At 42.0% G+C, this 117,766-nt stretch overlaps 4 protein-coding genes across 5 annotated transcripts in view; 3 read left to right on the top strand and 1 right to left on the bottom strand.

The window, feature by feature from the left end:
• The first annotated feature begins 204 nt into the window (after positions 1-204).
• myo5c (myosin VC) lies at positions 205-32,937 on the top strand. Its single transcript, XM_007906139.2, has 41 exons — positions 205-394; positions 3,981-4,091; positions 7,110-7,281; positions 7,427-7,571; positions 8,249-8,405; positions 8,558-8,701; positions 9,435-9,516; positions 9,727-9,834; positions 10,956-11,062; positions 12,269-12,534; positions 13,105-13,186; positions 13,386-13,526; positions 14,040-14,165; positions 14,318-14,401; positions 15,210-15,344; positions 15,667-15,764; positions 15,922-16,008; positions 16,096-16,207; positions 16,954-17,165; positions 17,749-17,914; positions 18,572-18,718; positions 19,229-19,393; positions 19,544-19,637; positions 20,406-20,469; positions 20,940-21,120; positions 21,384-21,477; positions 21,889-21,952; positions 22,525-22,605; positions 23,336-23,516; positions 24,429-24,522; positions 24,889-24,952; positions 25,774-25,930; positions 26,905-26,992; positions 27,347-27,445; positions 28,003-28,157; positions 28,559-28,648; positions 29,195-29,345; positions 29,860-30,145; positions 30,766-30,940; positions 31,727-31,807; positions 32,032-32,937. Exons 1-41 carry the CDS (start codon positions 368-370, stop codon positions 32,182-32,184), a joined length of 5,226 nt encoding a protein of 1,741 aa, XP_007904330.1. The 5' UTR covers positions 205-367; the 3' UTR covers positions 32,185-32,937.
• A 4,541-nt stretch (positions 32,938-37,478) lies between these two features.
• Positions 37,479-50,808, top strand: LOC103186869 (guanine nucleotide-binding protein subunit beta-5). Its single transcript, XM_042344041.1, has 11 exons — positions 37,479-37,618; positions 39,259-39,395; positions 42,817-42,858; positions 43,960-44,036; positions 44,471-44,603; positions 45,663-45,806; positions 46,439-46,530; positions 46,873-46,921; positions 48,053-48,149; positions 48,735-48,901; positions 49,586-50,808. Exons 1-11 carry the CDS (start codon positions 37,507-37,509, stop codon positions 49,595-49,597), a joined length of 1,062 nt encoding a protein of 353 aa, XP_042199975.1. The 5' UTR covers positions 37,479-37,506; the 3' UTR covers positions 49,598-50,808.
• A 2,154-nt stretch (positions 50,809-52,962) lies between these two features.
• Positions 52,963-58,641, top strand: bcl2l10 (BCL2 like 10). Its single transcript, XM_007906116.2, has 2 exons — positions 52,963-53,629; positions 55,312-58,641. Exons 1-2 carry the CDS (start codon positions 53,084-53,086, stop codon positions 55,432-55,434), a joined length of 669 nt encoding a protein of 222 aa, XP_007904307.2. The 5' UTR covers positions 52,963-53,083; the 3' UTR covers positions 55,435-58,641.
• Positions 58,642-104,987: 46,346 nt separating this feature from the next.
• mapk6 (mitogen-activated protein kinase 6) overlaps positions 104,988-117,766 on the bottom strand; it is a 22,771-nt gene continuing 9,992 nt past the window's right edge. For both annotated transcript variants that reach the window (XM_007906105.2, XM_042344132.1), the window contains exons 2-6: positions 115,664-116,892; positions 109,636-109,780; positions 108,975-109,139; positions 108,100-108,301; positions 104,988-107,367 (exon numbers count right to left, since the gene is read on the bottom strand). In XM_007906105.2, the coding sequence (XP_007904296.1) occupies positions 106,230-107,367; positions 108,100-108,301; positions 108,975-109,139; positions 109,636-109,780; positions 115,664-116,218 (2,205 nt within the window). In that variant the 5' untranslated portion in view covers positions 116,219-116,892 and the 3' untranslated portion in view covers positions 104,988-106,229. The remainder of the gene's footprint in view (positions 107,368-108,099; positions 108,302-108,974; positions 109,140-109,635; positions 109,781-115,663; positions 116,893-117,766) is intronic.

Below are 117,766 nucleotides of genomic sequence, written 5' to 3'. Positions count from 1 at the left end.
GGGAGTGACGGACAGAGGGAAGGAGTGACAGACAGGGAGTGAGTAAGTGAGTGACAGAGAGGGAGGGAGTGACAGAGAGGGAGTGAGCGACAGAGTGAGTGGAGTGAGTGACAGAGAGGGAGTGAGTGACAGAGGGAGTGAGTGACAGAGAGGGAGTGAGCGACAGAGAGGGAGTGAGCGACAGAGTGAGTGAGTGAGTGAGTGAGTGACAGAGAGGGAGGGAGTGAGTGACAGAGAGGGAAGGAGTGAGTGACAGGCATTAAGAGTTAGGGACAGAGAGGACAGGACACTCTGGAGCATCTCAAGCCCTCTGGCCGTGCAACTATGATGAGCTGGAGGCTGAGTAGCCGCTGAGAAGCGCATCTCCATGGCGGTGGCCGAACTCTACACCAAGGTATCTCTCACTCTCTCCCACTCACTCACTCACTCCCCCCCCCCCCCCCCCACTCACTCACTCACTCCCACTCACTCACTCACTCACTCACTCACTCACTCACTCACTCACTCACTCACTCACTCACTCACTCACTCTCTTCTCTTCTCCTCTTAGACCAGTTCCTTCTTCCTTTTTCCCAACCTGTTAGAAAATAAGTTGGGCAAGATTGCGAGACCTGTCAGCCGGAAATATTTGAAGCAAACTAGTTTTTTTTTTCCACCCCCCCCCCCCCACCCCCCCCCCCCAAAAAAAAAATTAATAAATGTAATTTACTTTTCCTGTGTATTGTTTGAGAGATGCAGTATGTGTTGTTGTTGGTGGTGGCGGTGGCGGTGGTGGGGGAAGAGATTCCCAAATGTCAGGATGCATGTGTGTGTTGTTAAAATAAAGTTAAGGAACCAGATCTGCCTTTCTTTCTTTCTTTCTTTCTTTTCTTTTTGGGTGGGGGTGGGGGGGAAAAAAAGTGCAATTAATTTGACACGTTGCCACTGAATAAAACCTTCAGTAGGTCAATTAAAAGCTGTCCATATGGACTAGATCTTAGAACCTGCCAGCAAAGGCACCTGGTTCTATCACCAGCAACACATACTTGTACATCTCTCTCTCTCTGTCTCTCTATATATATATAATAATAATAATAATCCTTGCATTTGATATAGCGCTTTTCATGTCGGGAGGACGTCCCAAAGCGCTTCACATATATATATATATATTGCAAGGCTGTGTGTGTGTGTGTGTGTGTGTGTGTGTGTGTTTTGTTGTTTGACCTCTTACAAGCAGAGAAGTAGGAATTCACATTAACATTCGAGTTTGCATTGGCATCTGTGTGTGTCTCTCTCTCTCTCTCTCTCTCGTTCTGTCTCTGGGACAGAGAGCTAAAAGTTTCTCTCTCGAGTTTCCAAAAGTTTCTGATCCTCCTCTCTTGAAATCCTTCCTGTCCCTTCTCTTGACTCCTGTATCCCTGTTACTGCCTTCTTTCGCACAACTGCGACTCTCCACCAACTATGCACCGACTTTTGTGCTGTTTCAGAACATGACCTCAATGAGAACTGGATCCAGTAACATGATTTACCTCTGTTCTCTTGCCCAGAATAGATGAAAGTAGATTCTTTCCTCCTCCTCTCGCTCTCTCTCTCTCGCTCTCTCCCCCCCCAACTTCTTTCTCTTTATTGGGTTTTTTTTTTTAAAAATTAAATTAAAAAAAAAAGCGGTTCACGTTGATGAAAATGTTCTTTTTTTGGGGGGTGACTTTGGAGATGTGTGGGTGGGATTTGTACTGTTAAAAGGTGTGACATTAGATTGCTGTTGATTTTTTCTGTCTTTCTTGCCAAATTCTTGTAACCTGGACACCTAATTGTTATTTACAAACAAAGCAGTCAGTTTTTTTTCTGATTCTTTGGACTTTCACAGGGTTTTTCTTTGAAGTATTGGGCAAATTTTTTTTTACTGGAAGTGTTACAATATATAAATTGCACGCTTTAGTGCATGGGGTGGGGATTAAGAGTGAGATTCCACCTGCCTGTAGATTTGTACTTTATTCCGCGCACAATTGGCTGCCTCGTTACACAGTCACTCCACTTTAAAATATATTCTGTGAAGCGCTTTGAGACGTCTCAATGGCATGATAAGGCGCTGTATCAAATGCAAGCATTATTATTATTATTCTCAGCAATTCAAGAGCATGCAAATTATGGACAATTCTTCAATTCTGAGATGTTTTGCAATTTTTTTTAGAAAAAAAACTACAGAAAACAGAGTATCTTATACACAAGCGAACTCTCAACTCTGGGTCATGATCTTTGTATGAAGGGCTTTACCCAGAAAGAGAGATCTTGTGGTGGGGTTCCAGAAACAAATGGTTTGTTGTCGGGACAGATGAACAGAGTTGATTATGATTTAACAGGAAAGTTTCCAAATACCGCCACTCACTTGCTTCTGCTTCTGAACTCTCCAAATCGCTTTGCTGTTTTGGAAAATATCCTAAAACACTTTTTATCTCTTCGACCGATAGGTCTTCAATCACCTTCTCTCCTTTCTCCGCCATTCCCATTCGTAAGTGCTATGTGTCTTTTTTTTTTCTTAAACTAAATGCGTGTTGCGATTGCACGTGGTTTAACCCGCTTTTTATCCCCAATCATCCATGGGATTATTCAGAGGAGACAACTGTAACAATGTTAGAGACACACTGCCTGAAGAGGAGATTAAATGAATATAATTTGGGCACTCCATCCACGACTGTTTGTGGGACGCTGCTGTGCGCAATTGGCTGCCGTGTTTCGCCCACAAAATATACAGTCAATTCACTTTACAGTATACAGCAACTTTGGAGAACGAAAAGGAGGATGCAAAGAGAACTATTGACTCTAGACAAGAAATCTAGCTTTGTAAAGAGTAAAGTGTAACTTGTGACGATAGGGTAAGCAGCAATAAACAGTAACTATTCAAGAAAAGGAACTCAAAGCTAAGTGACCATAAGGTGTCTCATCCAACATTAGAGACTTGAGAAGCAGTAACATAAACTGTGTTATAGAGACGCACACACCTAGAATAGAACAGCCTTGTATTAAAAGAGGGAGTTAACCAAAATAATGAGTAAGACAAATTTATGTCTGTGTTTATAAAAGGTGTATACATACAACATTGCACTGAATAAGTGGGCAATTGGGAGTTTCTGCACATCCCACAAGGTAAATTGTTTGAAGAGTCTTCTTGCGAGAAACAAGAGGGTAAGAGTAGGTTTCTGATGGGTTAACATAGTGATTGGGCTTAGTCGTTAGAGTACGGTATCTATATTTGGGATTAGTTAGCAATGCTGTACTGTCCAGCCTCACAATTCTCCAGGAAGTAAGGTGTCTGGGGATGTGAGGCAGCTGCACAGGTGCAAACATTTGTCATAGAAACGTGGAAGTTTTCACAATGTCATCCTTTTGTATTGATCCTGGTGTCCAGGTCCTTCACGCTTGTCCATTCAACCATTCAGGTGCTTGTCCAAGTCTCTTTGATTATCGGCGGATCGCTTTCTGGGGGTAATAATCCCTCCCCCCAAAAAAACATTTGGTCACTCAATCCACGACTGTTTGTCGGCAATTGGTTGCCACGTTTTCGCCCACAAAACGCACAGTCAATCCACTTTTACAATATATTGTGTGAAGCGCTTTGAGGCGTCTCAACGACGTGCTAAGGCACTATATCAAATGCAAGGTTTATTATATTAGTATCTTGTGATAAAGGTGTGCTATTCTGCCCTACTTTAGCTTCAACCTTCAGGTGTTGCTCAGCTTGTTGTGAGTTTCCTATTGTTATATCCAATTTCCAGCATTTGTGTTTCTCTTCACTTCTCTTTCGAGGGCACTTTTATGGTCAGACTTCTAGGAATCTAATCTCCCCTGCGGCTTGTTTTGAACAGACAAAAGAGAAGAGGGGGAGGCAGTGGGGGAGGAGATATTCCATCAGTATATACAGAAGGGGATTTTCAAGGTATTTTGTAATGGAATTTCACCGTTTATGGAAAAAAAANCATGGACGTGTTTTCTCTGCTTTACAGTACAACAGGGTTTGGATTCCTGACTCCGACAATGTGTGGAAGTCAGCGGAGATCACCAGCAACTATAAGAAAGAATCCGAAGTACTTAATTTGGAGTTGGAAGACGGAACTGTAAGTTGCAAAGACAAAAGTCATCAGTGTTCTGTGCTCTGACCCTGTGTAGATACAAAGCAGTTGTATTAAAACGGTCTTCAAATCATTTACCTGTAAGGTTTTACGCTCTGTAAGTTCCACGATACATTTTGTCCTGGGTCTGGTTGTTTGAATATGCGTTAACGGTGTATTTTTAAAAGAAAAAAACGCACAAAGCATTTTTTCCTCCTTCTTTTAGCCTTAAATTTTAATCTCTGCAACGCCGCAAAAGTTCTGCAGAGAAACGTTCAGTCCAAATGTTCACGCGTAGCCAACTTAACGGGTTTTCATTGAAAACTTTTCGTAATTGGCCTGCAGATGAGCGCTTTTCAGATAAGTTTGAGTAGATGAAAGTCTGCATGGATACCTGTTCGGGGAAATGAACGCCTTAATTCTTCCAAATTATCAAGTGAATGCCATCTGTTAAAACTGTTTGATCAGAAGAGAAAAAAAATTCAAATGACAGTCTGAAAATCGATGGACCCATCTCATCTGTCTGCACTCGATTTGCACTCAGGGATGAACTGACAGCATTCACTGTATAACTGACTGCCCAAAGCATTCCCCTACGGTCAATGTAACTGAAATCAATTGAAAGAGAGAGAGAGCGAGAGAGAGAGGAGGGGAAAACATTAAGATTGATGAAAATTTAAATAATAATACAAATACAATGCAACTTACGTTCATATCGCGCCTTATGCAAGTCGGGAGGACATCCTAAAGGACTGAACAGTTCCGGATGGGTATTTGAGTTGGAGGTGGGAGCCGAGGGCTATTTTTGCTCTTAATAAAGCTCTGAACAGCACCAGTTGGAGGTGGAATTATGCGCCTGGGAAATGATGAGGCTGGTGAATCTGCTAAATGTCGGTTTCCATGGTGATATTGCTTCGACCCACAAGGATTTCTCTTGTGCACCAGGCAATTCTTTACGCTCCAGTGTTCGGAGCAAACACTTTTTTTTTGTACCTCACAGCAAGTGCACTGATGGATGCAGTTCTTCGTATTTCATTGCTGAATAATGCGCTCGCAGGAAGCTGCTATTGTTTTACAATTAGAAGCAGAAACTGGGGGATTATGACTTCAAGGCCCCATGTCGGGACATTGCTCGTAGTCTGGGCGGCCACAGCAATGTGGTGCTGACGGGAGCCCTGCGTTGTCGGAGGTGCCGTCCTTCGGATGAGCCACATGCGAAAGATCACACATGACAAGATCGAACGGAGAAGGGAGTTACTCAATCAAATCGGTCATTCCCTTCACTTGCTGTTTGTGGGCCACTATTCTGCGCGAGTTGGCTACCGTGTGCCATTTACGCAGTCGCTGCTCTTCACGGAAACTTTGTGAAGCTCTTTGAGATGTTATCAACCTTATAGGCCCTATTGACAAATGCAAGGATTATTATTATTGTGTATTATTGTTTATTATGAGTAAAATGTTACAGCTTTAGGTTTCGCCCACAAAATATACAGCAAATTCACTTAACAGTACATTCTGTGAAGCGCTTTGAGACGTCTCGAAAACGTCTCGAAAAAGGCGCTATATCAAATGGAAGGATTATTATTATATTGTACTTATTATTATTCGGTGCAAAAACATGATTGAATGCAGAATTGCGATGACAAATAATAGGCGCACCAAGTTTGAAAGTCTCTATTTGCAAAGAAGAAGTTTCAGGGCCTTGTGCACTTTATGGTTGGAGTCCCAGATATACTCGACCGGTTTCTTTCCAGCTTCTTTAAGTACACTGTGTACCCTTTGTCCTGTCAATACAGTAAATACTGGTCTGACTTCCGTAGTTCCGACCTGCTTTACAGTATATTCTGTGAAGCTGCCAGGCTTTACGAGTTCAGAGAGAAAGGAGTGCGTTCTTACTGCACTGTTGTCTCCTGTTGTAAATGTTAGTATAAAATACTTATTAGGCACAGGAACCCCTTCCAATGTTCAATAGTTGCCAGTATCCAGCTTTAAACAGGCACGGTACGCACTCAACTTCTGATAACTCATCTCTCCAAGCCAAAGAGGACTCAGTGACGAGTTATCAGGAGCGGCGAGTTAGGTATGCGTATAAATTCATAAATAATTGGGTCTGGGATATTGACAGCACGATAACTTAAGTGACAGTTAAACCAGGGTCGAGTTATCAGGAACTTACTGTATTATGGTACAGGTTTGGCAGAGCTGAAGTAGGTTTCTATCTGGGCTCACTTTTTGTTTAATCAATGCAAGTTTATAATTGTACAAATGCTAGCAGCTTCCTGGAATTAGATAAATTATCCCACTGGCTCATTGGGCCCCACCATTGGGTCACTTCCTGAACGTGAAAATAAAATGTTCAGCAGATCACTCCCTGTTACAGCAATGGTTGGGATTTTATGGACACTTCCTCCACCCCCACCCTATCTACTGTGTACATAGTTTGGCCCACAAAATACACAGTCAATTCACTTTACAGTATATTCTGTGAAGCGCTTTGATATGTCTCAAGGACGTGATAAGGCGCTATATCAAATGCAAGTATAATTGTTATTATTTATTGTAACGATAGCAGGGCTCCACTGTAGCGTTTATTGCTAAATAGTAAAGCCATGTGAAATCATTTAATAGCGAATTGAATTCATAATTTCATGTCAGGCCCAGTGTTGCATCCAACAACTAAATATGCAATCAAATCGTTCCTTCCTCAATCTCTAACACTGCAGGAATTTTTTCAACTGAATGGAGATGATCGGAGGAAACATTTTTTGAATTCTTGTGCTTCTGATTTGCATCTCCAAAAGAACACGCCTTTTATTTTATTGATATATAGGCGTTTTGGGTTTCGTGCCCAGCTGCTATCAAAGCTATTTCCTTAACCTGACCATTTCGGATCCGATTCATACGTTATTATTATATTTCATAACTACTTTTCTGGTTGAAGCATTTTTTTGTTTGTTTTTGGAAGTGAAGTGTTTGTCGCCTTTCAATTTCTAGTTCACACCGTCTCGATTTTTCATCATTTAGGAATTACAGTATCCGGTTGATCTGATAAACACATTACTGCCGCCTCTCCGGAACCCTGACATCCTGGTGGGAGAAAATGACCTCACGGCCCTCAGCTACCTGCACGAGCCCGCAGTCCTGCATAATCTCCGAGTTCGCTTCGTGGACTCCAAGCTCATCTACACGTACTGCGGTGAGCGAAGCCATTTTACTCCCCCCCCCCCCCCCACCCCCCTCCACACCCCACTTCCCGATTTCACTTTGCATCCTGTGCAAATTCAGACTTGCCTGTGTTTGCTGTGAGTTACGGCCCTCACCAGTCTCTTTTGCGCTTCTAGGTATCATTCTTGTGGCCATTAACCCGTACAAACAAGTGCCCATCTACGGAGATGCCATCATTCACGCCTACAGCGGGCAGAATATGGGCGACATGGATCCCCATATCTTTGCTGTGTCCGAAGAAGCTTACAAACAAATGGCCAGGTCTGTTCTTTCCACCTGTTGGTTTGGTGTAAGTGCAGGATGCACACCTCGTGAGCAGAGGTTTGGTATTAAAGCCTTTTGCATATGCCATCGCAACTTGGCATCCCAACCATTAATGCCAAATACGGTTTTCCATCGAGAAGAATATTTACAGTAGATGCAATGTAAAGGAAATGCTGCTAATGCGCTGATGAGGAGAATGTTTTTTTTAAGCAGCGAGTGGTTACGATCTGAAATGCACCGCCTGAAAAGGTGGTGGAAGCAGAGTCGATAACAGCTTTCAAAAGGGATTTGGATATATACTTGAAAAGCAAAAAATGTGCAAGGCTATGGAGAAAGAACGGGGCTAATTGGACAGCTCTTTCAAAGAGTCTGCCCAGGCACGATGGGCTGAATGGCCTCCTTTGGTATAGTAAGATTCTATGATTCTGTGAAATTGTATTGAGTATTGAATGAAACCAGTGATTTTTTTTAAACACTGAGGGAAATGCCTTTAAATTAGATTTTTTTTTCCTGGTGGTCTTGTAGTTTGAATTGCTTCTAGGAGTACTTTACCTTTAATGTAACTGTTGTCAAACATAACGATTTGTTTTTTCCTTTATTTACTTAAGATGGATATTGATACCTGTACCGAACCCTAAACGTTTACAGTGTGGTTTTCTGTTTTCCAACATTAGGAACAATAAGAACCAGTCTATTATTGTAAGCGGGGAGTCGGGAGCAGGAAAGACAGTATCTGCCAGATATGCTATGAGGTACTTTGCTACAGTGAGTAAATCCAGCAGCAAAGCGTGTGTTGAAGATAAAGTCCTGGCATCAAACCCGATAACCGAGGTAAGAGGGGCTGAAATCGTGTTGGGAGCAATCTGTAGTCGAGGGAATCGCTCGCCAACCTCACTTATGAGTGTAAAGATTGAGTGAAAGTATTTGTGCGACGCTAAAAAAACGTCCATTTTGCCATCACGTATGTTTTTCTCAACTTCCAGGCGATCGGAAATGCTAAAACTACACGGAACGACAACAGCAGTCGGTTTGGTAAATACACTGAGATCAGCTTTGATAACAGGTATCGAATCATTGGTGCAAACATGAGAACATACCTGCTGGAGAAGTCCAGGGTGGTCTTTCAGGTAAAGCCCGCAATAGGCAAGAGAAAGCACATTGTGGCTGCAAAACCCAACAATGTACTAACTGAACGGAGCACATGCTGATGTGATGACCTAATGTCTGCACATTTTTTTCCAGAAGTTATTGCTTAAAACCTGGAATCAGAAGCATTAATTATTTTCCCTCTCCTCCCCTCCCCTCTGCACTGGGAGACCGAGCCAATTGCTGACCTCTGCTGGTACCAACGAGTTGTATCAGTTTACAATTTTAATTCATTTTCCCAAATGTGGTGAATAAACGTGGCGCAAACCTGCAGACAATGGATGTTTAGCGACCAGCGTTTTTTTTACGTGTTTAAAAAAAAGTTAGAGCGAAGGTTTGCATTCAGTCGAATTCTTTTTCCTAAAGGGAATCGTTCAGAAGTGCAGCTTTAGTTCTTGATCTGCGCTAAGGCCTAACCTGCAGTGTGAGACAAGATATCACTGCGGAGCTCTTGTCCTCTCCCAGCATATTGGCCTACTCTCCCGCCTCTCATTCACTCGCTCACCCACCATGTACCACTTCCATATTTCAAAAAAAAACCAAAGAATCCCTTTTGCCACCTCGTTCGGCTTCTCCACGGAATCTGAAATGGTGTTTCGACAGTATTTCAATCTGAAACCCGATAGTTCGGTGTAGTTAAGGGCACCTCAAGTCACGTTTCACTTGTACCAATTTGATTTTAATTACATTGCAATGTCTGTTTGTTCAACCCAGGCTGAAAATGAGAGAAATTATCACATCTTCTACCAGCTTTGCGCCTCCGCAGATCAGCCCAAGTTCAAGCACTTGAAATTGGGTATGTTTAATGAACGGCTTCTTAACCTTAAAACTCTGTACTACTCTGTTCTACTCTACCAGTCTACACACTCGTCAAAGGAGACATCTGTGCTATAAATACAATGATGACTGTTAGGTTCAATGTAAATTTGCTGTGCGTGGTGGTGGAGGGTAAAACTTTTATTTATTGAACCTATTGTTGATTTTTAGTTTGTTGAATTATTCACAGGTCCTGCAGAACATTTTAGTTATATGAGAATGGGTGGAAATACCTCGATTGACGGCGTTGATGACAGAGCAGACATGATCGAAACCCAAAAAACATTCTTGCTGCTTGGTAAGCAATAATAATAATCCTTGCATTTGATATAGCGCCTCATCCCGTCGTCAAGACGTCTCAAAGCGCTTCACGGGTTATACTGTGAAGTGAATCGACTATATATTTTTGGGCGAAACACGTCAGCCAATTGCGTACAGGATTGTCACGGAAACAATCGTGAATTTTTTTTCAAAAAAATATATTAATTTTAGGTGGTGACGAATGCAAATCACTGTGTTCCAAGTTAAAGCAATTTTTCTTTAAAAAAAAAGGAAAAATACAGGTTATGAATAGCCTGTTTAGGTATGAGAAAATCATTTGTTTCCCACTTTGCGTGTGTCACTTTTCTAATGCTGACAAATAACGACTTGCATTTCTACAACAACAAAATATGTTGACAATATATGTCCATAGCTGACTGTATCCTGTTGTCGCACTGGATGTCTCTATCTAATCTATTTTCATTTGGACAGGCTATATTTAAAATGACGTGTTTGTATTAAATCTGCATCGCTGGGTTACACGCACAGCATTGCGTAATGGCTTGTAGTCTGTAAGTCTGATACAGTGTGTGTATATATACATTTATTTACCGTTTCACTTTCCATTGCGATCACTACAATTTAAAATGGAACCATAATCCAAGGGTTTATTTACAATGCACTGAGCTCAACAGCAACATTTATATGCAGCAAGTTGACCCAGCTTCTTAATCAATTTGGGTTGCATTTGCTTTTCGAGCCAACCGCTGACGATGTTTGCAGTTCCTTCAAGAATGCTTTTTTTTTGAGGTGTCAGCCTGACTCAACAACAACAACAACACTTTACGCTTGTATAGCAGCACCCTTTCACGTCGGAAAGACGCCCTCGGGGGCTGGAGAGCGCTCTCGTCTCTTGAGTCAGAAGGCTGTGGGGTACAAACCCCACGTCAGGACTCTACTCAATCTAGCCAGTACAGTGCTGGGAGAGTCCTTCGGATGAAATGTTAAACTAGCGTCCTGTCTGTGCCTATCTATCTCCAATATATCTCTTTATCTGTTGACATCACAGGTTAATTCAGTGCCATTTTGGACTTCTAATTGGTGAGATCTCCTCATGCTGACACAGAAAGTTTCGATTAAAACTAACCTCTCTTGCAGGCTTGAATGAAGACCTCCAGATTGATATCTTCAAGGTATTGGCAGCAATTCTGCATTTCGGCAATGTAGAAATCAGAGCTGTGAGTGAAGAGAAATCTTCAGTCAAAGTAAGATGTTTCCTAAATCTGCAACTAAAAGATCTGAAAGAGTGTTCGATAGCGGAATCAAGGTGATGTGTGAAGCTGCCGGCTGTTGCAGTACAAAGTTGCTTTGTATACCAATGAGCTCCCAAAATCAATAATAATCATTCGAGGGCTTGGGAAAATCAATAAGCATCTGTGCTTTATTCAGTGCTTCATTTGCCACTCTCTGAAAGGTTTCCCTCACAGGGAGTTAACAGGGATAAGACATCTGTTTGACATGTTGGAAATTGTCCTTCGAAACAAAACGCTCGACTTTTCAACTTGTGCCGTTCATTTGAAATATAGGTTTTTTTTTTAAAAGTGTGAAACTCACAGATCTCGCCAGTTCAAGCACCACTCCTTTTGTGAAACGGTAGCAATACAGTCAGTCTGTTCCTGTCTCCCCTGTTGTCCGTCTGACTGTTTCATGCAAGAGTGAGCTGCTTGGAGTGCTTTGCTACCTTTTTCCATTCTGTGAATTTACAATGAGTAATCACAAGATTCCCGAGATTGGTTTGGATGAAGACGATCCTTTGGCCTATCTGATCTCATCCTCCCAGAACACCCACCCTAACTGTGCCCTGGCCTCAACCACCTCAAACAACTTGTCCTCATTGAATTCCCTCTGAATAAAGAAAAACTTCCCTGGTATCTGTCCTGAAATTGCCCGTTACAAGTCTAAACCTATGTGCTCTTGTTCTTCTGTCTTGGACTCAGACACGGCTACTAGCAATGATATGTAATTTCAAACTTTTTCTCTCTCCTCGCACTCCCACGTTCCTCCCAATCTATTCTCTCCATTCACTCTGACTGTTCCCTCCCTCTTATGGCTGCTTCGAACATATAATTGCCTTATAAATCCTCCCTCAGAACTGGGTAGCCCTACATAGACAAGTGCCCGTCTTCTGACTGTTTCGGGAATTAAGGTTGTGGACAAAACCTTCAGAATGAGGCACATTTGTCAAAAGTTGTCCTAAACCTTTTCTTCGGGAGTTGGTTGTTTTGATGAGTGCGAAACTCGAAATGCAAGGGAACGCAGCTTTAAATGCCGTGTTTATCAAAAAATTTACTTTGCACAGCAACACTGTTCAGGCAGCCACTGCGCTTATTTTAATGGTAAGCATTGAATCCCGAACCGGTTACATTTTGTGCCATTTTCATAATCCTGTGTTTGTTTGTTTCCTCAAACAGGCTGGTGATGCACATCTGAAGGTATTTTGTGAACTTCTCAGCATAAAAACGGAAGAGATAGCTCACGGGCTGTGCCACCGAAAAATCTCCACTACCTCAGATACCGTGATCAAACCTATGACGAAGGCTCAAGCTATCAATGCCAGGGATGCTGTGTCAAAGCACATCTACGCCCATCTGTTCAACTGCATTGTGGAGCGGATTAACAGGGCTTTGCAGTTTGATGGCAAACAATATACATTTATTGGTGTTCTGGACATCTACGGGTAACAACATCAAGCAATGTTCACATTACTTTTCGAATCGAATCGAAAACCCTAAGCTATTTGCACTGATCAGATTTCACCGTGTTTTCCAGAATTAACATATCTATATGTCTGTCCTTTAAGTTGTGTGCAATTTCGTAGAATCACAGAATACTATAACACAGAGGAGGCCATTCGGCCTGTCGTGCCTGTGCTGGCTCTTTGAATAAGCTATCCAATTAATCCCACTCGCTCTTTCCCCGTAGCCTTGCAGATGTTCTCTTTTCAAGTAAATAACCAATTTCCTTTTGAAAGTTATTATTCAATCTGTTGTCTTTGCTGGATACAATGGTAAATAATACAATAATAAATTGGTCATTTTCAATCTACGACTGTTTGTGGGACATTGCTGTGCGCAATTGGCTGCCGCGTTCGCCACAAATATACAGTCAATTCACTTTACAGTATATTCTGTGAAGCGCTTTGGGACGTCCTCCCGACGTGAAAAGCGCTATATCAAATGCAAGGATTATTATTAATGGTTCAAATACCAATAAGATCCTTTTTTTGTTGTTGTTGGTATCCATTTAGGTTTGAAACCTTTGACATGAACAGTTTTGAGCAGTTCTGTATAAACTACGCCAATGAAAAACTGCAACAGCAATTTAACTTGGTGAGTATTTCCCAAGATGTTCCGCGGCAAAGCCAAATCATCTTTATTCATTTATTTATTTATTTATTTTTACATGCACCATTTGGAGTTATCCTCGAGCTGTTTCTGGAGTTGCAATGTTAGTGTTCTAGCAACTTTTTTTCTTCCGAAGGTACGGTCATTGTAATGCCAATAAAACGCTCTGTACATTGTTCTTCAGCATGTGTTTAAACTTGAACAAGACGAATACATGAAGGAGGATATCCCGTGGACGTTGATAGAATTCAACGACAATCAGCCCTGCATTGACTTGATAGAAGCGAAGATGGGCATCCTGGAACTTCTTGATGAGGAGTGCTTGGTAAGAGTTAAATACGACCAACAGCGGGCTTACTGTTAGTGTGCATTCAGGTCTAAGCCGGTGTCTCAACAATCGTGGGAAGTCTGCCAAGGTAGTCATGGTGAGGAGACCATTTATCATTCCATGCTTTCTCTGTTCTTACAGTAGCTGCGAGAAGACCTTCTACCTGGGTCTAGATTTTCCGTCCTTTCGATGAGACATTAAACCAAGGTCTCATCTGCCTGTTTGGGTGGACATTAAAGAAAAGCAACAGGAGTTTCTCCCGGTTTCCTGGCCAACAAATCACCAAATAAAATTGGTCATTCACTCCATTGCTGTGCGCAACTGGTTGCCACGTTTTGCCCACAAAATACAGTCAATCCACTTTACAGTGAAGTTCTTTGAGATAAGCAAATCGCTGCATCAAATGTAAAAACGATTAGTGTTATACAAATGTAAGTGGTCGTGGTTGGTTATCTGTAGTTGATTTTCACAGAAAATGACGGAAGATAATTTTCCTTTTATCTTGTGCAGCTGCCGCAAGGAACTGAGGAAAACTGGCTTCAGAAATTGCACAATAATTTCCTCAATAAAAACCCTCTGTTTGAGAAGCCCAGAATGTTTAGGAAAGCTTTCATCATCCAGCACTTTGCTGACAAGGTAACACATCATCCTACCCATCATGTTTCCAGCTTCCTTGGACTGCGTGTTACATGCCGTCTGTTTGCTAACTCTGTAGGAAAGTCATTAAATCGCACTGTTTCGCTGTGAAATACAAAACCCCAAAACTATTTCTCGGGTTCCTTGTGCAGGTGCAGTATGAAAGTGATGGATTCCTCGAGAAGAACAGAGATACATTGTACGATGAACTGATTAATGTACTGAAGAAAAGTAAGGTTTGTAATCATCCCTGAAATGCAATCAATCACAGCGGAGCCTTAACATTCGATTCAACAAAGTGCGTTCCAGAGCTGTGTCCGTCTTGAGTGTGATTAGTAACCGTGGATAAATCCAGACAGTCAAAAAGTGTTGATTTATCCTTTAAAACGCTAGCAGTTTTATTTATTTAAACTTTTGACCAGCTGCCAATGAACAGTCAAGGTTATGTCACATTTTGGATCAATGCAACCTGGAACGTAGTTACTCTTTAGTGAAATACCAGGTGAAAAAGCTGTACAACTTGTGCAGAACTCTGTATCATTGATGCTGCACAGATGTCATAAGCCGGACACATTGCAAGCCACACATGGTTTAGGATTGAAAATGTTGGTGTAGAGTGTGGTGGAGGAACCGGCGTTTAATATGTGATTGTTGCAGCAGCTATATAAGTAAGCACTCCGAGACCCTGCCCTGTGTGAAGGGCGCTATACAAATACAAGTTTTTGTTTGTTGTCGTAGCTTCTGTACATAGCAACGTACACACCTGCCATGTAATTCACTTGCATGAATCACTGGTCTTCCTCAGCTAAAACTGGGGGGGAGTTTAAGTAGATGATTGACCCAGTGAAAGAAATGCAGCGTGTACGCTGTTTCACAACCTGATTCTGAAGATACCTTTTGAGTCTGGTACAAACTGATACTGTCACAAGTGTCTTGTGAATAAGTAAAACTGGAGGTACAGTATCGATGCGAGGTTCAAGGCCAAATTAAAATTTCATCTTAAAAAGTATGACAATAAAGTCTGTTTTGTTTGTAACCGCACAGCTGAGTCTCCTCGCTGATTTCTTTCAAGACGATGAATCATCGGTTGGTAACCTGAAGCCGCACATTAAGGTCAAGCCAGCCAGGCCCGGGTTCAAGTCTTTCAAAAAACAGCATCGAACTAGTGTTGGGAGTAAGGTATAACTGCGATCTCTCGTCGCTTATCTTTGTGGCTACCGAGGCAGCTCTGCCCCGCGACAAAGTATTATTTACATGTCATATTTTCGCCCACAAAATGCACAGTCAATCCACTTTACAGTATATTCCATGAAGCGGTTGGCGACGTCTCAACGGCATGATAAGGCGCTGCATCAAATGCAAGGATTATTAATATTACTATTATTATTTAAGCGCTCCGGGATTCTACCCTGCGTGAAGGGTAAGTGCAAGTGGTTATTGTTGTACAGCAAAAATGCCTCGCTAGGCACGTCAAACTCGTTACGCTTTGTTTCGCAAACAGTTTCGTAATTCCCTGCACCTGCTGATGGAGACTCTCAATGCCACAACACCTCACTACGTGCGTTGCATTAAGCCGAACGATTCCAAGCTTCCATTCGAGTAAGTTCTCTTACTTCGCCAATGCAACTCTCGGAATGCGTTTTATTAGGGTTCTGGACGAAAGGAGCGAATGGAGAGGGGTTGGGAGGGGAAGGACTCCAATCTTTATAACATTAAATCTTTTGCCAAGAGAAACTTTGCAAGCTTTTATTTTCAGGTACGACTCCAAGAGAGTTGTTCAACAGCTGAGAGCCTGCGGCGTCTTGGAAACTATTCGGATCAGCGCCCAGAGCTATCCGTCCAGGTAAACCCGAGCGATTTATCTTTAAGCAGCAGTTTACATTTTTAACGCAAGCGTCCAAGCCTTTGACTGTGTGTCGTCGTGTTTCAGGTGGACGTACTATGAGTTTTTCAGCCGTTACAGGATTCTGATGACGCAGCAAGATCTTGCGACAACTGAGAAAAAACAAATCTGTAAACAGGTTTTGAAACGGTTAATTCAGGTAAATCCAGATGATTTTAATAGGGAGTTGTGAATATGAGCAGTATTTTCCAGAACCACCGATCCGGCACAAATGCAGCACTGAAAATTGGTTTCTTGACTTATTTTGCAAGGGGGAGAGACATATTTTTTCAGAATGTGGGTGAACTGCAACATACAGAAAAATGGGCATTCGGACATTATTCCGAGCTCAAGGAGCCATATATGCATGTGCCTTCTGCTGCCCATATAGGTGGTCAGTTTAATTACAAAGAAGCTAGTAATTCACTGATTCTTTTTACAGGGATCTCTTAGAACCAAAAGTTAGTCAATTCTGATTTACCACTGAATTGCAGTGAAAAATATGCGCCAGCTGTAATTTTACAATATGTGCTCTTTAAAAGTGCCTTTCGCAGTCTGAAATCTACTTCGTGTAACTTTTATACAAATTATGAGCTCCCAAGTGTTTTATGTTGGACCTTTACTTTGTGTCAGTGAATCAGATAATCCCTCCAAAAATAATAATAATAATAATAATAATAATTTGGTTACTCAATCCACGACTGTTTGTGGGACACGGCTGTGTGCAATTGGCTAATGCCACAAAATACATACTCGATTAACTTTACAGTATATTCTGCGCTAAGGCGCTGTCTCAAATGCAAGGATTATTATTATAATCCAAGCGCAGTGTTCTACCTTTTGGTTGTGTCCTTTTGACACTGTAAACGAGTCAACACAATGTGCACCACTTCCCTCCCTCCGAAGGACCCAAACCAGTATCAGTTTGGCAAAACGAAGATCTTCTTCCGAGCTGGCCAGGTGGCTTATCTGGAGAAGCTGCGAGCAGACAAACTACGAGAGGCCTGCGTCACCATACAGAAAAACCTGCGTTGCTGGATCCACAGGAAGAGATACCTTCAGCTGAGAGGAGCTGTTATTCTTATGCAGCAGTATGTGCGTGGGAAAAGGGCTGTTCGGTAATTACGTTGCCTTGATTTACACCTCTGGAACGTCTTCAAATTACCAGTCGCGCACAGGTTGACGGTTGTTAGCAATGTTACCCATGCAGACACTGCGATATTTCCTTCCGTGGGTAAAATCAATCCAGATGCATCTATTTGCGGCCTATTAATGCCATCAAAAATCAAACCCCGACCCTCTCTATCAGATGGGGCTTAAATTGCTGTGGAGCACCTCTAAAGCAGTGACCCATCTCGTGAGTTAGATGGCATCGTTTCCCACCCGTTAGCGTTAAGAGGTCAATCCATTGTTAATTAGTTTTAAAGTCTTAATATTTGCAGCAACACAAAATGTTCAGCTGTTACACAAAATGGCATTTCAGCAGGCAGAGAGGAGCTGAGCTGTTGATAAATGCTGTGAGCAACCGAAATACGGGTCTCAAATAGACCCAATGTAACCCAATTAAAGATGAATTAATTTCACTGCCGATCGATTGATTTCCACGGGTAAAATTTCGTCGTTGCCGTCGGAAATCGCGCGACGTGGTGGTTATTTTTGTGGCGACGATCTTCAGTGTTACTCTTAATCTTAATTTTCAAGCCATGTGGTGAGTGCCACGGCCATCAAGCACGCCTGGGCTGCTGTTGTCATCCAGAAAAACTGCCGAAGGTTCTTGGTGCGTCGCCTGTACCACCTCATTCTCTTGGCTACCGTTATCATCCAGTCACACGTCCGGGGCTGGTTAGCAAGAAAGCAGTTTAAGAAGGTAAAGCTTTGAATGAACGTCAAACTCCAAGCCAGCTGCAGATCGCTAGGATAGTCCTGTAGCGTATTGCTTAGCCCGCTAGCCTCGCCAGCGAGAGGACCCGGGTTGGATTCCCGAACAGGGCAAAACCTTATAATCCTCGCGTTCGATATAGTGCTTTTCAAGCTTTTTTTTAGACGTCTCAAAGCGCCTAAGCAACCTTGGGTAAGTCTCCTTACTCCATACGCTTCTGTTTACCCAGCAGTGAGTTGGAACCTGGTTGTTTGGTGGATCGCTTTCCGCGGGCTGATAATCCCTCCCCCCAAAATTTGGTCACTCACTCAAACCACGACTGTTTGTGGGACCCGCCGTGTGCAATTGGCTGCTGCGTTTCGCCCACGAATACACAGTCAAATCACGCTACAGTATATTCTGTGAAGTGATAGGATACGTCTCAACGATGTGATAAGGCGCTGTATCAAATGCAAGGATTATTATTATTGTGTATAAGGCATAACCAAACCGAGAAATATCTTTCCGAAACAGAACCAATTTGTACTCACTATTAGTATGCGGTGGGTGCGAAAGAGGACTATTTGGGCTCTGGTCCCCAGAAGCCTCAATCCTGTTAGGAACTTTTGTGCAACTTTGTTGAACCTTTTGTCTTAATTGGCACAGATGCTGCAAGATCAGAAGGCATTAATAATTCAAACGCACGTGCGTGCCTGGTTGGCAAGACGCAGGTACCAGAGCATCCGCCGGTTTGTTTTGAACATCCAGCTGTCCTACAGGGTGAAAAATCTGCACAAGAAATTGGATGAGCAGGTGACGTACACAGCAAAGCAGCGCACCGATGGAAGGGGCAGAGAGGGTTGGGAGAAGAGTTATTGTTAAAGAGTATTTCGGTGGATTTGCCACCTGATTAACGCGTTCCCTGTCACTTGGCCAACTTTAGCGTTTAACGCTGAACTTCTGTGATACTCTAGGCCCCAAATTCCACCCAGTCTTCGCCTACGAAACCGTCTTGTCTTTAAAAGGTTGAGCTTGCATGGAATTGTGGAGAATCTTTAACTTCATCTTAATTTAGAAGCTAATTTTCCGCGGTTCCCACATTTCAGCTCGGATGCCCACCCGCTTCGAGACATCTATCCGAAATTTAAGGCGCTAAATAAATGTACATTGTATTGTGTTAATGAACAGGTTGCCATTAAGTCCCGAGGCAGAAATGATTTGTACGTATGTTAAGCATAAGAACATCGCTAGATGAAAGAAGGCCGAGGTCCATCCAGTTCACCTTCCACCATCCTGACTCTCTGTATATTTCTTCTGAACCAGACCAAAGAGAACACTGGTTTGCTGGAGCGTTTGACCCACCTGTCTACGATTCACTCTGCCGAGGCAGGTAGATTTACCAAACTCGAGGAAGAATTTGGGAAAACGATGGCGCAAAAGAAAGCAATTGAGGAACAAGCAAAGAAATCCAGGGAGAAAACCGAGCAGGTGATTTCAAGCGTCTTAACAATTGTTTGTGTGTCTTAACGTATCGAATCAGGATTATCGCTTCGAGTTTCAGTGCACTCTGAATGGGAATGGAATGCAATAATACCAATGTGTCTGATAAGAGTATTAATTCCTTTGTCGTTCACGCAGGAAGCTTTGCAGCTTAAAAAACAAACAGTGGTGTTGCAAGAGCAAAGCCGGAACCTGGAGCAGAAACTTGTGGAACAGACGAAAGACACGAAAGGTGTGTTAGTTACCTGTGCTGGGCAGTGATTTCATATCGAATCAATTGCATGAATGCGTTATTTCGCTTTGAAACAAATCGTCACTTCGTAGAGTTGAGGGTTTCACTTGTAGAAACACTTTTAAGTTATTTCTCCGTAAGAATCCAATCCATCCGATCTCATCCCCCAGAACATGCACCCTCCTCTCTTTCCCCCCCACCACACACACAGCATCAAGTTGCTTTTTAAATGAGTCCCAGCATCCTTGTCTCAACTACCTTATTCTGGCAATAACGTGTCTCTAGGGAGGTTTAATTGTGGTTCAGCACATATCGGACTGTACAATACAAATGTAATTTATTGTGGTCGTTATTGGGCATGTGCACTTCTATTCACAATGTGGCCTGCAACGAGGCTTCTGTGTCACTGTTGTCTGTGGTGATGATGTCCCATATTTACTTGGTTTTGTTAATCAGCTGAAATGGGAAGGAAAAGCCAAGCTTCTCGTTCTCGGCTGATCCAGTTGTGTGTAAGTTACAACGAGGCAATATCTCCTCATTATCCAACATGGTTGTCAGCATACAGTCATTTTATTCTCCTTTACTAAGCTGGCGTTTCAATGCATGCACAGAGCTGGAAGGAGTTTTCCTACTTTGTGCGTTCCCACTTACTGTGAGAATGGGTAAAACACTGAAGCCAGTGGCGAGATGTTAGGGTGACAGTTTCGTTGTTAATTATCGCTCCGTGCCCTCGTCCCACGCTTAGGCTTGATGTATTTGTGCTCACAGAGAAAATCAAAGAACTTGCAGAACAGCACCTCGGGGATATAGAAAGAGAAGAGCGGCAAAAAAGGTACGTCATAAATAGTGAGGCACGTACACTGATTCGCTGGTGAGATGTCTGCTGTTTTACTGGACAATATTTGGGTTTTAGTCACTGCAGAAAAGGTAATTGATGGAGTGGATTTAGGTCCTGGACAGTTAACCTAATGAAGTGCTTGTGCTGCAGGTAGGTAGCAAATTCACTGCTGAAATTGCAGCAATTTGCTGCAAAATACGGTATATGTGGTACAAATCGAGCATCTGTATCAGAATCCACTCTCCACCACATGTCGGTGGATTGGGGAACCTCTATGAGCCGTGGCCTCCTGAAATGGAGCTGATTGATGCAGACTTGAATAGCTCTGGAACGGCCTGTGCAGTAAACTCTTTATTCTAAAGTAACCTGGACAGGCTTTGTACCTATGGACGTGTTGGGGCGAGAGAACTGTTGGGATCCGCTTGAGAGTCTCCGCACTGACTTTCCTATCCGGTCGTTTTCAGAAAACTGGAGAATCAGATTCAGATTCAGCAGGAAGACTACGAGAAGCGGATCAAGGTGCTGGCTGACGAAATAGCACGTCTGCACGACGAGAGGGCGAAGCTACAGGAGCAGATCCAGGACGAGTACCTCGAAAATGACACCTTACGGAAGGAGATGGCACAGCTGGCCAACGAAATGCTGGTGAGAACAAAGGAGCGCCGCAGAGCAAAACGCACCGAAGGTTTTGCTAAATAATAGCAAAAGTAATAATAATGTGGTCACTCAACCCACAGGGCTGTTTGTGGGACCCAGGTGTGCGCAATTGGCTGCCGCGTTTCGCCCACAAAACACACATCGACATGTTCATTCGCACTGTTAATGTCCTATCTCCTCCGATTGACCCTGACAGCTCATCTATTTCACCGACTCGGTGTGGTTAACAAGCACTGAACCTCTTTCCTTAGATCATTCCAAAACTTAAAGGAGAAATTACAACTCTGGAAACAAAAAAACAAGATCTGGAAGTGAATCTGCAACAACAAAGACGGGAAATGAGAGGTAACATGCGTTTAAGTACTCGTGAAATTCTGTTCAACAGAGATGTGCGGTGACTGTGAGGCTCTGAGCTGTGACCTCTTCTGTACGTGTGAAAGTTTTCAATTTTTCCTCCTTAACGTATTTAACGATAATTATTATTCTTGCATTTGAGATGCCGCCTTATCATGTGGTCAAAACATCTCAAAGCACTTCACAGGAAAGGCCTTTAAAGGTCAGCAGTTCACTCAATAAAAATCTGGAGTTTGAGCTCGTCAAACACTTTAACCCTTATTCTGCGACCCACCTTTCACGCACAAAGGTTTAAGCGTTCGGACACGGAAGGTTCTGATCAAGCCTTCGATTTCTCAAGGCGCATTTTTTATGGTTCGTAAATCGTGTCTTTAACGGCAAAAATAACGTTCAATTCGACAGAGAAAGTGGAGGAGGTGACGAAACAGCTCCTTGGAGGCCTAGAAGGAGAAGAGTTGCGGAAGAGGTGAGACATCAGATTCAGCGTCTCTGTGTTTTTTTCGGTCACCCGGGTGTCTGACACGTGCGGAGACCCCATCACCGTGCTTAAGAGTCTTCAAGCCGAAGTGAGAATTCCATGCATTATCCGGACGTACACATGGAAACTCCAGAGACAGATTGTTGGAATGGAACGCGCACTCTTATCACGCATCCCGCTTACTTAATTCCGGAGAGTATTAGGCGCAGGTTGGCAAGAGCCAAGGCTTGGGGACCCCCGGAGTGTGCGTTGGGGCAACTGCTGGAGTAACACCAGCTAAAGCATCTCTGTACACGAGTGGTCTGCGCAGGAGTGCAAGTACATGAAAGGTCTCGCTTCAGTTTCATTGTACGAGCTTCACTTTGTCTCGCATTGGTGCAGCAGGCTCATAGTAAGTGTTAATAAAGTGTTAGTTAGAGAGACAGGAATGTGAAAATCTCTTATTGTGAATACAACTATGTCCAGTAAGTACACAAGAGTTTTTTTTTTAAAAGATGGAAATGTTTTATTGTTTGCCAGTCAAATCCCAAATGATGCGAATTGACTATTTTCATTAAAAGGCTGACTTCTGATGATATGGAGCAACTAAATGAAGACGGGGAGCTCTGGTTGGCATACGAAGGATTGAAAGGCGCTACCAGGTTATAAACTTTGAAATTAACTTTAAGTACTCATTGGATTACACCATGCAATGGTAAAGACACTGTTGTAAAATTCTTTGCATGGGCATAATTTACAAGATTGCAATACACCTCGCAAATACTCACATAATAGATATACCTGGTACTTTAATGTCATCTGCTCAAAGAATATATAAATTATACAGTCTAACTTCTGATACCCTTATTCCTTAATACCATTTGCTGAAATAATAATAATAAAAATGATAATCCTTGCATGCGCTATAGTGCCTTATCACGTGATTGAGGCATCTCAAAGGGCTTCGAAGAATATATCGTAAAATGACCTATTTTGTGGGCAAAATATATACTTTGTACGGTAATAAATATATTTATATTTTAAAAATCTGTTTACAGTTGAAAGCTCACATTATTAGTCAGTTTCCAATGCAGCACAGGAACACGCTAGAGCAATAGGGCTAAGGAGTATTTATATACATTTCTGCTATACATTAAAAAATACCATCTCCGGTTTACACAGTAGTTTGAATAGTTTAGGTAACCATTGTCAATTAATTTTTTGGTCGCTTTGTACTTTGTGCAACAGTTCCAGTTTCGCCCACAAAATATACAGTCAATTCACTTCACAGTATATTCTGTGAAGCGCTTTGAGATGTCTCGAAGACATGATAAGGCGCCATGTCAAATGCAAGGATTATTATTATTAAGTGTACGTTCCTGTGGCGTGCAGGGTCCTGGAAGGTCACATTCAGTCTCAGAAAGAGAGCTACGAGAAAGAGATTGAGGACCAGAGCTTTAGAATCGGACACCTCGGTGAGGAGATCACTCGTCTGCAGCAGTTGTTCCAAGAGGAGAATAACACCAACAAGAACGTACGGCAGGAGCTGAATCGCCTGGCAAACGAAAACATGGTACAGTATAGCAACCCAAAAATATTACATTACTGGCCTCTGTAGAGTAGCATATATTTCCTTCCCTCTTGTCTGGTCAGAACCTGGTATCTCTGGTGCAGATCAAAAAAATTAACTGAGGCAAAATAGTAAATAACATTTATCCGTAACAGAACAGGATTTGATCGTTCAGGTTGGTAGGACATGGAATGCTCTGCCTAGGACAGTGGTTGAGCCAAGACCCCATAGTAGCTTTTAAGAGGGAAACAGCTAAATATCTAAAAAACGGGAAATGGAAAAGGTTGTGCGGGAAAAGGGACTAAATGGATGGGTCTTTCAGCGAGCGAGCCAGCCAGCGCAATAGGCTGAATGGCTCCCATCTGTGCTGTAAAATTCCACATTTCTATGCTCTGTACTTTTTTTGTATCACATCACGCATCATTTATTGCTTAGAGCAAGACTGTTTGAGTGTGTTTCTTACCAGCTTGCAATTTCTTTGTGATCGACTGGGAGTCGGACTGTTTCTGGAGCTCTTTCCCCTTAATTGCGTCTCGTGGGGAGTTTGCCGTCCGCTCACAGTGGAAAGGGACGGGTGTGCTCTGGTAAGAAAAGTCTGTTCTGACGTTCTGAGCAAAGCATTTTTTTTGTTTTAGGTTTTGATCGGAGCACTGCACTGTGATTCACAGACAGCCTTCGGCTTATCGTTGAATAAACTCGGAAAGTTTGTGCTTTGAGGCATTGCAATCGTTGTCCCACAGCTATCCCTATCCCATAGCTGAGTTCAAATATCAGTCAAAGCCTGGAGTGAGACTCTGCCCTCCACTATTTTCTCCCCCCACACCCAGAGTGAGCGAGCGAGCGAGGCCCCATGTCCTATATGTCTTAATGAGTGTTTGCTTCGCTGCAGTAAACCACTTTTGTGTGTGCATTTAGGTTATTCCAGAGCTCAAACTGCAAATCTTAGAAGTGCAGAAACAAAAGCAAGAGGTTGAGAAGCATTTACTTGGACAGGTTGTGGATATAAAAGGTGACTATGTGTATGCTACTTAGCATCTGTCTAAAGCATTAGATATAATGAAGTGCGCGGCATTATATCAATCTACGCATTTCAATAAGACTCCATTGCATTTGCAGAGTGTCTTAATTCTCATCTTTCTATGAGTCCCTTCATTGTAAAGATTGGCAATATTGAGAAAATTGAGTCTTTTTTTTTATTAAAACTAAAATTCTTTGACGTCTCCTTTCAAAACCTAGCCTATACTCTCTGGACCTTTTCCTAACTAACCCTTGTCGTGCATTCAGTAACTTAACGGCATCTTTGCCCGCCAAAGATAGTTTGGCATCTTACCCGAAAGAAAGTCTGTACACTGACAAACTAAATTGCAATTCACAGAAAAAATGGAAGAAGTTACTGATCAATTGCAAGGCAACCTTGAAGAAGAAGGATCACAAAGAAGGTGTGGAAGCTCTGATATCAGTGCGCCTACCACAGCGGGCTGTCCTTGGTCCATTCTATGCCCGTGTTATAATGAGGCAGTCAGTGCAGGAGGTTTGTTGACAGCTGCGCAAAGCAGGGAACTACAGTTGCTTGAGATGAGCTGAAGATGTCAGGAAACTGAAACAAATGTAGAAACTTAGTGGAGATGTACAGCGAGGGTACTAGCGTCTGAAAGAGAAAGATAGTGCATTTAATGTCTTGCGTGCGTTTTTTTTGTTGTTTCCTGGCAAAGGGGCCAACCGTAAAAAAATTAACTTGTTTTTCGCTTTCGAGGGCTACCCGACCTCTGCTCTGCGTCCACACTTTTCCGTTCTGCCCACCTATGTTGCTGTTTGTCGTAACGATAACACTATCTTTACATCTTCCCCTCGTTTTCTCTGTGAACCGTGTGTTGTGGTGTGGTGTGGTCTGTTAAACCTCGCTCGTCTGGCAACTATCTTATCTAAAGAACTGACTCGACAGGGCTGAAAATCAGAAGCTTATTATGTACGCAGTGTCTTTTGGATAACTGTGCAGCAACGGTTAAAATCATTACAGCAGTTTTTTTGTAGCTTTTCTTTGCAAATGCAATTTTGCTTAAATGTCTTCGATGCGGGTAGTTTCAATGGGAAGTTTCCAACAGTTTCAAAAGAATTGATAATCAGTAAACCTCTCGAAAAGGATCCTTTTATCAGATTAGAAATTGTCGAGTGTTTTTTTTTCAAAAAAAACACTACATTGACTCATTACTAAAGTGTCGAAAGCCGTTCGAATTTTAATTTCTTTTTAAACAACGTGTAGATTGTTAGAGACCCAGAGAGATAACACTGAAAAAGAAAAGATGGAATTGCTTTCTAAAATCAGACAACTTCAAACTGAAAATTGCCAACTAGCAAACCGGACAAATAACATTGCCAGAATACAACAAGAAGCATCTCATTTAGCCATTGAAAACTCGGTGAGTTGTTTAGTATGCTGCTGTTCATAAAATATCCCCCCCAAAAAAACAATTTCCTTAAAATCTTTCTTTTCGAAGCTTGATCTTAGCAAAAAGAATTGAACCTGAAACGTACTGTTCGTTGGGTTTGCTTTTCGAATGCCGGTGTCTGAATCTGGACCCTAGTCTTCCTGACATTCAAGTTCAACTCTTAAAATTAGACGCATCCAAACCTTTATGAGCCCTAATAAATAGGGCATTGGACCTGCAACCAGGAAGAGGCAAATTCTGAGTATTAATCCCAAAATTGACTGATATCTGAATGTATAAGGTCCGTATTGGGGGCAGATATATATATAATGCTTCCCAACTGGTCTACTTGGTGAAACTCTTCTAAGTGGCAAAGTATCTTTAACTTGGAACAAAGAGAAGGTTGGAAAAGTTGGAGGCTGTTCCTCTCTGATTCCATGAACTACCCTTTCATTGATTGATTCTGTAGAATCTGTGCTCTGGACCCTCTCACTCATCGATTGACTGATGGGGGGGCCGGGGAAGAGTGACAGCAGAATTAACAACATTGAGCACCATACTTGCTTAAACTAAAAGAAGAAATGGGGAAGGCAGGCCAAGGTCTGCACCCAAAAGGAGGGGAGGGAGTGAGGGAATGGGTGGGTGAGAGGCGTGTGTGTTGCATTGTGTATAATGGAACACAAATAAAATTGTCGCTATGAACATCATTTCCTTTTAAAGTTGATATTTTGGTTCGCTTCGTATTAAACTGTCGCAACAAGTTTGTTCAAACAAACAAATTTGGCTAAATCGGATAGGCGAGGGCTTTGTTTGTGATGGTATTACAAATCGTGTTTTGGTTTGTTTCATCGAAACAACGTCGGAAGATTGTGACGTTAAATGAACGTCACAATCTTCCGACGCTGTTGATTCAGAGTCAGTTTATTGTCGTCAGAAAATTCATTCTTTCTTTGTTCTCCTTGGAGGATCTTGAGGAACTGCTGGACCAGAAGGACAGGCAAATCCGAAAGTTACAAGACCAGATCAGATCGTTGACCAAGACAATCGAGAAAGGTACGTAAGTTGGCACTTTTGCACGTGGTTCACTTTGGTGTGGCTGAGTGACCGTAACACAGCTGGCTGGACACGTGAACCTCGGAGGGCTGGGTGGGGGAGAGGGGGGAGAGGGGTGGGTGCGTGAAAAAATACCAAAAGCGCGGTCAAAGAGATAAGTCTTGAGGAGCTGATTTAAGCTGACGAGGAACGCTCTACTTCATAAATAAAGGCAATATTTATTTCTCCAATTGTAATAGAAATGGCGTAATTAACTTGCCCCCCAAAATTGTACAGTTTAAGAATATTAGGGTAGGCTTTTTATGATTGCGTTTAGTGCGCATTTAACTTCTGTCCTCATCATTTTTTTAACAGCAAATGGGAATTTGAATCAAGCCGTCCCTAAGGACTACCTCGGGATGCTGGAGTGTAAAGCTGAAGATGAGGAGAAGCTCGTCAAACATCTAATTTTGGGTAAAATTGTCTTTTTGTAATCTCCAGATCATCTGCTCAGTAGACATTTTATTTGTCTTGAGTATGTGTGAGTGAGAGAATTTGCGAGAGTGTGTGTGTGCGCGCGCGTGTGTGAGTGTGTGTGCGTGCATAAGAGTGTGTGTGTGTGTGTGAGAGTGTGCGCGATTAAAAAGAAAACATTGTTCATAAACATACAATTGAAAATGAATGGAACTTCATTGCAAATTCTATCAGAGCCTTTCATGTATATTCTCCATAGCAAACTTCAAATGCCTATATGATTTTGTCTGTACATTAAAAGCGCTCTCTTAACTACAGATTACTAGACTTCAAGATGCCCGTTAAAAAGATCACAGCTCAGTTACCCAATTTCTACAGCTTCAAACTATTCTAAGTTGTGCTTCGTAAACGGAAAAACTAATTTAGCTTGAAATATCTTCTCTTTCTTTAAATAGTGAATGTTTATGGTGCTGTGTGCGTGTGGGGGAATGTAATATCCATGTTGCACTGGAGTATTTATCTGTGATGCTGAATGTGACTACGTTCATTTCATTTAGACCTGAAACCACAAAGTGTGGTGGTCAATATGCTTCCAGGACTTCCAGCGCACATCCTGTTCATGTGTGTGCGACATGCCGACCGCATTAATGATGCAGACAGTCTGAAATCCCTGATGAACTCCGTGATGAATGGCATTAAAGAGGTTACAAAGGTATGAAATCGCTTTGAGCTGTTTTAGTAAAACAACAAAAAAAAAGTAAGTAATTTAAAAAAGTAAATTTGGCCACTTCAATCCACGACTGCTTGTCGGACGCTGCTGTGCGCAATTGGCTGCCGCGTTTTGCCCACAAAATATGGAGTCAATTCACTTTACAGTCTATTCTGTGAAGTGCTTTGAGACGTCGAGAAAACGTGAACAGTGCTATATCAAATGCAAGGATTATTGTTATATTATTATTATAAGATATCTTTTGTGAAGCGTTTTGAGACGTCTCAACGTGATAAGGCGCTATATCAAATGTAAGGATTATTATTATTACTATTTATATTCATACAACACTTACTTTTTTTTATCTGGTTTAAAAATAAATCTAATCCTTGCTTGTGTTACAGATACACAATGAGGATTTTGAATTCCTGTCATTCTGGCTTTCCAATAGTTGCCATTTCCTTAATTCCTTGAAGCAATACAGCGGGGAGGAGGTAAGAGCAGTTCTCCGTACACAGCGTGGGTGCTAGCCCAACTCTGTGAGGAAGTTCTTTGTTTCATAAATTGTCACCAAACCCCCCAAAAAATGGTGTTCAATGTATTGCTGTAGGTGTAAGACGCAGTGGTGCTTAATTTACAAACGTTGAGTTTTGAGAGTCGTGACTTTTCAACTGTAAATACCTAAATGGGCAATTTTCCAAACACAGTGGTAGGAATTAGGTAATTATTGTCCACAAGATTCACAAGTTTCAGGTTAACTGGATTTTAAGTTTTTTTAAAAACGAAATGAATTGCTGTTTCGCAATTGGCTGCCGCATTTCACCCACAAAATATACAGTCGATTCACTTTACAGCATATTCTGTCAAAGGTTAGGATTATTATTATTATGATGAAGAAGGCCCTTTGGCCTATATCATCTGATTTTTCCAGAATACCTGCCCTATCATAGCCTATCTACAGCATCTAGTGGCTTCTTAAACAAATCCTGTTTCTTCTATTAATTGGTAAATTTCTTATAATTGATTTGCTTTTAATGAAGGAGTTCATGAAGCACAACAATGACCAGCAGAATATGCAATGCCTAGAGAACTTTGATTTGTCAGAGTACAGGCAGATTATGAGTGATTTGTCCATTTGCATCTATCAACAATTGATCGAAGTCATGGAGAAGGAACTTCAGCCAATGATAGGTAAAAGTGATTTACGTTGACACCACACTTGTCCATTTCTGAACATCAGATGTGATGGTTGTACTCCCAGGAAGTCTGGAGCACGTCAAATTATTACACACTGATATTGAAGATACAAGGCATGTTGGGGGTGGGGGAGGAGGAATGGGAAGGGAGAAGGAGTAGATGGTTCCCAAACCTGAGGGGTCTAGATGTATTTGAAAGGGAGGTCTTTCTTTCATCAATCCAAGGTGCTGCCGAAATAAGGTCAGATTGTAAGCTTGGAGCAGTTGTATTTTGTACAGCCTGAATGTGTGCTGCGAGAGAGGGATAACAAGTGAAAAGAGAACTGATTTTTACAAGAAAACTGGTGCACACAAGAGTGTACCTGGTGCACATGTGCGTGCAAAGATGAACTGGCATGTGCACGTACAAGGGAACTACTGGATTTTTATACGGGTAGTTTCGCTGGTGAACACAGTGCTAGTTCAGTGCTGAAATTATTCAGTGCTGAACCATTTTTCTTCTGCTTTAGTGCCCGGGATGTTGGTACACGAAAGTCTCCAGGGCATGTCCTCCATGAAGCCGACTGGTCTTCGTAAACGATCCTCAAGCTTTTTAGAAGAAATGGATGTGTACACCATCTCCTCCATTTTGCAACAGCTGAGCTATTACTTTACCACCATGTGCCAGCACGGCATGGACATGGAGCTGGTCAAACAGGTGGTTAAACAATTATTCTTCCTGATCGGAGCTGTTACCATCAACAACCTCTTCCTGCGAAAGGACATGTGCTCCTGTAGAAAGGGGATGCAAATAAGGTAAGCTCACACAAACATTGGAGGTATTTGTGTTGGAAGATTAGATCTGTGAAGTTTTAAACGGCTGATGTTCCAGAGCAGTGCTGGGGTGAGCACTGTGTTGTGAGAGCTGCTGCTTCTCGGATGTTCGAGACGTTAAACCGAGGTCCCACCTGTCCGTTCAGGATAATGTTAAAGATCCCAGGACACTATTTGAGAAAAGAAGAGTTTGTCCTGGCCAACAATCCCCCGGATAATTCGGCTGCTCACTTCGTGAACGTTTCTGGGACATTGCTGCGCGCAAGTTGGCTGCCGAGTTCGCCTGCAATCACACAGTCGCTACACTTTGCGTTCACTCTTGTGAAGCACTTTGAGACGTTCAACATTGTGATAAGGTGCTTGTTATAATCGAACTCAGGATTTTACATTTTAAATGATACCTGTGACTAAAGTGATGGTGTTAATGTAGGCTTTACGTACGCTGCTAAAGCGTATGGGATTATCCACAACGAATTGTACAGTTTAACATAATTGGAGCCACAGTATGCGTGTTTTACTCTGCTCTGGATGTTTTAACACAAAAGTATTTTTTTTCCAACTCTGGAGAGTTTTCATTAATGGTGTCTTTGTGCTTGGTTCAGATGTAATATCAGTTACCTGGAAGAGTGGCTGAAGGATAAGAATATGCAGAGTAGCAATGCAAAGGAAACCTTGGAGCCGCTCTCTCAGGCTGCCTGGTTACTTCAGGTCAATAAGACAACGGACGATGATGTTAAAGAAATATGTGAAAAATGTTCATTCCTCTCGGCTGTACAGGTCAGATCTAATTTCCGTTATTCCTTATAGTCCTATTTTGCCACTGTGCAATTGGCTGCCGCATTTCACCCACAAAATACAGTCAATCCACTTTACGGTGCATTCTTTGAAGCTCTTTGAGACGTCTCAACGACATGATGAGGCCCTATATAAAAATGCAAGGATTATTCTTATTATCGCACTGTTGTTTCGGCACAACAGTAAAACATGTTTGTGAATATCAGTGTGGTACCTTCATTGCATTGACCTATTTTCAGAGGCAAAACTGCAAGGACTAAAATAACCAGATGGAAGCAATTATTTATCAAGAGAAAAGAGGGAAACCATTGTTTCTCATCTTAACCCTTAGACACGCGGGAAAGTCTCGTCAACTGGTTCTGTGACATGTTCAACGCGCACACAGTGACGTTGAACCTTCCTGGTGTATAGTAGTAAAATGACTGACACCTCAGAATCATTTTTTTTTAACTGTAATATTAATCCTACCACAATTCAGTACTTCCACAGTTATTTCCACAACTAACTTCAGATACATATTTACTTCCTTTGATTCTCCCTCAGAAAAGCCTCTCTGGCCTGTTCTCATCCATTAAGCAGTACATATATTTCTCACGATGGAGTTTTATTTCACTATATTTTAGCTGATTGAATTCACCAAATGAACCCGTTTAGCAGTTTCTTTCACATTTGAACAGTCAGTATCTCTTCAAGAAGGAATACGAAGGTCTTTCTTACCCGAGACGTGTTTTTTTTTCTCTCTCTGGGTGTTTCTTTCATTTCAACCAGATTATCAAGATCTTGAACTCTTACACACCGATCGATGATTTTGAGAAACGTTTGGCTCCATCGTTTGTACGCAAAGTTCAGGTGAGCAAAGGAGGTCAACGTTACGATAATCCGTACCAGCAGAGGGAGCTTTGTATTCATTCAGAATATATCTGTTCTGTGGATTCTCGGTTAGCCTGCTTGCCTCGCAAGCGAGAGGACCCGGGTTCGATTCCCGGGTGGGGGGGAGAAACTTTAGGAAACGAAGAAAGAAATATTGCAAAACTACTCACTCGGAAACGAATTGTCCTTGCTTTTGTTTTCAGTCACAGCTGCAGACTCGTGAAGGTAACCAAGCATTAATAGTGGACATCAAGTATCATTTTCAAGTGACTTTTCCATTCAGTCCGTCTCCGCAGGCACTGGAAACGATTCAAATTCCTAACAGCTTCAAGCTAAGTTTCCTCACCAGGATCTAAGGCATTCTTGAATGAAGACGAGAGTTATTTTGGAAATTGGCGGCTTAAGACTTAATTTGTTGTTGTTAAGACTGTGATGAGTGGTCTGGACTGTACAGAAACGGGCAAATTGCGCTGAACAGGATTTCTTATTACTCTTTTAACTGAGCGTCAAACAAATCTGAATTTGATTACATGACATGTTCTATTGTCTGTGACAGTAGAAATGTGTAAATAATGCAATGTGTTTGTTTGTTATATAAGGAATTGAAAAACAACCATTTGGGGTTGGCTGTCATTTACTACTTTTACAGTATTTAATTCTTTGAAATATTCCGTCAACATTTTGAAGCAGTTATAGAGTTTACTTGGAGAAGAAGACTTAAAACTTAGCTTAATGGCAGAATGGTGCTTTAACATAGAGATGGCAAAACATTGTGCTGCCGGCAAAACTGTAGGTTGAGGTTGAAAAAAATGTTTTGGGCTTTAAAAGTACTTAAATGGATCGTTTTTTTAAAAAAGTTTACAGAACTTAATGTTAGTTATCTGTATTAGTGCACACAATGAAAAAAAATCACATTTAGAACCAAACCCAATTAATGTCTATATTTATCGCTAATTTGTTTCCCTTTGTACAAAGCATATTTTACCTTTTCGTTGTTTACAAAAGCAAAATAAATATATATATATTACAACTAACTATGCCTTTCTTTTCTGCCTTGTTGTAAAATGACAGGGGTTTTAATAAATAATAAATAATAATAATAATCCTTACATTTGGTAGAGTATCTTTCAAGCCAGGAGGGTGTCCCAAAGCGCATCATGGGATATACTGTGAAGAGTAAGTGATTGTGTGTGTTTTGTGGGCGAACACTTAAAAGTTTAAGAAGGAAAACAGAACATAACAGGCTGGTGAGCTTCGCTGAGGACATGTTGCTTCCTGGAGGATGTCTCGAGCTCACGGAAACAGAAGCTCCTTGTGCTGCATTCCCAATGATTCAAAACATCATTCTGCAGTTACAGGAATAGTGTCTGTGGCGTTCTCTGCGCGACTTTAATCAAATTGCTGTATAATGTACTAATGGGAAAAAGCTGGTGCAAGCTGAGCAGCTGGACTCCTCCCCTGAGGTGAAATGTCTTTGCTTTACCATCTGTCGTTTGCCTAAGTTGATAATCAAACTGGCTCTGCAGCCGTAGTATTCTAGGGCACTGCTAATGACGGCACAGCCAGCCTGGCTTATCGGCAGGACTTAGAAGGGCAGACTAGTCACTGGGAAATCATCCCCCCCCCCTCGTTGCAAATCTTGCGTGTGACGATGGTGCGTGCTGCACAACCAATGTGACCAGAGAACAAGAACGTGGCTCACGCAAACATTTGTTTTATTCCGAAGAGGAAGTCATTATTCATTGACTGCTGTTCCAAGAATGGTGCTTAATGAGGCATTCATTCGATTCCCATGGTACCTCTTCAACCAGACATTGTTGGGCACTTTGGTATCATCTGTTCTAACCGTCTGACACGTGTATAATATTTAGCAACAAGCTTATTTTGAATTTTTTTCTTTGGACTATTAAAGGCTCTGGCCCTTCCGATGAGTGAGCCTCACAGTATTGAGCACACACACACACGTTTGAGTTTGCTTGTATGTTTGACTCAAAATCTATCTGGGTGAGTAACATCCAACTATGAGGAATGCATATGGTAGCCTCTGTTGTATTGGTAAGGCCTAATACCGAGAAATTACTGCAATGAAATACTTTTAATTTAGCTAATCCACGTACAACACTTGGTCTACTCAATCCACGACTGTTTGTGGGACACTGCTGTGCGCAATTGGCTGCTGCGTTTCACCCCCAAAATATACAGTTTGTTCACTTTACACTATATTCTGTGAAACTTTTTGAGAACGTCTCAACGATGTGATGATGATAATAATAATAATAATCCTTGCATTTGATTTAGTGCCTTATCACGTCTTCGATAAGGCGCTATATCAATGATTATTATTGCGCAATATGCATTTGACTTCGCTGTGTTAAATGTCTCAGCAACTGCAGAGTACTTTGTAGTATTGGATAAGCCTAAGCGCTGGGTTTTGCAGACGAAATGGTTTTTTTTTGTTGATCATTTGGAGAACAGCACTTCACTTTCCTCCTTAAAACGGGGTCATTGCAATGGGGTGAAATGTTTTAAGTTGTACTTTAATTGTATTCTTTTTAAAAGTAAAGAAAATTCAGATTTTCCCCAAAATGCAAAGCAAATCTTAAGGAATTACTGCGTCCAATGCAAGCAAAGGTATCACCAAAGATTTGTAGCTAAACTATAATCCTCATTATGAAGATTACCGAACAGTCCTTTCAGGCTGACCTGTTGGTTTATTGGAAAACCCAAACACATCAAAGTGTTCACAGTGCAGACTTCCAGCCTTATTTAAGAACCAGGTATGTCTAATTTGTTTTCAATTATTTGGTTTGGGATTTATTAATTATCAGACACCTATTTTCACACATTTATTTCAAAATACATTGTTAATTGTCTGCACTGGCATTCCCCCAAAAATTCTCTGATCTTTATTCAATATGTTCATGCACGACGGTATTAATTGTTAGTTGTGGTTGAGCTGTGAAAACTCACAGCGGAATATGGCGCGTTGATTTAATTGTGTTCAATGAAACAAAAATTGATTTGAAATCCAACTCGTCACGTTTGTTTGTTTGTCTGTCTGTGTGTCAGATCGACCTCGAAACTGACAAAAATTGACCACGAGAGAGAACGGCTTTGATCGCAAGTGTATTCTTGTCATATAGCGGTTATTTAGGTCTGTTGTTTTTGTTTGGGTTAAAGTGCAATGGAATGTATTAACAGAATTCTGCCGAGTGTGTGTTTACCCACGGGATCCGAAATAAGGCCACCTGCGTACATACATGTTGCGTACTGTACTTAATCCAGATTAGCAATGTGCAAACTGTGATTACTGCTTCTTTGCATAACCTCTCTGTTGTAGATCGGCTGTTTGTTTCCAGTCTAATTTTGCGCCGTTACATTTTGCTGGAGAGATGTGTGACCAAACGTTTGCTGCCAGCACCTTTGGCTCCTGTGAAAAATGCAAGGATATAGGACCCTTGCGGAATCTGTACATCAATTCAGACCAATTCAACTACTGCTCATTATGCGTGGAACTGGTGAGGAATTAATTGGTGGATCAATCAATTGGAAAGTGTTTGAGCGCGGCGATGAATGCATCCTTTAAAAACTGGATCGGGGGAATACTAGTGTGTTTAAAAAAAAATCTTCTTAATAATAATCCTTACATTTGATATATATCACCTTATCACGTGGTTGAGATGTCTCGAATTCCTTCACAGGATGCACTGTAAAATGGATTGACTGTTTATTTTGTGGGAGAAATCTCTGCAGAAAAGCAATAGAATTTCTTTGCAAAAAAAGCCCCAAAATTGACACTTATATCGCCCCACCACCCCAATCACTATGGTCATAAACATACACCACCTAACGGATCAAGTAAGACGAACGGAATTGTCTGTGTGTTAGTTCTGTCTCCCCCCCTCCCTCGCCCCATCACTTTAATTATTTTGAAATGGAAACTTATGGAAACTTCGGTACTGAGAGTGATAATAATTACTGGTCTTGGTTTAACACACTTTGCCCTGTTTCGCCTTGAATCTGTGATGTGATCAGTTCTGACACTATCTATCTAAATGCTTGAATAATTCAGAGACTCCTGGCGTTTTGGGTTCAGGTTTGGCCACACGGATCCATCCATCATGTAGTTCTAGTGCATGGAACATGCAGCAACATACATGATGGAGATGGCGCAAATCCATGGGTGGGTGGAGGTGGAAAGAGAGAACCAACACAGACAACTCCTTTTGTTTTACTTGACCCATTAGGTGGTGTATGTATATAACCACAGTGATGGGGAGGTGGGGGGGGGGGGGTATAAATCAGAGTAATTTTATTGTTAACTAAAAAAAAAATCCTATTTTTTTAAATCAGGGGATTTTAGTTTCTCTTCTTTGTTGCATTCTGTCTACTTGTGCCTTAATGAAATCTCATGCCACATCCCAATGGGAGTGTGCGATGTACGCGCGCGTGTGTCGGTGTAGAGGGATGGAGAGGGGGGAGAGAGAGAGAGAGAGAGAGAGGATTTCGAGGACTGTGAAATATGACTGCGAATCCTTGTGTGGCCTCCGCCACAGAATGGCTGTGAATCACAATAATAATAACAACAACAATAATAACAACAATAACGATCCTTGCATTTGAGGCAGCGCTTTTTCACGCCTTCTCGACGTCTCCAAGCGCTTCACGGAATAGACCGTAAAGCGAATTGACCGTACGTTTTGGGGGCGAAACGCGGCAGCCAAGTGCGCGCGGCCAGAGTCCCGCAAGCAGTGGTGGACTGAAGTGACCAAATTATTATTATTGATGTTATTCTTGTTGTTGAGAAGAGTGGAGCTCACACACACACACACACACACAGTACACACACACACACACACAGGTCCCATCACTACCTTTATTATTTCGGCAAATCGTCAGGGGGATTTGAGGGCAGTGTTTTGATCAGTTGATGGCTGGTGGTGGGTGACATGAACAGCATCTCTGGAGGGATGGAGGGAGGGAGGGATGGAGGGAGGGAGGATGGACCATTTCCAACATCCTCCCACTGACGTCAACCACCTCCATCTAAACCCATCTCTCTGGGCAGCATCTCCTGTTGGTCCTGATTCATTGCAAACGTTTGAGTGTCTCTCTCTCTCCCTCTCTCTCTCTGTGTCTCTGTGTGTGTGTCTCTCTCCCTCTCTCTGTGTCTCTGTGTGTGTGTGTCTCTCCCTCTGTTTGTGTGTGTGTGTGTCTCTCTCTCTCTCTCTCTGTGTGTCTCTGTGTGTGTGTCTCTCTCTCTCTGTTTCTCTGTGTGTGTGTCTCTCTCTCTCTGTGTGTGTGTGTGTCTCTCTCTCTGTGTCTCTGTGTGTGTCTCTCTCTCTCTGTGTCTCTGTGTGTGTGTCTCTCTCTCTCTGTGTGTCTGTGTGTGTGTCTCTCTCTCTGTGTGTCTCTGTGTGTGTGTCTCTGTGTGTGTGTGTGAGAGTGTCTCTCTCTCCCCCTCTCTCTGTGTCTCTCTGTGTCTGTGTGTGTGTGTGTTTTATTAACAATTTATTTTCCTGTTTGATTCAATTTAATTCAATACAATTTAATTTAATTTATTTACAACAAAAAAAACCCACACCCACCCCCACCCCCACCCCCACCCCCACTAACCCTCTCCCCCCCCCCCCCCACCCCCTCTCCCCACCAAAAAAAAACACAACCACCTCTGGAAGATGGCAACTGAGGCTCTGCAGGAGAACGAAACTGTGGCATCGTTGAAGGACGAGGCTGAAAGCCTGAAGTCTAAGCTCGAGGAGGAGAGGGCGAAGCTTCACGATGTGGAACGTGAGTGAGTGCAGAGATGGATAGACAGACAGATGTGTGAGTGAGTGAGTGTGTGAGTGAGTGATGGGTGGGAGAAGGGCTCAGTGGTGATGTTTCTGCTGTTTTCTCCTCCCCCCCCCACCACCCAATTTTTTTTTGCAGACAATACACAAGTCATTCCTATTTGCAGAGACACACACACACACAGAGAGAGAGAGAGAGAGCTTTATTATTGAGCTCTCAGTTGTCTCATGTATTTATTGCAGTTTCACCCCCCCCCCCCTTTTGCGAGGTGCAACATCTGTTTGCAATAAAGTGCAAATTCATCCTCTCCACCACACCACACCCCCCCATACTAATCGTGATATCACCCGTGTGTGTGTTAATATTATTATTATTATTATTATTATTATCATCTGTGTGTATTAATTACATATTTAATATGTGCAAATTATCACTTTAAGCAGCAAACACTAACCGTGAAATCTCATTTTATTTTTTTATTCATTTTATTATTATCTTATTGATACTAATTATGATTAATAACTAACACGTTAATGATAATGTTGAAAATGTTAAAATACGTGCAAATTAATTCCTCCCCCCACCGCCCCCCCCCCCCCCCCCCCCACCACCACCACCAAACAAACACTAACCGTTAAATCATACTTTGTGTGCGGTTTAATATCCAACTGCATGACACGAATAGAATGGATTACACACCGTTATTATTTATTATTGTTGAAACGACACAGCCCGGGTTCAACGGGCAGCGGTGGACTATCTCCTGGGGGCGCGTTTAAGTAGAGAAAGCGGTTGATTAACATCTGTTTAGGTTCACTGCTTTTACTGGAATGTATGACTGTTCAGTATCAGCGGGAGTTGAATGAAAAGGAGTTAGATTTTTGACAAGTGATAGGTTTCCAATTGGTTTCTGGAGGTATTTTTAATGTACATTTCATTCGCCTCGAAGAATGCAACGTGTGGAATGAGCTTCTCACAGCGAGGTTTAGGCAGAACAATTTAGATTAATTCACAACACTAAAAAGTGGACCCACTTATGTGAAGGATCCTCAGCAACCCACCATAGCAACAGTGCAGGTTCGTCAAACTGAGGACTGTTTCGAATATCAAAATAGTATACAGGAAGCAATACCTGACCTTACAGTTTAAAAAAAATCCTTGCATTTGATATAGCGCATTATCATATTGATGAGACTTCTCAAAGCGCTTCACAGAATATATTGTAAAGTGCAGTGACTGTGTATTTTGTGGGCGAAGCACGGCAGCCAATTGCGCCCAGCAGCGTCCCACAAACAGTCGTGGATTGCGTGACCAAATTATTATTTTCGGTGGGGTGGAGGGATTAGCCCTTCAATCACTTGATACCACAGCAATCTCTCAGAATTTTATGGCATAAATCATTAGAAACTGCACTTATAAATAGTCAACGGTTGTGAAGTTCCAGCGAGGTTTAAAGCGTGAAATTCTTAACAACCTTCGCATGAACAGCGTTGTCTTAAAGTTCAGGTCGGTGCAGAATTTCGGAAAATTCTTAGATTCACTCTTAATTTGGAAGCTGGGTTTCCTGAGGTTCTTTTTCTGCGATTATTTATTTTTAAAAAGACACAAACGCTCGCTTGTTTTCCTGTCCTATTTAGTACACCAGGTGGCTGAACGCGCGGAGGCTCTCGGCCAGTTTGTGATGAAGACGAGACGGACCTTGAAAGGTCACGGAAACAAAGTGCTGTGCATGGACTGGTGCCGAGACAAGAGGAGAATTGTCAGCTCATCACAGGTTAGAACCGTGTCCTTTGCCTCTACCGTTTGGGTGTCAGTGTCTTCAGTGGAAAAGCTTCACCAGTAGCACTAACAACAAGTGTGTATTTTAAACCGAGGCGAGGACATGCATGGACTTGACATTAATGGCTCTGTGGTCATAAGAAACATCTCGACTTTCTTTTCTGATTTATAATAATAATAATAATAATCCTGCATTTGATATAGCGCCTTATCACTTCATCTCGAAGCTCTTCACAGGATGCAAGGTGTAATGAGTGCAACTTGTAAGCGACTTATCTTCTCAGACACAACTGAAAAGTAGTTTAGAAGTGAAGAGAATGGTCTTGGCCTCAATGTAGAAGACAATTCAGTCAATACTTTGATCCGTAGGCATCCATCCTTTTGACTTTTAGGCTGAATCATTATTTTATTTCCCCTTTAATTCTATTCAAAGACAGCACCATAGATTGTTTTTATTCCTGCCCCCCCCCCCCCCCATCTTTTGATGGACACAAAACTGTAGCATCTATGGCAAAAAGCAAGACTATTGTAAACGATTTCAGTTCAGGAAGAAAGTCTAAAATGACATCACCGTTGTATATCTCCTTTGCAGTTTTGGAACGGAGACTGTTTGCATTTTGAGTAATGGATTGCCAAGTGACAGTATCTCTACAGATAGCAATAAAGCTGGCAGCAGTCTTTTGTTAGCATCAGGGGTGTGAGAGAAACTGACTGGTTTGGTGGCAGTGGAAGGGGAGATAAAGGCAAGAGCCACTGTCAACCTTACAGGATGAAACTAAGCAAACAACAGTGACGTAGGGAACAACAACTGATATGAAAGGAATGTGTAAGGAAGAGCTGCTTTTCCAGTTAACGCACTCACGGAGAACACAGCAGCTGTGATCAGCTAGTGATTTCAACAGAGAGGGTGGAATTATGCATGTACTCACTATCACTTGCCAGGGTTCTGGCAAATGGCCCCCTGTATTCTGACTTTTTGAAATTGACCAGGTGTTGAGCAGCAGCGAAAGCAGAAGTTCATACCAACCGTAATTATTTATTCAACCCTGAGAGATGATGAACAGGAAGCTGCCCTCTTGTGCATGGGTGACATGTTGAGATTGTTGTAGGAATGTGATTGGGTTACTCACTGTATCTAAAGAAGGTCTGTCCCGTTCAGTAGCGGTGAGAGAGGCGTGCTGTGCTGCTCATGGTGTGAGGGGTCTGATATTTGCAGTTTATGCGGTTTGGCTTTCACCTGCTTTAGGTGTATCATCCTATCTATTGATACCAATGGATTCTGTTCTCACGCTGTACCTTAAAAGTGTGCGGGGAGCAGATTGTGTGGGGGCAGTGCCTTCTTCGAGATGAGAGGAAAGAAGCCTTTACTATTTCACACTAATGCCTCCTAACTCATTGACCAAACAGACTGAGAACTGCAGTGTAGGCCTTCAAAAATCCCATATGTGCTGCTTTTCTGGCTAACATTCAACCAATCAGATGTCTGTGCAGCATTTTGCAACAATAATGGGTGCAAATCCATCAGAAAAGAAAATGCTTCCCAGACAGGAGAAATATTCATCGGTTGCTTCACACTGAGCAGAGCTCAGTGACATCTGGGGACCTTCTTTGTAACCAGAGCTTGTTGTCAGAGGGCATTCTCTCATCGCTGGTCTTTTGTGCAGAGTAGAAAAGCTTTCAGGTTGGCTCCACATTCTAACATTATGTTGGAAGTTTCATTTATTAGTTTCTTTTTAAAAGTTCAATGTGTTTATCAAACTGGAATTGTCTTATTTATAGACTGTTCAGTGGATCACCTAATATTTGAACGGATTGGGACTTGAACCCAGCCCCTACTTTGGAAACGTTCTGAGCTAGACTGGAATTGAATACTTGCATTTTTAATCCTGTTTTCTTAGGCAGGGACTTGTGCACAGCCTAACGTTTGAGAAACTGTCATCAAAGTTGGTAGGGAGTTTGGAGGAGAGGGTAGGGGCTTTTTACCTCAACTAATATATAGGAAAAAAATAGCTTTTTAGGAAGCTACAGATTAAAAATGCCTGGAATGTAGTTGAAATTCAACTATACAATTGCCTGCTGATAAGCTACCAGTTACAACCCTGTCAGGCAATGTATTGCTTCTGTGACATTTTTGAAGCTGATTCAGATGTCAATTCGGATGCAACAATTAACAACGCAAAATCGCTTTTGACCTTGCTTGTGGTATGGTATGCGCATTTAGAAGCACTCTCTTAAAATCATGCGTGAAAAAGCATCAATGTGAATATCCATTAGGCTGAATATAAATGCTTGAGTTCAGTCTTCGTTGCATGCTCCGGAACACTCTTATTAGTGAAGAAGAAGCTTCAAATAAAAGAGTGATCAATAGATTTCTGTATGGCTGGAGTGTAGTTTTGTGTTACATTAAGAAAAGAAGCTTATTTAGGAATAATTGGCACAAGTCAGGAGTTTATTGTATGGAAGGCTAGATACTGTATATGCACCTGATGCAATGTCAGTGATAAACCGCATGGTGAAAGAGGCAAATTCAGGCATTTCTGCCATTGACTGTGAGTGTCTGAAAGCAGCAGTTTGTTCTCAAGGCAGGGTACAAAACAGAAACTGGTTTGCTTATCTTCCCTGTTTATGTAGGAGGGTTCCATCCCACGGGCAGTAAATTGCGTGCTGGGCCGTAAGCTCACAACTGTTCTGCTAATTAAAAGTCGTTCACTTCCATCACACGGGGTCTCAGTAGAAGAATGAACTCCCACGTGCTCACGCTGTATAATTTATAATTTAGGTTTCAGGCCAGAGAGGTAATGAAACACCCAGAATATAACATTGTTGGAAAAGTGAAAAACGGATTGAGCAATCAAGGAGAGGAAATGAAATGGCTAGACAGGACTGCTAGCCAGATGGCGACTAATTTAACAATTCATAAATACGTCTGGGATAACTTAACTTTTCTGTGGCTAATTCCTGCCAACAGCAATTTTACAGCATCGGGTAACTATAAATATGAACTGGAATCTGCTTGAGAACATTATATTCGCAAGGAATTAACCCAACACATCTCGTTTATAAATGCGGTTTCGATCCCATTGATTTCTGCGCTTCTCTATTGAAGGGAGCACAAGGTTGAATAATGGAAGAATACAGTGGAGTCTTTTGCTTGATTGGCTTTGTGTTTTTTGCAGACCTTCAATCAGATGACTTTCCGTCAGCATCTAAAAGCGCTAATCTTTATGTATTTGGAGAGTTTGTAAAGAAGGTTGAGAAATGCAGTCGTACGTGTTTGGGGTGGGGATGCTGTGGGAGAGGGTTCATCAACTGAATGTTATATGTTTTTATTTGGTGGCCAGGGTTGAGTTCTGCAAATGTTGGTCTCATAAAAGTATGAATGTGCATTAGTTCAATTATTTTTCTTCTGCTTTTAGGATGGAAAGGTTATTGTGTGGGATGCTTTCACCACAAACAAGGTAAGTTCCAAACTCAAGTATACAATGAGTCCTTTACTGTAGCAATGCACTTTAACCATTTGAAGAAGCAAAGACTGCAGATGCCAACATAGTTAAGTCAGTGGAATCCCCTCTATGTACATCCCTTCCTTGGAGCCCTCTCATGACTTTGTCCATGTGACATTCAGTCATCCTCGCCTGGGAAAATCAGGAATTGGTATCAAGTGTTCTGAGGATTTGTTTTTAACATAATAATTGTGTTTATTCTGCTCCAGTTGCTCCTTGTTTTTTCAAAGATTCATTGAATGGAATGAACAGAGAAAAATAACGTCCTCGGTTTCTTTCTCTCCCGGGGCACCAAGCGGAGGAGCCAGCTGGCTGAGGATGTGTCCCATTTGTGTCTGATTTTGGAGAATGCATTTGCCGTCATAATCTCCACAGGGTTTAAAGGAAAAATGTTTTTTTTCCCACAGGCGTTCACTTCATCTAAATTTAGTATTCAAGCTTAAAGTTTGATGGCTTGGAACTGCCAATTTATAATAATAATAATGATCCTTGCATTTGATGTAGCGCTTTTCACGTCTTCTAGACGTCTCAAAGCGCTTCACAGAATACACTGTAAAGTGAATTGACTGTATATTTGTGGGCGAACGCGGCAGCCAATTGCGCACAGCAATGTCCCACAAACAGTCGTGGATTAAAATGACCAATTTATTATTTTGTTTTCCTGAGGGATTATTATCAGGCGTGTGGAGTAAGGAAATTTGCCCAAGGTGTCACCCTGCTGGGAATCAAACCCAGGTTTCTCGCTTGCAAAGCGAGTGCTCTAACCACTGAGCTACAGGACTCCACTTATCAATTTAACCCCTCCTGATTTAAGTCCTAATCATAAATAATTCACGGAAAAATTGTTCCCCATCACTTTTTTGGCTTGGCTATCATCTGTTCAACACGCTTATGATTTTAAACCATTTCTTACACCTCTCCAAACCATGTAATGCTTGAAAGAAGGAAATGTGACTGGCAACTGGTAGTGTTTAACTCATTGATCAGTTTGAGGCTTCCAGTAGCCCAACTCATACTGATTATTGTCCTGTCCTGAATGGTATCTGCAATTTACAGGAACATGCCGTGACCATGCCTTGTACCTGGGTGATGGCCTGTGCATATGCTCCATCAGGCTGTGCTGTAGCATGCGGGTAAGTACAAAGTTACCCTGTGTTTTTCCCCCAGTTTACGTTTCCGTAGGAGGTCAAGGAACGAAAATGATTGCAGGCATGTACCCTGGTCTCTGTGCTGTTGAATAGACTGCCAACACTCACCGTCAAGGTTTACATTTAATGAGGTACCAAAGGGTGATTGGGGTCAGATTCCGCCACTGTCAAGTGCCCTGGGACACCACCCTGGGTGAAGGCGCTGTATAAATGCAAGTTGTTGAACTGTTGCCCAGTGGAGGGGTGAAAGGAGAAAAGAAGTGACATTTCTTTAGGAAAGGAATGGAATAGAGAAGATTGGTGAGAGAAAATGCCACCGAATTAAGCTGAATGATCTTTTTCACTGCTGGGGCGCCGAGTAATTATTAGATTTTTCGGTTCTTCTGCCGATGACGTTGAGTGTCTCTTAACATTTCCAGGGGCTTGGACAACAAGTGCTCTGTGTACCCACTGACGTTTGATAAAAATGAGAGCATGGCTGCCAAGAAGAAGTCTGTCGCGATGCACACAAATTACCTGTCTGCCTGCAGCTTCACTAATTCTGACATGCAGGTGAGGCCATACAAATATTTTCCCATTTTTATGTTGAAAAAATTAACGATGGCAGGATTAATATAAACAGAATAGTCAGTTGGACAATTATGAGATGAAGAATTCTATTCCTAAGGAAGGCTTTTTTGTTTACATTATTTTTGTTGCTCATTTTCTTCCATTTCCTCTCCTCCTCTCGTAAAGTCGCTGGAGTGGTTATATAATTTATTTATATAGCTTCTCTGGTGCCTTATCCAATCAGCCATGCTTTATGTTACAGTTTCGACATGTCGACAGGCAACTTTTAAAGGAATTCCTTTGCTGTGTCTTAAAACTTGTCTTAAAAAATGTAGACTATGAAATTGAGCCCTTATTACTGGTGTTTATACTGCTGGGAGGAAAGCCACTTCACCACAATGGGCTCAAGTCCAGCCTATGATGATGGGATAAAGGTTCCCTCTCTTTTTTATTAAGGACCTAAATGAAATGAACATTGCAGACTCAACCATCGGAGGTGCTTTCAAAACTCTGGAACACTCTCCCTCGATCCCTCCACCTTGACCCCTTCCTCTCCTCTTTCAAGTCCCGCCTGAGGACCTTCCTCCCCCCCCCGTCTCGGAGTCAGGCTCCGCCACTGTTAAGCGCTCTGAGATGCTGCCCTGGGTGGAGGGCGCCATATAAGTGAAAGTTGTTGTTGTCTCAACCCACACAGTATAAAAATGCCCACGATTTAGCTTCAATTTCAGAGACAAGTGTAACATTAGGTGTAGATTATGTGCTGTTGTGAAACGTAGGGCTGATGTCTTTACTTAACAGGATGCAGGTACTTCAATCTTTGGGATTATTCCCCCGCGCTGCCCTTTATTCGCAACCTCACTAGGTGGCACATGTGCACTAGAAACAGCAGCTGCGAACACTGGCTATGGATGCATTATTGTCAAACACTACAGTCGAATACGTTTATGACTTCCTGTGTTTTTTTTATTGTCATTGCGAAAAGACTCCTTCCAGAAGCCTTTCGTAACATTTGTCCATTTGGAATGGTCTTTCTCTTTCACTTGCTTTATTGCGTCTCCTCAGATTCTGACAGCCAGTGGCGATGGGACCTGTGCTCTCTGGGATGTTGAGAGTGGGCAACTTCTTCAGAGCTTCCATGGACATGGTGCTGATGTCCTTTGCCTGGATCTGGCACCATCTGAGACAGGCCACACGTTTGTGTCTGGGGTAAGTGTCTTCTCTCTTTAAACTACCAGCCTTTAGGCTTGATTAGTGCAACCTGGATACAGTTGGAACAAAGCCATAAACCATTTTTCAAAGAAGGTTGTATGATATTTTGTCTGTTAAAATAATAATACAGTATTTGCATTTGATATAGTGCCTTGTCACGTGGAAACACGAGCTTAGTTACTTTTAAGTGAAATGTTGTGCAGTGGATGGAAAATCACTGTGTAGAGAATTGGATGGGAAAGCAAGGTCAAGTGCAGTCATGTCAAGCGAGCATTTTCTCCCACTCAATAGTTTATGGATCGGCAGCCAAAATAAATGCAAGCCAGCAGACAGCGTTTTTTCAGAGATGAATCCATTATTTAACTATAATAACAATCTTTGCATTTGATGTAGCGCTTTATCACATCTTCGAGACATCCCAAACTATAACAAAAAATGCAACCTACGGGATGCATGAAAGTCAGTGTTTGCACCTGTCTCTTTCTTTATAACATTTCTGTGGCAATTTAGCTGAATTCTGGTTTCCTTCCTGCCAAATGTTCTAAGTGCACCTGATACTGTTGTGTAGAATGTACCAAATTTCATTTTCAAGTACTTCAGTCATATTTGGTGCTTCTGTTTATTTCCAGGGCTGTGATAAGAAGGCAATGGTATGGGATATGCGCTCTGGCCAATGTATCCAGTCCTTTGAGACTCATGAGTCTGATATAAATAGTGTGAGGTTAGTAGTTGTATTATTTAATGACTTTTTGTACTGTGAGAAAGTCTTTTTCAGGCTTGAAGTTGTATTTTTCCAGTAACCTATCCAAATGTTAAACAAAGTCATTGTAAACTTTATCTTAATCTCATGTTACATGTCAAACACATTGAAGCTTAGGGTTAACCCTAACCCTAACCTCAGTGAGTATCATTTGAGAAATATTAAGGTTTTATTATGTGTACTCTTTATAATTATACACTTAAAATCAAGGCTCTAATTCAGAAACGTTCTACACATTTCAGATTCTACACAAAAACTGGATTACAGTATAAATTGATACTTAAGTTCGTTCTCTCACAACAGGTATTATCCCAGTGGTGATGCTTTTGTTTCTGGTTCAGACGATGCCACAGTAAGTTGAACTGTTTTGTATTTCCCATATCTTATTGTGTAAGAGTTAAAAGGTTCCAGAATACTAACATTGTTGTTAAAAATTAATAATGTCAATATATTTTATGCTTTGTTTGTGCCCGTTAACCCATGGTAAGCAGGGAAATCTCCCTTTACATATTGTTTTGTTATTGTGTTCACAAAAGTCGGTCTTCCATTTCAATGAACTTGAATAAATCTCCGAGCTTTTTTTTAAAAAAAACAAGAATATACTCTAGTAAGAACTCTGTGCTTCCATGAGAAACGTGTGTTGTTCCCACGCCTGTGGAGTTGGCTTGCAAGCTCACATGCCAATTGAGGTTAGTGAACAGGTTTTGGGCTATTTTAAGACAACTTTGTTTTGGTAAGGACCCACCTATTTAGTGTCCTGAATAACAACAATGGAGCTACACATACTTTTTCAAGGCCAGTTCTAAACTGAACAGTCTTAAGCAGTTGGATTAGGACAATATCCTATTTTGAGCCACAATAAAATGCTGATCTGTGAAATCCTGAGCATCAGTGCTCATTTGAGTAAGAAAACATTTCTGACCAATATGTCCTGTGTGAAAATTTTGAACTGCATCTGTTTGCAGTTGATTATCAGGTGGATTTACATACTTGCTATTGATGTTTGTTGTAAGAAACTGCTTTATCCCCTTAGGTTAATAGCTGTTAGGTACTTTCACTACCTATTCTCCAAATGCACGTGAGAATTTTTTTTGAAAAAGGCACAGAAGCCTTAGATGAGCTGCCCAGCTAAATCTGTTTATTTTCTCGACCATGTGGAGTACATTTCAGCTGATTAATGATATCAGGATCAGTGATAACCTGCTTCAATTGAAGCTCCTGAATGAGTGTCTGCAGCAGAAAAGATTGTGCAGAATCGTGACCTGTTCGGGATGTGGTCAGCCAGATTTCTGTATTTGTTAAAAGCTTGATTGCTTTCAAGTTCACGTTGGGGGGAAAAAAAACTTTGTAAAGGTATATGGAAATCCCTTCAAAGAAAACCCCAGTTTCTTGATCAGTTTTCAACCATACCAGATTGCCAATGTCTCAAAACAAACTTGAAATTCTTATGTAGACAGGGTGAAATAAGACTTGTTTTTTTCAGTGTCGCCTGTACGATCTCCGTGCGGACAGAGAAGTAGCTGTTTATTCAAAAGATAGTATCATCTTTGGAGCTTCCAGTGTGGACTTTTCCCTCAGTGGTAAGTCTATCAGTGCAACTTCTCTGCCAAGTTCTAGACACCCATTTACAGTTCCTGGGAATCTTCTTACATTCATATTAAGCCAGATTTGTCACGTTGTTTGGCAATCACATAGTTCTGTATCGTAAAAAAATTAACAGGTGTTGACGTGATAAGGCTCTATATCGATTGCAAGAGTATTATTTTTGCATGTTGTGCAAGAGTATTATTTTTGCATGTTGCTTGACTACCTTAAAAAAAATCTGTAAGTGAACATCTTTAGTCCTGTATCTCCAGATCTTGAATATTTAAAGTAAACACGAGTTTGAACAATTGTCCTAATTGTTTGAACTCAGCTACCTCCAATGCGTTGGTTCCATCACTTCACCAGCTAGACAGGGCGATTTGCAGTGACAGAGTCCTGTTTTGAAAAGCACATTTGGGTTTTATTCATGTTATCGAGTGACATTAGATTGATGCCAACTTTGAAGATTTTAATCTAGAATGCATTACTGTCCTGGCTGAAGGAAGATTCTGTTTAACGAGAAAAAAGCAAGATAAACTGCAAATATAAACCTGTACACTTTTAACTATTGCATTCTTTAGGCCGTCTTTTGTTTGCTGGCTACAATGATTACACCATCAATGTGTGGGATGTACTGAAGGGAACTCGAGTGTCCATACTATTTGGGCACGAGAATCGGGTCAGCACTTTGCGGGTTTCCCCTGATGGCACTGCTTTCTGTTCAGGGTCATGGGATCATACTCTGAGGGTAAGTGTTAGGTCTATTAATTAATACAATTTAAATAATCTTGCTCTACATTTTATCAAGCTTATTTCACATCCAGTGACTGCATCAAGCTGTTGCAGTTTGATAAATATCCAGCAGAGAGGAACCAACAATAATAAATAAATTGAGTACTTAACTTTGCATCTCAGCTCTACAAAGAATTGGGAAGAGAAACTTCACCTTCGTGGTTACCCTGTCCCCATTTGCATTGAAAATGACAATATGATGGATGAAGTAAGTTAGTTATTGCCAAGTTATCCTATCAGACCTGATCTCACCCATCAGCATGGTAACCCATCAAAAGGTAGAGGGATTTGTTTATTACTCAAGAATCCAGCCAAAGTTGACATAGATGTAACTATATTAAACTCTACATTTCTAAGCCTTGATTTTCTGAAAAACATGGCTTTGGAGACATTTTCGGGCATTCAAAGGCTACAATCTTTGAATTTGGCTGGGATCTGGGAGGCAAAGGAATTGGGGTTATACTTTTATAGCTGTAAGATAAGGGTTTATGTCAGTCAGTAAAAACGAAAAACTTTAAAATAGAAATCCAGGGAAACTGGATTTTTCCTGGATGTGGGTGCAGTTCTTATGTTCTTAGTCAGAGGGTTAACAGCACATATATCTAATGCAATACTGAATTTGTTTTATTTTAATTTGCAGATCTGGGCTTGAATTTGTTTCGATTCCTCTCTCTCATTCCAAAAGAAGATTCATTTCATAGATTTTTTTTGGAATACACAGTATGATGATTCAATTCTTAGACTATCTGTTTTAGGAAAACAAATAATGTGGGATTGTGACCATTTAACCTATAGTGACTAAAATTATTTAAGAATCCGAGAGGGAAATAGATGCTCAAACTAATGGTGTATTAATGCACTAGAACACATAATAAATAAAATGTTTAGGAATAGTTGGCCCTCTTTTCCAAAATATCAATGGGATAAAATGTTCCCACTTTATAAACGTTTTCCTATATGCATCCGTGTGGAGAATAATTTCAGTTGAATATGAAAATTTGCATAACATAAGACTTCTGTCATCTGTCATTTTATGTATTCTTGACTTTTATTCTGTATGAGGAAAGAAAATGGGTTTGAGAAGACCACATCAAAAATGATTAGTTCTGTTTAGAATCCATTCATAGATAGGTGTGACTATTAAGTTGTGTTTGGTATCTATTTGTAAATAGATGTGACTCGTAAGACCCTAAATGTACCTAATTAGACAACAAACACAAACTCTTCAGAAAATTGATAAGAAGCATAGTATATCTTCAATGATTTTTTAAAAAAAACTAAAACTATAGGGTGTATTAATGGGCGGGTTGCTTCAGTGTAAAGAATCTTATTTCCGCTAGACCTTTCCAGAATATGCATTATGCAATTTACATTGTGCAAAATAATTGCACTACTCATGGTGGTAGACATTGTTTTATTTTAAAGCTCAGCATGTCCATTTGTCAGCGTAAACTTTTAATACTTGTTTGTCAGTAAAATTAAAGTAAGATTTAGTAGAATATGAAATTGTCTACGGACAATGGCTATTTGTTTATTTGCCATAGTTGGAGGTGCATACACAGTGAAATGTTGTTGCTTAATGTAATGCGCTGTAAATTTGAATCAGTGTGTTCCAATGCAGTAGATTTAAATGCACTATGAATTTTCAAAGATCCTTCACTTGGTAAGAAGTGCAATATGTGTTAAAACATAACTGGGATATAGGCACAAGTAAAATAATTTCACGAGTGTAAAGCACTTATTTTCTGTAGGATAAATGCACCATTTTTTGTTGGTAATTGCTTTTGGTGTATATTGCAACATTTGTTGTGGAAATCTTTTGAAATGTACCAAAAATTAATAAATGGCACCTAATATTTTAAATATAGTGACGTGATTTTGTTTTAACAGCTTTTTTGAAAAATTGGAGATATAGAGGAATGATCAGAAATGGAGTTTAGTCTATTCTTGACTATAACCAACCATAGAAATATGTCAACAGGGCTGCAGTAATTTGCTCAGCAGGTGGAGCATTTATAATAATAATCCTTGCATTTGATATAGCGGCTTATCACATCTTCAAGGCGTCTCAAAGCGCTTCACAGAATATACTGTCACATGAATTGACTGTATGACTTCAAACAAGAAAAATATTCCATAAGGTGTTGTCTACAAAGACCTTTCCTGATTTCCTGTAGCTGTCAATTGCACTCCAGATGCAAACTCCTCCTTCCTGTAAATTGCAGGTGTGCATTTGTGGGTGAACATGGCAGCCAATTTGCCCATAACAACGTCCCACAGCCAACGAGGTGAATGATCAATTTAACTGTAGTTCTGTTGAAAATCCCTTCTCTTTGAATAGTATTATGCGTTCTTTAATATCCACCTGAACATGCAGATGACTTTGGTTTAATCCCTGCAACATTGCACCGGACTGTCAATCTAAAACATGAGCTCCAACTCCGTGAAACTGAACTGGCTCCAACAGACCCTGAGGCGAGAGTGCCGTAGAGTTACATAGGTTACAAAACCGTAGGAATCACGTTCTTCCCTTCTCTCTTAACCCCTTTTGAGACGGGACAAATTTAACAGGGACCAGGAGCAAACAGTGAAGCCTGAAATAAAAATAATCAGCCCGGAAATCCAATGGCAGGTCAGTCAACTTCCTAAAAGAGAAACAAAGCGCAAAATGCTGCAGATGCTGGACATCTGAAACGAAAGCGGAAGCCGCTGGGGACGCTCTCAGCAGGTCAGGCAGCATCGACGGAGAAAGGCAAGCGAGTCAACGATCCGGGTCCACGACCCTGCGTCGGAACCCGAAACACTGAACTCACTTCCTCCGTGGACGCCGCCTGGACCGGCTGAGCGCCCCCAGCGACTTCCGCTTTCGTTTCTGAAAAGAGAAAAGCCCGGGTTGGGCGTTCGGAAATTGGACCTTCCACCCAAGAGCAAACAAGGAGGGCGGGGGGCGGGGGGGGGCGCGGGGGGGCGGTCGCCCATCACCGCAGATCGGAAGGATCTCCTGGCGTCCCCCGGGGGCAACGATTCGGACGCTGCTCTGGTCCCCTCCGACGTTTGAAACCCGCCCCGCAACCGCGGTCGGAACGGTCCTCGCAGCGGACGCGGCGCCTCTCGTCACGTCTTCGAGACGTCTTCCCACAGCGCTTCGCGGGGAATGCGCCGTCGGGTGAAGGGACCGGTTATCGTTGCGGGGAGAGGGGGGGGGAAGGGTGGGGGGGGGGGGGAGAGGGGGCGACGTTGTTCCTGAGTACATACTTAAGAGGTTTGGGAGGGAGGAAGGAAGGAGAGAGAGAGAGAGAGGTGGGGGTGGTATGTAGGGGGGGAGAGGACACCAGAAGATGAGGCTTTGCCATTTTTTTTTCCGGTTGGCAGACATTTAAATGATTTAAAGGGCGCAGTGATGACGTCCGCGTGACACACAATGGGGCAGCGGTGACCACCGTCCCTTTAAGGAAAAGACACGGCTACGCCCCCCCTCCCCCTGCCTTGGCCCCGCCTCCCGGCCCCGCCCCCCGCCCCCCCACTAACCCCACCAGGCGACCGTTTGAAGCTGAGGTACGTGTGTTGAGTTGAAGGCGTCGGACGCGGAGCCATTGGCACACTACACGTACACACGCGTATACGCGCGCGCGCGCGCACGCACGCACGCAGGAAAGGGACGGGGAATAAATTGCCTCCTCTCCCTCCGTTTTCAAACGAAACAGAAGTCGTGACACACACTCACACATCGGAATAAGAAAAAAAGAGACTTTTTTTTTCGGGAAAAAAAAAGGGAGACGAACCGAAGGCCATTCGGTCGGTCGGTCGCTCGCTCGCTCGCTCGGTCGGGTCCCTCAACTGCTTCTCGCTCCACTCGCCGACCGCCAGGAGGGGCGCGAAACGCCCGAGTTTTCTAGAAACTACCACCAGTTTGTCTCCCGGGCAACCGGTCCCCGCCGGAAGTCGACAGCGCCTGCGCGGCAGCTGGGGACTCGCCTCGAGCAGCCGGGCGCCAGCGCACAGAGCAGCAGCCGCCGCCGCCGCCGCCACCAACAACCGCCTTCTTGTCAGCCGAGGCCCCCCCTTTGGGAGCTGAGCCGGTATCGCCGTGGCGGTGACGGGAGGGAAAGCAGCTTCTTCGCCCGAAGAGCAGCCGAGGATGCGGCAGTGCGTGAGAGAGGAAGCGCGGCAGCTGGCCGGCGACTACCTGGACCACTGCCTGTACCCGGGCCGCCAGGCCAGGCCTCCCAGCCGTACGGCCGAGACCCTCCGCAAAGTCACCGACCAGATGGTGGAGCAGCACCAGGCCGCCTTCAGCAGCATGAAGAGCCGCTTCGACAACGGCTTGCGCTTCAGCTCCAAGCCGGCGGCATCGGAGGCGGCGGCGGCGGCGGCTGCTCCCGCTGCTCCCGCTGCTGCGACCGTGGTTGCGGGAGAGGCCGCCGCGGAGGCGACGAGGGCGGCTGTGGCGGCCGGGGACTTCCTGCGCCGGGTGGTGGAGGAAATGTCGGCCGACGAGAAGATGAACTGGGGCCGGGTGGTGAGCGTGTTCGCGTTCGCCGGCGTCTTGAGCCGGCACCTGAGGGACTCGGGCATCGTTATGTGCCCGGCGACCGGCCCCAGCCCCCTGGACTCGCTGGCGGACAGTGTGGCCAACTACCTGGGCAAGGAGAAGAGGGAGTGGATTGAGCAGAACGGAGGCTGGGTAAGAGGCTTCCGGCGTGCGGCGCGGGCAAAGGGAACAGATACTCGGGGGAGGCGACTATCGCTACCCACCGGGTTGACTTTCTCACTCTTCCTTTTCCTCTTTTTTTTTAAGGTGTGTGTGTGTGGGGGGGTGGTGGGGGAGGTTTAAGTAGAGAATCGTAAAATTGTCCAGCACAGATGGAGGCCATTCGGCCCATCGTGCCCCCCCCCCCCCCACACACACACACACACACAGAGACGGCTCTTTGAAAGAGCTGTCCGTTAATTAATCCACCCAGGGCTCTCCCCCCCCCATAGCCTTGCGAATTTGTCCTCTCCCCCCCCCCCCCCCCCCCCCACACACACACACACAAAGTAGTTTCTATATTTCTATATTATTCTGTATAGCCTCCCGTCACATTTTCGGGGATCCGGACAAATCGGAAGTTTTCTTTCGATGATTGATTTGAAAACAAAACTCGAATTGTGCTCTCGATGCTAAATGATCCTGGAACCCCCGTTTGAGATCCTGTCGTCGTCGTCGTCGCCCCCCCCCCCCCCACACACACACACACACACATACATGGGCATTCATCTTCATACAGTTAAGTAAGTGCAGCCCGAGATGGGGACCTCAGCTGATTGGACTTTGCCAGCTCGAAATTGCGTCCCTTTTAGGATTGTGTGGTTGGCACTAAAAACAGCGAGGCTGGCAGAGATCTGAGGGATCCACGCCAAGTGAAAGATTTAGCAAAGAATTTCAGTAGGATTCTCGGTGCCTCCTTACAGCTGGTGTCCGCAAGGGTTATTCTGGCGACAGGGTGCCAAAAAAAAAAGTTAGGATTCTGCGCTGAATGTAAAAATTGATGTGGCACAATAATGACTTCAAAACTCTTGTAACTCATTGCATGAATCCTAGAAGTGTCTGTAGAAATATGGGCCAGGCCTATTTACAGACATCTGGCAGGCGGGTACACAAATGCAGCCAGCTGGGCTTTACAATGATATTCAGTGTGGTTCTTAAATGTAGCTGTCTGACTGGTTGCCTCTTTATTTTAAATTAATATTTTTAAAATTGTCTTCAAGAAGTGTTCCAACTGGGGTTTGAAACTTACCTTTCAAGATTAATGCAAAACATTTTGTTGTTAGCTATTTTTGGCTTTTGCCTTGATTCAGATTTTGAATCATCACTTGGCATCAAACTGTGAGGCTAAATGGCTGCCAGCATTTTTCTTCAAGAATGCTGTGAATGTTCTTATTTGTGTTTGACCTTACAGTACATTTTCTTTTTGCTGTTATACATTGCAACAAAACAAATTCCAATACTTACTTGAATGTATTTCCATTTGATTCAATTTCAGCTTTTTAATTGTGAAATATATTTCCAGGTGGAAATTTTAACCTTTTGTAAAAAGTGAGGCTTTTAGAGTGCTGCTGTTATATTTTTGTGTTTAAGGGGGAAAACGCAACTAAAACTCAACTGCAAAACTACTTAGTTGTGCTAGAATTTTAAGTAATGAAATTGCTGATTAGTTTTATCTGCCACATAATCCTTTCTATAAACCAGTCATTTAGAAAAAAATGCTGACCGTAAGATTCATGCTCATGAATTCATGGTCTGCATTAATTTGACCACTTAATGAAATGAGTTAGAGTGTTTGAGTAAGTATAGTAAACCTGTTCTTGTTTTGTTTTCAATAGGAGGGATTTCTCAGATTCTTTGGCAGCAATGACCATTGGCAAGAATCAACAGTACGCAATATGCTGATAACAGTTGCTGGGTTTGGTATAGCAGGGATAGCTTGTCTTCTTGCAGTTCGATAGACTGATGCACCTATCTAATTGGAACAGTCACTAACTGGCCACCTGGAAGAAATATTCGTGGTTCCACTTTTATATTTCTGTGGGAAAGAGGGGACCACCATCTGTACAGACAGAGCAGCAAGAAATGTGGAAGCCTTGGAACTTTTTTTTCTCTCCAGTTTGTTAATGTTTTCATTTACTTACACCTTTTCATATGCATTTAATATACTGCCTTACAACAAAGATGATATATGATTTGATCTTTTTAAAGGGCATTTTAATATGGTTTCTACGAAAGTGTCCCTTCAAAGTATGGGTCAATATTGTTGTGTCTTCAGTTATGGAAAATGTAAGATAATATCTAGTACAAATTAAAATCTTGTACAGCCAGCTTCTGAAGATCACAACTGAATTACATTAAGCTGCAGTAGTTCAATGAATGCTACGAGGAAGGTACAACCTATGGCAATGGTGTTGTTGTGTATGCTCATTGTCTCATGAAAAATTCATTCAGACATTTTTGATAATTATATCAATTATGGCAAATGAAAAGTGTCTTGTGATTAACTTTGGTTTTCATTTAAAACTTGCTACTTGGGATAATGAAATCCTTTTATAGGATGTTCACAAGAGAGTTATTGCATCTGTCACAGATCAACTTTCCCAAAGGAAAAAGTTCCACCGATTTCACTGATTGCTTCTTGCATTCTCTTCCTTCTGTTCTGCAAACAAGAAATAGTGCTATTATGGACTTATTTCTGATACACATTTTGGTGTGCAGTGGTTGTGAAAAACTTGCATTAACTTTAATAGTTGGACTATTCCTTTGGTAGGTGTTTAATATTTCTTTTCTATAAGCACAAACGTGTCTGAACATAGTAAGGTTATATTAAACTATTACAAGTAAGTACAAAAGTACAAAGATACATGAAAGTACAAAGATTCAAAGCTCTGTATTTGTTAAAATATCCAAATATGCTGTAACAATGTCAAGGCTCAACCTCTGCTCCAAATATCAACAACTACTTGCACTTACAGTCCCTTTCACAGGAAGAATGTGGAGAGTAGGAAGGAGGTGACTAAAATGCAATCAGGGATTTTAGTTTTTAGGGTTTTCTTAAAAGAAAGAGATCGAGGCAGAGGGATTTTTAATTAGAATAATGTGATTAATAAAGTTCCCTGTAAGCTATTTATAGTTTGAACTTGTCCCATCTAATTATAAATTATGTGATCAGTATTTATTATAACATTTTATTAATGACTGCACTGCAACATCATGAAATTTTACAAGAACTATTTTGTGGCCTCAAAACCCATCGTGTCCCTCAAGTAATTTGGAAATTTATTTTCTTCTGCTCTTGGCATTTGTATTTTATGTTAGCTTTATGGGTGTATTATTTTAACCTTTTCTCTAGGAATTAGAGCACCGAATCATCATTTATTGCACCTTTTTAAAATAATTTTGTTGCATATGTATAGTATTATTGTTTTATTTAGTATGTTAAATACTCTCAATTGCTATTCATTATAATCTGCATCTACAATTTGTATTCCAGTTTCTAGTTAAATTACTTTGCCTTTTGATTATAATGTAAAATCTTGCATGAGAAGGGGAAACTAGTAAACCATATTGAAATGGATTTTTGTATTTTGACATTAGCATTCTTTTCTCATCTCACTTTTCAAAAACTGTCAAAATAGTGATTTAACTGGAAAACGATCTCTTCAGATGAGACTTCTTTTCCTCCCAAAGTGTATACATTTGTGTATGTAAGGTAGGCCTGATCTAGTAATGCCTCTTACTAAATAAGCACTTTAATGGCAGTAATGACAAAACAGTGAAACCTGGAAATTCCAGAGCTTTTGTGTGGTGCAAAAAGTGCATCAAACAGCAGAAATCCATTCTGTTTGTTTACTGTGAATGGTGCACCTCAGTGGTGAAGCAAAGTTGATTAATTTTAAAGCTATTTGATATCACTCAGTTTAACAAAAAAGCGACATCCCTGACTTGGAGTGCTTGAGTACCTAGTATTTCATTAATGCATAAAGGTGCCTTATCCCATTTACAAATCAGTATGTAAAGCAGGCAGAAGTATAACTGTGGTATGAATAGGGACATTCTGTATGGAAATCTTTTTCTTTCGTGTAATGAGCTCATGGAAAATTTCAAAACGTTTTCGAAAACCAGTGTGGTACAATTTAGACGTTTCCTGTAATTGGCATTTCCGTAAACATTTTGTGGGATTAAGGTGAATAATCTTGGGAGAAATACTTCAAATGCCATTTTCCGATCTTTCATCTGAAAACTTTTCAATAGCACTATTTAAAACTTCCTGTTGTCATCAGTAGCTACTGCATAGGCCATTTGACAGAATGGAGGGTATTGTATCAAACCAGATGCACTATTTGTTCTTGCTGTCATTTGCTGTGTTCACCCTAACGTTCCCTGAGTATTGACTAAGGTTCACTGAGGAACGCACATTTCTGTATAACATTTGGTAAATTTAAAACCCTTTGCTCGAATTTTACATTACCATTTGATTGCCTTCTGACATTTACTTTAGAAAATGACCATGCATTCTCTTGCACGTCTGTTCCAAGCCATTAAATTTCCCTTGCTTTAAACCTGGGTAAAATCACCCTCCAACCTGAAAGTGATGTTTTGGGGTTAATTTGTTAAATTACTCAGTTTCAATCACTTTGTGATTGTAGATGCTGTACCTCCTAGTTTAGTATCTGTAATGGATTTCTGGTCATTGTGTTAGATGAGCAGCTGCCATACAAGTTATAGTACCAAAGAAAGGTACAAATTTACCAACCCCATCGCTGAATGTATCAGGGTGGCAGCCTGTTTGGTTTAGAATGAAGTGCCTTATTTTCCTTGCTTTTAGCAAAGGTCTGTGTCTGAAGGTCAGGATGGTATTTGGTTTTCCTGAAGGAATACTGAATACTCAACTCTTTTTTTCATGTGGTACAAGTCAGGCAGGCGGCAGGGTTAGGGGGGAACTCATGCACCCCACACTTGGTCTTGTAAACCTGAACTTAATCAAAATGCGCAAATACAATGGTATAAACCATTGGGTGTTTTCCAACTTGGAACTTTTTAAAAACTTTTTCATAACCACTTCACGGTCATCCGAGTGATTCAGAAAGTTTCCATACATGGATGGTTTACACTAGTTTGTAAAGAATTCTACGAAAACAAATTAAAAAGTACCTTTGTATAAATGCTTCTGTATTTGCTGTATGATCACACCTAACTTGTAATGTTATTCATTTAAAGGCAGTCAAAGCACCACATTCTTTTTGGAGCGCAGCTGTTTGTCACCTATCAAAAGCAAAACAAAATGAAACAAATCAATACATGTTTGGAATGGCTTACTAACTACCAGCGCACCATTTTCTTTGTCCAAAATATGAAACAATCTTGCCAAAATTGGGAAGGAGTTTGAAAACCTTATAAAGTGTTAAAGAACATCAGTCAGAGTTAATACAACAAATCTTTTCCTTTATCAATAGCATTCAGTTACAGTGTAGTGCTTATAACTATTGGTAGAGTTTGTTTCTTACAGAAGTGGTGTATGTTTATATATATATATATATATATATATAAGGCTGGCAGTGCAATTTGTTCCCTGCAGAACCTGGGATTGAAAATTCCTCTGTACATTTTTCCACTTCAAACCTGTTTTCAAGAGCCCGTAAAAGAGGCAGGCAAATATCAATATCGAAAGGAGCCAGAGTCTGAAAGAATTGTTCTTTCTGAGGTTCCCTTATTATAACCAGTGGGTGTAAGTGATTTTAATATGAGTGATTGAATTGCCTGTCATTTTGTCAAATTCAATACGTCGGTCGTGTAAACGTTTAAAGTCATGACTTTTGTTCATTTTATTGTCAAAGTGTTTGTGTGCAATGGATCTTCTTCCTTTTTTTTGTGCCTCGAATGTGTTAAAATATAATTTTAAATGTGGAAGGAATATTTTATTAAACAATGTAGACATCAGAATATAAATTAGTGCTGCAGTTAATGAAACCAGAGAACTAATTTAATCTGCAAGTAGCTCACTTCAGTCTGTTTAGTAAATATAAAACAAAATTTAATTTAAAAATATAGTGTGGCAATCTGCTACATCTTCATTGTATAAAATTATCTTCCCTTTTTCCCTAAAGTGTCCTTTCATATAAATCCTAACATTCTTAGTTTTATTTTAGGGTGAAGTGATTACCCAGTTCCCAGGCACAAGTATTCCAGATGTCTCCAGTTACTGCATTAAGGCTTCCCTATGGGTTTGGGAATGGAAACTCCTAGAAGGCAATGCATTAACTCAATTGATCGCATGATCCAGTGCTTCCACTGCATTATCAGAAGTTCTGACCTTCTGCCTGTTCAAGTAGATGCTAAAATGCCTATGGCATTATTTGAAAAGAAAAGGGGTTTCTCTCGATGTCTAATCTGCTGTGTTTGCATACCTTTTATATTTTTCCTTTTCAAATAGTTGTCATAAGACGCAATAATATTGATTTTTGCTTCAACCACCATCATGGAGGGTGGAAATTGTTTAAATAACCCTCTGTAAAGTCAACTGCGTAAAGTTAATTTACAGCCAATATCGCAATAATACCATGTGTAAGCAATGAAATGATGTTGCATCAATGGTGTTGAAATATCCGGAGGGAGGGAGGGAAGTAGATTTATATGGCAAAGTAAGGCCACCAAATTGCTGGACTGACTTTAGTTAGTGCCCATTCAGCATCTTAATTTTTTTAATATAATGTGAGTCTGGAACAGACCTAAACCAGCACTGAAAGCCCTGTAATACTGAAGGAATATTGGCACAGATTGTTCTTGTGTGTATTTACGGATTGTTCTTGAACCAGATGAACCTCTTCTTGATAGTACAAAGTTTAGTAATTTGTATATGTCACACAAAGCCTAAACTTGCAATAGCTACTCATGCACTTCCACATTATGACGAATGTAATTTTTGGTGTTACTAATGTTTTATAGTTCCGTACATGACCTGCACATGGTTTACGTCACACTCGACCAATCTTTTTCTTGCACCCTGTTACTAGGAGGAAGAATGACGTATGCCGCACGGCAAAAACCTTATCAGTGATATTGCAGAAACAATGTTAATGCATAGTTTGAGGTACAATTTCTCCTGCAAAGTACAACTTTTTTCAAAAATTTCTACATTTTGAGTGTAATCCATTCATTCTCACCCATGTTTTAACTGGGAAATACAATTTTGCTTTGACATTGCACAAACTCGCAGCTTGTAAAGTACATCTATGTTGCAAATCTCCAGAGCTTAGCAGTGCACTTCAATATAACTGAACCTTTTGTGTTGAAGGTGGTATAATAAGTTAACCTATGCTCCAGTCAGCTGTATCAGTAGTTTGTATGTTTATTGGCCCTACAAATTGTCACATTGTGTGTTTCTATACAAAGGCAGACCAGAAGCACTAAATGGAAGCCAGTTGTCTCCAAAATGTATTGGTTAAATTTGCAAGCTCATCAAAGGAAATTACCCCCTTCTTGCACACACTCCCTTAAATATATCAAGTTTACCTCTTGGTTTGTGCCCATAAGTGAATTACGATGATTTTTTAGTCTTATGTGCCACACCACCATCGCTATGGGTTCATACATTTATAATAATAATACTCCTTGCATTTGATATAGCGCTTTTCACGTCTTCTCGACATCTCAAAGCGCTTCACAGAATAGACTGCAAAGTGAATTGACCGTATATTTATGCTACAATCAACAAAATTGCTGTTCTCCCAAACATTGCTTACAAATTACTGAGACAGATCCGGTTGCGTTGAAATAAGTTGGTTTAAATTAAGGCCAGGGCTGAAAATAAAAAAAAGTGTGGCTATTCTAAGCTACATTTCTTCTTAAAATTATAGGGAACATCATCCACTGCACTGAAAAATGGCAAAACTTCGAAAGACAAGTCACAAACTGACTCTGACAAGTTTCCCCTCTAACTATAAGGGATGTAAATCAAATGTATGGCTTGCTACAGACCCCAGCCTCTCCCACCAGCACCACCTCCAGTTCAAAATACAGGCTGATTATGACAGCAGATTCCATTAATCCAAAGTGCTTCAGGAAATGAATACATGTCCCACTGAGTCCTGCACAGACTTTAATTCCAACAGATATTGACTTAAACTGATGAGGATCTAAAAATCAAAATGCAGCCAAGCCCGAAGAGTTGATCGGACTCGGAAGTGCCTTTTAGACAAAGGTTATTCTGTGTTGCTTTAAATTGTTAGAAATGCAGTACTTTGATCTCCTAAAGTAGTTCTTAATACGCTGCGTTTGGGTACACTGGGGCCACAATTTCAGCTGTACGAAGCTTCCGTAATCTTTAGTCGGCTGCTCTACATTAACTAGAACACACCTGGAACTGAAAGCATAGACTTTACTAAGCTAACTGTCCTCATTTCTTTATAGAATATACTTTTTACCAATTTTAATCGCCATTTTTAAAATGCTTCCTATTAAAAGGTGCTCCCTTGTACCCGACAACATAAAATCTGCACGTGAAACTCTGATGTATCCTAGATTTAGACCCATTGCAGAATTAATTGTGTGTGCGCTCATTTTCTGTGACTAGCAAACGTTTGATTTGCATGGTATGGGAATTTGCCCAAACTCTGGACTATTTCGGAATCCTGGATACCAAAACAAGGTTGTGTCCTTATTCTCCTTGCCTTGAGAGAGAAAAAAAACCGTCACCGTTTCCTTCAACTGCAATCAATTTATCAGGTTTGCCACTTGGTGGAGAGGGTTTGCAATCAGTATCTGTGCCCCAGACTTGAGGTGATATCTGTCAGGTATTGCTATCCAGTGGCGCGGTATTTTGTAGGCGAACACGGCAGCAAATTGGAATAAATTTGCCCCGCAAACCATGAAATGGACGACCAATTTTATTTGGGGGATTGTTGGCCAGGAAACCAGGAGAAACTTCCCTTCTCTTTTCAAATACTGCCATGGGATCTTTTTAACATCATCTGAAACAGGCAGAAAGCACCCTGAGTTAACTGAGGAGGCACCTCTGGTAATGCAGCAAACACCAAGCTCTGATTGCACTAGAGTGTCAACCTGGACTACCAGTTCAAAGACCTACCGTGAGTCTTGAACCTACAGTCTTCTGGCTCGAAGGTGAGAGTGCTACCAACTGAGCCAGTTTGACATATGATATCTCATTCTGTTTGAAAAGCTAGATATCGAGTCCTCCGAGCCATCCGAGGTGAACCTTCATCCCATCCATCTGGGTCAGATTTGAACTGCTATAGGTGAAAAGCCATTGGCTGCATTGCAAATGGGTTTAGCTGCTGCATGTGGGTACACATCTCTATCCTGTAATATGGAGAACTAGTAAAAAAAAAACAGGCTTATGTTGAGCCATTCATAAGGAACGAAATGCTCGCTGTTCGTTACTGCATACAATTTGACTTTCAACAGGTTACACAAACGCATCTCTAATCAACGGGGTGGATTCAAGTGTGTTTCAATGTGAGAATAGATCAGAGGCAACCTGTACAGAGGCTAAACTTAGTCATAATAATAGAATCAAAAGGTGGGTGGGGGGAGAACCTTCCAACCTCTTCCTTTCAAGTTAAAAGCTTAGATCTTGTTTTGTTTCTGAGGAGCCTTTTTAAAGCATTGCATTTATTCTGTTTTCAAGTTGCAATTTCTGTTGAAGCGCACCCTCGATACTCTGGGGTAGGTGTTCAGCGTCTATTTGTGCATTTCTATCGCCTAGAGCTGTGGTGGAACATGTTAAGACGTGCTGGCTCGGTGGCTTCCCCATCACAGCTGATTTCTGAGAATTAACACTGCCTTTGCCAGAAACAGCTGATTAACATCCTGTGTGGGGCAGACAGCGTTCGCTGCTAGCAAAGATTGCCAATCCTATTCGTGGAAATAGGACTTGCAGTAATGCAGTTTTGCATGTTAAAGTTACCGCATATTTTGAAATTAAGTTGAAATGTATTTTTTGCAGTTTCCCCATGACTCCTGAGGAGCAGATGTGGTTTGTTGATATTATTTTTGGTATGATCAAAATGCCACAACTGCCCAGAATTGCTCATGATCCGATCCCTTTGGAGCAAAACCTTTGAAGTTTCTCAACGTGGTCTGGTCTGTAGGTAAAGTGCATAAAAGTATGCGAACGCTTGATAGAAGTGGTGCTGTGGTTATGTAGGTCATGTGGTGAGAATGAACTCAGCTTCTGGTGGACGAGCGAGAGAATGAAAACAATTTGAAATGATCTAGCACTTTTCACATACAACATACATTTTACATTTGTACAGCATCACTCGTGTCAGGAGCGTGTCTCAAAGTACTTTACACTGCTGGATGTGTGGGCATCCCAACTGGGTTGGGTTGCTGAAAAAGATGGTGGGGGTCGGGCCTGTCTGCTTGTTATGGTGGATGTTAGAGACCCCATGGCACTATTCGGGGGAAAAAGTTTCTTTGAGTGTCCTGGCTATCAATCCTCCAGATAAATCTCTTTTCACATGGCTATTTGTGAGACTTTGCTGTGTGCAAAATGGATGCCATGTTTACCTATAAATACAACCACTACACTTGACAGCAGTTCCCTGTGAAGTGATGTGACATGTTCTTGGCACTATATCCAATTCAAACATTATTGTTAATCATCTAGACTAAGATAAGGCCCGATACAAATTACTATCTGAACACTGAATCGGACTCCTTTCATCGCCTTGATACTATCATGCGATGTCTGCAGGGTTGGTATTCTGGAAGGAGGAGATCAAATGCGCTCAACAACTTTCTTCATCTGAACCTCATCATCTTGGAAACTTTTAGTCCATCGTTCGTGTCTGCTCTGCACTTTGAAAGAATATTATTCCAGTCCTGTTTACCTGCACTTCCCCCACCCACCCCTCACCACATACCCCTGCAAGTTAATTAATTAATTATTTTTTTAAAAAGCTATCTAGTTCGCTCTTGAAAGCTAATATGGATCCTGCCTTGACCAAAGTAAATCAAGTCACCAACTGAGAAGTGGAAACAATCTCTCCTTATTGTCTATCAAACCGTATATAACTTTAAAGACCTCTCCCTTCAATCTCTGTTCCAATATAAATTGGCTGAGGTCCTCTTATTGCTGCACATAAATCACCTTGGGAATAGATTACGCCCGTTAAAACAGTAAAAACATTCTTGCTCTAAAGAGAGTCAAACATCTCGTTCTGGTTTCAACACATTAAAGCTTCCAGTGAATTAGTCATACTCATGTGATGTGGATAGGGATAGAATCACACTTGGATTGGGTCACAATTCCGCCTCATCCAATGGATTGCGTTGCTGCCACCTCATCCCACATGTTTTAACACAGTTTTCACTGTCGTCATTGTATTCAGATTGTTATTGTATTGCACATAGGATTATCAAAATAAGCAACTGCTCATTTCTTATAGGTAGTTGAGCCCATTCGTCTGATTTGCTTGAGCTTTAGGAGGGAGACTAGGTATGCATTCATTGCATGGTCTTGCAAACATCTGACTGGCTTAGGCGGTATAAAGGAAGATCTCAGCCTTGCCAAGGTCTGGCTGCCAGCCATGCACTTAATTTAGTTACTTTCGCAACTCTTCTGATGAACCTGGTTTCGAAACCGGGTATAGAAGCAGTCAGACTAGATACACATATGTGTCGTAAACCCAACGTTTATATCTTTAATACTCAACAACTTGTAGCTGATGTTAAGCGCCTGCTTCTGCTTATGCCATGGACTACGCTTTCATATCCGTTATTATGCAATTACCACTTAGTTTTTGGAGTTGAACTGATCCGCAATGCATGCAAAATTGGTGGACGATGAGCTGTTTTTTCTGAATGACCAGAATTAAATGTACATCTGGTTCTTTTCCATTACACAATGTTGCTCCATTCTTGATGATTAATGTTCCATTTAAGCATGTAATGCCTGGAAACCACAAGGAAATAACCTTTCACCAGACCTTCCTATCAAAACCATTGAAAGAATGTGTTACTCAAGTCTTAAGGTATTTAACCACCGTTTGTTAATGCCAAATTTTAACATTGAACATTAATCCGAGCAGATTAAAATCAGCTGTCAGAAGCAGACATAGGGATTTTACATTTGATTTGCTGTGGGATTCAGCCACAGAGTCCTGTTTGCAGTTCAACGAAAGCCTAGGAATTTGGGAGCTATAATTTCACTACGTTGATCGCTAGTCATATTTTTGTTTAAAGATGTGCTTTTGGGGGGGATTCTCGTACCTCACCATGAGATCCTGAGGATATTGCAAAAAAAAAAAGCATATAAACGGGAGAACATTGATCCCAGTTCAATGAAACAGTTTGTCTTTGGGCTGAAGTCAATGTCCTGACATCATAGTAATCTGCTACCCCTGAGACCGACAGGAAGTTGATCCTTCCAGGAATCTGGCCTCTTGTCAGCTCTGCACGCTGCCTCCTAGCTCCTATCCTTCCTTTCCTTCAGTGTTGTGTGTTTTTTTTTCCCCCCCCATGCCTTTTCCGGCCAGGTTTCCACGAGTTGAACTGAAATCCTCAATCTTGCCACATTTTTTTTGTTTGTTTTCCCTGCAAGAACGGAACATCAACTAACTCCAGTGACCAGACTCTCAAGTACTAGACAAAAAGTAGATTGGCTTTGGAGTGAATCAGAATGAAACTGGGCCTGCAGCGTACAGAGTAATGGGTAAAAATGTGCGATAATTCATAACTTGGTCCAATTGTGAAATTACATTTTGAAAGTAGGAAATTTGATTCGGACAATTTGGGATTAGTTTCAGCCACACTTGGTTCAGCCATCATTATTCAAAGCAGTCATTCCTCTTGTTCAATTCTATCAAGATTTCCTCCTTGACTGTTTAGCATCACTCAACAGACTGTTCACTGTAAAACTTGTTTTTCTTTTAAAAAAAATGCTTACCATAAATCCTTGTCGTCCTGGGTTCGAAGCTTTATGACTTGCCGTCTCCCACGTGTGATGACTCCTTTTAATTGTCCAGTCAGCCAATGTGGCTGTCTTTCCCGTGCAGTCGAATTGGTGAAAACACCATCGTTAAAAGTCTACGCCACTGCACCCTTGCACTAGAAGCTGGGAGGGACGAAGCTGAGAGCATGTCTACATTGAGCAAGCTGTGCGGAATCTTGAGAGGCTTCGGCATTTCTCAGACCAAAGTTGCTTTGCATTTCGTGAGGGAGGAGAAACTTGTTAAATAATATCACGGCTATAATCTGCAAACTGTCAAGCTCGCCAATTTTCGTTTTAATCTTTTTTAAAAAAAAATTCGTAGCTCCTTTTTAGTTTTTGGTAATTTAGCAATTTCCAGTGGGTGTACATCAGATAATAATGAGAAGAAGAAGAATAATCCTTGCCATTTGATATCGCGCTTTTCACGTCTTCTCGACATCTGAAAGCGCTTCACAGAATAGACTGTAAAATGAATCGACTGTATATTTGTGGGCGAAATAACAGATGGACGTTTTCTCTATGCTTTGCAACATTAGTTTGTAGTAGCTGGCATCCTGTGCATGCGCCAGGTACGCGTCATGTTACGTGATGTGAATGTGTGCCCAGTTGTTGAACAGGGATATATAAACAGTGGTTCCAGGTTGTGGTTTCAGTGAAGCTTGACATTTGCCAGAATTCTTTTGCTTCAAATATTCTTCTAAAATTGGAAGCTGGCTTTTGGAAAGCACCAAGGAATGCATTTAAACTTGTGCGAGCTTCAAATCCATTGGAGTTGCACCTTTTAACGGGTAGGACCAAAGCTATTTGAAATTGATGTCTCCCGTAAACTCCAGGAATGATTTTTATTGCTAATAATAAAATAATAATAACTTGCATTTTCACATTGAAATGTCTCAAAGTGCTTCATGGACAAATATTCTGTTAAATGCAGTGTCTGTGTGTTGGTCGGTGAGCCCGGCGGCTAGTTTATATACTTGCAAACTAGGAAGTTTTTGCCTACAAAATACACAGTCACTGCACTTTGCGGTGGATCCTGTGAAACGCTTTGGGACGTCCTCCCATCCTGAGAAGTATCATATCAAGTGTGAGTTATTATTTATTATTAGTGGCCAATTTTTTTATGTAAACGGTTGTTGACCAGGGCACTGGGAGAAACTTCTTTTCGAACAGTGCAATGGGATCTTTAATAGAACACTATATTATATCCACAAACCTGCGAGCATTGTTAATAATAATAATAATAATAATAATAATCCTTGCATTTGATATAGCGCTTTTCACGTCGGGAGGACATCCCAAAGCGCTTCACAGAACACACTGTAAAGTGAATTGACTGTATATTTGTGGGCGAACGCGGCAGCCAATTGCGCACAGCAATGTCCCACAAACAGTCGTAGATTGAAAATGACCAATTTATTATTGTTTTTGGTTTTTGGGGGATTATTAAACTGTTTTTACGCCGATTCTCCACCCGACGTATGTCAGGCCCATTATGCTGATCCTGCACCTGATGATGAATGTCAGGCCCATTATCTTGGTGAGCTCTTTTATCCTTACTGTATGACAGCGCATGTTAAATCCTTGTGTCCTTGTTCTGTCCCACCAAGTTAGCTGAGTGCAGCTTAATGATGAATTTGTTTACTGTATGTAAAGGTTTCATAAAAGTCCACATTATGGACTTCCCGGCTGAACTCAATTGCACGTTCAAACCGCTATGTTAATCAATTGCTTTGTTGCCCTTGAAAGGGAGAGGGGGGGAAAAAAATACTGCTTTGCTTCAAGGCCTGCTCTGAATTTTCATTACCTGCAACACTGGTCTATTGTTACCTGCACTTGATCAAAGGACAAACTGATCTGTGGTGCCTATGGGAAAGTCGTGATGCAATCTGTGAAGCCGGTTAACATTATTACCCCACTTGAACTACAATGCTGAATTGTAGTTGTGAGTAGAGTTCACTGATTCATTGAATAATGAGTGTCCTTGCAGGGGACATTCCTGGCTAAGCTCTGGGCTACAGTTACAGGAATGACAACCCGTCCTGTTATGGCCTAACTGTGCAGAGGCAATCCTATACAGTTCTGGTCCCAGAGAGAGAGAGAGAGAGAGGGAGAGAGCGTGTGTGCTGGAGGTTTGTGCTTTAGTTTTGATTTCACTGAGCAGACCACATAACTTGCAAGTGAAGTCAGGCTCCCAAGTGACGTACATTAATAAAAGAGTAACATTCAGTGTTCCTTTTCGGACTCTGTATTGAGTTTCATTTCCATAATAAGTTCTAAAGGCCTCGCCTCCTCCCAACCACTGCCAAAAGTGCTTGCAATGACATTAATAGAGCAGGTTTGTTTTAAGCAAAGATTCAGAGAGAAATGTAATGACGACATGTCTGGGTATCAATGAAGCTAAAAACACCACTGAGCGATACTCCTAGGTTATGGGTGGGGATCAGCTTTCTTGCTTGGGCTGATGCACACTCCAGCAACCTTGCTGTCTACCTCAAAGGTAGAGTTTCAAGTAGTGGTGTTGCCTTGAGAGTTACAAACGTAGGAGAGGAGACTTTGATGATTTCCAGCTTGTGGCAACTGTGGTAAGAGCTCTCTCCGCAGTACTGGATGGCCGCAGGAGTGGGCTACAAATTTCTTTCCCCCTCCACATCATTCGCTTAACTTCCCTAAAGGAATGAGTATAATATTATTGCCCCAGCAATATTTTTCCTCGCAATTCCCAAGCTCGTCTGTCTTTAAATTATCAATGGAGATGAACCAAGGGGTCAACAGCAGTTGCAAGAACAATTTTCATTCATACAGCGCCTTTCACATTTATTTTGGAATCAAAAGCTCAGGACGCTTGACTAATGAGGTGAGCAGGGAGATACGGGTGAGGAGAGTCTTTAAAGTGTTATCTGCTTTACCACTCAACGGATATCTCAATGCCTTACGATACCTGAAACATAGGAACTATCAGCATGGGGGCAGGCCAACCGACCCACTGAGGGGTCTCTGGAGAAAATGCCTTTGGCAACTATCAGAAGTTCACAACTACTTTGTTATTGACGGGCGTGAATAAAAGTTCAATCGGTGTAGGAAATTGACTGCTTTTCCATATACACTGGCATGCCACTTTACAGTAATTGCTGTGAAGCTCTTTGAGATACAATGATGAGATGCTGTATTATCAAATGCAAAGATTATTATTATTATTATGAAGTGTTTCTTGCTGCTTTTTTGTCTCCAACCTTCTCCCTCCCTCTCTTCCCCCCTCCTGCCACACACACTCCCATCATGTCTCAGGACTTTCTGAACTTAATGGATGTACAAAGATCCAGTAATACATTGAATTGATCAAAATTTGCAGCCGGTGTAGAATCAGAAATTAAGCTGCTTCTCTGTAAGTCATGGTTCATTTGCTAGACCTTGTTTTTGTTTGGAATTCTTTCTGTTGGCCTCTAGGCTGCCTTTCCTCTGCAATTACACTGATCGCTGTGATTAATCAGGAATGTTGGATATCAAAGTTATTTTCTGTTCCTTTGTGGCTAAAGTTTCAAAGTGCTCAGTAATTGTTTTTTGTGCTAAACACGGCTGGTTTAGAAGCTGCCAGGCAATTTTTGGAAGTACGGTATACAACACAGGCCTGGTGATCTCCCAGGGATGGTATTAATTTCAGGGAAATGCGTAGCCGGGTTTGTGTGAACATGTTCTGCCATGTCAGTGGATAACTATGCTTTAATCTTGGGTCTGTCTCGTCTCTTAACGATGTGTGCCAAAATCTTGCTGTTTTAAATAGCACATTGTCACCTATCAGTTAGATAGTCACAGGTCTGACTGTCTGCCTGGGATTCCAAAAGCAGAGCAAGTTTTGTCTCATCTTGATTTTGCTATTTGCATCAGATGCTAAAGATAGTTTTTTGGGGGTTTATTTTCAGAAAAGGCCAGAATTTCAGGTAGTGTATATCCACCAGTCCACTGGATCCATGCTAGTGTTAGCATCAGCACACAGTAAAGCCCAATACACTTAAACCCCAGCTTGCCAGACTAATGGAGTGGGGGGTCTGGGATCTTGCCTTTGAGAGCACTGTCTGGCGAGCTTTCTCATTGCTTGTCCAGCTGGGACCGCCCTTCTTGTTAGGGCTTTGGCTTGCAGAATTAACAGGAGCTGAGTGACAAGAATCCCTGCCCCCAATGATGGTTTGCCCCTTCAAGACTTACTGATGAGCTAGGCTGGTTGGGCTGGAGTACTTTGGACCCACCTGGCTCAGGAACTCGACTACTGAGACTACCAAAGAGTGTGGACTCAACTGATATTCTGTTGTCAAACACGTCTCCTTGAAGCCAGTTCAGATCCAAGGAGACGCTGTGTATTCCCCCCCCAGGCAGATAATATCAAGTCTAGCTTGTCTTGGCTTGATGCTGGGAATGATTTAGCCAAAGGCATTTCATGTTCAGATCAGATCAATGCTGGTGCTGATGTAAGGCTGTGAGGTGTCAAATGTGGTTACGCTGCTCTTCATTAATATCAGCATAGCGTGCTAAACCATGTCACTCTCACACCTGCCTGATGTTTTCAGAGGATAACTAATACGAGAGGAAGCATGTCCTCACTGGAAATCAAAGTAGCCAAACAAGCGTTTCCGACTGATTTGCGAGCACAGCTTCTCTTTATTCTGCGAGATCCTGACTCTGAAGGATGATTTTTTAAATTAGTATTAATAAGAGAATATGGAGAAAAATATTGCAAATACCAGGTTCAACCAAGACAAATGGCTTTGTCCCGTAACGATCATTTCTGAAGTATGGATGTTTGTCACAGGAACCTAAGGGTGGATATTAGATGAATTCATTGTGCTGATGTCAGGCATGTGATCTAATCTGTGAACTTGAGGGAGTTCCCTTCCTCCAGTCTTGCTTTCATTATTAGGCTCTGGAACTCTATCCCCCAGTGCCTTCGCCGCCTCCTCCCTTTCCTCCTTCAAGGCCGGTCTCAAGACCTTTCTCTTTGACCGTGACTTCAGCTCCCCTCTCGACTCTCTACCCCCTCCTCGCTCCCTTCCTTCCCTCCCCTCACCCTGACCATTTCCCCCCTGCTCGGGTCCCGACCCAATTGTACAGCGCCTTGGGACGTCCTCCCGACGTGAAAGGCGCTCTATAAATGGAATCTTGTTGTTGTAGGAGGAATTTGGAGTCTGCGTGTAATGAATGGACAGCTCAATTATACAACACGCTCTGTTACTCGCCCATGTTTGGGCTTGCCGGAACTGTACAAATGTAATGTTGTTGTTGTAAAGGACACAAGGTTGACTAAAGGCTTAGTGAATCGTTAGATGAATTTGAAAAAAAATTAAAAAATTCAAATATTGAATTCTGACTAATTAATAAATAATGATGATAATCCTTGCATTTGATGTAGTGCTTTATCATGATGAAACGCCTAAAAGTGCTCCGTTGGAGTTTTACTGTGAAGAGAAGCAACTGTGTGTTTTAAGGGTAAACACAGCAGCCAATTTGCACACAGCAATGTCCCACCGACAGCCACGAGTGAATGATTGACTTTACCCGGAGGATTGTCGTCCAGTGCCATGAGATCTTTATCATCTACCCAAACAGGCAGATAGGAATTGGTTTAACGTCTCATTGGAAGGACAGTACCTTCAGAAATGTAGCGCTGCATTGATATATCAGCCTGGAGCCAGAGCTCCAGCCTGACACAGGGCTTGAATCCACAACCTTCTGACTCTGAGGTGAGAGCTACCAGCTACTTGCCCTGTGTGTGTGTTTTTTTAAAAATACTTTCTGTTGCATCACATTTGAATAGCTTAAAAGTTGCTATTACTAATGAATGTCGGTGAGAGGGAGGGATCTGTTATGACGGTGCGAGCTTAGCAACGGAATGCATAGTGATGGAGCACAATGCAACCCAATACAATGCAATTTACCTTTCATACAGGGCCTTTCACATCAAGAGGATGTCTCAAAGCCCTTGATACTGCTGGCTGGCTGGGTCTGAGCTTGTCGTCGGGGTGGAAGGCTTGCAGTTGGGTCACTTTGTTCACAAAATAGGCCCTACTATATGGATCACTCCCTGAAATATGAACTGTTTATTCAAAGAAAAGAAGGGAATAATGTTAGCTTACTGGGTTAATGGCACCCCCTTTTTCCTTTAGCCTGATCATACTTGCTGCTGAGCCTAAAAACCTGAGTAATGGCCACTTGACTGGAAGGAGACCAGGGTTTGTGCAACCAAACATATCCCAGCAGAAAGAAAACCGCCACAAAGAGTTGTTGAGGCAAATAGCATAGATGTATTTAAGGGAAAGCTCGAAGGGTACATGAGCGAGAAAGGAATAGAAGGTTATGCTTGAAGGCTTGGTTGAGGAAGGGCAGGAGGAGGCTCATGTGGAGCATAAACACCGGCATAGACCAGTTGGGCCAAAGGGCCTGTGTCTGTGCTGTATATCCTAATGTATGTATTTTAATGCCTTCAGAAGAGGAGGCAGAATAATATGTGTTTTTGCAGCTTAAGTCCCTCTGCAGCCAGTGGCTAAAGGGATTAATTCTCTTAAAAGGATATTAGCTTCTGGTGTAACTGGAATTCCCTTCTCTAATAGCAGGTCAAGGGCTCTTTGCAGGCAAACTCTTGTGTTATTTGCTGTAGCGGGATGTAAGACCGAGGCTCAGAGACACGTTTTTTTACTGGATTGGTGGTTAACTTTTGACTTGTTATAACTTCTTGTCATAACCCACAAATAACCACAACAGTCAGTGATTTTAGACTGTTGGCCATCTCCCATCGAGTCCGTCACTCGATGTGCACGTCTGACAGCTCCGACAACGTGCAGATTAATCACAAACTCCACCGGCAAATCTTGCCACGTCAAGGTGAGCAGCTTGAAATTGGATAATCGCTGCCTTTGATCTTTCACTTCACTGCCTTTGATCTAATAGTAAGAGAAACTGGAGACCATTAGAGATACTACGTGTCCGCAGTGGAATTTGTGTCTGATTTGATGACTTCAGTGTCCTCCACATTACAGCATTCCTATACTTGTGAAGATCGGGTAGCACCCGCCTAGGGTACAGAAATGTTTGACGGATCTTTATTGACGTGAGCTAGGATTGTGTAGCTGCTCAGCCACGGGGGAAAGGGAGAACGTGGGCCATTTTTGCTGCATTGACTTGTACTAAAATAGTCCATTGTAAAATTTCTTGATAACATCATCAAGTTCTGTCTGAAGTTGTCTTTGTTTCCTCCCGTCGCTGAGAGATAACGAGAAGTACATGACTGAATAAAGAAGACTGGTCTCTTTCTTTGTTTGACACAAAGGAGAATAGACATTTGTAATCTTATTATTGGCCCCAAGACATTCATAATGTACAATCATGCAATAAACGCTTGGCCTCAAATGATTAAAACTACATTGTGTGAAATTAGCAGGTTCTATAACAGTAGCCCATCTATGCTATTGGAATATTAAATATTAACAGATTGAGTATACCAGACAGGGGAACCGAATACATTTTTGTAGCTTCTCTGTAATGATGGTGTTTTTTTTTGCTCTCTGACAAAGATAGCTTTTCTCTGCAGCAATAAAGAATTCCAACAATGTAACAGAGCATTCATGTGCAGCAGGTGAGGCTGATATTGGACAAAGTTTTGTCTACTCTAGACCTTGGGTGTGTGTCAGAGCTGTTGACTCAGCAACAGAAGGTAAAAAACAACATTTTTGTTCCGTAAGGATATTGCAAATGTTTAAAAGGAGGAGGGGAACTGATGAGCTAAATAGTGGACAACTTGTTACTCTGGTAGAGGGATGAAAAACATCAGAACATTATGTTGTTAATATTAGAGCTGAGCCGGTCAGAAGTGAGATCAGAAAATATTTAAGAGCGTGGAGTAAACTGCCTTTAAAAAGACCAGAGAGGCAAAATCAATTGGTATCTTTAAAAGGGAAATGGATAGAAACTTGGGAAGTCTGAGTACAGTATTAAGGGGTATGGAGTGAAGCGAGTTTATAGCGGGGTTCCCCTGTATAAGGTGCAGCAGTCTGAGCTGCAATTTTTATTTTGTGGAAATGTTGGCCAGGATGCAGAAACTCCCTTCTCTTTTCGAACAGTGCCATGTCTTTGACGTCAAGCTGAACAGGCAGGCAGATGGGACCTTGGTTTAACGTCTCATCAAAAGTACAACACCTTCCAACAAAGCAACACACACCCCCAGCACTACACTGAATTCAAACTGCCAATGTGGGCTTGAACCCACAATCTTAAGTCTCTGAGGCAAAGATCTCTCGGTTTCTGAAATCGGAATATTGAGGCCCTAATGTACAATTGACTTATCTCTTTTACTAGAGATTTCAATAGCAGATCTAGTCTTTTCCGAATGTCCTAGTTTTGAATATGCTCTTAGCTGGAAAGGAAATTGAATTTTCTGATAGGATCTTTTTAAATGAAGATCATGTGTTTCGGGAGAGGGGAGGAACGGGAACAGAGTTGGCTGATCCAAGCTAGGCTTTGAGTGCTACCACCTGTGGTTTCCACAATGAGTTTCATTCTTAATAAACACCAGCCCCGAGTAATAATTCACAAGCGCGATACAATGCAGATTTATCTCTTTTTTTTTTCCTTTTGATTTACTTCTGGAAAGCGAATAATGCGTCTTTGTATTTTTCTACTGCAGCAAAGCAGTCCTGACTGATGTTGAGTCCTGACAAGGTAAATGGGAGTTTGGGCAGTAACCCACAAGCCTCTATTGTGGGTGAAAGAAGAAAGACATTTTCAAATAAAACCAGTGCACAACACTTTATTATAGCCAACTCGAAGATTACGGTGCAAGCTGAGCAAACACTTTTGCTCTTTATTTGTTCTGTTACATAATAAAATGCCAACGGATACATCCTTGTGATAAATACAAGGCAAGCTCATGTTTTTTTTTCCGCAGTGCTAGGAAGTACCCAGTACAGAACTCAGTCGCATAAACATAGGAAAGTCCCCGATTTGAATCCTGATCTGTGCCATTGGCTAAAACGTGGGGATTACGAACGCTACCAGTCACCTTGGTGGAGCTGTGGGCAAGGGAGGGGGAGAAACTGACAAAGCCGGGGTTTATCCTTACAATTAAAAGATTGAAAGATTAAATTATTGTCAACTTCGAACCTGATCTTGCTCCAACCCCACCCCCCACCCCACCCGCACCCCGTTGAATAACCTGGCGGTGCATTCTTTTTGAGATCCCAGATGAAAAATGGTCATCTGGACAAGGGGCTGGAGGCCAGTCATTGCCCTGTGTTGTCAGTCCACTTCAGAGGGGAATCTGTTTCAAAAAAGGCCAAGTGTTGGTTGTGCAAAGTGTTGCCTTAGTGAATAGGACAAATGGGGATCTTGTTGATGCATTGCTAAACCAGGATGTGGTATGTGATCAGGAAGTAACTAAATTATCCAGACAAATTCCTCTTTTCTCCCCCATCTCACCCTTGAATCAAGATTTGTAGCAGAGAAATTTCAATCAATGAGTTGTAAAGTTGTTGAGGTGGTGTCGGTGGTGTTTGCTGTTCTGCACAGTCAACTCACTGCGAAGTGGGGATGTGGGTGTAGAGGCAATGGAGCAGGAGGGGTTGCACGAAGTTCATGTCTCCATTCATTAGTTCCTGTGCTGCTATTGTATGTTTTGGGGAGGAAGCAATCTGAATGTCACAGGAAACTTTAGGAAGTCTGGAAAATAAATTAGATTGTCTGATGGGAGCAGGCTGTGTCGTATCGAAGTTGGAAATCGCATCTTTGAAAATTCATACCCTGAATCATGGTTAAAAACTAAGCAGCCATGAAGTGGATGATCAATTTTATTTGAGGGATCGTTGGCCAGGAAACCGGGAGAAACTCCCTTCGCTTTGTGAGTCGTGCCATGGAACATTCACCTGAACAGGCAACACATGAGTCGACTGTTACAACACGTAAACAGGCTATTCGGCCCTATTCCAAAAGGTCACAAAAAGGTGTCTTATACGGATAAGTGCTTGAGGTCTACTCTAATCCAGTACAGTGAGGTTTCTAGTAGCAGACACTATAAAACAAGACCTTTTCCCCTATTTCAAACCTACGGTTGACAATGGGGTGACATATTTTGACGATTCCGAAACTTTCAAAGCAATTGTTTTTTAAACCGGACTTTCACTTTTTCACTATGTAAAGAAAAAGAAACTCAAACTGAAAGCTGCTGCCATGAAGCCATCAGGCGCCTGCTCTGACGCAGACTATAATGGCACAGTGAACAAATTTCTTGGCTTCCAATTGTGACCTATCTAATCAGTACTGCAGGGTCCTGAGCAATGATAACTAGGTTAATTCTAGTGGTCTGTTAGTGCATGGTGACTTCAAAGGAGACTGTGTTTCATAGTGCTTTAATGTACTGTACTCTTGCCATATCGCAGATGGATGATAGTAGATCATGATTCCATTCATTGCTGGTATCTACACAAATGGCCTGAAATTGTTTTCAGGGTGAACATAATGCATTTGATTCCTTGATCTGCCTGGCTCTGGAATCACAGCGCTGATTAAATACATTAAAGGGAGAGGGGAAGGCGGGGAGAAAAAGCAGAGCATTGGGCTGTGAAGAAATTAGACAGATGCATCAAATTAGCCGATTCTGAAAATACTTTGCCAGTGTACGTATCAAAATTACAGAGGTCCATACTGGCTCTATTACAAAGACTCTACAAATTGAATGTGTGGTCACAGTAATCCAAACAGTGGTGATTATCCCCATCAGCGAAAATCCAGAGGAAATTCTATGCTGACAGGTGGGAGCCCAACAGCTGTATTGACATTATGTATTTGACTGATGTAAAATAATACAAATCTTGAGCAGTTTGAAAGACGCAGAACGAAGTGAAACTGAGCCAGATAAATGGGAAAGATTCCAGGCTTGATCTCTGATGCAGGCGGAATTAGTTGCTCTCAGCTGGAGGTGGCTAATAGTGGGGTGTGCTATGATTTGCCTGAGGATAGATGGACAGTGGGGGTGGTGGAGAAATTAGCCATGCCATGCATTAGCCTCATTACTATGCAGTTTACCTAGCTGGAAAATGAATGAAACAGTTAAGGACAAGATTGATTCATAAGGCCCTTTGATACATTTGATCTCATCCTTCCCCAATCCTCACCCTACCAACTTCCCATCACAGCATCAAACTATTTTTTTTTCCCAACCACCCTTCCTGGACCGATCTGGATAAGTAAATAGTTCCTGGTCTCTGGCCAACAACGGCCCTTTGCAAAACGAAACCTCATGTTCTACTGCTTGGATTAAGTGTTGTCCTAGGTTTAATTTTGAAATAATAATAATAATAATAATCCTTCCACTTGATATAGAGCCTTAATCACGTCTTCGTGACGTCTCAAAGCGCTTCACAGGATATACTGCAAAGTGAATTGACTGTATATTTTATGGGCAAAATCCCATTTAAAAAGATTTATGCCTCCAGACCCCCCCCCCCCACCCCCTCTCCGAGATATGTCCTTTCAAGACTGAAGAGCTCTAGCTTGTCTGCTCATTGTTCATTTCACAGCTGATTCCTCTAATACCAGCGATCATCCTCATTGTTCTCCTCTGCACAGGACAAGGTTGAGCTCTGCTATTGTTCCCCTCGCTGTTTGAACACGCACGCAAAACACGGTCACAGGGGTGAGGTATTGGTAAGAGATCACATGGATGTGATGTGCTGTGCAGGGCATGTCTGTGGCTAACTTGAGCTGCAAAACAATTTGCTCGTGGCTAGCTAATGAGGGAAATTGCCTAGTCTTGTCTTTCACTTAATATTTTTTCACGCTTCTTCAATCTACTTTTGTTTCTGACCCGGGGCAGATTCCCTAAAACGTTCACTGATCCCAGATCACGCAGATTACCTGCCTTGCCTCCTCTTTCCTCCCACACCCCTTCCCTCCCTACATCTGGTGGGACTGTAATTAGATCGAACAGGTACTGAACACTAATGTACTGAGTAATTTGCAGCCATTTGCAGAGCCGAGTTTGAAAGCTGGTCCGAAGAGGGAAAAGCTTCCCTTATTTGGAGGAAATCAGAAAAAGAATACTTTTGGCAGCCCTTTACAGGAAGAAATCAGAACCGTATGTACATGGGAGAGTGCGGTCGGTTACTCAGGCTCCCATGATCAAAGGACTTCTGCAAAGCATTGCAGAAAGGTGCTGATGTTGTCTAAGGTTAATGTGTTTTTTTTTTTTGCTGCGCAATCGGGTTCCTGGCTTTTAGAGACTGTTTCCTTGTTGATGACAGGAGCACAATGCTTAGCAAATTCCTGACTGAAAGGGTCTGGGATTAGCAGTGAAGTATTCTTGCCCTATGTAACGAGAGAGAGAGAGAGAAGATAGGCTGAGGCCAACCATGTGATAGGAGTTACATAGCTGAAGACTGACTCATGGGTCACAATGTCTTGGTCCTGGTCATCCTCGTGAGTTAGGGTAGAAGTCAGGTTACACGGTTGCCAATGATCTACTCTAATCGCACTCCGCTCTTATTGTTATTGCCAAGTTATTTTATGTGTTTGTGTGTTTTTCAATGACGAGCCAATAAAAACTGGACATTTTGAAATCTTAAGGCTCTCTTTAATATTTCCAGCTTCTCGTCAGATGTGACTGCCACCTTGAAAGCAACAACAACAAGATTACATTTGCATAGAGTGTTTCACGTCGGGAGGACGTCCCAAGGAGCTGGACAGTGTACAGCGTTTCTGTAAAGTGCAGCGGCTGTGTATTTGTAGGAGAACTTGCGCGCAGTTCACTGTTCTACGTACAGCCATGAAGTGAATCACTAATTTTATGTCGGGGATTGTTGGTTAGGATACCGGCTGAAACTCCCTTCTCTTTTCGAATCATGCCATGGGATCTTTTAACGCTCACCCAAACAGGCAGGTGGGACCTCTCAGTTTAACGTCACACCCGAAATACGGCACCTCCGATAAATGCAACGCTCCCCCAACACCGCATTGGAGGGCCAATCAGCCACATGAACTCAAATGAGTGGGGACTTGTGCCCACAATCTGATTCTGACACAAAGACGAGATTGCTACCAATTGAGCCAGGCTGCCCTCGTAGGGTTTACCTTTGCTGCTTTAGCATTCTAGGAATACTGTGATCGTGTAGGGAGCAGGATTGACATTAAAACAACATTCCCCCGCCCCCATCCCCCAGCACTCTCAAAGGGATCGGAAAGCTGTAGCTGGAGTCAATGGCACAATGTTAAATAGCTGTACCACCAAGTCTTCGGCTGGCTGGCTGGCTTGTTGTGAGGATTACATCACTTATTCCCACTTTGGGCTATTATGTCATTGCACAGGAGTAGAATTTTCCTTTCCCCCCCCTTCGGCCGTGTTGTTTCAGGCTCAGCTGCAACCAGAATCCAACGAGAAACAAATCATTTCTGGGAAAGCAATAATATAAAAAAGCGACACTCGCCAACATTGTGTTAACATTGTTCCTAAAGAGCAGAGGATCTGTGTGTCTGTTGCTCTCAGTTCCACAGTCTGACCTGGGCCCTGGGTACGTTTCACCAGCTAATGTGTTGGACATCTCGACGAACAGAAAATAATTTTGAGGGAGGGTTGAACCAAACATGTCAAGGGCAAACGATTTGAACGGCTTCCTTTGGTCGCTCACGGCCTGTTAAACTCCTATTTTAGATTCCAAATTCCACGTCTTCTTTCGGTTGCGCCGTATCTGAATTTCTACGTCCACGCATTTCTGATCACTCTCGCCTTCAGTCGAATTGTCTGTTGGCTGGTGTGAGACGCTGTCTTAAAATATAATCTGCCGCCCGCTTTTCAGATTTCCAGAAAATCTGACACTCATCTCTCTCAGGAACATATGTCATTAAGGTTTCTGTTGCGAAACACTGGATGTATTAGCACAAGGGCGACGTAATCTAGGGTGTCCCACTCGTTTCTATGGCAACCATCGTTAAGTGGGGTGTTTATAGCCAAATCAAGGAATGATTTTAACAAGGACTGGAAACGTATTTTAATTAAGGGCTTATCCAGGCCTTTGCTGTCACTGCATTTCGGCTTTAGGAGAAGCGGCTTTGGAAACACAATGAGGTCACCCTGAGTCACAGGCAGGCTGCTTTGGTTCAAAAAGTAATGGAAAATAAGGATTACAATGTTGGCTGCTCCTGCTCTCTCTCCCCTCCACCCCCCACCCCACCCATAGTGCTGTGGGTAATGCTGCTTACCTGCCCGTACCCTCCGTTCCTCTGGCTCCGGTCTGCTCCACATCCCCCGCCCTAACCGCCCTACTATCGGTGGCCGGGCCTTCCGCCTTTCAGCCCCGAGGCTCTGGATAGTGTACAGCATTTCAGACCTGTGCTGGGGTCAAAGGGAGGGGACTTAAGCCTCCAGTGTCTTAAGCTAAAAGGTACATTTGTCTAGTCATGGAGGATGAGGCCACATTCAACTTGGCTGTGAAGCTATGACAAGCACACAATATATACCCACACTACATAGTTTGGGACATGACATGTCATATGACCATCAGGATCCTGGATGGAATTTGGTCTTCTTTTGACTAGCAAATTCTTATGTTATGTACAAGCCTCTTTCCGCTCCTGTCAACACTGCAAGCCAATGCCCTGACAGATAGCGATGTCCCAGCCTTGAGTGATCTCTGCTTTCCAGTGACATTGGTCCAGGTGAGGTATTGTGTCTCAAGGGCCAAATTTGCCCTGTATTAAGTTCAGCAACAAACTGAGCAAGAACAATAACATTCTAAGACAGACACGCTCATCAGAGAAACACAGCCATTAGTCCAACAAGTTTCTCCAGTACAACCAGCACCAGGAATTGCGGCTAGTTCCATTTTTTCTGTGCATGTGTCCCCGAATTTGGATTTCCCCTCTCCAAGCCAAACAAGCAGCAGGAAGCTTGCCAGTCAGTGTGTGATTGCCATGCTGAATTACACGGTTTTAGCTGTTCAAACCTCCACTCTCTGGAGTCCCTCCAAGCCTGGGAACATGTGAACTTGAACATTACTGGATTGGACCAGCCGGGTCCATCCTTTAAGGGAGAGAGAGAGAAATCCACACTCCACTCCCTACGTAGGAAAATTTCAATACGTATGTGGAGCTCTCAGTAATTTGGATTTGATGCTCTTTTGCATGGATGGTGTGTGTGTTAGAGACCTGGCTGTGCAAAACTAAATCAGCATGTATTTTTTTTGACTAGAATAAACTCCACAGCGAGTTTTCACGAGACTGGAGTGCTGCTTATCGCCAACACCCTTTTTGTTTGTTCAGCTCTATTTGTTTTTTTTCCCCTCACAATTGAGTAGAACAAGTCTGTACAAATGCCTCATCTTGTCATTGTCACATGAAGACTGAGATTGGACATCTGAGTCATATGGGATGAGATGCTAAGAACTGGGTCAAAATAACACCCAAAGCAACAACACCAGTGCAGGTTCCTTCCAAGCACTGCGCTGGAGAGAGAGATGAACTGGAAGCTGTTACACGACAACAACTAAATTACAATGGGTTCCCGTAGATGTAAATTGATACCTGGCTGATGCATCTATCATGTGTGACTCCAGTCTTCGCATCGCTGAATGTTGTAAGATCAGAGACAATGCCTTGCTTACGTGCTACCTCTTTAGAAACCTTTACTTCAACCATGCGTGGGAGAGAAGGCCCTAGGGGAGCACTCGGTTGGGAATCTGCCTCCCTCGCCCCCGTTGGTCTGATGTTTTTGCTTTGCTGAGGTGGTTTTCTGATGGTTAGAGTTGTTGTTATATACCAGACACAGGGTATTATTAGTCATTAGGATTGAGAACCAGAAGATTATAGATATTGAAGTGCTAGGACTTGTAGTAGCAGGTTGCGGAATACAAAAGGAGTCAATGTTATCTGCTCCACAGTGCAAACAATAGAATTACATTACAACTCCATAAAATCCCACGTTGTTTTACTCAATAGTCTGGTTCCTGAACCAGGCGGATCCGCTGTAGTACAGGGCAGTACTGATGACACGCCAGTCAGGCTGGCTCAGCGGCAGGATGAGCGGCAATGGGAGCAGGGATTCTCCCAACCAGGCTGCTTTTAACCCTGCAAGTCAAAGCCCTAAGGGGTCGGGTGATCCTAGCTGGACAAGCAGCAGGAAAGCTTGCCAGTCAGCGCTCTCTCAGTGGCGAGCTACGCACTATTAGCTGGTTAGCCTCCAGCAGTTACCCCAACACACAATCTGGAGGTTCACACCGAATGCCTTTGCTCTTCCCAACCTGCGCCTAATAATCTCTGGAGTTTTGTAAGCAGGAGGTGACCCTCCGGAAACAGAGAGAGAGAGAGAGAGGGTGCATTCCAGTCCAAACACAGAGGCATTTCTAGGTGTAGGTGGTAAACATATTGCCAAACTCCATCTGGTTAGCATACTCTTGAGCACGGTGATGGGTTTCTGCGTGATTCACCACACGGGCTGTTTATGGGACCTTTTTCTTGGCATAAATGGCTGTCGCATTTGCCTACAAAACAGCCACTACGTACGGCAGTAATTACCTGTGAAGCGCTTTGAGACATCTGTGACAAGATGAGGAGCACTAAAAATGTACGCTCTTTTTAAGTCAGACCCAGTGTTCAGCCACGGTGGCTGTAGAGGAGAAGAATATATTTTACACATTTGGGGGTAGTTTTGTGTTTGCTAAGGCGTTGTGAACCGACCTTGACTATCGCTGTTGCTGGCTTCTAACTTGGCCTCTCACATCCTGTTCCGTCTCCGCTGAGCGGATTCAATTTGCTTACATTAGCCGCTGCCTGTCACTCTGTCTCCCTTTCCTGTGATTCATGCTCTTTTAATGTGACGGGAGAAAATGTCCTGGCTCTTAACTTTTACAACATTCCTGCGATGAGTTTCCCCCACCCACTCCCCACCCTTCCCTTTGGGGGGGGTTTTCCAGTCACGTAGGGAACATCAGAGCAAGTCTGTGTTGTTCCCACGCAGTCTGTGTTCAACAGAAGCTGAGTTCTCTCTCTCTCTCTCTTCCCGTTGCTTCTTGGAAGCAAAATAACCTCTGAGCACATTTCCAGCTCGGTCTCTAACCCATATCCGCCCACTTCCCACTTCGAGCTTTGTTTTGCCATCTAGTGGTGAAAGTGTACCATCTCTTTGAATTTCCCCTCGGAAACTTTATTCGGAATGGTTGGGGGAGGTCCAAGTCATCACGATTGCCCCCACCCACACCCCCCCCCCCACCACCACAACCCCCCCCCATCCCCGGCGACCACTTTTTTGGGGATGATAATTTTTCGCGCTGATCTTTTTCCCTTTCAATTCTCTCCCGAGCGAAATGCATCAACGCAGTAGAAGAATTGCCTTACGTCCGTGCCTCAAAACGCATCACAACGATGCCTTTACTTTGAAAACACGATGACTTCTTGTCACTATTATTTTATAATAATAAGGATACGATACCAATTTATATTTACATAGAGCCTTTCGTGTCAGGAGAACGTCCCAAAGCTGACTTGGTACCTGATGTGGGGGTGGGAGCCGAGGGGGTGTGGGGTGGAGGTGGGGAGGGGAAAGTTGACCGAAAGCATAGTCGAAAGAAAGGTCTTGAGATGGATCTCGACTGAGCTGTGTGAGGGAGCAAGTCAGATCTTTTACATCTGATGTAGGGCCTTTCCCCAGACACTGAGAGAAATTCCCTTCTCTGTTCAAATAGTGCCACAGGATCTTTAACATCAACTTGAGCCGGCATGCAGAACTACGGTTTAATGTCACGTCTGAAGGACTGCACCCCCAAAATTTATCCTCCCCCCCCGCCCAGGACCACATTGGAGTTTCAGCTTGGAATATGAGCTCAAGTTCTGAGCCCACACTGACTCAGAGGTGAGAGTGTTACAAACTGAACTAGGGTATTCACACAAGCACAGCCGCTAATTATTAACATCCCACAGATCTGAATAAACAAATCTTTTTGGGGTGCGATTTTGAATAATACGGTCGCCACAAAAAGCAAGGATTGTTCAAAATGCTCTTCTTCAAAAGAGTGCTGTGATATCTTTTAAGTCATCCAACTGACAAGACAAGATCCTAGTTTAATGTCTCTTCTAATGGGTGGCACTTCTGCCAATGCAATGCTCCTCCAACCTCCACTGCCACCCTAGCCTAGATGTTGGTGCAGGGTTTGAATCTACAATACTTCTGTTTTGCGTATGTGGTTTTCTGTGTGACAGAATGAGGAAGCTTTCACTTATCGCTCCCTTCAATGGAAAGGGGAAGGTTTGGTAAGGTATGCACACTGGTAACATAAAGGTGAGAGGATACCATTTCCTTTTTGTCTTTGTGTTTGTCCATTAGGAAAACAGATGAGGGCTTTTATTATTATTATCATTATTATTATTAATATTAATAATCCTTGCGTTTGATAGTGCCTGGTTACATCGTCAAAACATCTCAATGTGTTTCACAGGACATTATTGTAAAGTGTTGTGTCTGTGTATTTGTAGGCAAATGTGGCAGCTAATTTGCTTATAGGTAAATCCCAAAAACAATCATGAAATGAATGACCTATTTTGTCTGGGGTATTTCTGGTCAAGGCACCGTGAGAAACTCCCTTCTCTTCGATTAGTGTCCTGGGCTCTTTAATATCCACCCGAAAAGGCAGATGGGATTTTGGTTTAATGTCTCATTCAAAGGACAACACATCCACTAACGCAACACTAGTCAATCCCTGCACTGGAGGATACAAATAATCTGATAAATAATCAGGCAACACTGGTTTCAGAAAGGGGAGATAAAGGGGGCACAAAAATTTGTTATCAAATCCCATGTTAACACTGTTTGAACCGGGTTCCTTCCCCCCCCAAACACACACACACACACACACACATTTTTGGTTGGTTACCTTTGGAGAACAGGAAGTGTCTATTGCAGAACCTGACCCAAGTTATGGGAACTTTTGATTCTTATTATTTTGAGTATTACTATTCCTGCCCAGGAAGCAAGCTCGTCTGAAAACACACACACAAGTTGGTTGCACGCTCACCTCTGAATCAAAATGTCCTTTGGCTCATTTGCTTATCCTTCCAAAATACCCGCCCTACCGTCTTCCCATCATGTTTATGTTTATTGTTGCCTCGTACTATTGACATGGTGAATGATGAGTCAACTATAAACTCTCGATGTTCGTCAGCTTGCCCAGGCAAGTTCTGTCCCATCCAGGGAGCATATGTGCCCCCTTTATCTCCCCTTTCTGAAACCAGTGTTGCCTGATTATTTATCAGATTATTTGTATCCTCCAGTGCAGGGATTGACTAGTGTTGCGTTAGTGGATGTGCTGTCCTTTGAATGAGACGTTAAACCCAAATCCCATCTGCCTTTTCGGGTGGATATTAAAGAGCCCAGGACACTAATCGAAGAGAAGGGAGTTTCTCACCGTGCCTTGACCAGAAATACCCCAGACAAAATAGGTCATTCATTTCATGGCTGTTTATGGGATTTAGCTGTAAGCAAATTAGCTGCCACATTTGCCTACAAATACACAGACACAACACTTTACAATAATATCCTGTGAAACACATTGAGATGTTTTGACAATGTAACCAGGCACTATCAAATGCAAGGATTATTAATATAGATTAATATTAATATAAAGGAAAGCAAATGAACCTTTATAAACTGAGGTTAAACATTTCCATTGGCTTACCTGTATGCACAGGATATCATTTAACCACTGTAATGTGACAGAACAGGATGCATTTTATCTCTGTGGCCAAGGGATTACATGTATAAGATAATAATGCTCGCATTTGATACAGCACCTATCAAGACATCTCAAAGCACTTACAATTCAATACAAATTTATATTAGCGTCCCAAGGAGCTTTACAATCTTGACTTGGCACCCGAGCTGGAGGTGGAAGCCAAGGAGGGGTGGGGAAGGGAAAGATGACTGAAAGCACGGTCAAAATGTAGATAATAATAATAATCATTGCATTTGATATTGCGCCTTATCACGTCTTTGAGACGTCTCAAAGTGCTTGAAAGAATATACTCAAGAGGGAATTCGCCGCGTGTTCTGTGGGCGAAACATCTTAAATCTATTGCAACAACAACACAGCACAGAAGGAGGCCATTCGGCCCATCGTGTCTGTGGCGGCTCTTTGAAAAGAGCTATCCAGATCAATCCCACTCACCCGCTCTCTCGCCATAACCCTGCAAAACTATGCTGAATTTTGGAAAACATCTTAAGTTCTGTTTCAGGTCAGAACCTGATGACTGAATTTACAAAATTGCTTAATGCTAAGGTCATGAGAAATGTTAAGCCTGTGCAGGATAATTAATCATCCTCTTATTTGTATTTCCATTTTGCATTTGAGATAGCATCTTACATTCTTGAAAGGTGTTTTGTAATGTTTCATGAAATTTTTATGTAAAGTGGAGTGACTCAATATTCTGTAGGCAAACTCAGCAGCCAATTTGCGTAGAGCAAATAAGGATGTTTCATTATGCGTTTGCTGCGATCACATCGTTAAGAATTGTTACTAATTTTTCCCCACTAAATGTCAAGTCTGCATATGTTTTTGAATCCACAAATTAAAGTCTGAGGCGGTCCTGTCCATTAGATTGCTTCATGCTCATGCTTTCATCAGCCAAGAAGCTGTTATGAATACTAAGCTTTGTCTTCATCTCTGACCACTGAGTCACTGCTGCCTGAAAAAAAGCCACACACACCCTTGCTCAAACGCCAGAATATCATGGTTGGATTTTAGTCACTTAGAGGCTCAGGGAAGGTGAGAGCAGCATTTATTTTTCCCAGATTTTATCACCCGTTTGTATGCGTGCAACGTGCGTGTTTGTGTGTGATATTTTCCATGGCAATTCACAATAAGATTTCTTTATGAATTTAGCTAGTCTATTTAGACCTGCGTTCAATTCCAGGCAGGGCGAAGCCTTGGGCAAGTTTCCTTACTCCACACGCCTAATAATAATCCCTCCAAAACCAAAACCAATAATTAAATTGGTCATTTTCAATCTACGACTGATTGTGGGACATTGCTGTGCGCAATTGGCTGCCGCGTTCGCCCACAAATATACAGTCAATTCACTTTACAGTGTGTTCTGTGAAGCGCTTTGGGACGTCCTCCCGACGTGAAAAGCGCTATATCAAATGCAAGGATTATTATTACATAACCATCTATGCCCGGAACACGGTGACTTACTTTGGACACTTGTGCCCAATAATTATAATAATGATAATAAGCCTTGCCATTGATATATCATCTTATCACATCGTTGAGACATCTCAAAGTGCTTCACAACATATACTGTAAAGATGTCCCGTACCATAGTGGATAGTGCGCTCGCCTTGCAAGTGGGTGGACCTGGGTTCGATTCCCGGGCGGGATGAAACCTTAGGCAAGTTTCCTTACTCCACACGCCTCTGTTTACCCAGCAGTAAATATAGGAACTCAGTTGAATGAGTCATTCAATCCACGGCTGTTTGTGGGACACTGCAGTGTCCAATTGGCTGCCGCGTTTCGCCCACAAAATATAGGGTTAATTCACTTTACAGTATATTCTGTGAAGCGCTTTGAGAATGTCTCAATGATGCGATAAGGTTCTATACCAAATGCAAGGATTATTATTATTGTAAGATTTGCCCATAGCACCCAGACAAATGTTCATTCCCTCAATTTCTGATCTGACAGGTTCCTGAATTGGACACTGGACAAAATGTAATTTACATTGTTTTCCACACGTCACGAATCAACAACATAATCTCAGGATAAGTTTTCCAATGGTTCCTTAAGACAGACTGTGTTGAATGGAAATCAACACTAGGAACAAGCTTTTTCTCCGTCAATCTACATGCGGGCAGATTGCCTAGAGCACAGGTGCCACAAACCTCCTGAAGTGGGACAAATCTGTGTGTTTGTGACAGGAAGAGGAAAGTCATAATTTACAGTGTGTTATCTTGTGTAGAGACCGGTTTATGATGTTGTCTGAAGTCCTTGGCTGCACAGCAGCTTTGCAATGTACATCAGCCTCCTTGCTTCATTGATCACACACACACACAGACACTGTGAGAAGGGCTAGATGCATGGACTTTGCACACACAGCAATGCCGTAAGCCTTTGACTGCCGATTTCCTTCCGTGCAGTGTGAAGTTCAATGTTCCCATTATTTGTTCTGTTCAACCGTATGGAACAACATCCGATGAGATGACACAAATGTGAGCAGGCACAACATCAATTGCGAGTATCCTTATCTTGCATTGCGTATGAGTTACGCCAAAGTGTTGAACTTTGAGAGGAACAGTCAGGGCCTCAATTTGATGTCTCATACGAAGGACGGGCACCTGAAACCAAACTGCAGTGCTCCCGAGTGCACTGTAGTTGAGTGTCAGCCTACACTCGGTGAGTTCAAAGTCCTGACCTGACATGGCGTGGTTGGAACCCTTGTGATTATTTGTGCCACTGGGATTGATTTAACAATGATCAGGACTAGTCTCTTGTCACAACAGCAATCAGCTGAAGTTGCATCAGTATCTCGATGCTTAGTTCGCTGGATTTGACATTGACCAATTATCATTCTCTGAACACATTAAAAAAAACACCCTTGTGGCCACATCTTGCAAGATAACACCCACAGTCTTCCACAGCATGGACGCAATATTATTGCAAATAAACCATCCTCTTCTTGGCTTTGTGTTGGAGCTAAAGTTGCCTCATCATGCTTTGAACCCTCAGGGGAGGAGGGACTCTGCCTCAGCAATGATATTAATACCAATAATAAGCCTTGGATTTGATATAGGGTCTTTCACGTTTTCAAGACGTCTCAAAGCGCCTCGCAGAACATACTGTAAAGTGAATTGACTGTATATTTTGCGGGCGAAACGCAACAGTTAGCCGTGTTAGCTGAGCAGTTTATAAGCTTAGTGACAATTCTGAGTCAGTGTGGCTTTTCCTTGTTTGGTTTCTGAAGCTTTCCTCCTTTGTGCAGTCCACTCAAACCATTGCACCAGGCTAGTGTTCGGTCACTTTAAACCCGAGGCCCTGGAGATCGCTTTAAAATAACCCTGTGCACCATACCTTGCCTTCTTCAGCATCACTCGTGCAAGGGACACTTCTTTATCCGCTGTTCTAGAATCTGCTCTTGGAAGCTGAGCTGCTCTTGGAACCAGTTGTGCTATCCTTTTCCTTCCACTTGTTGGATTGATTTACGTTCGAATGCAATGTCTCCATTACTGCTGGAGCGATTGCTTGACAGTTCCTCTCAGGATCGTGTCCTCGTGTTACCAGCTGGCCTCTGTACCGGCTCTAGCACCTTCGGTTGCTTTATCGCTGGAGTCCGTGTGCACTGTAATCTAACCCTCTCCCGCCTTGTATCAATTTTCGGAATTATCTTCATTCCCCGTAATCTAATGCAACGCCAGCTTCAGAGGAAGGCCCCTCAATCCTCTTGTGTGTCAGCCTGACTCAGTTGGTTCGCTTGCCACGTAGGCTCCGAGGGGGAGATTGGTAGCAGAAGGTAGCGGGGTTCAAGCCTCACTTTGGGACTCTGAACTCATGTAGTTTAGGCTGTCTTTCCAGTGCAGCGTTGTGGGGGGGTGGGGTGGGGGGGTCACTTTACTGCTGTTTGTGAGGACATTGCTGTGGGAAAATTGGTTGCCGTTTTCGCCCTCGAAACACACAGTCAATACAAAATAAACGAGGTATCCAGTTCAGACCACCCCACCCTACCCACTGAGGTCTTTGGCATGACGTAGGTTGAATAACTTGTCGACGCGCTATGTGAGTGGGGGTGGGGGCTAGGTGGGTGGGTTACCCTTGGGGGAGCAGTACTGTTGCTCCTGGCCACAGATGCTCCACATTCATTAGTCATTCCCATCACGGCTGTTGATTAGACCTTTGCTGATACAAAACGGCTGCCACACTTATTTGCAGGACTGACACTATATGTGACGGTTCTTACTGCGAAGCGACGTCTAAATATGACGGGAGCTTAGAAAAACGCCAAGTTCTTTCTTCCTGGGTGTGCAGGGGGTGCGGTGGGGGAGAAAACTGGACAAGTGAAACGTATAATAATGATCCTTGCATTTGATATAGCGCCTTATCACGTCTTCGAGACGTCTCAAAGCACTTCACAGGGTACACTGCAAAAGTACGATTCCCCCACGAACTGCCCCCAAACACACACACGCCGCTTCGCAGTAAATCCTGTGAAGCATGTAAGGATTATTGTTATCATTTTATAGCCAATGCTGGAGAGCATCTGTTGATGATTTGTGACTCAGCCAACAGCAGCTCCTGTACGTATCCTGTCTGAACCCCAAGGCTGCTCACCATTGCCACTGTGTTGCTGCAGTTCATTAATCTTTCTGTGCCGTCTGCATCGCTGTGACACCTGTTGCACGTTGAGAGATGAACGCATCAACCGTAAAAGTATCGTAAAAATAAGAAAGCCACATAAACACGCCGGGCCTAATGCGAGAATATATGCAGGGGATGTTTGTTTATTTAGACCTGCTCTAGTTGATGTATTTATTAATAATTCAGTCACACCATATGTGAAATGAGGGCAAAGTGTCTGCTGGTGACTTACCCTCTCCACACAGTGGCGCTATTCTCTTCGCATCTCCCATTTGGTGCGTTAAAACCAAACCGTCTGAATGCAATTTGCCAGCAACTCTGAGGCCCTCTGAAGTCTTTCCGGAGCCTGCAGCTAGCGTGTTGGCTGTTGCCCGTGTTCATTGTTTGGCCAGCGCTTCATTTAGTCATTGTAGATCAGGAAGGAATAACTTAAAAGGAAGGTCTTGTGGCGGTTGTGAAGGAGGCAAGGGAGAGGGGCGCGGTGAAGGGACTCTGGGATAGGAGTTCCAGAGTGTGGGGGAAGAGAGGCTGAAGGCTTGACCGCCGATGATGGAGCAGGCAGGGCGGGGGACATGGAGCAGGCCAATGCCCGCTGAGCGGAGGGAGCGGGCAGGTAGGTAAGGGTTTACCATTTAGTTATCTCAAAACATTGAGTACTTTTCCAAATGTCCCTGGATCGTCTTAGAAAAATAATTCAGTGTCAGCTTGGACTGTGAGCTCAATGTCACGATGTGAGCGGGGCGGGAGGGGTGATCAGACTTCAACCCATAACACTCTGACTCAAAGGCAAGAGCGCTACTAACTGAGCTAGGCTGACACCACTGCAATAAACCAATAACTCAAATTCGAAGGAGGTGCTTGTATTAACAAAGCCAATAGCTAAGAGTATCATGAATTTTCCGATCAATATTAAGATGCCTTTTCTACCCTGAGTGTCTGCGTTAACTGTTTCTGAGTACAGCGTCAAGAGCTCCATTGAATATGAGATCATATTAAGTGAAAGGCAGGGATTAGCCTGGATTCCAGGTTACTTGATGCTGTGTTCGTTCTGCACAGTCAGTGGTGAGGAATTTCCATACGTGGTCATGGGGATGGTGGGTTACCCTGTGAGAGCCTTGTTGCTCGCCAGCTGCCAATGAAGATGCACTGATGTTTAAGGACAGGCTCAGGCCACTCACAGCCATTGTACGCCAACGATAATCCAAGCTCTGTATTCCTAGAAATAGCAAACAGCTGTCTGGAGGTGTTAATATTTAGTGTTACGACATGCCCCACTCATGCCCACATTGCAGTTCCTGGTTTACACTTGATTACCATTACACTCATACTCTTCCAGTATTGGCAGTCAGCAGACAAACACTTTGGCAGGACTCAATGTATCATCAACTAGCAAGGTGACCGAGAAACAATTAGTACTTTGAGGCTAGACAACTCGGGGGTGGGGGTGTGGGGGAATGCTAAATGAATCGGAAAGGACACGGCCTATGATTGAACGGGGGAGAAATTCAAATAAATCTGCGGAAACACTATTTCAGTGAGCGAGCTGTAAATGCATGAAACAGGTTCCCTTGTGTCGATGCTTCCAAAAGCAAATTAGATCGATTTCTTTCATGACATAATATCGCGGGATGCAGTGTTTGGTTCGGGATATATAACATGTACATGCGGCTGCCAGGATGGTGGAAGCCTTGGTCTTCTTTCGTCCAGCAATTCTTGTGTTTTTATCTTCTTACGCTCTGGGTACCTCTCTCATTATAGCGGTCGAACATTTAATCCAATCCCGCATGAGGAAAGAACTCGCGCTCTTACGGTGAAACATCTCAAAGCTCTTCGCAAGTTATCGTTGTCAAGTGTAGAAAAAGGGAGTGAGTGAGTGAGTGAGTGTCTGTCGCCCCTTTGCTCGGCAACCTCTGAACAGCCCATCCCCGCCACCGGCGGGAACAAAAGATGTGTCAGGTCAAAAGCAGATGCGGCTGGAAGCAATCTGGAGCAGAGCTTATGCATAATACATACATACACACACGATCGGTGGGGGGCGGGGGAGCGGTTACTGTGTCAGTTTCACAATTCTAATTATGTGCAGCTGTTAGCTGGTCTGCACTGAGGGAGCTCTGAAGTCATTGCCTAAATGGATCGGGTGGGAAATGACATTTGCAAACCAGCACAATTGTCGACTGTCTTGTTTTTGTGAGGGGTGGGGGGGGGGGGGGGTGTGAGGAAGAACGAGAGGTTTTCAGTATTTTTTTCTTGGTGTGTCTGCGTGTGTGTGTGCAATTGGCTTGCATTGCTTAACCATGATGGATTTCGGAAAGGATTTAACGCTCGGTCGCCGAGCTTCACGTTTCAGCCCTCATGGAGCGAGCGCCCATGACACAAAGTGTCACCACTGGGTCATGCTTACACACTCCGACACCGCAGGATTAGCTTTTGTACGTGTCTGGATGTGTGCGTATGTTGAGGTTTTTCTTTATAAACATAGCGGCTGCAGATCAGGTATTTTGGTTTTATAAATAAACCCTCGCAAAAGCCTCTGCAGTAAAGAGCGTGAACACTGCAATAAATCACAGAGGAGAGGAGTGGTGGAGAGAGTGAGAGTGAGAGAGAGAAAGCTTTGCACCATTCAGTGTATAACCAGTCACCGTTAAAGGGGCATTAACACCTCCATGGGGAGTTTTCACTCTGACTGAAATAGCTGGCACCATCTCCATTGCAGATGCTTTGCGATTATATCACCATATTGTGGCCAATGAAGCTCAAGCAATGTATACATACTATATATATATACACAGTAAACTCCTGATAACTTATCACTCCAAGTCAAAAGGTATCAGTGATGGGATAGCTGGAGTAATGAGCTGGGCGTGTGTATAAATAGGATAATAAATAAATGCAGCCGGGATATTGACAGGACGATGATTTAAGTGGTAGTGACAAGTTAAACCAGGGTCGGGCTATCATGAATTTACTCTATGTATATACAGTATTTATATGTACTGTGCGTAAGACTGCAGCGAGATCAATGAAGTGGCTTATTTTATCCTAGTTTTTGTTAAGACAAAGCATTAAAAACAAAACTGCATTGGCATAACTGAGGACATAATCTTTAATGTGATGGTGTAGTGTTGCGCTGATGAAATACCAACTTACTGGCTGTCGTTTGCAAGATGTTGAAGGGAAGGTGTGATGAAAGACTTAATCTGTGTCTCTTTGCAAAACTATGATGCGATGTCACGATATGTTGAAATGCATAATTGTGTCAGTTACGTGTGGCATTGCTATTGAGTATCCCTCTCCATCCTCTTCCCACCTGCCCTGAGAAAATGGTTTGCAGGGAGACCTTCGGTCATGATACCAATGAGTCCTGCATTAGAAGATCCCGTCATTCAGATGAGACGTTAAATCAAGGTTCCTGTCTGCCTGTCTAGTCGGATGTTAAATATCCCATGACACTATTCGAAAAGAGAAGCGAGTTTTTCCTAGTGTTCTGGCCATCAAATCCTCTAGAGTCAAATTGCTCAATCACTTCCTGGCTGTTTGTAGGACATTGCTGTGCACAAATTGGCTGCCGAGTTTCGCCCACAAAATACACCATCAATCCACTTTATAGTATGCCTTGTGAAGTGCTTTGAGATGTCTCAATGATGTGATAAGGTGCTGTATCAAATGCACGGATTATTATTGTCAAATGCATGGATTATTTTTATTTTATTCTCATTACTTGCAAAAGACTGTATTTAGTGAATCCCAAGATGTGCTATAATAATAATAATAATAATAATCCTTGCATTTGATATAGCGCTTTTCACGTCGGGAGGACGTCCCAAAGCGCTTCACAGAACACACTGTAAAGTGAATTGACTGTATATTTGTGGGCGAACGCGGCAGCCAATTGCGCACAGCAATGCCCACAAACAGTCGTAGATTGAAAATGACCAATTTAATTATTGTTTTTTTTTTTTGGAGGGATTATTATTAGGCGTGTGGAGTAAGGAAACTTGCCCGAGGTTTCGCCCTCTGCCTGGAAATGAACTCAGGTCTCTCACTTGCAAAGCGAGTGCTCCAACCACTGAGCTACAGGACTCCACTCTCGGGCTATGGCCGAGACACTGGAACCACACTTGGCCATCGAACTCAGTTAACAACGAGAAGTTTAAACCTGAGCAGGGTTGATATTGGACCCAACAAACGTGGGAATAAATCCAAAATATTTTCACCGTTCTGCATATCCAAAAACATTGTGATGAAAATTGGCACCGGCTGCAAAACGTGAGATTTTACGCTTCCAATTTGTTTCGGCTCACAATATCCAAATAAGGATAACTTCTCAGCTACAGATGTTCTGGCTTGTGCGTAATGGAACATGTGGCTGTTATCGGATTCATTAATTCTCATTCCTGTTGCTGCTTAGATAAATTATAGGAAGGGAAACTTGGCTTTGTTCTGGAGAACAGCATCTACCTAATGTGAAACCGCTGGTGAAAACCCTTCGCTGTCTGTCATCAAGGTTCTTTGCTTTAGTCCCGTTGACGTCCTGTTTTGCAGTTGCAAAAAAGATGTATAATCGTGTTTCGCACAAGCATCAAAATTGCTAATTTTCTTGAGTCAGAGTTTGCCCAGGTATTTACGACTAATATTCTAAAATATTCCACTCCGGAGGGCAAAGATTTCCAATGGGATCCTAGAGGAAACACTCAGCCTTCTGCACATCTATTTAACCTACGACTGTCAGCTGGGAGATTGACCCTCCATTCATTTTGTGTGCTTTCATCACCGTGGCTGTGCAAGGCATCAGCAGGGAAGGGAATTTGTGTAGAAATCATAATTGTTTTTGTGCTTTCGTTCAAGTTTAACAAAAAAAACGAAACGTGCAGCTTCTTGTAGGTTTGTGTCAGGAGGCGAGAATGCAGTTTTCACCAGACGGTATTTGATTGTGGCACTCGAGTTCGAAGTAGGAATCAGCTCTAGCAAAGTGATAAAAATAATATTCCTTACATTTGATATAGCGCCTTATCGCGTCTTCGAAACGTCTTAAAGCCCTTCACAGATTATACGGTAAAATGAATTAACTATATTACTTTGTGGGCGAAACTGATGGTACTCCAGCTCTCTATTTGGAGTGTCAGCTTGGCATGTGAACTCAAATCCTTAGATGAGGCATGAATCCACAGCCTTCTGATAGTTTAATAACAATTGTTCCTGTGGAATGAGCCTCTAGAATAATAATAATAATCCTTGCATTTGATATAGCGCTTTTCACATCTTCTCGACGTCTCAAAGCGTTTCACAGTATATGCTGTAAAGTGAATTGACTATATTTTGTGGGCGAAACGCGGCAGCCAATTGCACCCAGCAGCGTCCCCACAAACAGTTGTGGATTGAAAATGACCAATTTATTATTGTTTTTGGAGGGATTATTACTGTGTGGAGTAAGGAAACTTGCCCAAGGTTTGGCCCTGACCTGCCTGGAATTGAACCGAGGTGTCTCGCTTGCAAGGCGAGTGCTCTAACCACTGAGCTACAGGACTCCACAAATAAAGGTGTATAAAGTTGACTTCTCTGAGGATTCAAAGCAAAATTCTACCACCGCTCAACACCTGCCTGCCAAACGCGACTAAGGGTTGAACGATCTTCCGTGTGTCGTCAATGAATGTCTGGAAGGTAAGAGTAAATATTTTTTACGAGTTGGGTAAATGATTTCAAGCCTTTGCTAAATGCCAGGCATTCATCGCTAATCAATGGGGCTCCAGTCAGCCCCATCAGCTCAGGTAATTGGTTTGAAATGGACTTGTGGAATCTTCGCTTGAGTCCCTTTAACCGCAGTCCTCGCTTGGGTTAGTAATCTTGGTTACACAAGTCACGGCACTGCATCAAGCCTTTTAATCTACATGCGCCAGCATTCAATCGTTGGTTCCTGTAAGATGTTTGAGAAGGAGGGTGAGAGCTGTGGGTCAGGCCATTATCCAGAGCAGTTCGGTCCTGCTGGGATTATAGGTAAACCCACAGGCAGCTGCTGTCGCTGTGACAGATTGTAGTAAGCGTAACGGGGGGACTGGGGGACGAGGCTGATCTTGACCGTACCAAGGTCACAGGATTAAAATGCTATTGGTAATGATTTTTTAAAAAAAACATTAAGTATATTAAAATACATATTATGAAACATATTTAACGCATAATATATATTGTAACAAAATATATTGTGTTTTAACCTCACTCTCTTTTGTCCCACTCCCTCCTTCTCCCTCCCCACCCCCCAGCCCCTTGAGGTGGCTATTCCTACCTCCTTTAGTCAACAGTAAATTAGGGTCAACACTATTTGAAGACAACAATAACAACTTCCATTGATATAGCGACCTTCACCAGGTGTAGCGTCTCAGAGCGCTTCTTAACAGTGGCGGAGCCTGACTCCGAGCTGGTGGGCGGGTGGGGGGGGGGGGGCGGATGGAGCTTGCTGAGCAGAGGGAGAGGGTGGTGGAGTGGGGAGTAAGCAAATCAGAGAGGAGGGAGGTGCTGGGGCATTAAGGGATTTGTGAATCAGTGTGAGGATCTTGAATTGGGCGCATTCCTGGGAAACAACACTGAACAACAGCTTTGGCTGTTTTTCGCAACAGCCTGACGTCCACTCCATCCGGCAGGGTCACTGCACTGACTCAGCAAGGGAAGCTTTTCTCTTTGACCGTGCCTTCAGCTCCCCTCTCGACTCTCTTCCCCCTCCTCGCTCCCTCCCTTCCCTCCCTTCACCCTGACCATTTCCCCCCTCCTCGCTCCCTCCCTTCCCTCCCCTCACCCTGACCATTTCCCCCCTGCTCGGGTCATGACCCAACTGTGCAGCGCCTTGGGACGTCCTCCTGACGTGAAAGGCGCTTTATAAATGGAATCTTGTTGTTGTTGTTGTTGTTGTTGAAGCAAAGGGGAAATCGAGCGCCCATAAATTTCAATCCGTCTGGAATTAATTCACAGGGAGTTCTTGTCCTGTGCGTTAACAATAATAATCTTGCTCTTTATCATAGTAACAATTCAGATCTACTCCACCCAACTGGAACCTCTCCGGTGATTGGAGGTTCCAGAGAAATTACACTAAACTTGATATTTTTAGTGTAATTTACTGAAACGTTCTATTCTGAACCTGTTCCATTTGTTTCTGTAACGGGTCAAATTGAAGAGATGGGTCAGCACGAAACAAAGGACTTCAAGTTAAAATCCCAACCTCGTGTGATATTTCTCGTCGGGGAACCTGGTTTATCAGATTTTGGCTGTGCTGGAATAGCGTGTGTAATAATGATATCAGTATTCCACCCGTTCTTTATGTGTGAACCTGGCACTGGGTGTCAACTGGTTATGCAACCATGGGGAGAGGAACCACAGCCAAACCCAGTCCTGCCCTCATCTGATTCATGGCCCCGTTGAGGTGAGCGATCGGGAGCAGGAACCCTGGCTGAGTCCAACCCCCACCCCCTCCCCTCCTTCTTCCAGAGGTGTCGATTTGCGTGCCCAAAAGCCTACTAAAATCAACAAGTACAGCTTGCAGCCTTACGGTTTATATGGAGATCTAATATCTAATATTAAATATTCTAGATCTAATATTAAAAGCGCTCTGAGATGCCGTCCGGCGTGGAGGGCACTATGTGAATCCAAGTTGTTGTTGTTGTTGTTGTTAATATTTCGAACAAGGGTTAGCCTTTAATGATCCCTAGAGGTGACATACGGACTTTTCAGCACAGAAGGAGGCCAATCGGCCCATTGTGTCTACCTGGTTTACCAAATCGCCTATTGCCTGTTAATCCCGCTTCCGAGCCCTTACCCCAAATTCCTTACCATTGTTTTCTGCTGCTTTATCTAGTGGCCTTGTGATCATTTCTTGATCCAGCCTCAAAAGCCACCTGTGGCCATACATTCCACAACCCTAACAGCCCTCTAAGATGTGTGGATGGTCACCAGGCAACCAGGTAACCTTCCCCTCCTCTCACGGTGAAGGAACCTTAAGAAGGGTCAGCAGGCGAAGAGAAGGGAAACAAACCGGTTTCTGAACAGGCTTTGTTGCCTTGAAACCACGTCAGAGAAACCGTATTGCGTGACTTCTGCTTGAGTATCGCATTACTGCCACCAGTATAATTCCTGATGTTTTTTCAGGTACCAGTGAATAGAAATAGCACCTGCTGGATAAATTCAATTGAACTACTTTAAAGCCCTTATTTATTTGATTAGTTCCAGCAAATAGGTAACAGCAAACACTGAAGACTGATTCAGTGATGCATTGGAGGGAAACTATCGCATTCAATGTCTATTCATCACAAACCCACCTCCCTCTTTCATGTATATAACTTGGGCCAGAATACACGCAATACTAGCTCGGTCGATGTGGCACGTGTAGGATAAACCAGGGAACAGTGCTTTGCAATCCAACCATTATGGTGTTCTCCAAACTCCCAGAATATTCCCATCAGTTCATTGCAGTTCATGGCAATTGTAATAAGTGAGCCAGTAAAAATTCCCCTCATATCTGTTGTTAACAAGTAACCTAGTAGTTTCTAAAGGTGTAAGTTTAATGTTGCCATAGTGAAAGCTGTTGACTGTTTGTCTGCACATTTTTCTTTGGGTGCTTTGGGAATTATGCAATCGTTAGTTAGGCTTTCCATGCCTGGATCCTTCAATGAAATGCAGTTGGTGTTGAAAACACAGGGTAGACAGGGTGACCAGTATGATCAGGTCTACTGATCCAATGTTTGTTTAAGTTAGATTTTAGTCTTGGACAGGCAAACACTGGAGCGATCGGGAGCAGGAACCCTGGCTGATTTCAACCCCCACCCCCTCCCCTCCTTCCTCCAGAGGTGCCAATTTGCGTGCCCCAAAAGCCTACTAAAATCAGCAAACACAGCTTGCAGCTTTACGGTTTATATGGAGATCTAATATCTTATATTAAACATTACAGATCTAATATTAAAATTGAATGACCCCCACGGGCAAATTCCTAATTATCAAGGCGAGGGAATCTCTCTCACATGAACTCGCCCACCTACTGGAGGGGTGGTTCATATGGATCTTGTATCAAAGGCCTCCGTTTTGCGTCACTGCCAGGAACCATTGTGTTTGAGATTGCTTGAGATAACTCGAAAATGGACAGAATGTCATTTGTCACTTTGACCAGGGCTGTTTCTGTGCTGTGGGCGGAAACCCGGTTGGAAGGGTACGTGAAGGGAGTGCAAGGATCGAAGCTGGGAAGCAACGACTCGTTCCAGGACCTAGGAGAGGACAGGGAGGTTGGAGATGGGGCGGTAGTTTGAGAGTAGAGAACAGTACCAGTGGACAGGGAGAGGTTTATGATGTCCGTGAGTAGAGGGGCAAGGAGGTGGAGCTGGGAAGTAAGGAGAGGGGTAGGTATGGGGTTGAGGGAACAGTTGGTCGGTTTCATGCTGGTTACAGTGGTGAGAGAGGAGTGGTAGACAGGTTCGAAGGTGTGGAGGGAGGGATGGGTTGGGGCCAGGGTGGGAGGGGAAGATGGGGAGGGTATAGTAGACGGAAGGGCAGAGGCAGCTGAATGGATCCCTTGACTTTGGATCAATTAAGTGCAAGCTGTGCAGCGATGGAGTGGTTTTGATTAAACTACTGCAATAGTCGTTGAATAAAGCAGTAAGGAAGAGTATTTATTGACCAGATCTCATGTCCATCAGCAAATCCATTAAAAAGACTAATAATAATTATAATAATAATATTCCTTGCATTTGACATAGCGCTTTTCACATCTTCTAGACATCTCAAAGTGCTTCACAGAAGTGGATTGACTGTATATTTGTGGGCAAACACCTTCGAACCTGTCTCCCACTCCTTTCTCACCACCACTGTAACCAGCATTGCGGCAGCCAATTGCGCACAGCAGGTCAGGTGGACATTAAATAGATCCCATGGTACAATTTGAAAAGAGAAGGGAGTTTCTCTCCAGTATCCCAGCTAACAATCGCCTAGATAAAATTGGTCGTTCACGTCATGGCTTTTTTTGTGGGACCTCGCTGTGCGCGTATTTGTAGGCCTACAAAATATAGAGTCACTACACCGTGAAATCCTACGAAGTGGTCTGCGATATCCTTCAGACCTGAAAGGTACTATATCAAATGCGAGTATTAGTAACGTGTTTGTTGCCCATGGAATAAACACGCACCTTGGGTGAAAAATAAACTTGAAAAGATTCATTTACTGTCACTTGAGTCACCCACCTCCGTCCCCACCCACCCCCACCAAGTGTGAGTCAGAAAAGTGTTACAACTATGCGCTCGCTTGCTCACTACATGACTGCAGAAAGAAACTTTGACTTTAGAATGACATTTTGGCTTCAAAGGAACATTGAACACTGGAGGTAGTGCATGAATGTGAAGCCAGTACTTAGAAATAACAGGATGAGGTTTCAAACTTTGTCAGGCCCCCAGTATCACGTAACTTAATCGGCACTGTGTCTCGCACAAGTTACAATACAAACTCCCACATCACATGGGACTTGGGAAACCAGCCCAGATTCTAGCTCTTAAAGCAATGCTTTTAAGGACTAAAACCTATGCTTTGCCATGAGCTTTTGAATCACTTGTTTTTGGTGCAAGCATGGTTTTACTCGCAGTTCCAGATAATAATAATAATCCTTGCATTTGATATAGCGCTTTTCACGTCGGGAGGACGTCCCAAAGCGCTTCACAGAACACACTGTAAAGTGAATTGACTGTATATTTGTGGGCGAACGCGGCAGCCGATTGCGCACAGCAATGTCCCACAAACAGTTGTAGGTTGAAAATGACCAATTTATTATTGTTTTTGGTTTTGGAGGGATTATTATTAGGCTCTGTGTGGAGTAAGGAAACTTGCCCAAGGTTTCGCCCTCTGCCTGGAATTGAACTCAGGTCTCTCAGTTGCAAAGCGAGTGCTCTAACCACTGAGCTACAGGACATTGGCTGAAATCCAATGGAGATGCTGTCTTTTTACTTCAATGCTGAGGAACTTGTGCAAGGTGCGTGCTTGCGCTCAAAACTGCAAAGAAATGAGAATTGAATGATTACATTTCTTTTACTTTTCTTACGTAGCGTCTTTCTCGCGCTCGTTACTGGGTAGCTCTGTCAGATGGTTAATTCCAAGTACCGTGAAATGTCCTGATGTTTTATACTGAATATCCACGGAGGATGGACAGTTCATTCTTGAATGGGGTTTCAGTGTAGTCCCTTTTAACCACTGCACTGTATTGAGAAACATTGGAGCTCACCCCATGTTTCAGGGGAAACTGTGACTCACATTCCTCACTAAATCCTGAGGCTGCTGTTGGTTCTTAGCTAACATTTCTGTTGTCATTTCTACGCTGATAAAGTTACACCACTCTTCTTTGGGGAGAAATTCAATTGACTTGATTTATATGGCATTTTCAGAGTGTCCAGAATTTGGCAAGTTGTTGAATTCAATCTTAACTTAAGAAAAACACCAAACGAAAGACCGCAGGTAACTAAGCCGGTTAGATTGCAGGTGGAAGACCTGAATACAAGCAAGACAACAGGGAGATAACTGGATGACAATGGGGGAGAGGATACTGGCAAAGGTTTTGCGTCCATGTTCAGGCTGTCTGTGGCTAATGACGCATTTATTCCTGAAATAAAAATTGGTTCCATAGTAAGCCTTGAAGTGAAAGTTCCATTATCAAAAATCTTGATTGCTTTGTAAAGAAAACTAATAGCATTGTCCAGCCTGATCTCCATCTGTACAATCGGAACAAGCGCAAATTGCAATTTGACTGTGAAACGCACCATATTTTTAACAGAAATGGTTTAAATAGGTTTCGCTTTCCAGCGTAGTGTTTCAATTCCACAATTTGTGTCATCTGTACTTCTGATCCTGTCACAATGATCCTTATTGCGTCAGAAGACTGGCAATTGAGTACTTCGGAGCAGTGGAAATGGGGTCACTGTCAGCTATTTCATATAAGGGGCTGAGTTGACCTTGTAATGAGTTTCACAAAATATGGAAGTTAGCAATGAGCAATTTGCCGGCCTTAGAAAAACACCGAGTTCTGCTTAAATGTAGATTGCAGAAAGTAGGCTGGAGTTCAAGCTCACTCCACCCACTCAATGTCATTCTAAAAGCAAAATACTATCAATAATAGCTAATGAGGAGGTCAGTATTGCTTTGCAGTCAAAGTATACAGAGAAGTGACTCTGGTCAGCAATAATACTCCAGATAAAACTGGTTATTCTCCTGACAGCTGTTTGCAGAGTACTGCCATGGGCAACTTGCCTGCCATGTTCACATACAAACACAGTCACTATACTTTATAGTAAATCCTGTGAAGCACTTTGAGATGTACCGATGTAATAAAATGCTATGTATGCCAAATGCAAGGATTTTTTTTAAAAAAAGTGTCATATTATTCCACTCCCGTAGGCTGGTGACACTGGGAGTAGTTTCTATATTTCCACATTGTTTGCTGAGATGTCAACAATAACAACAGTTTGCATTTATACAGCGTCCTTCACGCTGGCGAGTGGTGTATAAGCAGCAAGCAACAATTATGGAATATTTAAGGCAGCCTGGCAGAATTTAGCACAAGCCCAAAATAAAACAAAACTGCGTTGACAGATACCTACGCAGGATGTCAAGTAATTATCTTGCCCTGTCTGTGTTACCGGTTAAGTTAACATTAGTAAAACAAATACAGTGGTTCTGTTTAGTTTGACAAACATTCCGTGTCAGTGTTGCTGATAAACACTGGATAAGTGTTGTCAGCACAACCTCCACCCATCCTTAAATAGCATTAAAAGTCAAGGCCCAGATACAATGAATTCAACACTATTCGATGTCATCAATGTTGCATGTTACGCACGCAGCCCATTTCATTTCAGGAACATTGGATTTAATTCAGGCTAAACTGAGAGCATCCTACCTCGATCTCTCTTAAAAGTCCGAGATCAATTTGGTCCTTCTCAACCCCAGTTCCTACGTACAAGTGGTAGGATTTGCCCTAAGTTTTACAAAAACAGCCAGGAGAGGTAAAGGAAAAAACTGATTCGGCCCAGGATTGTCATTATACATTTAATAATAATTAAAGTTGCATCCAGCACAGATTCATACCTAGTTCCTTGATCAAATGACCAGCACTTTCCAGAGGGAAACTGCAAATTGGATTTAAATAGGACAGAAGCTGAGTACAAGAATCCGTGTCATTTCTCAGTTCTACTTTGACCGAGTTTGTCTCGTACGACAGCAATAATGATTGGATTTGCTCCACTGCCTTTTCTCATTGGGAGGATGTCTCACAGCATAGGATTTATTTATCCTCCCAGCTTGTTGTCATGCTCCGTACCTGTCAAGTGCTCTGGGACGCCGCCCTATGTGAAGGGCACTATATAAATGCAATCTGTTGTTGTGAAGTGTATTCAGCGACAGTCTGTTTTTGTTGCGAACTTGTGGCACTCTTCTGGCGTGAGCGCTTCTTCCGAGTGTGCACCTGTGGCTGATTGTCAAAGCCAGTCTGCACTTTACTCTGCAAGATGCAATTATAAAACCTCGCTTGGAGCGGCAATAAAGCTGCAAGATAACACAATCGCAACAGCACAGAGCAACCTCGGATCCTCACATCTAATTTCTTAGTCCAATCTGAGCCTCTGATATTATGCAACAGATTCAATTTGTTCAGTTTATTAAAAAAAAATGCCCAACTCGAATTCCTCTTGTAAGGTAGGAAGACAGTGGAAGCAGAAAGTATTGTTTGTTTCACAAACAAATTAGATGGATTTCTGCTGGAAAATAATCTCAGGATCCAGTATATAATTTGGGACATAATATATCAATCAACTGCCTGGATGGTGGAAGGCGAACTAGATGGAACTTGGTCTTCTTTAGCCTAACAAATTCTTATGTTCTTAGATCACTAAACAGTTATCCCAAAACTTCAGACCACAGTAAATGACAGACAGCAACATTCAGGTTTTGGTTATGTTTATTCGTTCCTTTTTTGGATTTTTTTTTGTGTTGGGGAGGGAGAGGCGAGGAGGGAGAAGAGGAAAGGAAGGGCAAGAACTGATAATACAGAAACTTAGTATCTAAATGTAAATAAATTTTCAGAAATAATTCTACATGCTATATTCTGAACCTATCGAAATCATGCTGGCTTGAGAAATTACAAATTTAATAAAAACATTGGATAAAAATAAAGGTGAGAATTCAACATTCATTTTACTGCAGCCTACAGCTTTAATTTTTACAGTAATGTTTGTAACTCAATTATTTCCATGCAGAGAATTCTAGCATCGTGAGGTTTCAACAAATGAAACAGAATTTAAGACTTCTTGGGAGTATTTCTAAATTTGCCTTTTTGGAGTGGATTCTAAAATCAGGTTTCATTTCGATGGAAAGTCAAGCACCACTAAAATGCATCAATTCCTATACATAGTGAATGCTCTTCAAAATAAACCAATTCTAAGTGGGGCAAAAAAAAAAAGTGTGAAAAGCTCTAGGACGAGTGGAGTTTTCATTTTATTTGTTTTTTTTAAACACACACACACACGCGACTAACCATAGTGCTAAACACATAGTTAGCTTCAAAATGCCTCAAAATTTATTTTAAAGTCACATTGAAACTATAAAATTAAAAATAAATACAGAGAAAATCTTACATCTGCTAAAATAAATAATGGAGGTGGACACTTTTACTATGGAAAAATGCATACCAGAAAGTTATACAAGTACGGACTGTTTTTTCAAACAGGAATAACTGCTAGCACAGTGATGCTGGATAAGTTCACGTGCATGCTGTGAAGCACTATGGGCGGCTCAAGGACAGCCACTCATTGCCGTTACCTTGAGGTAGATAACACATGCGTACCACGATCTGCATTCATTTGCTGGTTTTTTTTTTGCTGGCATCACATGTTTTAAGAAACATCGAAGCAAAGAAAATTTCTAATATATATACTGCTTGGGGAAAACAAATACTTCACTGCTTAAGATTCGAACCATTTCAAATTGTCTTTAAATGAATTTATATATATAAAAAAAAGACATCTCATGCATGTATATTCCAACTGTGTGTTTGCCAATGTAGGAACCATTCCATCTGCAAAACAAGCTGGCTGTGCTTGCCAGCCATTTTGTTTCACAAATGAAACGTGTCCAGTTGGCTTAGTGCATTTTATCACCACCTTTCCGCCGTCACTATTTTCTGCATTAGTTTTTTTTTTGCAATGTACATTATTTCTTTCAAACCGTGTGCAAATGACGTAGAAGTTTACAAAAAACGTTTTTTTTAAAATGTAATGTTCAAAAAAAAAATAAAGAGACACATAAAAATCGTAAACCGATTCAAACCAATGGAGCACGGGCTGAAACTACAAGTGATTCAAGTTTAAAAATAAAACGTTTTTCAAGACTGGAAAGAACGAGACAAATGCACATATGATACAAAACAAATGTCTGCCGAGTGGTGTATTCAGTTCAGATGTTTCAAGATGTTACTATAGGCTTTATGAGGAATCTGAGGAGACAATTTTGCAGCAGGTGGTGCTAATGTAGCCTGAATTGCTCTAGATTTCAGGGGTGAACCGACAGGGTTGTCAAACTGAGGAATACCTATAGATTCTAACTGTTTGCTAAACGGGATTTCTCCATTTCTATTGCTCGCTTTCGCATTCTCTTCGCTGGCTCGATCCGCCTGCTTCCTCTCATCTACTGGCTCAGATTCTGCCATTTCAGGGTCCTCTTTTTTGCTGAAAAACTTGTCTAAGTAACTAGTGAATGTGTTTTCTTTCTCTAGCTGTTCATCCTTCCTTGTGTCCCAACAAACCTCTTCTTCTAGATTGATTATACAGCTCTCATCCACGCCAGCACTTCCTCCGTTTCCAATTTGACTTTCCCATGGATTCTGGCTCCGGCACTCTAGCTGCGCCAAATTAGCAATCCCCTTCTCCTCTTTCTCCTGACTGACAGACTTGCAGTTAGACATTGAAGTTTTCAGGTCCAACTGAGACACTGAGCTGTTCAAGTCATTGAGCTTGTCTACATCAGGAGACTCTGGCTGCAAGCTAAGCTTGATGGTGCCTGCAATGAAAGAATCAAAGTCAAAGCTATGATCCTTCTCCTTGTCCTTCTCAACTATCTGCTGCGATGCCTCCACTAGAGCTAACTGTGCTTTCACCAATCCATTCCGTTCACACTTTGTCTTGCTCTTTTTATCTGGCTTCTCTTTGATCTGTTCTTTCCAGTTAGATAGGTCAATAATAAGCTTGGGCTCATAGTAATGATTGACTTCAGTTTCCCTCCATACTAAGTTATCCAAGTAGGATGGGGACCCAACTTTATAGTTACAGGTTTGCCCGCATTCCAGATCACAGTATTTGTTTTCATGGTGATCTGGATGTGGCCAAGAATGTTCAGTGGAAAAGTTCAAGTCAAAGGCAGGATCCTCCAAATACTTCTCACGGTCTCCGTCCATATACTTGCGAGGGTCCACTTGCACCTCCTCTTCCTCGGTCATGTCAGACATTGCTCGCGGGTCACGCTGAACATCATCTGCCTCAAAATTACCATGCAAAGTCCAATCATGGTCTGACAATTCACTTTCATGATATCTGAAAACAAGTGAAATCAGCAACGTAAGACATTTTCGACATCTTAAATGGTTTCAGGATTCATGGATTGAAATCCAATGGTTAAGTATGCTGGGCACCAAATATTTCACAAACCTTACATGGAAAAAACTAGTGCTATGAAACCAATCTTTCTTTCTAAAAAAATGCTTTTAAATGCATACTAAAATTACAGAACAAAACTTGCTCACATTGCTGTTAAATTTAGTCAACATAGCTCAGCATAGAACTATTTTCAATTGACTGTTAGTTGACTGTTATACACAAACTTATACGCAGCATTCCTTGAAATTTACTAGACCATGGATGAATGGAGCTTCCTTTTTAGCTCATTACAATGTAGAAAGCCAGACACCCTGGTTTCTTGGAACTTGGTACCAAGTAATTTAACTATCTCCTAAAACAGTCAAGCAGCGTGACACATGACCCTCTTTCATGAAGGCCAGTATGCAGTCTTTTTGCTGCAAGTTGTGAAATGAGAGGAGACTATAAAGTTACTGAATGTCACAGAAAACCACTATGGTGTAATATGACTCAATGTATGCTGCACTGTAAAACTGAATATGAGCACAAGCCTCCACAACATGCAAAAGCAAGAGCCAATGCCATATCTAAAAGCAACTGTCATCCACGTAAGAACTGTTAGATCTTATGTTGAACATTAGTTCTTCATAAAGTACATATTAAATACCAGAGCTGAAGTAATTGTACTACCTGTCCCAATTGTAAATGTGGCTGTGACTCTCATCCATAAGCAACATGTCATCAACCTCATCCTCAATGTGAAAGGGGTGAGCGGACTTGGGTTCATCCATCGGGAAGGAATAAATACTCATATATGGATGTGCCAAGGCTTCCTCTGCTGTCAGTCTGTCCATTGGATTGAAGGTCAAAATTTGTTCCAGAAAATCTAATGCTAAAAATAGAGAATTTATAAGAGTGTCAATCCTTTGCAAAGCCTGCAGCATTTTAAATAATTTAATAAATTTGTGTTGGCTAGTAAAGGACAGAGGGGAACAGCGCCTCTGTCCAATACTAGGCAACAGCAAATTATTATAACTGAAGCTACTAATATTTATGAAGCAGATTCTCTCCCCTTCACCGCATCCAACATGTGCTCTTCCATTCCAAATAGCTACAAACAACAAAAGATGCAACTCAGTCGTTACAAGGACAAAGTTTAGCAGGCAAGTACGCACAGCTACACACAACATACATGGTCTCAGTTGTTAGTTAATCAGTGATTAGTTTTCATTATCATTTTAGGATTCTAGTAACAGAATCCACTTCCTGTTTAAGATCACGATACTCCCTGCTGAAATTCTAAAATTGCACCACCAACTGGCACCATTAGAGCAAACTGCGTGTGTTTCCGTTTATATTACTCGCTCCTTTTCCAATTAATAACCTACCAAAATAAAGCTCCCAGCTTTTCAATCTGCAAATGCTGATCTGCTAAGATACTAATGTATTGAATCAGCGCATGACCAGATTTCCATGGAGGTCAAAGACATTTCAACTAAAATGGACTAATTTAAGGCACAAACTCGATTGTTTCGAGGAGCGGGAAGATGACATTTAATAAGTACCTTCAGGTCCGATGCCAGGAAGTAGTTCTGGCAATGGATTGTGTGGCTCAGTCATGTCGCTTTTTATGTAAACTGGGATCACGTGCAAGAGCTCCTGTCGATCTTCTTCGTGGACAACAGGGATAGTATTGAGAATCAACTGCATCTGCTCCAGCTCATGAGCACCTACACAAGTGATTCAAAATGTTAGAACTGCCAAAGGATAAAATATTAACATGCACAATGGTATCTTTTCGACACTTAAGGTAATCACTAAGACATGTGAATCAACTGAGGTTTGACTGCACAGCAATGTCCCACAAACAGCCCTGGAGTGAATGACCAATTTTAATTGGGGGGGGGGGGGGGGGGGGGAGGATTGTTGGCCAGGACACTGGGAGAAACTCCCTTCTCTTTTCGAACAATGGGATCTTTAACGTCCACCTAAAGAGGCAAATGGGACCTCGGTTTAACGGATCCGAAAGACAGCACCTCCAACAATGCAAAGCACCCACCAGCACTGCAATAGTGTGTCAGCTTAGACAATGTGATTCCAAGCACCCACTTAGGGCTTGAACCCACAACCTCCTGCCTCAGAGACAAGAGTGCTACCACTGAGCTAGGCTGATGCACTTTTGAGTAATCATGGAATCCAAGTCAAGGCAAGTAGCACAACACTGACCTGCAAAAAGTGTTTTTCCAGTCAGCATTTCTGCAAAGATACAGCCAGCAGCCCACATGTCAATGGCTTTGGTGTAGTTGTTGGGAGAGAGAAGGAGGCGTGGAGATCTGTACCACTTTGTGACCAAGCCCTCAGATAGATGGCCCTGGAAAGACAAGGTTTCAAAAACTTTGCATTAGTTTCCATGAAGTTAAATCAATACAATTTAAACTAATGATAATTAAATGATGACTGTGCCATGTGAACACAAGAACCTTCTGGTTTCCAATACATCTGTAAAAACAGTATTTTCCCCACCAATAAAATATATTGAACAATATATTGCATGCATGCAGCATTCTTAGGCATCAAGAATAGGAGAGACTGCTCTCAGAGCATGACTGTATCTCAACTGGTATGAATCCTTGCTTATGCAACAAATAGCTTACACATGAATAGTTCAGTTCTATACTGTGGGTTTACCACATTTACCAGCAATGACATAATCTGTCTTGCCACAGTCTATCTCATATTTTTGCAAAACAGGCTGTGGTGTTGGCATCTCTAGCTCTTAAAAATACTAGAAGAATAAAGCTGTCTTCTGAAACTAGAAACGTTATATATAAAAAAAACTTTAAGTTATTTTACCAGCACTATGAAAATAAATGTTCAACTCACTCAAAGCTTATGTTCATTAATACCAAAATGGAAGACATGAAGGTTAAGTCTGCGCACCATTAAATGTCAATCCAGTTCATATGTATCTTAGTGACCTGAAAGTGAATCGCATCTAATAGGTTCTGTCCAAGTTCACACATCCAAACTTTCATATTGGGAAACAGTTCAAGTTAACTCTTGAATTGTGAAGTATAAATAAAAAAGTGCTCCATCTCAATTATATTCCTTCATGATGGCTGTAGCATTGTTATTAGAAATATACTGTATTTTTGGATACAACATTCTACTGCAATGAGCTATTGAGACCAGGATGGTGCTAGGGTTCAAATCATCATCTGCACTGGGATAGCCAATCTCCTGTGTCAAGGAAGCAATGCTACTCCTCAATTGTCTTCAACAGCATACTGGCCCACGATTTCTATCTGGCAAGCCTCACTAGATAAATAAATAATCATTCTATATAAGGCTTACAAATGAAGAATGGAAAGACTTGGCAAGTCAGTGAAGAGCCACTATCTGGGGAACACTTATATTGGGAGGGAGAAAATGCAAAGGGATTCATGTACATAGTATATTTAGAAAAAACACAAGAGGAACAAAGTACTTAGCAGTTCGGAGAAAGAATATATAACACACACAGTTTACATAGAATATACAGCACAGAAACAGGCCATTCGGCCCAACTGGTCTACATCTGCTTTTGTGCTTCACATGAGCCTGTCGAACATAATGTGTGCTTTTATGTGACACATTTTTACATCGGTGTGTATTCTTGCTAAGTGCAGCTTAACTAGCGAATTACATACTAGGAAAGTCCTGATACTTAGATATGAAACACCAGTTATTTGCAATGACAGATTCAGTGATCAGTTGGATTGGTATAGTTTTATCGTTGAAATGCTACTACAGTCTTCAGAGAGGCAAATATGTATGCGGCATACTCTTAGAAAAAGAATTTCAGTGTTACAAAGAAGCTAGTGAAATACTGAATTAAGTTAATGATGGGAAAAGTCATGGATGGCAGACAATTTTGAACAAAGGCATTTCAATATGTTTTGGGTGACAAAAATATCTTAAAAGCAGCTGGTACATGAATGCAGATCAGCACAATACTAAACCGGAAGATAGCCAAGGAATTCAAAAGATGAATCTATCAGAGGGTTACGAAAGCTCTGTATTAACCATTTGATAACCAGCGGTTTGTGCTAAGACCATCTGACAGCACAGATCCAGTCAGTTTTAATGTCAGTTAAATCCAGTCAGTTTTAATGTCATAAGTTTGCCACCGCAAAAAATCTATTTTATTAAGTGGAAAGGATTTGTTTTAAGACTGTGAATGCCAGAATCCTTAAAAACACAATTAACAAGTCAACGCATATGGAAACAGAAGCTTGTAGACCAGGCAACAACAGAATAAACAGTAAAAGATCTGCTTTCTTTACAAAGAGGATTTTAAAAGAGTGTGTTTCACAGCACGGGTAACTAACAGTATGGGAATTACAATGAAATAGTCTGCAAGGCTACTAACTTGTAAAAACTTTTCAGTTCTCCTCTTTTCTATGAAGTAACTCATTATACAATCTAGATTAAACTGCTTTTAAACTGCTTCCCAAAAATCTTGCACATAAAACTCAAAAGCAATTGAGAGGCTAAACATGAAGAATGTGGACCAGCACGAAAAGCAGGGTGAGCAGACAGCTACTTTATTAAACAAAGAGTACAATTAGGGAATTTGTACGACTCAAAATTAAATCATATCTGAGTGAAAACGCCTGGAATACTTAAAAGTTTTACACCTCAAAACTGTTGCAATGTCATACCCGGTAGCCTAAAACATCCGTCCACATGTGTATCTAATATAAGATTAGAGTATCATAACTGCATGCAGTCCTCCAAGGTCACTCTTCCTCAAACTAAAGTTCTTCTAGCGTAGCTCCAAGGGGTATCTCTTTTTCTAATGTCTTGCTCAGGGCCCAAATCAAAGATAAACCACTCCAAAACAAGAAAACACTCGACAAATTTGGCAAAAACTGGCAAATTAGTTGAGGAGGTGCCTCATTTCCCAGACATGTGAACGAGACACATGGATGCTCCCTTTTCTGCATGGGTCTGATAATGATGAAGGCAAGTTCAAGCTAAAATTAGTTTAAAGCATTTAACCATTGGAACATTGTTTTAATCTAGAAAGGGGCATTGCCTACCATTAAGGAATACTGGCTCAAAATAGATGCCTTGTTCTGTGTCGAATTTTGCAGTATGGTGAGGAAACGGGCGACATATTTGAAGTGCCCATATTTAATGATTATAAGTAAAATCCTGGTTTAAATATACAACTAACTGTGTAACATAAACCCAGGTCAAACTGGGTCCCACTGCTTACTCTAAAATTAGAACTCAAATGATTAAGCACTAAAGCCAAGATTCACATCACTGAAGTTTAATGTACTTGTGAACCCAAAGGCAGACTGCAACCAGCCTGGACAGTACCATTTCAAGTAAATACACATACTGTTCTTAAAAAATGAGATAAGTTTACAATGAGTAGCAGTGATCAACATTTTCTACCCAGACTATTCTAAGGATCTGAGGATATTATACTGCAATACATTTTGGAGTTAACCTAGATTTCTAACAGCATATCTCTCTCTCTCTCTCTCTCTACTAGACTGCTGGATTTCTGGAAGATATGCTGTCCGTCTTTTTTTAAGATTTGTTAATGTTAAAATCAGTCTCGATTAGTTAACACAGGCTGTCCCTGTGCATTGGAGTTGGTAGATCTTACAGTCAATGAAAATGAAGTGAATTGCTGGACACCAAGTCCTGGCTCCATAAGTGCTACAGTGGGTGCTGAACTCAGATGTCATTTCTCCAAGCCTTCCCAAGAGTATTCCTTTAAATTAGTGTGCACACATTTAATTTAAAATGATACCCTGCTCTGAAGAATGGCCAGGATATTAAAAAAAAGTATTAAAGTCAATTTGCCATCAGTCTAATAGGTAACTGAACCATGCATGGGTTTGAAAAAACAAGTTAAAAAAAATGCTCTTTCAAAATGACTGTGGCAATACTGTGCAAGTCATTCAGATGTGTATCAGGAAATAGAAGTAATTTTCAATAGCTGTTTTATTTAGGTGAAAACCTGGCTTGGCATCATCATACACCGGAAATAGAAGTAATTTTCAATAGCTGTTTTATTTAGGTGAAAATCTGGCTTGGCATCATCATACACTTTACTCACTTACACAAATTTAAACTTGCTCCCCACTTCAAACATCAAACCACCAACCTGTTATTCTCAACTTATAAAGAATATTGAAAGCTCCAACAAGCACAACCAAGCCTCGATAACCAACAACATCTCATCAACATTAACTGAAAACTACCCAAGTGTAGCCATCAGCGAAGCAAGTTTCTCTGAACTAAACCAAACGTTTGGATTCAGTTGTGAAGAGCATTGTCTTAAGAGCAAAGGATTGCAATTTGCTGATTTTCCCTCATATATCAACATAGTCAGCACAACAACTACTAGCCCCCATTATATTTTATTACATTGACGTAGGCTGCAGCTTGCCCTGATAAATGCAGTGCATAAACACAAGCATCTGGGCCATTATTTTGAATTTTGCACTCAAAGCAGATGCAAATCTTGTGAACCCACTAACATGTTGATTTTCAAGAGACTGCAAAGCCAAGCGAGATTCCAACAGTTACTCCACTCATCACACAATCCCGGTGTATTATTTATGAGTTACATACCGGAATAATGATCGTAGTAGAAAATTAGTCAATTTCTACATAGATTCAAATCAAAATGATAGAGGGTGACAATTGGGATAAGGATTATCCATAGCTGTTAAGATAATCAGATTTCTACACATCCACAAAAATCTGGACTTCTACATTACAGAACATGCAAACTATTAATCTGAACATCCTATTGTTCTTCTATTAATAGATTTGATGTTCTAGAAAGTGTCTGAAAGAATAATTAAAAATAAAGTTGCTTAAATTATGTTTTGAAGACCACTGAATAAATATACCCTAGATGAAGTGTAAATCTACCCAATAGTATATAATCTAGGACTGATTTCATGGTTACATCAGGTCTAGACCTTCCTCATTAAAGTTCTTAAAATACAGCACTACAAGGAGTCTTTTAGAGTGTTTTTTTCTCTCTGACCTACTATTTAAAATTTGCAGTCGTGAAGGAAATGATTAAGGGCAAGAAATATATAAGACTGTTATAGCCCGGAAACAGGACATGCGGCCCAAATAGTCCATTCCTGTGTTTATATTACACAGACAAGCCTCTACCTTTCTAATTCCCCCTCCCATGTGTTACTTATTTAACTATAATAGTTTCATGCTGCATGAAATCAGTTTGTGGAGTCTCAAACCAGTTCCTGCTAGGAACAATTTACGAAGCAAGCAGTTTAACTTATATAAGAATGTGCGCTGGAGGAAATGTGTCCTCAAACAACCTCAGTGTTCCAAGGTTGTTGGGGGAGGTATAAGAACAGGTCCGACAGGATTCTTGTTCCCGATTATTACCAAAGGGGAAGATTACAATCCAGAGTCAAATAACCTGCCAACGCTCACTGTCTAGGCTTACACGTGAAGAAAGATCACTTGAACAAGACAGTTGCACTATTTAACCAACACCCCCCACCATTGTGTGATAAATTTTGCTCTGGGTTGTACTACTGAGCATTCTTTATTCATTCCCTTGAGCCTTTTAAATTCTCCTTTCGTTTTATCAACAGCTTCACATACTTGTCAGTCAACAGATATGCGTTCATGATAAAAAAATGCTTAAAAACTCACAACAAATATACATTTTACTTATAACTTTATAAACCTACACATTTATGAGAAACACATTTTACTCTTCCCCTTCTAACAAAATCTGACATACAAAATGTTTAACTTCCTTAAAACATGATTTTATAGAAGTGTTCATAAACGTTTTCAGATGAGTTACATTTTTATGCACCAAATGTTAAACATTTAAAAGAAACCTGTTTCGTCAATAAATTACTCAAAAATTGAAGACCACGTTTTACATAAGAATATTAATGCATTAGCAGCACTACAGGCAAAAGCTGTAATGATTAAATGTTAGCGATAGTACTACAGAGCTTTAACAATATTACTTTTAATATATCGCTGATCCTTCAACCATACTGAAATTCTTACTACAAATTGCTAAAACACGTCCCCATTTGTCAAGAAGCTTGCAGCTCAATCCAGCATTACTATTATTGCACTGTTGTTAAACTCTTTTTTAAAGAAAAACATCTGAACAATGACCTTCAACATCGCTAACGATGCAACTACCTTATTTATTCATGGGTAATAAATTAAAACTTACTTTGTGAGAGTAATGGGGATCCATGATGCGTGCCAGACCAAAATCCCCTATTTTCAACACCAAATCCTCAGTGTTAATGAAGAGATTAGCTGGTTTGAGATCTCTGTGCAGCACATTAGCCGAATGGATGTATTTTAGCCCACGAAGCAGCTGGTACATGAAGAGCCTAGCATGCTCTTCTGAGAATTGGCCCTGTTCCAACAACTTTGCTAGATCCGTCTCCATGTACTCCTGAACAATGTATACTGAATTCAGTTCTGGGATGGAACCCACATCATCAGACATCGGTATACCACTTGGACCCAAAATCTCAAAAACTTTCACTATGTTATCATTGTCAAGTCGTCGGATGATTTTGATCTCCCGTAAGGCATGTTTGACACTCTGGGGGTCACTCAGGACAATTTTCTTGACAGCCACTCGCTTGTCACAGTCATTGTCCACAGCAGAGAAAACCAGACCATTGCCTCCATACCCGAGTGGCTTCAAGTCCATATACCGAGCACCCAAATCAAAACCATGAATGTTCATTAAACTTTCAAACTTTTCTGCCATGTTTATAACCCTCAAACTTTCCTTTTCTATCAAGACTCGCAATCCTAGGTCAGAACTAATGACTATTTCAAAAATCAGCTTCTACAGCAAAGAGCTTCCTGAAAAAGCAATACAACTTAAACCTTTTCTTAACCTCAAGGTGTTTTCTCTTTGAAATTTGTTCTCCATCTAGACTAGGTGAAGCAAGACAACTCTCTCCCAGTTCGAATCCCTCCTTTTGGGAGGAGTGAACAGCTCACAGACTAGAAATTCTGATCTCAGATGTACTTGTACTAGCAAATGTTAAATTTCTAATTCAAAAAAGGACATCCCTGCAGACATTAAAAATCAAAACTAAAGTTTGATTGCAACGGAATAACTTTGACAGACAGATGCATCCAAACTACAGCTGTAAACAGGCTAACATTTAACAGGGTGTGTGAGAATACATATATGCGTAATAAACCTCTATTGACATCCTCCTCATAGTGCAGATACATTCAGTGTAAGACTGGTCCTGAGCAGCGTCATTCTATAGTGCTGAAGAACACTTATTTTTTCCTTTTTGTCGGGTCAAGCAATGAGAACTTGTGGCAGCTTTTCTAGTTCTAAAGATGTCTCCCGCTAATGATCAGGTGGCTCGAGCTCACCACAGTCACAATCAAAGCTATCATCCATTTTACACTTTGTACAACCTAGAAAACAAAAAGAAAAAAAGACATTAAGTCATGGATCCACTTGTACCAACATCATGTTAGATTGAATGAAACCATCATATTAAAATCATCCAGTCAATACAATTCTTGTAACAAATGTACAAATCTGACATTTATTCTGATGGGAGGGAATGAAAGGGGAGAGAAAAAACAGATAAATAGCTTTTAAATTGTATTTGTAATGTTAAGAATTCATCTGCAATATTTGTAACTTACGAGATTATTCCATTGTATGATATCAGTTTACAAAACAAATTTATTATAAACAGTGACTTTTGCACTCAGCTTTTTCTACTGCACGATTTGTTCCTTTCCTCCTACCTTTCTGCTTGAAGCTACACCAATCTAAATAGTGACAGCAAACTTCTTGGAATGTAAGTGCTCTACTTCTCAGAATTAGACAGAACTAGATCCTCATCTGCTGAGGGTTTGGGAGGGGGGAGAAACAATATAAAGTGCAAATGGAATAAGCATTTTAAAATAGTGAGCAAGGATGTAGGATATATGGAGGCAATTGTACAACTTACTTCATGACCTAGTTGTACGAGTCAAGCCAATTTTTGGATTTAATCTTTCCATTCCAACTCGTCAGAAAGACACTGGGCATTGCATAAATCATTCATTTTTAAAAAATAGTTATTCAAGTATTTTCTAAATGTCTCTCCCTTGATATCTAACTCTGCTCCTGGTCCACTAGCTCCTCACATTGTGGTGTGGTTCCCACGGGCATTGGTTGCGCTCCACTAACTCCGGAGAGCGTCCTTCGTTCGCACGTGAGCCTCGATAGTAAGTGTCACCAGGCCACTTCAGAGGCTGTTAGGTGAACCTACTTTTCGAATCCCTGCTGGTTTTA

This window comes from Callorhinchus milii, unplaced genomic scaffold, assembly GCF_018977255.1.
Source record: "Callorhinchus milii isolate IMCB2004 unplaced genomic scaffold, IMCB_Cmil_1.0 Scaffold26, whole genome shotgun sequence".
In the NCBI taxonomy this organism is placed as follows: Eukaryota; Metazoa; Chordata; class Chondrichthyes; order Chimaeriformes; family Callorhinchidae; genus Callorhinchus; species Callorhinchus milii.
Note: the sequence above shows the minus strand (reverse complement) of the source record. Positions and strands in the feature narration are given on the sequence as shown.

Coding starts and splice junctions, on each gene's coding strand:
- myo5c (XM_007906139.2), top strand. CDS start 368: ATGGCGGTGGCCGAACTCTACACCAAG. Junction 7,572..8,248: donor GCTTACAAACAAATGGCCAG/GTCTGTTCTTTC, acceptor TTCCAACATTAG/GAACAATAAGAACCAGTCTA. Junction 30,941..31,726: donor CATTCCTCTCGGCTGTACAG/GTCAGATCTAAT, acceptor CATTTCAACCAG/ATTATCAAGATCTTGAACTC.
- LOC103186869 (XM_042344041.1), top strand. CDS start 37,507: ATGGCAACTGAGGCTCTGCAGGAGAACGAAACTGTGGCATCGTTGAAG. Junction 37,619..39,258: donor GAAGCTTCACGATGTGGAAC/GTGAGTGAGTGC, acceptor TGTCCTATTTAG/TACACCAGGTGGCTGAACGC. Junction 39,396..42,816: donor GAATTGTCAGCTCATCACAG/GTTAGAACCGTG, acceptor TTCTGCTTTTAG/GATGGAAAGGTTATTGTGTG.
- bcl2l10 (XM_007906116.2), top strand. CDS start 53,084: ATGCGGCAGTGCGTGAGAGAGGAAGCGCGGCAGCTGGCCGGCGACTAC. Junction 53,630..55,311: donor TTGAGCAGAACGGAGGCTGG/GTAAGAGGCTTC, acceptor TGTTTTCAATAG/GAGGGATTTCTCAGATTCTT.